Source organism: Cucumis sativus, unplaced genomic scaffold, assembly GCF_000004075.3.
Source record: "Cucumis sativus cultivar 9930 unplaced genomic scaffold, Cucumber_9930_V3 scaffold81, whole genome shotgun sequence".
In the NCBI taxonomy this organism is placed as follows: Eukaryota; Viridiplantae; Streptophyta; class Magnoliopsida; order Cucurbitales; family Cucurbitaceae; genus Cucumis; species Cucumis sativus.
This window is the reverse complement of record NW_022279572.1, coordinates 1-144,179: the sequence shown is the minus strand read 5'-3', so window position 1 is coordinate 144,179 and position 144,179 is coordinate 1. Positions and strand designations below refer to the sequence as shown.

Below are 144,179 nucleotides of genomic sequence, written 5' to 3'. Positions count from 1 at the left end.
TTTTTCTATGAACACACCTAAACAATGGGTTAAATGGCTAGCTTGGGCTGAATTAAGCTATAATACAACAGTCCGTACAGCCACATTGATGACCCCTTCGAGGCCCTCTATGGGCGACCACCCCCCTCTATATTACCATATGTGAAGGGCTCGAGCCGGGTGAATGATGAAGTAGACCATTTGATGAAAGAAAGAGATGAAATTTTGGGCGTTTTGAAGGCCAATTTACTGAAAGCACAGCAGCGAATGGTCAAATATGCTAATGCTAAAAGACGGGAGGTGCAGTTTGAGGTTCATGATTGGGTTTATGTGAAGTTACGCCCTTACCTACAGTCCTCTCTCAGCCGTTTTAAGCACTCCAAATTGGCCCCAAGATTCATTGGTTCATTTATGATCGTGGCACGAATTCGTTTCGTTGCATACCGTTTGGCCCTTCCCAAGGAATCGCTTATACACCCGGTCTTTCATGTTTCTGTTCTTCGCAAGGTCGTGGGTTCAAACAGGCCATTATTCCCAATTTCAAAAGATTTGGCTGCTGATTTGTCTATGCAAGTGTCTCCGGTAGAAGTATTGGGAGTTCGCAAAACAATAGAAAAGGAGGACAACTTAGAAGTTTTGATCCGTTCGAGTGAGGGGACACTTGAAAGTGCAACGTGGGAACAATCTGCTCTTATTCAAGAATCAGTTTCCTGAATTCCACCTTGAGGACAAGGTGGCTATTTGGGGGGCGGGTAATGATAGACCTCCCATAGTAAAGGTGTATTCCCGTAGAGACAAGAATAGGAAGAAGAAAGAATGATTGAGAGTTAGTTGATATTTTTCTATTTGTGTGGGCCCTTAGGAATGTGTTTGTTAGAGTGGGGCCAAGTATTTTGTTATTTCTCTGAGCAATTACTTAAGGGTCTTTAGTGGGAGGGTATGGGTATCTTTTTGGACATATGATGGAATTAAAGAGCTCACCTGTCTTAAAATAACGATCAGGCATCTGATGTCCTTTAACGATAGTGGCTTCTCCTGCTCATAAAACTCCTCATTGTCAATTATTATGAGCATGTGCCTGATTGATAAGGAAAGAAGTGATCAGGACATGCCGAATCTTATAACATACCATATAATTATATAACATCAGATGAGGAATTAAAGCGAAATTCAAAAGTAGAGGAACAGGAATAAAGAAGATAATCTTACTTGTACACAGGACAAAAAACAGCCAAAGGTAATAGCCAACCAGGTGCATCTCCTGATAAATAAGCCAATTTCTCTGAAAAGGATGACCATTTTTTATTCTCGTGGCACTTTTTAATAAAACTCCAGAGTACTGGAACTAACTCCATTCTGTATGCTAGAATAGTCATAATTTTTTATGTCCCACACCAAGTTGTACTTAAAAAGATCTTTTCAAAAAAAATCTATAGAGTTTTTTTTTCTTTTTTAAATGAAGTACATGCATGTTATGTTTCTCGTTATTGAGAAAACATGACCTTTAAACCATTACTAACGCCATTATATCCAAACAGCAAGGTACACAAACCTAGTAGAGGATGACACATGCAACTTTGTCCATTGGGTAGAGAGAGGTGTGAAATGTGAATGTCCGCCACAGTAAAGGAAGAGTAAGAATTTGAGAGGAGAAACTCCAATTGGGATCAACACGTGGGCAACAACATGGCTTCTTACCAACATGAGAACTCAAAAGAGACAGCAGATGTTCTAGAGAAGCCAATGAACTCTTGGAATGTGAATCTGCACTTTCCTGCAATAGTTTGAGTGTGAATTAGTTCTCTGAAAACACCTGCAGAGGATAATCCACGGCAAAACAGAATGTCTATAAAAAAAACCACTTGCAAGTAGAAAAAAAAGGAAGTACATTTATACCTTCCCTGTCAAAGTGATATCCCTAATCAACGCATATGCATTTCTTTCCAGGAAGTAACCAACAATTTTACAAACCCATGGGAGTTCAGGTTGTAATAAGAAAATAATTGTGTCTAACAATAGAGTTGCAGGTGTGTTAGAGTTCACAGGTGCAGCCAAAAGTTGATTCCTCAATTGGTTTCTATCAAGAACAACATCAAGTAAGAATAATTCAGAGGAAAAATAAAGACAACTTATCATATATATAAATAAGATTAGTCTGAATTCGTTAGCTGAAGGTAAAAAAACCTTTATGTCAATTATATATATCTGAACAAAATCTAAGAAATATATCACTTTTCAACAAAAGAAATATATCATATACAATTAAAGGATCATAGCATAGAAAGCCAACAAAATCAACAATGATAGATCAAACATCTGTTTTTCCATTCAAAACGTTAAAAAGGATAAGTTTTTAATAAGGAATGTTGAAATGGAAAAAACTAATTACCTATTATGGTGTACAGTCTGGATGCAAGCATATGCAAATTTCTTAACTCTCTAATCCACTAAGGCCTTGTTAAGTACATAATCCTTGCTAGCGAAAATGCTCAACATATCCCCTATATATGTAAGAGAGAGAAAGGTAAGAAAGTACTAACACTAAGAGATATGTGCTATCAATTAGAACACTTTAAGATGATATTATCAATTAGAAAACCAAGCATAAAGCAACATAAGGGAAACTAACAAACAAGGGCACCACAGTGGTTCAGAAACCAATCAATATTTTCATTTGTCACTTTTATAATAATTTCCCAAGGGAAAATCCTCATAACAAGCCTCGTTTTCCCCCTACTATGGAACGAGGAGGATTCCTCCTCATTTCAAAGCCCTCGTCAAACTCAATGCTAAGTTTGACTGCTCCCTTCGGAGTGACAACAAGCCTTGTTTTCCCCCTAATGTGGATCGGGGAGGATTCCTCCTCTTTTCAAAGCCCTCATCAAACTCGATGCTAAGTTTAGAACGCTAAGAGTAGGTGGTTTGGTTTTGGTTAGGCCAAAAGTAAAGTTTTCTGCTAAAAGCTCTGATAGTTAGGGAACTCAACACATTCTACTTGACCGAACCAAGTTGGCTCTTTGTTTTTTTATGGGATTTTTCTAATGTATATTACATGTGTTGTTTGTTTTTTTATAGCTCGTGATTGTCTCACCTTTTTACGTTTTGCATTTGCAAGTCTCTCTTTTGTTTCTTTGGTATGCAATGTGGTAACAAGGTCTTGCTAGAACCGGTGGGCTAACCTTTCTATGGTTCTAAACTTAGTTTCTAAGTTTGACTGCTCCCTTCGGAGTGACAACAAGCCTCGTTTTCCCCCTACTATGGAACGGGGAGGATTACTCCTCTTTTCAAAGCCCTCGTCAAACTCAATGCTAAGTTTGACTGCTCCCTTCGAAGTGACAACAAGCCTTGTTTTCCCCCTAATGTGGATCGGGGAGGATTCCTCCTCTTTTCAAAGACCTCATCAAACTCGATGCTATGTTTAGAACGCTAAGAGTAGGTAGTCTGGTTTTGGTTAGGCCAAAAGTGAAGTTTTCCCCATTTTTTATGGGCTTTTTCTAATGTATATTGGATATGTTGTTTGATTTTTTTTATAGCTCTTGATTGTCTTACTGTTTTATGTTTTGCATTGTCAAGTCTCTCTTTTCTTTCTTTGGTATGCAATGTGGTAACTAGGCCTTGCTAGAATCGGTGGGCTAACCTTTCTATGGTTCTACATTTAGTTACTAATTAAGTTTGATTGCTCCCTTTGAAGTGACAATAAGTTTTGTTAATGTCGACCCTTTTCTAAAGGGATTTAGTTCATTGTGGCTAGACAAGAGGCTTCTAACTCATGTTTGACAAGACAAATTTGTTAAAACCATCCCAGTTTCTAAAGAGAGCCTCCTATCCTTTTTTACTCTATCTAGGCTAGGTTTGGACTAAGTGCATCATAGGTAAGTCACGACAAAGCAACAAAGGAAGACAAAGCTAGAAAAGTATCCATGCACTTATTTATTATACATTCAATCAAGCATTCACAACACACATACCATTTTCTCAATCATGCATTCACATCTCAATAAGAAATAGCTAAAAGGAGCTTAAAACAAAAAAGACAGCAGCTTATGCTCAAATTTCAGCACATATACTCATCAAAATTCAGAATTTCACATCATGAACCCGAGCTCAGTGCTCAAGGGTTGCCAATCATGCTTTTTATGCAAGATCTAATTAAGCTAAGAAGGTATAATGCTCATTATTGTATGGAAAGAATTCTGAAAAATTTTGAAATTTGGGCAAAATTTGAACCCCAAGTTTACACTAAACATGCAAGCTAAGCAAGCTATTACCCACACCCACTCAAAAAATTGCTTTTTCTGTCCTAAAAGCTTTTGAAAATCAAAGTAAATGGAGAAAAATAAGGGGGGAACTTTGGACTCCCCTGGAAGGATCGACATCCATGACTTTGGTTTGAAGCTTGCATGGATAAACCTTTTCATTCCTTTTTCATTGATTTTTCAACCTTGTTCCTGAAAATCAAAGGAAATTCTCTCAATTTTATATATTACTAAAATTAGGATACATATAAGTCTTAACTAGTCTCATAGCACCCTCCATTCATCTTTCCCTACACTGGCTATGGTATCAAAATTTTCAATTAAGTAATACGTCTACTAACGAACTTGAAAACAAAACACATCACACTAAAAAACACAAACATCACGTTAACCCAACAGAAGCAACTCTTTTTACCCTTGCACTCACTATCACATTACTATCATGTTTGTCAACTATCAAACTAACTCTTTTAAGTTATTTAGTGTGAATACAAAGTTATGAACACCATAATCTTAATTAAAACCTTTTAATAAACAAATGCAAGTTACTACTCAAAATGACAAGGAATTCAAAAAACATGACAGCTATCCTAATTGGTTGAAAATGAGAAAAGAAAGTTAGCCAGACAACCTGTTTGGACTACAAAGCCAGCAGATATGATTCCTCAAATTTGACCATTCACTCTCCATACTCTACAAGTCTTCAAGCACATGATGCTGCCTACTTTCAGATGAGCAACATCATTCCGATCTTAACAGTCAGAAGAGCAAATCAAATCAATCCTAGCATATTCACAAATCACAACTAAAAAGTACAAACATTACAAAATAAAACATGCAGCGATATCAACAAGCATTCTGATAAATAATTAGCCAATTAATTGACATTACAAAATAAATAAAGAAAAACAAGCATTCTGATATTTTTCTATTTGTGCGGGCAGCCGATGTTCACAAAACAGCGTTTCGAACCCACGAGGGGCCCTATGAATTCCTTGTGATGCTGTTTGGGTTGAAACGCTTCGGCAACATTCCAATCAATCATGAGTGATGTTCTTCGCCCATATTTACGCAAGTTTGTTTTGGTTTTCTTTGATGACCTCTTAATTTACAGCAAGTCCTTGGACGAGCATTTGCACCAATTGGCAATGGTTTTGGAAACTCTAGTAGCTCATCAACTGGTAGCCAACTTTAAAAAATGCCAATTTGCGTTGACAAAATTGAATACTTGGGCCATGTTATTTCTTCAGAGGGGGTGGCAGCGGATCCAACAAAAATAGAAGCGATGGTTAAATGGCCAGCACCCAAGAACGTGAAGGAGCTAGGTGGGTTTTTTGGGGCTAACGGGGTATTATCGGAAATTTGTTGCAAACTACGGTTCTATTGTGCTGCCCCCTTGACACAACTGTTAAAAAAAGGTAACTTTAAGTGGAATGAGACGACCGAGAACGCATTTCAGCAGTTAAAAGTCAGCAATGATGTTTGTCCCGATGCTAGGTATTCCTGATTTTTCACAAAGTTTTGTGCTGGAAACTGATGCTTCGGGTGTGGGTATTGGGGCTGTCCTAATGCAAAATCAACGACCAGTGGCCTTTTTCAGTCAAGCTTTACCTATTACCCATAGGTTTAAGGCTCTTTATGAACGGGAGCTTATGGCAATAGTGCTGGCTGTTAAAAAATGGCGACCATATCTATTGGGTAAGCCTTTTGTGGTGCGTACAGATCAGAAAAGTTTGAAGTTTCTTCTTGAACAACGGGCTATCGGGGGAGAATATCAGAGATGGATCGCTAAACTATTGGGGTATGATTTTGTGATTGAGTACAAGAAAGGATTGGAAAACAAAGCGGCCGATGCCTTATAGAGATTACCACCGGTATTTGAATTGGGCCTCGTAAGTATTGTGGGCGGGCTAAACCCTTCGATTTTCATCGATCAAGTGGCTGGAAATGAATCTCTTAACAATATTCGACTATCCTTGATAAATGGACAACAAGCTCCAGAGGATATTCGCTACAAGGAGGAGGATTCACCTGATATTACTTTATTATTAGCTGACTTCCATAACAGCCAGATAGGGGGACATCATGGTGCATTGAAAACATATCAAAGGCTAGCAAGGGAGGTATATTGGCGAGGTATGACAGCCCATATCCGCACCTATGTTGCTGAATGTTCCGTGGGTCAACAAGCCCCACTCAAATGTCTGATTTCCATAGAAATGGAAGATTAGATGCTTGCATCCAAGAAAACTTCATTTGTTTAGTGCAGAAAAAAGAGAATGTGACTCTAGTTAAGGATTTCCGTCCAATCAGCCTTACTACGTTAGCATACAAGGTTGTTGCAAAGGTTTTATCTGAACGTCTAAAACAAGTTATGGATGCAATTATAAGCCCCACTCAAAGCGCCTTTATTGAAGGTAGGCAAATTCTTGACCCAATATTAATTGCTACATGGGAGAATTGTGATGATTTTACACAAAAGCTTCCTCATTTCCCACCTTGAGAACAAGGTGTCTTTGGAGAGGGAGAGTAATGATAGACCACCAATTGCAATACAATATAGCAGAAGAAAGACAAGTGGAATTGCACGTGCACAGGTGATGGAATTGGAGGAAGTGGAAACCACCTTAGTGGGGACAACAGTTAGTTACAGGGGGGAGGTTAAAAGGGAGAGATGGAAGGAAAGATGGGGGTTGGTTAATCAGTTTCTGGAAGTGGAGGGGCTGTATTTTCTGGAGAGCAGAATTACAGAAGTTGTTCAGTTACTTTAATCTTAGAAAGTGTTTTCCATTATCGTAAACTACTTTTGATGTTTGAATGTTTTATTTTGTACTTGGTTATTGTCTGTAATAGTACTTATTTGTTCTGTGTTTTCAAGACTGGTTTGAGTATTGTATTCTGTAATAGTTTGGTTGCTTAATGAACAAATAAGAACCATTACTTGGTGTTCTATCAGCTTCTCAATCAAGCGTTCACATCTCAATAAGGTATCATACATGCAATCAAACAATCACAACATACATACCATTTACTCAAAACGACCTAAAACATGCTCAAAATGTGTCTAAGTTTCGCTTGAACTTTCAAAACGACCTAAAACAGCTTACGTGTAGGTTCGTAACTCATAACCTACGAAAAAAGTTCAAACATTGTGAAAAAAGCACTACAAGACCCAAAATGGCAACCAAGTGTGTAAGTGCAACAAACTTAGTTTCAAACCAACCTAAAACGTGCTCAAAACGTGTCTAGGTATTACTTGAGTTTTCAAAACGACCTAGCAAATCCTAAGTGTAAGTTCGTAACTCATAATCTACCAAAAAGGTTGAAAAAAGCATTTCAAGACCAAAAATGACAACCATGTGTGTAAGTGCAACAAACTCAATCTAACCTAAAATGAATTCAAAACGTGTGTAAGTATCACTTGAATTTTCAAAACGACCAAGCAATGCTTAAGTGTAAGTTTGTAACTCACAACCTACCAAAATTTCAAAATGTGTGAAAAAAGTACTTCAAGACCCAACATGTCAATCAAATGTGTTTTAAACATTAGTTTCAAACCAACCTAAAACGAGTTCAAAACGTGTCTAAGTTTCACTTGAACTTTCAAAACGACCTAAAACAGCTTACTTGTAGATTCATAACTCATAACTTACGAAAAAAGTTCAAATAGTGTGAAAAAAGCACTACAAGACCCTAAATGGCAACCAAGTGTGTAAGTGCAACAAACTTAGTTTCAAACCAACCTAAAACGTGCTCAAAACGTGTCTAGGTATTACTTGAGTTTTCAAAACGACCTAGCAAATCCTAAGTGTAAGTTCGTAACTCATAATCTACCAAAATGGTTGAAAAAAGCATTTCAAGACCAAAAATGACAACCAAGTGCAACAAACTCAATCTAACCTAAAATGTATTCAAAACGTGTGTAAGTATCACTTGAATTTTCAAAACGACCAAGCAATGCTTAAGTGTAAGTTTGTAACTCACAACCTACCAAAATTTCAAAAAGTATGAAAAAAGTACTTCAAGACCCAACATGTCAACCAAATGTGTGTAAAACTTAGTTTCAAACCAACCTAAAACGAGTTCAAAACGTGTCTAAGTTTCACTTGAACTTTCAAAACGACCTAACAAATATTCAATACAAGTTCATAAGTCATAACCTAGCAAAAAGTTCAAATTTTTTGAAAAAGACACTCCAAAACCCAAAATGTCAAGTGTGTAAGTGCAACGAACTTAGTTCTATACAAACCTAACAAGTATTGGAAACACGTATAAGTTTTCAAACACCCTAACAACGCTTAAGTGTAAGTTTATAACTCATAACTTACCAAAAATTTCAAAAAGTGTGAAAAAAAATCTTTCAAGACTCAAAATGGCAACCATGGCTGTATGTAAAACTAACTTAGTTTGTAACAACCTAAAGGTGTTCAAAAAATGTTTAAGTATCACTCGAACTTAAAAACGACCTAATAATGCTTTAGTGTTACTTCATAACTCATAACCTACCAAAAAGTTCAAAAAATGTAGAAAAAGCACTCCAAAATCCAAAATGGCAACCAAGTGTGTAAGTGCAACAAACTTAGTCTCAACTTTAAAATTAGTGCGAGTTGGAAATGTATTAACTCAAGCATGATGTAAAAACTTGAAACGACTTAAATATTTATTCACCATCACATAAAAACAGTAATTAAATATAGATAACATGTGTAAATAAAGGGAGAATCACCTTTCTAGCAGTAGCTTTAGAGTAAGACCAAACACCATCCTCCTACTTGTAAATCTGCTCGATTGTCTACTTTGTTCTACACTCGTCATTTCACCGTCTCAGGCCATCCATTGAATTGGCCACCCAGCCTGGCATACAAGAGTATGTCTCAGCCTGTTAACAAATACCACTAAAACTAAGCAAGACGAAGAAAAAAGTTTTCAAAAATTACCTAACTTTTAGGTCTTCATGTGACCTTTAAGTACTTCTGTTTTCTCCTTCAACTCTTTGACAGATTGCTGAAATTATGTGTTTCTGCAATGTTTACCAGAACATGAAAGATTCATTACGAACATAAATACCATGAATACAAACCATGAAGAAATAGTAAAACAGTCAATACATGAAGAAAAAAGTTCACTTGAAAACGACCTAAAACAGTATCACTTGAACAAAATGTGTCTAAGTATCACTTGAACTTTCAAAACGACTAAAACAGCTTACGTGTAGGTTCGTAACTCATAACCTACGAAAAAAGTTCCAATAGTGTGAAAAAAGCACTACAAGACCCAAAATGGCTACCAAGTGTGTAAGTGTAACAAACTTAGTTCAAACCAACCTAAAACGTGCTCAAAACGTGTCTAGGTATTACTTGAGTTTTCAAAACGACCTAGCAAATCCTAAATGTAGGTTCGTAACTCATAATCTACCAAAAAGGTTGAAAAAAGCATTTCAAGACCAAAAATGACAACCAAGTGCAACAAACTCAATCTAACCTAAAATGTATTCAAAACATGTTGAGCCAACAAAGATACACACCAGCAAACTTTTTAACATAGGACCTCCTAAACTACTCACTTTTGAACATAGGACTTCCTCAACTATCTACTCACTTCTGAACATACAACCTTGATAGAACACTTATGTACTGTTTCTATTATATTGATATTTGAGACTTAAAGTTGCAATAGAAAGAAAATTACAGAGAAATTACAAACAACAAGCAAAGAAACCCTCCTAATCCAAAACAGAAATAAACACAATTCAAAATACTACAATTAAAACCAGAACAATTCTGGCAGGCCCTTCCTTTTACTAAAAACTGCCTGCCCTTTCCCATCTCCCTCTCATCCATTTAACTTCCTGTTTTAGATAACTGTCATCCTTTTGAATAAGTAACTGTGTTGATTACTAACGTGCCTTACTTTCCTTTCTTCTATTATAAGTAAAATAACAATGGTGGTCTAACAGACCTCCTAAACTATCCACTCTAGAGCATGTTAAATCACCAATTCATCCAAAAACTAATGACGTAAATGTAATATTATATCTTCAACGTAAATGTAAATGTAAACTAATGACACTACAAGTGATTTTGAAACTAAGACATTGAAGCAGTCTGTTAGGAAGGGTGATGGAACCAGCAAGAGTGGGGGGAGTTCTTTAAAACAATCAGAGGTCAAGAGAAAGAAGGGATCAGCTAAATCTATTTCTGGAAAAAACGTGAAAAGATTGTCAGGTGATGATGATAAAAAGGAAACCAACCTGTGCTGAAACCAGCCTCCAAAAATTGGAAGTAAATCAAAGGATCAAGGCACTCTTGAAATTGGAAGTAAACTTGGTAGCACAGGTCCAAAAATCGCTGGCAAGTCGAAGAATGATGATGCCGAATCCAACAAGACTAGCAAATCTAAGGACGATGAGACATCCACACCTGCCGCTGTTGCAAAGTCCAACAAGCAAGATGTATCGAAGACGGGGAAGTCCAAACAAGAAACCCCAAAAACTCCTGTTTCAAAAGGCAAGTCTACCAAAACAGGCGATAAGTCTAATAATACCAATCTCTCCACCAAGGTTAAGTTCACATCTTCAAAAGCAAAAGAAAAAGAAAGTGGAGATGTGAAGCATTCATCAACTTCTGGGAAAACAATGGAGAACCCAAAGGGAAAGTCACTAAATTCATCCAATGATCAGGGCAGTGAATCCAAGTCAGGAAAGAAAAGAAGAAGAGAGTCAAAAGGTTGATAACCACGTCTATTCCAAAAAGGTTGGAGTTGTCTATTCTTGGCTCAGTTTGCACCACATATTTGCAAATTCTACTATGAGTAGTTCTTGGCAAACTTGATCTCTGGATCTGATGATGTCTCTCATTGGCACATTTTCGAGATTGTCGTATATTCTTAGTTAGGTAGGTTAGCAGCAATTATAGGAGTGTGGCAGTTCTCTTTGTAGTTGTTTGGCGCTATTCATGTCATCTGTGGGAGGTAAATGACCAATAAAAAATAATACGCAATAAAAAAGAATCAGAAAGAAAACAATATGCATTTTTGTTTTCAAATTCTTGGTGAAATCACAATTCATAAATGAAATTTGGTTCATTCTCCACGATAATATGGTGACCTAAATAACATAAGTTTCAGAGTCATGGGAGATTAAAAGCCTTGCTAATTGCTCAAACTCTGAATGCAAAGGCTTTTCCCATGTGAAGGAACCCAGAGAACCAGCCAAAGCAGCATGCTTCTTCCCAATGCAAGAACATTCAGTGTATCTTCTGATTATGTACTGAATGCAGTAGGAAAAATGATATGAAGTTGTAATTCAAGCTAAGGTTTTGTTGCATAAACCAAAAACTTGAATGGATAAAACACAAAATGCATCCTATTCCCACCTTATGCCTACTACATCGCTAACAATACACTTACTGCAGCACCAAGATACAGCTTGTAGCCAAATTTCAGAAGGAAAAAATATATTCAGATTTCTGCATATCGAGAATTCGGTGAAACACACCTGAGTTTATTTACTCAACTAATCCACAACAATTTTGATATGAACACTCTTGGCAGAGGTCCATTGACCCCATCACCATCGGCAAGCATTAGAAATGAGCTGTTTCCACCAACATATTACTACATTGAACCAAGCAAGGAAGGACCAAAAACAGTGTAAATGGGACGTATGGTTACTCCATTTTCCCTGTTGTTGGGTCCAAAACTACCCATCACTCATTCCAATTCCTCAACTGCAAACATTGTAATAGAGAAAATCAGATTTGCTACAATGAAGGCTCATTGCCATAAAAAATGCTGTCTAAGAACAGAAACGCAGAAAATAGAAGGCTGATCAAATGTGACCACAATTCTGCATATACGCACTACAAAACAGTCTGAGAAAACAGATTTTGCAGTGGGATTCCGACTCGGATAAACTGACTCCATGCTCACCAAAACATTCCTAATAAAGGATTCAGCTTGCTATCAACATGCATCACAACCCATAACGTTAAATTCTTCAAAACCAATGCAATTAAATCAAAGCAGAAAAAAGCAGAACAAGAAGTCAAACCAACGATAACAAAAGAATAAACCTTAACCGTTGATCCTTGCAGTCCATTGGGAGGTTCAGCACCGGGGACATGATCGACAACAATCGATTCCCAACTGCAGGTTTCGGTATCGACAAAGAATTTCCAAGAAAATGAAAATTTTGGAAATGGGTAGTCAAGAAAAATAAGGTTGAGAGGATTTTGTGTGGAGAGTGGGAAAAATTCCGGCCGGTGGGGAGAAAAGGGAAGACATGGGGTTCGGTTTACAGGGATTTTTCTTAATGATTGTTGGAAGAACAAAGAGGTTGTGAGGAGATTTAAGGGCAACCAAAAGAATGGCAGAATGTTTGATCTGGCTTGCTTCTTTATGGAAATGTCGTAGAAACAGTAGAACGATGACATAGTTCCCTTTGTTTTTCTATTCACCAAATAACCAATGACTTAAAAGAAAGACATTGCACCACATATGAGCATTAGAAAACAATATACATAAGAAAGAATAAAAAATATGCAGAAATTAAAAATGAAATTGGAAGTAGAAAAAAAAATGGAACGAAGAACAATACCCCAAAATTTCCAAATGCATTATGATCATAAAAAATTTGTATCAACATGAATTGATCGAATAAGCTCCAAAATGGATATTGCAGTGGGATTCCGACTCAGATAGGCAGTGTACAGTCTTGCCAAAACGTTCCTAAGAAAGGATCATCAAAACCCATAACTTTAAATTCTTCAAAAATAATGGAATTAAGTCAAGGCAGTACAATACAAAACAAAAACTCTAACCAACGATAAGAAAGAAATAAACCTTCACCCGTGATCCTTGCAGTCCATTCGGGGTTCAGCACTGGACTTGATCGAGAACAATCAGTTCCAAGATGCAGGTTTCGGCATAGACGATGATTTTCCAAAAAGCGAAATGAATTTTTTGGAAATGGGTTGTAAAAAAAAAAGGTTGGAAAGATTTTGTTTCGAGAGTGGGCAAAATTCTGGCCGGCGTGGAGAAAAGGAAAGACATGGGGCTCCGATTCTAGGGATCTTTCTCAATGATTGTTGGAAGAACAAAGAGTTTGTGAGGAGATTTAAGGGCAACGACAAGAATGGCACAATGTTAAATCCCAAAAGACTAAATGGCCAATTGAATGTTTAAGCAAATTGATATGCCTGTTAGGTGTTTTCTTGCTTCTTTACAGAAATGGGGTAGAAAGAGTAGAACGATAACATAGTTCACTTTGTTCTTCTCTGTACAAAGTAGCCAATGACTTAAAAGAAAGGCACTGCACAACAAGTGACCATTAAAAAATAATATACATACGAAAGAATAAAAAATAAGCAGAAATTGGAAGTAGAAAAGAAATGGAAGAAAAATACCCAAAACTTCAAAATGCAATATGATCATAACAAATTTGTATCATCATGGACAGATCGAACAAACTCCAAAACAGATTTTGCAGTGGGCTTCCGACTCAAATAAACAGCCTCCATGCTCCCCAAAACGTTCCTAAGAAGTGACACCATTTCACAACAAGTAGCCAATGACTTAAAAGAAAGATATTGCACAACAAGTGACCATTAGAAAATAATAAACAGAAGAAAGAATAAAAAGATAAGTGGAAATTGGAAGAAGAAAAGAAATGGAAGAAAAATACCCCAAAACTTCAAAATGCAGTATGATCATAACAAATTTGTATCATCATGGACAAATCGAACAAACTCCAAAACAGATTTTGCAGCGGCTTCCGACTCAAATAAACAGCCTCCATGCTCCCCAAAACGTTCCTAAGAAAGGATTCAGCTCCCTACCAACCAACATGCATCACATCCCATAACTTTCATTTCTTCATAAACAATGTAACTAACTCAAGGTAAAAAAAAAAAACAGAACAAGAACACTAACCAACTTCTAAGGAATCAGCTCCCTGCCAACATGCATCACATCCCATAACTTTAATTTCTTCAAATACAAAGGATTTAACTCAAAGTAAAAAAAAAAAACAGAACACGAACTCTAACCAACAAAAATAGAAAAACCAACCTTAACCCTTGATCCTTGCAGTCCATCGAGAGGTTCAGCACTGGACATGATCGAGAACATTCGGTTCCCAGCCACAGGTTTGGCCATCGACAAAGATTTTCAGAGGGAAATGAAATTTTTGGAAATGGGTAGTGAACAAAAATAAGGCTGAAATGATTTTGTTTGGAGAGTGGGCAAAATTCTGGCGAGTGAGGAGAAAAGGGAATACATGGGGTTCGGTTTACAGGAATTTTTCTTAACGATTGTTGGAAGAACAAAGAGATGTGAGGAGATTTAAGGGTAACGACACAAATGCAGAATGTTAAATCCAAAATGGCGAAATGGCCAATTGAATGTTTAAGGAAGTTTGATCTGCCTGCTAGCTGTTTTCTTGCTTCTTTATGGAAATGTTGCAGAAAGAGTAGAACGATGACATAGTGCATAATGTGTTTCTCTTTACAAAGTAACCAATGACTTACAAGAAAGACACCACACAACAAATGACCATTGGAAAACAATATACATATGAAAAACTAAAAAATTTGCAGAAATTGAAATTGAAATTGGAAGTAGAAAAGAAATGGAAGAAAAATACCCTAAAAGTTGCAAGTGCAATAGGATCATAACCAATTAGTATCACCATCAATAGATCGAACAAGCTCCAAAATGGATTTTACAGTGTGATTCTGACTCACATAAGCAGCCTCCAGGACTGGGAAATCGTTTCTAAGAAAGGATCATCACAACCCATAACTTTAAATTATTCAAAAACAATGCAATGAAATCAAAACAGAAAAAAACAGAACAATAACTAAAAAATAAACCTTAACCCTTGATCCTTGATCCTTGCAGTGGATTGGAAGGTTCGGCACTCGACAAGATCGAGAAAATGGATTCCTATCAGCAGGTTTCGGCATCGACAAAGGATTTCGGAGGGAAATGATAATTTTGGAAATGGGTGGTGAAGAAAAATAAGGTTGAAACATTTTGTTTGGGGAGTGGGAAAAATTATGTGGCCGATGGGGAGAAAAGGAAGACATGGGGTTCGGTTTACAGGGATTTAACAAAGAGATTGTGAGGAGATTTAAGAGCAACGACAAGAATGGCAGAATGTTAAAACCCAAAAGACTAAATGGCCAATTGAATGTTTAAGCAGATTGATCTGCCTGTTAGTTGTTTTCTTGCTTCTTTACGGAAATGGGTAGAAAGAGTAGAAAGATAACATAGTTCACTTTGTTCTTCTCTTTATAAAGTAGCCAATGACTTAAAAGAAAGACATTGCACAACAAGTGACCATTAGAAAATAATATACAGAAGAAAGAATAAAAAGATAAGCAGAAATTGGAAGAAGAAAAGAAATGGAAGAAAAATACCCCAAAACTTCAAAATGCAGTATGATCATAACAAATTTGTATCATCATGGACAATCGAACAAACTCCAAAACAGATTTTGCAGCAGGCTTCCAACTCAAATAAACAGCCTCCATGCTCCCCAAAACGTTCCTAAGAAAGGATTCAGCTCCTACCAACCAACATGATCACATCCCATAACTTTCATTTCTTCAAAAACAATGTAACTAGCTCAAGGTAAAAAAAAAAAAAAAACAGAAAAGAACACTAACCAACTTTAAGGAATCAGCTCCCTGCCAACATGCATCACATCCCATAACTTTAATTTCTTCAAATACAAAGGATTTAACTCAAAGTAAAAAAAAAAAACAGAACACGAACTCTAACCAACAAAAATAGAAAAACCAACCTTAACCCTTGATCCTTGCAGTCCATCGAGAGGTTCAGCACTGGACATGATCGAGAACATTCGGTTCCCAGCCACAGGTTTGGCCATCGACAAAGATTTTCAGAGGGAAATGAAATTTTTGGAAATGGGTAGTGAACAAAAATAAGGCTGAAATGATTTTGTTTGGAGAGTGGGCAAAATTCTGGCGAGTGAGGAGAAAAGGGAATACATGGGGTTCGGTTTACAGGAATTTTTCTTAACGATTGTTGGAAGAACAAAGAGATGTGAGGAGATTTAAGGGTAACGACACAAATGCAGAATGTTAAATCCAAAATGGCGAAATGGCCAATTGAATGTTTAAGGAAGTTTGATCTGCCTGCTAGCTGTTTTCTTGCTTTTTATGGAAATGTTGCAGAAAGAGTAGAACGATGACATAGTGCATAATGTGTTTCTCTTTACAAAGTAACCAATGACTTACAAGAAAGACACCACACAACAAATGACCATTGGAAAACAATATACATATGAAAAACTAAAAAATTTGCAGAAATTGAAATTGAAATTGGAAGTAGAAAAGAAATGGAAGAAAAATACCCTAAAAGTTGCAAGTGCAATAGGATCATAACCAATTAGTATCACCATCAATAGATCGAACAAGCTCCAAAATGGATTTTACAGTGTGATTCTGACTCACATAAGCAGCCTCCAGGACTGGGAAATCGTTTCTAAGAAAGGATCATCACAACCCATAACTTTAAATTATTCAAAAACAATGCAATGAAATCAAAACAGAAAAAAACAGAACAATAACTAAAAAATAAACCTTAACCCTTGATCCTTGATCCTTGCAGTGGATTGGAAGGTTCGGCACTCGACAAGATCGAGAATAATGGATTCCTATCAGCAGGTTTCGGCATCGACAAAGGATTTCGGAGGAAATGATAATTTTGGAAATGGGTGGTGAAGAAAAATAAGGTTGAAACGATTTTGTTTGGGGAGTGGGAAAAATTATGGCGATGGGGAGAAAAGGGAAGACATGGGGTTCGGTTTACAGGGATTTAACAAAGAGATTGTGAGGAGATTTAAGAGCAACGACAAGAATGGCCGAATGTTAAAACCCAAAAGACTAAATGGCCAATTGAATGTTTAAGCAGATTGATCTGCCTGTTAGTTGTTTTCTTGCTTCTTTACGGAAATGGGTAGAAAGAGTAGAAAGATAACATAGTTCACTTTGTTCTTCTCTTTATAAAGTAGCCAATGACTTAAAAGAAAGACATTGCACAACAAGTGACCATTAGAAAATAATATACAGAAGAAAGAATAAAAAGATAAGCAGAAATTGGAAGAAGAAAAGAAATGGAAGAAAAATACCCCAAAACTTCAAAATGCAGTATGATCATAACAAATTTGTATCATCATGGACAATCGAACAAACTCCAAAACAGATTTTGCAGCAGGCTTCCAACTCAAATAAACAGCCTCCATGCTCCCCAAAACGTTCCTAAGAAAGGATTCAGCTCCCTACCAACCAACATGATCACATCCCATAACTTTCATTTCTTCAAAACAATGTAACTAACTCAAGGTAAAAAAAAAAAACAGAAAAGAACACTAACCAACTTTAAGGAATCAGCTCCCTGCCAACATGCATCACATCCCATAACTTTAATTTCTTCAAATACAAAGGATTTAACTCAAAGTAAAAAAAAAAACAGAACACGAACTCTAACCAACAAAAATAGAAAAACCAACCTTAACCCTTGATCCTTGCAGTCCATCGAGAGGTTCAGCACTGGACATGATCGAGAACATTCGGTTCCCAGCCACAGGTTTGGCCATCGACAAAGATTTTCAGAGGGAAATGAAATTTTTGGAAATGGGTAGTGAACAAAAATAAGGCTGAAATGATTTTGTTTGGAGAGTGGGGAAAATTCTGGCGAGTGAGGAGAAAAGGGAATACATGGGGTTCGGTTTACAGGAATTTTTCTTAACGATTGTTGGAAGAACAAAGAGATGTGAGGAGATTTAAGGGTAACGACACAAATGCAGAATGTTAAATCCAAAATGGCGAAATGGCCAATTGAATGTTTAAGGAAGTTTGATCTGCCTGCTAGCTGTTTTCTTGCTTTTATGGAAATGTTGCAGAAAGAGTAGAACGATGACATAGTGCATAATGTGTTTCTCTTTACAAAGTAACCAATGACTTACAAGAAAGACACCACACAACAAATGACCATTGGAAAACAATATACATATGAAAAACTAAAAAATTTGCAGAAATTGAAATTGAAATTGGAAGTAGAAAAGAAATGGAAGAAAAATACCCTAAAAGTTGCAAGTGCAATAGGATCATAACCAATTAGTATCACCATCAATAGATCGAACAAGCTCCAAAATGGATTTTACAGTGTGGTTCTGACTCACATAAGCAGCCTCCAGGACTGGGAAATTGTTTCTAAGAAAGGATCATCACAACCCATAACTTTAAATTATTCAAAAACAATGCAATGAAATCAAAACAGAAAAAACAGAACAATAACTAAAAAATAAACCTTAACCCTTGATCCTTGATCCTTGCAGGTATTGGAAGGTTCGGCACTCGACAAGATCGAGAACAATGGATTCCTATCAGCAGGTTTCGGCATCGACAAAGGATTTCGGAGGGAAATGATAATTTTGGAAATGGGTGGTGAAGAAAAATAAGGTTGAAACGATTTTGTTTGGGGAGTGGGAAAAATTATGGCCGATGGGGAGAAAAGGGAAGACATGGGGTTTGGTTTACAGGGATTTAACAAAGAGATTGTGAGGAGATTTAAGAGCAACGACAAGAATGGCAGAATGTTAAAACCCAAAAGACTAAATGGCCAATTGAATGTTTAAGCAGATTGATCTGCCTGTTAGTTGTTTTCTTGCTTCTTTACGGAAATGGGGTAGAAAGAGTAGAAAGATAACATAGTTCACTTTGTTCTTCTTTTATAAAGTAGCCAATGACTTAAAAGAAAGACATTGCACAACAAGTGACCATTAGAAAATAATATACAGAAGAAAGAATAAAAAGATAAGCAGAAATTGGAAGAAGAAAAGAAATGGAAGAAAAATACCCCAAAACTTCAAAATGCAGTATGATCATAACAAATTTGTATCATCATGGACAAATCGAACAAACTCCAAAACAGATTTGCAGCAGGCTTCCAACTCAAATAAACAGCCTCCATGCTCCCCAAAACGTTCCTAAGAAAGGATTCAGCTCCCTACCAACCAACATGCATCACATCCCATAACTTTCATTTCTTCAAAAACAATGTAACTAGCTCAAGGTAAAAAAAAAAAAAAAACAGAAAAAGAACACTAACCAACTTTTAAGGAATCAGCTCCCTGCCAACATGCATCACATCCCATAACTTTAATTTCTTCAAATACAAAGGATTTAACTCAAAGTAAAAAAAAAAAACAGAACACGAACTCTAACCAACAAAAATAGAAAAACCAACTTAACCCTTGATCCTTGCAGTCCATCGGGAGGTTCAGCACTGGACATGATCGAGAACATTCGGTTCCCAGCCACAAGTTTGGCCATCGACAAAGATTTTCAGAGGGAAATGAAATTTTTGGAAATGGGCAGTGAACAAAAATAAGGCTGAAATGATTTTGTTTGGAGAGTGGGCAAAATTCTGGCGAGTGAGGAGAAAAGGGAATACATGGGGTTCGGTTTATAGGGATTTTTCTTAATGGTTGTTGGAAGAACAAAGAGATGTGATGAGGTAAATGTAATATTATATCTTCTAACCATTGTCAACTTAAATATGCTTTTGACTATAACAAGTGGGTTTGCTGAAATTGAATGTCAATCCCACGAAAACTCTGAAACCGGGGATCTCGGCGCGCATTTTACTTGACCTAAGCGGCTGGCTTGGCTCCCTCTTTTTTTTCTCTCTCCCTCTCTACCGGCTGCCATGCTGGGTGAAGAACTCTAAGCACCTACTAGGCGGGATCGGGTTTTGCTTAGGCAAGAAAAGCGGAGAGGATCCCACGAAAACTCTGAAACCGGGGGATCTCGGCGCGCGTTTTACTTGACCTAAGCGGCTGGCTTGGCTCCCTTTTTTTTTTCTCGCTCCCTCTCACAGGCTGCCATGCTGGGTGAAGAACTCTAAGTACCTACTAGGCGGGGTCGGGTTTTGCTTAGGCAAGAAAAGCGGAGAGGATCCCCACGAAAACTCTGAAACCGGGGATCTCGGTGCGCATTTTACTTGATCTAAGCGGCTGGCTGGCTTGGCTCCCTCTTTTTTTTCTCTCTCCCTCTCTACGGCTGCCATGCTTGGTGAAGAAATCTAAGGACCTACTAGGCGGGATCGGGTTTTGCTTAGGCAATAAAAGCGGAGAGGATCCCCACGAAAACTCTGAAACCGGGGGATCTCGGCACGCATTTTACTTGACCTAAGCGGCTGGCTTGGCTCCCTCTTTTTTTTCTCGCTCCCTCTCTACCGGTGCCATGCTGGGGAACTCTAGTGACCACTAGGCGGGGTCGGGTTTTGCAACCCTTAGCAGCTTGGTCGTATTGTTTGTTTCTATCGGCTGTTATGTTGGGTGAAGAACTCTAAGAACTTGCCGACTTTGCTTTCTACCTGACCTAACAATCATATTTTGCTTTCAAACAATCTTATACAAATGTGTATGGCCAAAAGAGGGATTTAAAATTAATATAAAAAAGGCATTAGAATATGGCAAAAAAGGGGATTAAAATTGAGATAAAAAAGAGAACCGCACATATTATTATGTACATAATTCACAATATTCAGAAAATGAACCAAGTGTTCTACTCATTTCTAAGCTATCAATATATGCATTTTCAACATATGTAACATATTCAAAGAACAAATACAATCACAAATCCGAGCTCCGTTCTCATGCGTTAGGCATACATGCTTTTTTATGCTAAAAAGCGAAGTAGACATGGTACTTATTCTAAGCATAGAGCATTGCAAAAGTTTCTAAATTTTGACATTTTTAGCAAAATTTGCAAAATGAAAATTTCCCAAAGGACATGGAATGTGCAAGGCTACAACCCCCCCCCACTTAAAAATATGCATTGTCCTCAAAGCATTTTAAGCAAGATTCTACGGATGGAAAAAAAAAGAAAAAGGAGAACAGAAGACCTCCCCTTGTAACCTAGTTTCTTCATGGAAGCTTGCTGTTTTTTTGTAAATTACATACATCAATAAGAAAGAAGCAAGATGCCCAGTTTTTTTGAACTGCTGTTTTCTCTTCTTTTTTTTTCTTTAACTTGCTGTAAATTGGAGATGTTTTCCATAACTACTTTGGCTTATGTAATTTACCTTCTCCCTAAATGCAACCATAAATCAAACAAAGTAGATGAATAAATTTACACCACAGAAATCCATCCTATGAAGACTAGAGCGGAGAAAGATGGGATAAGGATAAAGCATAGGAAGAGCAAATACCCGATGGGAAGTAAACTGATAAAAAATACTTTGTGTTGAGATAATATATCCGGAACCAATTTTCTGGCAGCCATTAAGATTTACCCACTGCAACTCTGCACACAAATATTTTCTTATAAACAATAATTAACACAATCTAATTGGTATCTTATGGATATAAAAGACAGCATGGATCCATATTGGAAGGATTTCAAATTAGTCTACGAACAAAGAATTTGGAAGGATTTCAAATTAGTCTACGAACAAAGAATTTGGAAGGATTTGTGATCAACTAAGGAGCTCTCGACTTTCTCCGCTGGAATTTACCTTCCTTGGGTACTTATCGACCAGAGACTGGAAGTAGTTGTGCTCTTCGTCCACAGTAGTCATCCAAAGAGCAAGGGAAAGACCACGACGCGCAGTGGAATAGGAAAAAGAGCGTCGAGCACAGCTTTCGTGTCACCAGCAATCGCTTTTCCTTTATTGGTAGACCGAAAAGGCTTTGTCAAGCAGGCAGGCATGATTGTCACTCGATCGACAGTTGAGAAATCCAGCGCTGTTAGGGCTAGGAGAAGAAGATGGCCGTGAATCGCGATTTTGAGGAAGACGAAGAAGATAAGAGAAGGGGAGAGGACGAGAAAGTAGAGAGAAAGAGCCGTTAGAGAAGAAGTAGGGGAAGAAATTCTTTTATTTAAAATTCAATTGCATTATTTATTTATTTATTTAATTTCTTTTTTTTATTTATTTAATTTAAATAATATACATAAATTTGCAAATTGGAATATATAGTTATATTACTTATTATAGAATATCAAATGAAAATAGTGATTAGAAGAAATGTCTAAAATAAACAAAAATAATAAATATTCAAAAAAAAAAATCTTTAAAATCTGGGGATAGGGATCAACAAGTTATTGAAAATTTTTTCCTCGCCAAGTAGAATTGCTTTATCAACGATTCGATGAATGTATCTATGTTCAATTCGTGTGTGTACATGTATGAATCAAGTTCATTTCGTTAGGATGAGGCTCGTCAATTTAATTAGGGATCGGTCTTATGATGAAACAATTCATTGCATTGATAAATCCAATATAAAAAACCATTTTACCTATACTCATTAGATAAATCCAGTTCCTCAATGAGCGACTATGTGGATAAGATATATTTGTACATATCTTATTATTTATAATTTATAAGAATTATATACACTAGACTCATCGTGGCTAGTGGCTTACTCAGAAATTGAATCAAATAGGCCTTTTTAACTCAGTGGTAGAGTAACGTCATGGTAAGGCGTAAGTCATCGGTTCAAATCCAATAAGGGGCTTTGGCTTTTTTCATAAAACTCCAGCCGTAGTATTCATATTTGATTGAGGGAAACGTGAGTGAGAGAGAATGGGAGATGAGGGAAAAACTATAAAGGATTTAGTGAAGAAAAACCCATTTAAAATATATTTGAATTATTTGTGATAAAGCTCATTTAAAACCCAAAACAATTTCTTTATAACTAAAACAAATATTTTGTTTTTAAAATTTAGACTAAAAAAATCAAATTTTACTGCAAAAACTGAGATAAAATTGTCAAGCAAAAAAAATATATTTTGTTTTTCAAATAATTATAATCCATAATTTTCAAGAAATGTGAAATTTCATTTAATAAGATAAAAAAATTGTGAACATTAGTTTCCAACTTTGGCAATGGATGAAAGTATTAGAAATTGAAAATAATTGTTAGACATGCATGTTAGCCGTCACCACAAACCAATCCAATTTTTCATTCAAAAATGTTGAATTTATAATTAATGGTTCTCGAAACATTCATACAATTTTTTTTTTAATTTAACTTACTTAATTTGAGTTTTCTTACGATGTTCATGTCGATATTATACGAAAAATTGTCTTAAATGATAAAATTGCTGAAGATATTCACAAATATAACAAAGTTTTACCGTCTGTTAGTTAGTGATAGAACATGTACTAGTGGTCTATCAATTATCCTCTATGGTTTTAGTTTAGTGGTTATTTATCAAGCTCTTAATAAATTAAATAGTGATTTAACAAATATAATGTAAAAGAATATTCCAAGAATAACCTTGGAGTATCACTTGAATTTTCAAAACGACCTAACAATGCTAAACTATAAGCTCATAACTCATAACCTATCAAAAAAAGTACAGATAAAAAAAAAAACTATTTAAATCTTGAAAAATGAAATATGAGAAAAAAAATGAAAAGAGAAGAAATAAATTTTAAAGTATATGTAAATTTTAGATATTAAGTAAAAAAGAGAATATGTAAGTTGAATTTTAATCGGTAAGAATATGGATGTCTAGAAACAAATTTTTAATTTTTTAAAAGTTGATTTATAATCATTTGATTTCTTTAAATTCAACAACATAAACATAAAATGATTTGATTTTGAATTTATCACACCTTACAAATATTTTTCAAATTTCAAATCAAGAGATACTAAGTTTGTTGACCTTACCCACTTGATTGCCATTTTGAGACTTGTTTAAGACTAAGTTTGTTTCACTTGCATACTTGGTTGTCATTTTAGGTCTCAAAGTGCATTTTGAACTTTTTTTTTAATGGGCTTTATAAAAAATAATTCAAATGGAATTGGCAGATGGCTGAGGGCCTTCGTGAAACGTGGGAGAGAAGCGATAAGAATATGGATGTCTTAATGGTCATAGAAATTTATTATGCTTGGTTTTTGCTTGAAATTTTTTCTATTATTTACTTTATTGAACACACACGAGCACCCGTACATCTGGATTTGTAAGAATATGTATCATTATAAGGTTTCCATCCATCTTTCTTATGCCATCGATGAAGTTTTCGCTTAGATCTTTATCTTAGTTCGGCCTCTTTAAAATGTTACTCCATACAAGGAAGATCGAAAGTTGTGATTACCAAGTGTAGATTTGTATTGTATAGTTGCCTTAGTTATTTTTTTAATTATTCTTTTTAGACGTTATTTTCTTTTATAATTAGTTCTCTTTAGTTAGAATTTCTATTAAATTATACTTACCTATTATCAAATCCTTTTTCCGTAATAAGAGAAAATGGAGTTTTTCTCAAATAACAAAAAGTGATTATTTAAGATAGTATGCTAAAGGGAACACATCCAACTACCATGTTCAGAATATTACCTTTGCCGATTGAAAGTCTTGGATTCTTGGTCAACTTTGAACGCAAAGATCTTATATTGTAATATTGTTTTGCTTCACTTGCATCATACACTAAAACACAAGATTAAAAAAAAATATTATATTTAGACTTTTGTATGGTAGATTAGGTGTTCTCTTTGAATTGGTGGTTGGTATTGGCTTTCTAATTATGATATGATTTTGGGAACCTTTGAATTATGTTCTTCAAACCTTCTCTCTTCGATTGAAGCTTATTATATTTTATCGTTGTTAGTTTTTTTTTTCTCTCCATTTTTTCCCTTCTAATATTTTTATTTGATATATAATGTGCATAAAAGAGAAAGTAGTTAATGTGTTTTACATTGTTGTGTTGTGCAAAGTTGGTGCACTTGGTTCAAATATTTAAGATTTGGTGAAGCACTTGGAATAGTCTAAGTTCAAACTTTTAATCTGTAGGATAATTTACTTTATAAGAATCACACATTTACCTTTTTTTTTTTTTTTTTGAAATAGGAAAGGAGCCTCTTCATTAAGCTGAAAATGAGTAGACAAGACAAAAGATAATACAAAGAAGCCCTAGGATCAGCTAGTGCACTCGGACATCTCATCTAGGTTGACACCCACTTAGCGTTCTCACCATATCGAGACTTAAACCAAAAGACTAAACCAACGACAAGGTTTAGAATAGATCATACAAACTGCCCAATAACTATACAACATAGATTTAAGACCACTAGAAATCCAAAAGAAATAAAATAAGAGTACAGTGGACTAAGAATTAAAAATGAAAGTCGGCAGTTATGACTTATATCTTGTATGGAGAAATCTTTGATGTCTTTTGAAAGAGAGCATCAAGTAGAAGCATTGATTCTAGCCATTTCGACTCGAGTTGTCCAAGAGAAAGCTTTATTTTGAAATGTTAGTTGATTATGTTCAAACCAAATTTCTGGTAAAATGGCCTTTACTGCATTTAACCAAATCAATCTTGGTTTCTTCTTGAGAATGGGACATGAAATAAGCTGGACCGTGTTCTCCTAAATCTATAGTCGAAAATCCAATTCAAATGAAGATAGCCAAGTAAGCCAAAACCAACACTTCTTTGCATGTAGGCAGGAGAAGAAAATATGATGTAAATCTTCTAAAGCATGCAAACACAAGGGACAAACATGAGGAGATAAACTGAGAAAGGGAGGTTTCATTTGCAAAACTTCTGCACAGTTCATAGTCCATTTCGCATTCTCCAAAGCGTGATATTCACTCTTCTAGGGCTTTCTGTCTTCCAAATTGTCGAGTACTTTGTTTTCAAGACTGTGTTAGAACATGTTTGGCTGATTAATAAATTAGTAGAACACACTATTTGGTGTTCTATCATTTTGGTATCGGAGAAATCGAATCTGTGAAGTTCTATATCATGGCTCAAAAGCGAATTGAGGAAAAGTTGGAAATGGTAGATCAAGAAATATCCGGCATTCGAGCAGAATTACATGATCTGCCAACAATCAAGGAAAACGTGTCATCTTTGGCGAAGAGTATTGAGAGGTTAGGAGTACAGGCTGAGAAGCAACAACAGCAACCAGAAACACTGTTGAAATATATTGAAGGAATGATCAAAGGGAAGACAACGATGGAAGAAGTACTAGAAGGATCATCAAGTGAGTTGACAGCATGGTTGATGTCAGTGATTGGACGATGATGGGAGGAAAATATGAGGAAAAACATACCAAGTTGGAGGGTGAAGATTCTGCGGGCGACCGAAGCAAATTTAAAAAAATTGAAATGCCAGTTTTTGTGGGAAATGATCCTGATTCTTGGTTGTTTAGGGCTGAGAGATACTTTCAGATACACAAACTGAGTGAGTCAGAGAAAATGACTGTGTCCATTATTAGTTTTGATGTAGCAGCTTTGAATTGGTATAGATCTCATTATTAGTTTTGATGGAGCGAGATATATCCTATTAAAGTTGTCGTGTTACTTAATCGCATTATAACGCAAAGACATTCCTTTGCTCTTTCTTGCATACAAGTTAGTTCCCATTTCTATTTTGTCATCCATATTCCCTCTTATAGAATCTCTAAGCGTAGATATCTAGTGGTAGTTTGTTCTTGTATTTCTTTTATACCATTCGTTATTCTTTAATTCTTTTATACTGCCTAGATAATAAGTAATACCTAAAATTAATATCTTGAATCAATTCCTTATGTTCGACTCGGGATCACCCATGTAAACCTACCATTTCACTTGCACTTGGACAAGTAGTAAGAAAACTTGTACTCAAGAGGACTTAGTTGCCACACGATATGAAGGTCTAGTGAGCAATTCACATGCAGTTAACATGCTTAGTGATATATCGCCTAGATTGAGTATAATTTTCATTCACCATTTACTAACACTAAGTCCTGATTGTTGAAGAGAAACAACACCTCAATAACCGGAGCGATCGACTTCTATCTTTAGTTATTCGATCTTGAACCTTAATTGCACGAGAGATGGCCTGGGATGAAACAAATTTACATTTATTTTATTCAGTCTCGAGCATACATTGTCCTAAGATGCTACATTATGAAAGACTTCTGCCTTTAGTTATTCGATCTCAGGCCTTAATTGCACTGAAATGGCTCGGGATGAAAGAATTCTGTCTTTATTCTATTTAATCTTGGGCATACATTACATTGAGATGCTCCGAAATGAAATTTTTTTGCCTTTAGTTATTCGATCTCGACCTTAATTGCATCGAGATGACCCGTTATTAATAAATCACAAAGAAGATATAAATCGCAAGGACGTCTATGGAATTTGTGAAAAAATAATCTCGCATCATGGACTTTTCTTATTTTGTTATACGAACCATAAATATTTTGGATTTTTCTACATTTATGTAAATTACTCTTAAATTAATCTAATTAATATTTAATTGGAAATCACCGCCACTTGGATATAGGAATACGGGAGCATCCCACATTCTCTAAATAACACCCACATATGGAAGTTATTATCTTAATTTAAATTAATGATCACAAATAGCAAAAAAGTTAAAACTATTTACAAAATATAGCAAAAAATTGAAACTATTTACAAAAAGACTCAAATGTGCTATAGAGAATTTAATTATTATGCTAATTAGTTTCAATTTAATTAGTATATTTGAAAATTCCACTTAAATTTGATTAACACTAAAATAATTAGTTAATATATAATAATTATTTAAATCACATTTAATTAATATTTCATTTAAATCACATTTAAATGAATATCTCTCACATAACCAATAGTTTGAATTTAATTAAATAGAATTAAACTAAATTATTAATTAATTCTTCAATTATTTAATTTCTAAATTAAATATTTTATATTTGATTTAATATAGATTTGAATCATACTCATATATGAATTTCTCTCATAACCTATTGTTTGAATTTGTATCATATACGTATTAAATTTTAATCTATAGTTTTATTACAAATTTAATTCATATTAAATTAATATTTGAACTCATTCAAATATTTATTATTTCATAAATTAATTTTAAATCATATACAAAATTAAATTTATATAATAAAGTTCAATTAAAAGATAAATTTTATATTATAATATATCACCATACATTATACTAATTTTCAAAGTAAATATGAACATTTCAAATTACAGTCAATATGTAATAACCTTAATACCCTTTACATACTAGGAAGGGACCTAATAAATTTACATTTCAAAGTGTTGGGAGCTAGCTACCATAGTTGAAATCAATTTATTTACTTTAGTTGTCGTATTATCCTTAAGAGCACCTCATGCCTCCACATCAATAATCATTTTATCTCATTGCAACAATCACCCATATAAATATTGAATCAACATATGGTTCTGTACCTAATGATGAAAAACTTGGCACTGAGCCAAGTATCTCCCCCAATAATCGTAAAGTGATTCATCCTTTCCTTGTGTGATGCATAGATTTTCTTCCTCACACTAGTAGCATAAAAGGTTGAAAAGAACTTTTCCAAATATTGTCTCTACATCTACTCCCATGAAATAATGCTCCCTGGTGACAAGTAATAGAGCTAATCTTTCACTTCTTCGTGTTACGAGAAGGGAAAAGCTCTCATGTTCATCTCTCAAGGGTTATAATGTGAGGACTCATTCCATTGCAAACAATATGGGGCTCGGCTATCGAGAATAATATGGGGCTCGACTATCGAGAATAATATGGGAGGGCAACCTACAAAATATGTAGCCACATGTGGAGAAGGTCCATGAGCTATCCATCTTAAGGAAGGCGTGATGGAATTTTTAGGAACTTCGAGAGCGAGGGCAACCTAAGTAAAAGATGAGTAAAAGATGAGTTAAAAGCAAAGATATCTAAGTAAAAGCAACCTTAGTTAAAAAGGAACAAAATAACTATAGCTATAGTATTGGACATAAAGATGAGTAAAAGATGTTTACTTACGTAATGTATGCTAGGATGCACATATAGCCTATTTCTACCATGCCGCAATAATGGAGCAAGTCCTAACGAGCTAAATAAATGAATTTGTTTTTACCGAATATTAGCTCGTTCATTAGGATGCGAACCATATCTACATCCTTCATATTGTTCACGACATGTCCATATAAGAGCTTAATGGTTCCATTAACATTTATGTAATTTGAAGAATACAGAACATCCTTTGGGGTTGAATGCTCCAAGCACAAACAAAATAATATCAAAACCTAAAATACAATCACAAATAAATATCAAAGCTTCAATAGCATATAAACAAGTCAACGAGGTCATTCAACAATATTACCTAATGCTTGATTTAAAGTCTCTATCTTGCCCTTCACTGGAATAGGTAAACTACAAGTTTAGGGTTTAGGGTTTAGGGTTTAGGGTTTAGGGTAAAGTCTCTATCTTGCCCTTCATGAGCAAGTCCACCAAGATTTTAACATTGGGACCACCATTGCTATCATCAAGTACGGTTGCTATTGCAACAATATTATTAATTGTTCCTATAGCCAATTTGCACGGTGTTTACTTTACAAGTATTAAAAGCATCATTAAGAACAATTTATCCTATAAACATTAAAATTTTAAAAGTGACAACAAAGTTAATTACCTTCACTTCTTCGTTCATAGGTGTGTTGCCCAAATCCTCATCGGCATAGAGATCTATGTTAACACTTCTGATGGACGATCTCAGATGATTATGACCCTTTTTGTAACTTTTGCTTTTTGAGTCATCTTCTACAACTTGAGAACTTGCAATTTTCTCTTTCCCTTTCACTGTCTTGAAATATAGTGATTGAGAGACAAAACCACCCATGCCACGTACACGTCCACCATGCTCCTTAGAGCGCAATGACTCAGTCAATATGTCCTCATCTCTATGTGTTTCAGCTAATGCATCCTATAGAACAATACAAGTATTCATCATTAACTAAGTTAACAAAAGATTAAATATTGTATATAAGTAAATCGCAAGCAAACTTACGATTCGAGAGACACAATCTCGAGTAGCATCATCAAAATAATCATTGTTTTTTCCTTTTCTTGCTTCTTTCCAAAGAGTTGAACGATAGGAAAGATCACACGTTATATTATGCAACCAAAGATATATATTTAATTAGCATAAACATATTAAGATAAATTATTTCATTCAATTAGAAATACTTACTAATTCTTCGACAGGATTTTCATATCCCTTACTAGCAATGTGATGATTGTATATGCATTTTGATCTTCTTTCCCTTTGAATACGACTATAATCCTATACAAAAAATTAGTTTGTAGTTACATACCAAACCAACATTAAAGTTAACATGTAATTAAATTTATTTACCTCACATTCTTCAGTCAGTCTAGCGTCCACAAAGGATTTCCAATCTTCTTGATTAATATGAGAATAGATCTTAGGAGGAAACTACAAACATGATGGTTGATCCTTAAACGGAAGTATATACAGAAGAGTTAACGTAGTTTTGAAAGTTCGATACTTTCTTGATGCAGACATTAGGATAGAATGTCTAACATTGGGATGTAACTCAAACGACATCTACACAAGAAAAAAGAAAAAAATATTTAGACTTAGGGAAATCAAACTACATTGTAAGAAAAATGTAATTATAGAATTCATACCGATATACAATCGTAGATTTTATCTTTCAACTCATTCGAAACTTGTTTCCAAGATTTGTATGTGATAGGAATCTGCTGTCGAACACACACACCAATGTAACTTTGAATTTTCTTAGATATAGCTCTTACAAGTTGCCCATGTTCATTAAATTGAACGGGCAACCGTTGCCCAGAATTTCTTACATGCTAACTCTGGCATAGTCGTTGGGCCACATGGCGCGAATGATTTGTTTCTTGCTTTGGGAATCATTTTTCTTTCATCCTCACTTAAGTATGTGACTCCTCCATCTATGAATCTGCAAAAAAAACATATATGTATTAGTAAGCACGTTAGTGAGCAAAGTAAGGACATAAAATAAGCTTAGTAATTACAATCTCTGAACATAAATCTATTATAAAGGAAAGTAAATGGCATACCTTAATAAAACATTTATACAATTATTACTTATCAACCCATCTACCCTCACAATCATGTCTAATATATGATTAAGTTGTATCATCAATCTCGTGAGGTGTATCAACATTGGGCATCTTTTGAACAACTCCATAACCACACTCTAGTAGCATATCTCCTATTTCATCTTCAAAGAAATCTTCTTCAATAGTTCTACGTGGAGATGTTAAAACCACTGACCATTTAGGATTTGCAGAATCTTTCACATAGAATATGTGTTTTGCTTGGGAGGCTAAAACAAATGGGTCTGATTTATGTCCAATACGTTTGAGATCCACAATGGTAAACTCAAGCTCGTCCACTTTGACTCCACTTCTATTATCAACCCAATCACACTTAAATAAAACAAAGGATAATTGATGGTAATCAATCTCCCATATCTCTTGTATTATGCCATAAAATGTCATATCTGATATGACTGGGTTTTTGTCTTTAGAACTAGACACTTGCATTGTAGTGGTTGTTATACTAACTCCACTATTTTGAACTCTCCTAATATCATCGACGTTTTTTTGTGTGGTAGTAATAACCATTGATCATGTAATCAGAATAAGTAGCCACATGTGGAGAAGGTCCATGAGCTATCCATCTTAAGGAAGGCGTGATGGAATTTTTAGGAACTTCGAGAGCGAGGGCAACCTACAAAATATATTGGATCTGATTAGTTTAGATCTAAAATAAACATGGAAGTGTATGGTTCTAGTAATTACCCGTGTGGACAACCACCGACTGAATGTTCGATTATGCTCTTCTTGAATCCATTTTTTACTTCTATATTTACCAGAGTTAAGCTTACACAAACTCTCCATATTTTTTCTGTCAGAAATAACAAAATTATTAGGTAATTACATAACCAACTTATGTAAAATGAGAATAGATGGGATTTAGAACGTACTCAATGTATGGTAGAACTTCGTTTACATTTTGAATAACGTAAAGATGAGCTTGATCTAACTGCTCCTTAATCGGTCTGATAAAAGAAGAAGCTGATAATGATCTATCCACGTTTGAATATGCTTTTATTACAGATGAGTTTAGTCCAATAGTGCTAGCACCCACCATAAATTTTGAACAGAACTCTATAGCCTCTTCAACAATATAATTTTCTACCATACATCCTTCTGGTCGATTTCTGTTTCACACATAATTTTTCAAAACTTTCATGTATCGTTCAAAAGGATACATCCACCTTAGATGAACAGGTCCACATAACTCAATTTCTCTTATGAGATGCACAACAAGGTGTACCATTATGGTAAAAAATGATGGTGGAACATACTTCTCTAATAGGCATAGAGTGACAACAACATCTTCTTGCATTCCTTTTAATTGTGATGAACCAACTGTCATCTTACATATAGCATTAAAGAAGAAGCATAGTCGAACAATTACAAGTCTTACATGTTTCATAAAATACCATGAATTGCCACAAGTAGCAACTGTTGCATAAGAACGTGATGGTTTGTACAAGAATTTCTTCCCCACTCGATGTCGTTAAAAAAATAATTGATCTCTAATTGTATTCACATCTAAAGTCTTTGCATTTACGCATTTTAAACAAGGACAAGTCATGACGTTCGACATCTTTGAATGTTTCAACCCATTTTTAATAAACATCTCAACCCCAAAAGCATAATCAGAGGGAGGCGGTGGCTGTTGTGGATCTGAACGGTGGAAGAACCTCCGGTCGGCGGCTTCGTGAATCGGAGATGAAAAGAAAAAGAGGGGTGGGGCGGCTGGAAGATGTGAGGAAGAGGAAGAGAAAGAAAGAAAAAGAAAAACGGGGAAGGGACGTGCGAGAGAGAGAGAGAGAGGAGAGAGAAAGAAAATCTTTGATTTTCTTTTCTTTTTTTTTTATTTCCTTTTTCTTTATTTAACTTAATGATTTAAAAAAAAATTATAACAATATTATTAAATGTATATTATTATTATCTTAACCTTCCAAATCGCTTTCTCCCTTAACTTCTTTTCTAAAAAAAAAGATATATATACACACATATATATAATAAGGTACCCTAGAGTTCGAGATGTTACAAGTGTAGTCTCCAACATTAAACCTTTGTCAAATAAATTTCCAAACTTGAAATAAACAAAGATTACTACTACATAAACTAAAGTATAAGAATTAATAAGAACATTTTAAGATTAGAGAAATAGAAATAAAACACAAATAATTATTATATGTTTAAAAACAAAAGATGAACTTACAGTCCCTATAACACACTTAATATAAATCTAGTCTTCACCCTATTAACCTCAATCTCCATTAACACACTTCTCACTACATCTCCATAAGTTCCAAATCAACACTCTCTATTTACCATTACATTTTCTTACCAAACTAATCCAGATACCAATATGTTAATAACACGAAGTCAGTGAAAAATGTCTCAAAAGTTAATCCTAAATTAAATTGAGGAAAATAGAGAAGTGAATATTACGTTCCAATTTCCAAACAATGCTAAACTAAATCTCTCCCTTTCTCTTATTTGTAGTTACCTTTTATATTTATCATTCACTATTTCATTTCTTCACTCTCTTTGGTACTTTCCTTCTTTACCTTTAAACCCCAATCTCCATTAACCCACTGCCCACTTCCTCTTCATATCTTCCAAATCAACTCTCTATAAGCCTAAAAGACGGGATGAAGCCAACAAATATCGCCCTCCTCTTTCTACTACTACTAACTCATACAATGATACACTGTTGGAAAGGATTTTTGGAGGTTGGAGGAAATTTGGAAGAGAGAATTGAGATAAGAGGCTACTTGTGTTATTAGACACTTCTATTTTTTTGACTTAATACAAGTGGTAGGACATCCCTCTTATTTATCCTAGTTGTCACTCCTAAATGAATGGCTAGGATTTTGCCAACACATTCTTTATTTGACGGTTACAAATGACTGTCTAGAATATTCTTTACAATTACACTCATTTCTTATATTTTCTAAATGTATCTTCAATCTTCTCTAAATATCTCCTACAATTGATTTATCTAGAATATTGTAGTAATTAATACTTTATAGAAATTTGGCTTTTATTTGGGCTATGCCTAAATATTGTTAAACCCAAAATCAAGTTTATATTTCAACATCCTCTCTTAAACTTGATTTTGTTACTCCAAGCAGGTCTCTCAATTTTGTGAATTCTTCTTTTTTAAGAGGCTTAGTGAAAATGTTGGCTACCGGATCACGAGTCTTCACGCACTCTAACTATACTTCCTTTCTTCTGATGCACTCTCTAATATAATAATAATGTGTATCAATGTGCTTTATTCTGGTTGTGGAAAACTAGTTTTTGGCCAAAGCAATTGTTGATTTGTTATCTATGAAAACTTCTGGTTGGCTCTTCTTTTGGCAATATCATAACTCCTTTAATAGATTTCTCAACCAAGTTACATGAGGTAGCAACCACATATTATGCTTCACACGTAGAGAGAGTAACAATGGGTTGCTTCTTTGACATCCATGTGAAGGCAGTGTGCACACACATATGCACACACGCACACATGCACACGCATACACAAACACACACACATGTGCACACTCACACTCACACCCATCCTCACGACCACATGCGCACTCACACACGCACACCCACCCACACGGGTACACACGCACTCGCACACGCACACGCACACACCCACACACGAACACACGCATGAGCGCATGCACACATCCACATACACATGCACGCAAACACGCACGTCCACCCATACGGGCACATGCGCACTCACACACACGCACACCCACCTACACGGGCACACGCGCACTCGCACATGCGCGTACAAGCACACTTACACGCACAAATACGCATGCACACACGCACACGTACATGCACATGCACACACACGAACACATATGCACGCGCGCACACGTGCACACACATGCACTAGCACACGCACACCCACCCACATGGGCACACACGCATCGACACACATGCACGCACGCGCACCCACACAGGCGTATGTGCACTCATACACACACAAGCACACGTACACCCACCCACATTGGCACACGTGCACTCGCACACACACATGCATACACCCACACACACGCACGCCCATGCGCATGCACGCACACGAACACACGCATGAACATACGCACACATCCAGACACGCACGCGCATACACACACACACATGTACGAACATACGCACACCCACCCACACAAACATATGCGCACTTGCACACATGCACACACACACACCCACACACATGCACACTCACCCACACGGACACATACGCACTCACACACACGAGCACACACACACCCACAGAGACACACGCGCACTTTCACACACACACACAAGCACACGCACGCGCACACGCATATGTACACACACACATACATGCGCACATGCGCATGCACACACACGAACACACGCATGAACGCACGTCCACCCATACGGGCACATGCGCACTCACACACACCCACACCCACCTACACAGGCACATGCGCATGCACGCACAGGAACACACGCATGAACGCATGTGCACACACGCACACCCACCCACACGGACACATGCACATTTGCACACATCCACACACACATGCACGCACGCGCACACCCACCCACACGGACACATGCACATTTGCACACATCCACACACACATGCACGCACGCGCACGCGCACATCCACCCACACGGGCACATGTGCAGTCACAGACACGCACACACACACACCCACATGGGCACACACACATACTCTGACACGCACACACAAGCATATGCACACACCCACACACACAAGCACATGTGCATGCACACACAGAACACACGCATGAACGCACGCACACATTCACACATGCATACACACATCTACACACACATGCACACATGCACACACGCACACACACATACGCACACGCACATCAATCCGCACGGGCAAACGCGCACTCGCACATATGCACACACACACGCACACACGTACATATGCACAAAGATGCGAAAATGAATTAAATTTAAAAAACAATTACATTAATTGTGTTTAGAATGACTTTTAAACTATATTCATTTAACTAATAACATTAATTAAATTATAATTTCTATTAATATTGATTTAAGAGTGTCATTAATGTAATTATATCAATATAATGCGATCTTATCCAATTTTACCAACAAAAAACAAGTCAAATATGGACTAGTAAATCCACACTCTTTGTCATAAGAGATATAATAACGTTTTTATGGGTCATTTTAAAAAATGACAAAACAACTTTTTCTTTTGAATTTTAGCAAATAGCATTTTTTATCTGAAAAAGATACATCAACCCATAATAGCACTACAACAAATCTGGGTTGTAGTGTCAGGTGAAAAAAATGAAAAATTGTCTTTATTGTCGTTTTTGAAAAGGTGGATCAAACCGACATTAATGATAAAGGTTTAATGTCGTTTTTAAATCGACATTAATGATCAGCCAGTTTTATTTTTTTTTTAATTTTTTGTATTTTGTAAAAACTAACATTAATGACCCCCCATTTTTAATTTCTTTTTACAAAATTGTTAGGTTTTAAAAACTAAATTTTTCTCTTTCTACTTTTTCTTTCTTACTCTACTCTTTCCCTATCAATTTTCTTTTCTTTCTCTCCAAGTTGGTTTCTAATTTTGTTCTCTTCTCAATCTGTGACCCTAGATCGCGAACGGCAACCAATCTTCATCGTGCTTCCGCCGCAAAAATCCTTGGGTTTCTTCATTTGATTGTTAACTTGTGACTGCTAGGTAGCATTATTGATTATTAATTGTCTTTATTTTTTCAAATGTGCAACCTTATTCATACTATCTTTTGTTAGAAAAATGAAAGAAGAGAAGGCATAGAAATGAGCTTGGTAACTAACATTCTTGTAGGTGGATTTGCCAAAATGGAAAATGTAGAGTAAGTAATTTTGGTATAGCTATTTGGAGTGTTATGTGAAGCACAATATCTTCATAATGTGATGCGTTTTGGTTTTCGATTGAGATCAATCTTGGTAATTAATTGTTTTGAATTGTGTTTTATTTTATCCCATAATATAATTATTCTTATTCGTCTATAACTTTGCTTATACCCATAAACAATAATTACTCATAATACTTTCAACTTTACAAATTTAATTTACCAACCAATCAATCCAAAAATTACCACTTTAACAAAATGATTTCAAATTTCAGAATTAAGCACATATCATTCCAACGCACTTAACTTCCACAAATCAAATAATTTCACACATAACACCCAATTTTTTTTAATATAACCCACATTAAAGTTAACTTACTAGTTTTGGGGTGTTGTAATCTTTCCTCCTTTGAGAAACTTTCGTCCTTGAAAGATCTAATCCTCGAATAGCTCGGGATAATGCGCTCTCATGTTGTCCTCTTTCTCTCAAGTAGCTTTCTCAACCTCGTGGTTTCGCCACAAAACCTTGACCAATGTAATTCCTCTGTTACAAAGCAGTTTAACTTCCTTAGCCAAAATCTCAATTGGCCGCTCCTCATAGCTTAAGTTGTCGTTAATTTGCAATGGTTTGTAGTCGACTATATGTGAGGGATCTGCCACATACTTCCTTAGCATGGAGACATGAAACACATCATGAACTGCAGATAATTGCGGAGGCAAGGCCAAATGATAAGCTACAGGGCCAATCCTTTCAAGAATCTCAAACGACCCTACAAAACGTGGACTCAACTTCCCTTTCTTCTCGAATCTTAGAACACCCTTTATAGGTGCTACCTTCAGAAAAATCATGTCTCCTACGTCAAACTCAAGATCCCTACGTCGTTCATCAGCATAGTTCCTCTGTCTGCTCTGTGTTGTCAATATGCGAGCTCTAATAGTCAATGCAAAGACGCATCGACCCGTCTTTCTTCTTCACAAACAACATTGGTGCTCTCCAAGGTAACACACTAGGTCGAATAAAACCCTTGTCCAGCAATTCCTGCAACTAGACCTTCAGCTCCTTCAGTTCTGCTGGCGTCATTCTGTATGAGGCTCTCGATATGAGACCAGTACCTGGTTCGAGCTCTATGGCGAAGTCAACCTCTCTGCGGCGCAGAAGTCCTAGAAGCTCCTCTGGAAAAATATCGAGATATTTCCCTACCACTAGCTCAGATGATAAAGATACTTTAGGCCCTCTAGTGTCCATAACACTAGCCAAGATACTCCAAGTACCCTGGTCGAGCAGCTTACTAACCTTCATGGCTGAGATAACTTTAGGTAGAACCACAGTCCCTGCCCCCTTATACTTAAAACTAGTTACCTCAAGAGGGTTAAAAACTACCTCCTTGCGGGAACAATCTATGTTTGCATGGTTAGCGGATAGCCAATCCATGCCTAATATTACATCAAAATCTTGCATGTCCAATACTAATAAAGTTACATCTAAAACATGCTCTGCTACTTTTATCTAACATGCTTTTATCTTTTCTCTCGACAACATAATTTCTCCAGATGGAGTAGAAACAGACAACAGGTAACTCAGGGGTTCTACTTCTAAATTCATATGCTATACAAACACAGAGGATATAAAAGAATGAGAGGACCCCGAGTCAAATAATACTAAAGCCAGGTGTTCCAAGATTGGGAGTGTACCTGTCACCATTGTGCCAACTCTCTCGGCCTCCTGCCTATTAGTGACAAAAACTCTCCCTTGATGGGGGTGGGGAAGTCTGGTTCGCAACAACTCCGAATGACTTCTGAGGGCACTTATCAGCTAGATGCCTAAGTTGTCTGCATTTGTAACATACTCCACTTCCTGCTAGGTAACGACCCGAGTGAGGTCTTCCATAATTAAGAGTCATGAATAGTACCTTCAAGGTTTGGCATGTCTGAGTAGCTTGTTGTCAGTGCCGTTGGAACAAACCATTGATCTCAAATTCCTTTGTGGTGCTACTATAGGCTGCTGCTCAGTCTTCCGTTTATGTCCCGACGTTGGCCCCTTCTCTACAGCCTTGGCCAACATCGTCCTCTCATACAAACTCAGGTCTACTGCCATGCGCAGCGCATCAGCTTGGGTGGTTGGTCTAAGGACGCGAACGAAACCCTAGATCTCTGACTTGAGACCTTTGACGAACTTTTTAGCTCTCTCAACCTCGGTTCTCACTAAATCGGGTGCAAACTGGGATAACACATCGAACTTCTGATCATACTCTTCCATGGTCATGTTACCTTGCTCTAGTTTTAGGAACTCTGGCACTTGGCCTCTCTCATTGTGGCAGAGAAGAATTTGGCATAAAAGTTCTCCTTGAGCGGCTCCCAGGTGATCTTACTTATATCTCCACTCAACATCCTCTCTGTGGACTCCCACCAACCTCTGCTTCTATCAATCAGTAAGTACACAGCGTACTGAATCTTCTGGTCATTAGGGCACTTCATATAACGAAAGATGGTCTCCACCAAACTCAACCACATTTGTGCTTTGGTGGGATCTGCTAAAGATCCATCAAAAGTTTAAGGGTTATACTTCCTCAAGTCCCTCAAGTGCTTGGCTTCGGCTAAAAGCATGCCTGGTAAGTGTTGGGCTACAATTGGGGCCTGAACTCCTGTAGCTGGAATCTGATCACCTACAGTCGATGCCTGAACAAGAGCTGTCTAGGTCTGTGAGGCAGGCTGTCGTTGTGCCATCACTTCACAATCTTAAATTATATCATAAAAATGTACCTGGCGAGTGACGAAAGACCGTATTAACCATAGGGATAAAATCAAAGACTTACATCGTAAGTCAGTCTACAAAATCTAAAACTTTGACTCTGATACCAACTGTAACGCCCAACTTTTCTAGAAGGTTTAGGTCATTACTATTTAAGTAAATATAGATTTTTTTTTTAATATACAAGAAAATAAATTAAAATTTGAGGAAAAACTTTAAATAATAAAAATAAATAAATAGTTAAAATAACTAATCTAAATACTACTTTCGGCCCAAAAATAGAGGAAATATACTTAAAGTAATTGAACTGGAGTTCTGAAATAAATCTATGAAAATATAACTACTGAAATATAAATGTGAAAGAAAACTGAACGGTTCCCTATGGCGATCCACGGTCACTTCTTATCATTCGCCAGTTTGCCCTTGCCTCTACCCTTACCTGAAAACTAAACATTTAAAAGAGTGAGTATAAATTTATACTTAGTAAGAGACCCATATTGGTCTCAGTATGTGTCTGTTAACCTAGAGTCATGTAACATGGTACTGCATACTATTGCGCTCCCGAATGCATACTATCCAATGGTCCCGTAGGGACACATTTGGGCTCTCGGTGAACCCGAAGGAATAACCCTATAGGAGAGTCGGGTTGTAAGTGATCCCATCGAATCACATCTCAAACCAGCCACATAGGCATACATAGGTGGTGAACCCGAGGGACCCTCATATGGTATGACTCTAACAGGCAAAACTAACAGAACACTATAGCCTATACATGCTTATCATAGCATCAACATCTTAGCTCAGTTACACATAACTCAAAAGTCACATATTTGATCATAGCATGCCTCAACAAAGAATATTATATCTAAATCATAATATGGTTTACTAAGTAACTATTTATACGGCCATCTCAAATAGACATATTATACATCTCTTACTTACACTACTAAACAATACATAACATACATGCAACTTCCAAGTAGGGTTTAGTACGAAAAATCTCTTACCTGGAGATTCACAAAAGAAATAGTACTCCTCTGATTGAGAGTCAAATCCTCACAATAAACTCAGTCCTAAACATGAACAAAATTAAACTTAATAATTTTGTCAATCTATCACTTTACTGTTTAATTAGGCAACCAATTCAATCAAACTTACCCCAAAGATTTAAAGTTGATCTCAATACAACCTTAAATTGAAATTTGCACAATTCAATTCCTCAACCACACCTTAACCTTCAAAAAACATAATACAACTCATTCCAGTGCTAACTTATTTAAGACCCAAAACAATAATTATTTGGGCGTACCAAACCCAACAAGAACTAAGCAAAAACTCACCAAGGGCTTAAATATGTTGCAGACGGCTAAAACTGAAGGTGGCTCGGCTAGCAAGGCTTCGGCTCGGGTCTTGAGACTCACGGCTCGCATACGGCTCACACAGGATCGACTCAGTTGTGTATGGCTCGCGTACGCTTACATGGAACGGCTTGGATCAAAAGAGATGACTCACGCGGCTCGGTGAAGGGACACGGCTTGAACTGACGCGGCTTGGACGTGTGGCTCGCGAAAAGAAAATTGTCATGGCTTGCATCCTTGACTGTCAAGCGCGATGATGTCCGGCGGTGCTGTGCAAGTGGAGGCTACGACCGATGATGGTTTCGACAAAAGAGAGGGTTACGATCGACGACGCGAAGGAGGAGCGCACGGCGGAAGATAGGGGTCGTTCGACTGTCCGATGCAACACGAGTCGACACGGCTGGAGAGAAACGAACGGTTGTGCTTCGTGACCGTGATGCTTCGACTATGCGACCGTGACGAGGACTCTCTCACTGGAGTGTTGTGCGCGACGATGGCTGAAGTGGGGCGGCGACTGCTCTAGGGTTGAATGGTGAAGAAGAAAGAGGGGTGGAGAAGATGGACATGAAAAATGAAAGAGGCTTATTTAATATATACAATAATAATAATAATACAGTATTATTATCATTACTATTGTCATTATCTTTATTATCATTATTTAATTTCCCCAACGAACTCATTTTTTTCTATTTCAAATAATTTTTCTCTTTCTTCATTACCGACTCAATATATCATCAATAACTTCTCTCTTTTCCATAATAATTATATTATGAATAATTATATTATCCCATAATATAATTATTCTTATTCCTCTATAACTTTGCTTATACTGATAAACAATAATTACTCATAATACTTCAAACTTTACAAATTTAATTTACCAACCAATCAATCCAAAAATCACCACTTTAACAATAGGATTTCAAATTTCAGAATTAACCACATATCACTCCAACGTACTTAACTTCCACAAATCAAATAATTTCACACATAACACCTAAAAAATTTCAATATAACACACATTAAAGTTAACTTACTAGTTTTGGGGTGTTATATTGAAATCAATCATTTCCTTCATCCACCTTCATCTACGTTTGTGCCCAGCTCTCACGACCACCATCAAAATATTTTTCTCTCCAGTGAATCGTGTTTGTGAGATAGCCAGATTCAGCATTCACCACCCACAAATCTCCAACTCTGAACCCATTCGGTTAGATACCCACCTAAAATCGGACTGATTCTGATTCAGCAGTCACAACCCACACGTTTCAGCAGTCACCGGTGAACCTATTTGATGAGATATCTGGTGAACCCATTAGTTTGTAGCTTTAAAAAAGATAAACTCTTATACTTTTGTGTACGTTACTCTGAACGCTTTTGTTTACTGTGATGTTCTATGCTAATTTGTATTGTTTTCTAACATATCTTCCAATTGCTAGGAAGAAGTTGCTTAAGTGATTCTTAAAGAAGGGTAAGGAGAGGTAATGATTCATACTCCTTGAAAATTAAATCCGTATTTTTATTTATTTGTATTATCTTTAAGATTTTGAAAAGTTTTTTTTACGCTTGTGTATCCAAAGAATGAATGGATGCTTTCGATTTGTAATTATTGAATTGGTTTGTGCTTCAATATTACAAAATCTTGGAGCATGCATGCATGTATATTTTAATTGATTGTGCGATGATAATATACTCATGCACACGAGTGCACATGCACTTTTTGTATTTAATTGAAGTTTCTCTTCTTTTTTTTTAAGTTGCTCATCGGTCTTTTGTAGATATATTTGGTACTTGGTATATGTTGTCAGTATTTAAGCGTGTCGGAGGGCTTTTTAACACACCTCAAATTGTTAGTAAAAGAAAATCAAACTAATTACTTCCATTCATTTGGAATTATAATGTCATAATGATGGTTAGAAGTTTGTGTTTGGTCTTCGTCGATGGTTTTAATTTGAGATTTGCTTGTTAGTTGATTGAGTGATACGATTACGAGTTTTGTAGTTGTTTGAGTGTATATAGAACTTTTTGGTTGTTTGGGTTTATATAGAACTTGTTAGTACGTTTTTGGAATGTGGATAAGAATTTAATTTCTTTTTCATATGTGCTTATTTGATAGTCTTGCTTTATTCTAATTGTTTGGTTGTTGGGTGTATATAGAAATTTACATTAATTATATTTAGTCTTCAACTTTTTAGGTATTATTGTTGATTATAGTTGAGTTCACAAGTGTAAGATTACTTAAATATTCCTTATTGTTTTTTTGACATTTTTTTGTAGATTAAATTGCATCCTTATATAATATGGATAAGCCATGGATGAAAAATAATAGAATGTTAACTGATTATGTTGTTGGGGTTGAGATGTTTATTAAAAATGGGTTGAAACATTCGAAGACATCGAACATCATGACTTGTTCTCGTTTAAAGTGCGTAAATGCAAAGACTTTACATGTGAATACAATTAGAGATCACTTATTATTTTTTAACGGCATCGATAAGAGTTATCAAGTATGAATTTTTCATGGTGAATCACTACCAATGAAGAGAAACAATGAAAGTGTCTTTAGTAGTGCAAGAGAAGAAATTAACGTGGATGATGTTGATGACATAATTGGGATGTTTGATGTTGGTGACATAATTGGGATGTTTGAGGGTGCACACAATTATTTTAATGACCAAGTTAGAAAATTTTGAGAAACTACTAGATGATGCCAAGAAACCATTATATCCTAATTGTAAAATTTTTACCAAAATATCTACATTGATAAAATTATATAATTTGAAAGTTAAATTTGGATGGAGTGAAAAGAGTATCACGGAGTTGTTAAAATTAATTGGTGACATCTTACCTACTCCTAATGAAATCCCTACTTCTACTTATGAAGCAAAAAGATTTTGTGTACTCTTGGAATGAAGTACGAGAAGATACATAAATGTAGAAATGATTGTTCCTTGTTTAGGAAAGAACTCTCTTATGCAAATGTACGCCTTTTTCGTGATGTTATTATTTTTAGATTTTGAGTTTTCACTTATAGTCATCGGATATAGTGTGTTTATTTGATATGTGAATATATATATATATGTGTGTGTGTGTTGGATGATGTGTATTTGTTGTAGTACTTTATGGAAGTGTGAAAAAGTGTGTTGGTATATTATGTGTTGGATCTTATTCATTGCGGGTGAAATAGGAATCCTATTGGTTTGTCATAGAGGACAACATGCATTTATTTGATATGTGAATATATATAGGTGTTGGATTATATGTATTTGTTTAATTCTATATGGAAGAAGTGTGGAAAAGTGTATTTGATGTGTATAAGGTTTGCCATGGAGTAGTAGCTCTAGCATTCTATAGCTAGCAAGCGTGCCAACAATTTTTTTTACATTTTTCACAATATACGATGATGAACATTTCCTCTCATAATTCGAGACATAATATCGGTTTTGATGTCATAAAAAATGGACAATAATGCAACAATATAATAAAAATAAATTTAAAAATGGGCCAGAAACAAGGTTTTGATGTCGTTTTAAAAATGACATTAAAGGTGTCTTTAATGTCAGTTTAGAAATGACATCAAAGGCCTCTTTAATGTCGGTTTAAAATCAAAATCAAAGGCCAAGGACATTCAAGACCTTCAATAAAACCATCAAAGATATTGATTTTAAATTGACATTAAAGGCCTTTGATGTCGGTTTTAAACCGACATTAAAGAGGCCTTTAATGTCGTTTCTAAACCAACATTAAAGTCAAATCGACATTAAAGGCCTTTTATAATGCTTGCAAAGACGTCAGTTGACAACTGACATTAAAGGCAAAATTTCTTCTAGGGATTTGAGAATTTTTGGATGTGTCATATATGTTCCAATTGCTCTATTACAACGTACTAAGATGGATCCTCAAAGAAGGCTAGAAATATATGTTGGATTCGATTCTCCATAAATTATTAAATATCTTGAAATCTTGAACCTCTTACGGGTCTACATGATTTATTGATTATCATTTTAATTAGACAAATTTTTCAACGTTATAAGGAGAAATTAAAAAAATTGGAAAAAGAAATTACATGAAATGTATCATTATTGTCTCATTTGGATCCTCGTACAGATCAATGTGAACTTGAAGTTCATAAAATAATTCATTTGCAAAATATATATAGCAAATCAGTTACTAGATGCATTTGTAGATGCAAAGAAAGTAACTAAAACATATCAGAGTTGCAAATGTCTCATAAAAAATTGATATCCCAACATAACAACTTGTCATTAAAGATAAAAATCCTTGAAATAGAAATTGAGTCAATAACTCGATTAAGGATATGGATGTTCCAGAAGAAATCCTATGACACAAAATATCGAAGAAGATAAAACAACTAAGACAGGAAAGAGATGGAATATAATTAATGCAGTTGTTGATAATAGTTTGCACTTGATACTATATTAAAAAATGAAGATCCATAACCAAAATTCGTTGAAGAATGTCGACAGAGAAAAGATTGGTCTTTGTGGAAAGAATCAATTGAGGCAAAATTAAATTCACTTTCAAAATGTCAAGTTTTTGAATCAGTAGTCCAAACAGCAAAAGGTGTCAAACCTGTGGAATATAAATGGATATTTGTGAGAAAAAGAAATGAAGATAATGAGATTACAAGAGATGAAGGAAGATTAGTTGCACAAGGTTTTTCACAAAGACCTGGTATTGACCATGAGGAGACATATTCTCTGATGGTGGATGAAATCACATTAAGATTTTTTATTGGCTTGGTTGTGTATAAAAATTTGGACATGCATCTTATGGATGTAGTCATAACATATTTATATGGATCTCTTGATAATGATATTTAAATAAAAGTTCTAGAAGGATTTAAGATACTTGAAATATATAAATCAAGTTTTCGAGAACTATATTCAATAAAGTTACAGAGATCATTATATGGATTAAAACAATCAATACTAATGTGGTATATAATCATCTGAGTGAATATTTGTTGAAGGAAGGATATCAAAATATTCAAATATGTCCATGCATTTTTATAAATAAATCATAGCCAAGATTTGCTATTATAACTCTATATGTTGATGATTTAAATATAGTCTGAACTCTTGAAGAGCTTTCAAAGACAATAAAATATCTTAAGAAAGAATTCAAGATGAAAGACCTCGGAAATACAAATTTTTGCCTCAGTTTGCAATTTGAGCATTTGGCAGATGAGATATTTGTTTATCAATCAACTTATATTGGAAATTTTTTTAAAGACTTTATATGGATAAAGCACATCCATTGAACATTCCAATGCAAGTTCGTTTACTAGATGTAAAGCAATATATATTTCAACCCCGAGTTGATAATGAAGAACTTCTTGACCTATAAGTACCATATCTTAGTGCAATTGTTACACTTATGTATCTTGTTAATAATACAAGACCAGATATTGTATTTTTAGTAAATTGATAACTACATCTTCCTTTGTGGACTTAGAAGCACTGTGGTTTCTTTAAGAAGTTTGAATATAGTCTTTGTTATTGTGTAGAATTGTAAGCTGCTAGTTTTCTTTAAGGCTCATTCAATTTCCCATTTTAATCATTTCACTTAAAACTTGTTGACCCACTTGCATCTTGGAGTTATTTTATTTCAAATTCTTGATAAGCAAATCAAAATTTGGGACGTATCTACTGGACAATGTAATATAACTGTGCAACATCATACAGACAAGGTAAGAATCTCAATTGTATTGCTTTGATCGTGCGTGTTCGAGTTCATTCATTCAAACTTGCACCAACAATGATCTGTTCATGAGCATGAATGTAAGCAAGCTTTGAGACATCTCACATTCACCTTTTGCTGAATTTTATACATAAAAAGTGAAAAGCCTAAATTTGAGCATTTTCATATTAATTGGTTTGATCTTTTTTTTTTTTTAGGATGAAATCTATTATCATTAATCCTTCTAGGAAAGAGTATGGTTTGATGGTGAATTACTACACAAGGAGAGGTGATATGAACGGTGCACGTGAAATCTTTGAAAATATGCGAGCTAGGGAAATAGAACCATGGTCTCATGTCTACACAAAGTAATAACTACTCCTATTTTCTCCCTTTCTTTCGTCATATGTTAATTTGATCTCAACGTTAGCTTAATATTTTTGCTTCATTTATTGACATAAAGGTCACCATTCTAGTTTTGAATATGGTTAAAGTTTGATTGATTTGTATAGAAGGCCAATTAAGTATTTTATGCTTGAAATATATATTTTGATGGTAGATATGTCGTTGCAAAAGTATATTTACTATATTAATTCAATCTAAATATTTTTCAAGTGTGTCGTTTTGCGATAATAGTAAGCTTTAATGATGTGCAACATTATTCATACCATCTTTTGTTAGAAAAATGAAAGAAGAGAAGGAGGCATAGAAATGAGCTTGGTAACTTACACCATTCTTGTTGGTGGATTTGCCAAAATGAAAAATGCAGAGTAAGTAATTATTATTAAATGTGTGCATGCGTAGGTTCATAAAATTTTCGTTATATATATACATATATTTCTTTTGCATATATAACGTTATAAAATATGGCCACGGGCGTGTTGCACTCATAGAAGTACATAATCATTGTGATGCTATTGTGGATGGAGCAAATGTTGGCCTCTGTCAACATAATTTTGTAGATTATGGATTTAATCTTCCTCATGTTGTAAAGTATATATTTTGGTCTTACATAGCCAGCCAAGCTAAGCGATTATGAAGATTTGTTTAGCATTTTATGAGAATGGTGATGCATTAAAGATTCGATTTTATTGAAATCTTGTTCCTTTTAATAAAGATGTAGCACTTCACTTCACATGCTATCTGTCAATGCTCATCATATATTAATTATTGAAATCTTGTTCCTTTTAATAAAGATGTAGCACTTCATTTCACATGCTATCTGTCAATGCTCATCATATATTAATTTCTAACTCGCACATCCTATTACTTGTAAATTGATGCATATGATGCTTTTTATGCTAGGATCAAATTTATTTTGTAGATATTTATGTTTTTTTTTTTTTTTGGTATAGCTATTTGGAGTGTTATGTGAAGCAAATTATCTTTAGAATGTGATGCGTTTTGGTTTTTTCGATTGAGATTAGTCTTGGTAATTAATTGTTTTCAATTGTGTTTTATTTTATCTTTTAGTTAATTTTAGTAGTAATGTTTTTGTTTTCTTTTGTTTAGTTTGAGTATTAGTCTGTTTTGATATATTTGTAGGTTGCATCTATTTTTCCATATATTTATCTTTGATCAATACCTAGCTAGTGGAGTATGGACTTCCTTATATTCCATGTTCTTTTACTATTTGGGATTTTCACCTTCGATATATGAAATTCATTAACTATTTTCATTTGAAAGGAAAAACGATCCAATAGGAGTTTGTAAGATTATTTATCATCTCCATTATTCAACTTTCTCTATAAAAACAATGTTTTATTGATGGGTAAATTTATACAATTAAGAGTAAGAAGCCTGTAGACTAACATTGCTAAATTGAACATTTAAAATTTGCTTTGAAGTCAGAGTCGAGGATAGTATAATTATTCTTTAGTTGTATTCCTCTTTTTGTTGTTGATCTTTGAAGAACCAAATCAGGTTAACGAGTTGTTTGATAAAAGCTAATTTTCTTCTTTATTTCTGCAGTACTTTTGGGTTGTCATTTCAATCGTCTTCTTTGTTGTTGCTACATTATTTACTTTACGAAAACTTTGTAGTAATTTTTAATTTTCCACATTTAGATTGCAGTCTGTTTAGTTTGATTTTAAATAATATGTACTAATTTTGCAGATTCTAGATTTAATCTTCCTCAGGTTGTAAAGTATATTTTGGTCTTAGATAGCCAGCCAAGCTAAGCTAAGCGATTGTGTAGATGGAAGCGATCGTTGAAAGTTGAAGATTGTGAAGGCGTTTAAGATTTCTTATTTAAGTCTTGTATTAGGATCTAGTTTCATGTATTATTGTAGAATGTATATACAAACGCAATATTAAGATTTCATTTTCTGTATACAAATGTAAAAGAAAAATATTGTAGTTTCTAAAATAATATTAATTTTATTGATTTGTTGGAGTGAGCAAAAAAATATTTATTTACACGTATCTAATGTCAGTTTATAAAAAATAGACAACAATGCAACAATTAAATAAAAATAAATTTTGTAAAAATAGATCCAAAAACAAGATTTTAATGTCAGTTTAAAAACGACATAAAAGGCAAACCGACACTAAAGGTCAACAATAACACCATAAAAATTGTCAGTTTAAAACTGACATCAATGGTCATTAATGTCGCTTTTAAACCGACATTAATGATGTCTTTGATGTCGTTTTTAAATCGATATCAAAGTAAAAACGACATTAAAGGCCTTTAATAAGGCTAGCATAGATGTCGGTTCCGAACTGACACCAAAGGTCATTAATGTCGGTTTAAAACCGACATTAAATGGTAAATTTCTTCTAGTGTCAGATTCCTCTGAAAGCTGATAATTCTCCCTTTCGTCGACTCAAACTCAGACCTCCTTTACTCAAATTTATCCGGTAGCCCTACTCTAGAAACTAGAGTCAATTTGTGAACTATTGAGAGTAATTTCAACCAAAACGCACAAGTATGATAGGAGAAATGTCATTCTAAAGTTTCCTATTTATATTGAGTCTTACATGAGCCTTTATTGACACGACCTACTTGCCGAAATTTAACTTAAGTATGTAGAGAACACTTGTAAAGTACCCATGGACTCCACCTCTTCATTATCTTGTCTAACCAAAACACGTAAGTGTGGAACATCAAGATAAACACCTAACTAACTTCAAACATGGCCGCAAGCACTCCTTCCTCGCGTGCAAGTCTACTCGCCCAACATCATGTTGTCTAGCTTTCTCGCCTAGCATCTTAACGCTTAATAACCTCTAAATGACAAGCTTTCCTCGCCCTAAAAATCTTTCTCGCATAGCCTTGCTAACCTCTTTTGCTCTCGATCGCCTAGGGACACTCTTCACCACCCAATAACCTCTACGGACAAGCCTTGTCGCCTAGCCAAACACACACTCAAGCTTAGCTACCTACCTTGTCCAAACGCCTAAATAACCACTTTAGAGGTTATATTTCCTTCTTTTGGCTGCCTACACATCACCCTATAACCTCTAAACGCTTTGTCCTTAAACCTTTGACACTTAGTCAATTATTTTTACGGTTAAATTTGGGTCTTAAATCATGTATTAAAATAAACCAAATTTTAAACTACTCATAATTTTAATTTTTTAAGTGAATACTATTTTTTAATAAAATTTTAGTTTTTGTTTAATGATAAATAAAACTTTAGAGATCACCGGATTCTTTTTATAGTTGTATCCACAAAATAGGAGAGATTTCATTTTTTTTTTTAAAAAAAAAATCAACTTTAAACGTGTATGCACAAAAATATGGAAGATTTTTTCTTCCTTCTTTTAGGGTGAATTTTAGATTTTAAGGATAAAATCTATTTTTTAAAAAAGAAATTTTACTTTGAAAAGTATGTGAGATTTTAAATTTTTTTTAAAGGTGAAATTAGGGAATTTTCAAAAATTTTCAAAAAGAGTAAACAATTTACCCTCAATAAAATATTTACATTTTCATACAAATTTTTGTATTTCATAGAAAAGAAACTGTAATTGATTTTATTTTTGTCTTTCAATAGTTTGTTTTTATGAAGTTTAAATAATTTGTTTTTTTTATTGTTTTTTATTGTAATTGACATGATATTACAATGATTTTATCAACAGAAAAAAAAACTATTCAATTGGTCACTACAGAAGACAAAGAAATAAAAAAGTGAATTCGAACTTCATTATAAGATTGGAGATTTCACAAATGATTCAATTTGAAATCAAAAAAGACATATTGACATATTACTTGAAAGTGTGTCATAGATTTAAGGCTTCACAATTTACCAAATCTTCATCATATTTACCATTTTTACGAACTGGGTGAAAGAAAAGTTAGAAAGGGTGTGCATTATATCATAACAACTACATGAAAGAGTGGAGGAGTGTAAACGGATTGAGTTGGGTTGGACGACATTCCTAACCCAACCCATATTTTTAGGTTGGTTGGATTGACAATATGAATAACCCAAATAGTATTTTTAACCAACCCAATCAAACCCTTAAATTATGGAATAAGTTGGGTTGGGTTGTCGAGTTGAGAAGAAGATGGCGAACGTCGGAGATTGTGAACACTAGAGATGAGAGATCCAAACGAGAGGGAGAGAGTGAGTCAGAGAGATAAGGAGTGATGTGAAGACTGAAGTTGAATGAAGTGAGGATGAGGAGTAAGTCTCTGAGCTACTTCTTTTCCATTTACTAAACTAATAATATAAATAAATAAATAAATAAATATATATATATATATATATATATATATATATATATATATATGTATGTATGTATGTATGTAAGTCCTATTGAAAAAGAGCCTTGTTGAAAAAAGGGAGTTCATTTGAGTATAAGTGTTATCGAGTTAGAGTAAGTTGACCACCATTAATCGCTTCCGACCAACCTCTGATGACTAGTTTTTGACAATTGTAGTTGACCAAACTTCGAATGCTTGTTTTATGGCAATAGTCACAAGAAAATTATTGACCACCATTAATAGTCGTCGGCGAACCTGTGGTTACTGCTTTTCTGGCTACTATTTTTTAGCAACCTTCGACGGTCAACTTTCATCTACTGTTTTTTCGACAACCATTGTTGATCGAACCCGACAATCTTTTTCTAACAACCATCGTCGATCAACTTCTGATGAACTTTTTTATGGCAACTATTTTTTTTTCACTAGCAGTAACTTCCTTGTACCATTTTTCCCGTAATCGCTGCTGGTCAACCTCTGAAATCGTCGACCATTTTTCAGCGACTATTGCTAGACAACTTTTGTTTATTGTTGATCGACTAGCATTGTTGGCCAGCTTTCGTTGACCATTTTCGATGACCCATTACTGGTTAACTTTCCTCAACCATTGTCGGTAAACTTTTGTCGGCTGTTTTTTATGACTGTTGCTGGCAAGTATCAATGACCGTTGTTGGCCAACTATTAAGGACCATTTTTTTTTTCAATTAGCATAAACATAGAAAAGGACAACATTGTCATCTACCTAATTATAGAAGCTACTTCTAAAGGAAGGTCAAAAATGGAAGAAAAAAATTTCTCCTCATTCAAGCTTTTATATATACTATAGATAATATAGAAATCTAAAAGGGAGTATTGCAAATATAGTTATATATTGTAAATGTACATCTATCCATAACCTACATAGGTTATCAATCGTCATATAACTCTCATTCAATTCCATGTTGTAACATTCATCCTACTAAGATTCATATTGTAATTTGTACCATGACATGACATGTCTTATAATTAGAGATATGTGATGTCTTTCTTAGATATACATAATTGAGTTCAATTGCTTTCCATGTTTTCTCCCTTCTCTATTATTCTCTTTTGTGTTGTTTCATTGTTATGACGTATTTTCTTTATTCTTATTTTATAGTATTAAAATCCATAACAACACAATGAGTGTTTTTTTCTTTGAATTATCATTTATGTAAAATAAATTAATCAGGATAATTTAAGTTTGTCTTTAAAGTATAAAACAACGTAGATAAATTTAAGATAATTTGTTGGTTTTTTCCCCCAAAAGTAGAACAAAATGCAAAATTATTTACATATAGAACAATTTTGAAAAAGGAAAGAGCCCACAAGTTCATAACGTAAAATAACAAAAATACCTCGGAATTAATTGACCACAAACATACACAAAAAAAGCTTCTAATTTAAACGATAGTATAATATAGTCCAAAATATCGTTTAGATATTGTACACAATCGTGTAGATGTTGTAAGTGATCCGTTTGAATCTATTACTTATCTATTTAGGATAGATAGTGATAGTGATCTATATGAGATAGATGACTAATTGTTTAGATTTTGGAACACAGTCATTTAGTAAAAAAGAAGAAGAAAAATAAAGAAGATGAAAGATGACGTACAAGGAAGAAATTATGGAACAAGAGATGAAGAAATCGCAAAGAAGAAAAGTGAGAATATGAGGAAGATATGTCGGAATTCAATACTCATCCAAAAAAATTCGAAACCAACCACGAAATCATGGAACTTGTGAAAAAATAACAATGGCTTCATGAACTTTTATTTTATTTTTATATGGACGATAAATACTTTTGATTGTTGTTTTATATATATATAATTAACCAAATTTGTTCCGTGACGAAGTAGCCTAGTAATATTCTCCCTTAATCCGCTTTGGACTGTGCTTTTCTTTCCTTTTGTGTTTTGAAATACTAAACTTTTCATATTTTTTTAAATGGAAAGATAAGCTGATTATTATTAAAACAAAATTGTTAAACTTTTTGAGAATACGAAATGAGAAATTCTTTTACATTCCAACTCTTTAGATTCCTTTAAAGAATGTGTTTACTTCTTTATTTTATATTTCATTAACGTTAATTATTTACAATTAATTGAAAAAATTATGAGACAAAATTACACATGTTTTACTTTTCTCAACAATAGAAACATAAACTTATAAACATGAAAAAACAGTAATGACTGTTCTTTACTACGAAATATATTGTCAAACAATAACCAATATGAGAGATAATAACAAAACAACAAGAAGTAAACGAAAAAACAACGAGAATTGTGTCCGGAAAGTTAATCCACGGAAATCAATAAGTCAAGCAATTATAAAGTTACTTATATAAACACTCTTCCGCTCACAAAGACAATCGTAGAACTAATTCACTGGACACTTGGGAAACATTCTCTTTAATACTTAGGCTCCCCTTAAGTATGCTACTATTAGTGAATAACTACTCAAACTCCCCTAAATAATAGAAATTCTTGATTAATCATTCCTCTTTATTTGTGAACTCCCTTCACGAATAAACTTAGACTCCCCCTAAGTTGATGAGATATCCCTTCTCGATAGAGCCAACTTTAGGATCTCCTAAAGCAATGTCATTAGATTGGTTTCAAATTAATCTTTAGCCAAGCATTCACACGAACAACAGCCACACGCACATAGGAATGAATCCTTTGAATATCGACTCTTCTTAGCCCAAATGGTAAAGAGAAATCAAGATATATGCAGCAACCCTAGCACAAAGACTGCCTTAAGCTTAAAAAGGACAACATAAACAAAGAGAAAAGCTTAGAAAAAATGGACATAATGGGTGTCCATGAGGGGTCATTATATCAACCTGTCTAATGTATGTCCCTAAAATTTTGAATACCAATAACTTGAGATGTTAAAGAAAATTGAATATGGTCTTTTAGAGCAAAGAGTACATAAAGAACACAAATAGAGAAGAAATAATAAAGATGAAAGAAATGATGCAACTTCAAGTGTTGGGAAGAAAATGATAAATAAAATGGTAATTTTAATAGTAGAACGTGAGTTACAAAGTTTTGTTTTTGAATCCTACCCCTTCTTACATTCAATTATATATATTATATGCATAATAGGGTTGGGTGAACCAGATCAGTATTTTTTTCCTCTAATTTAATCCAACCCAACCGTGATGATTATTCTAGTTTATTTTACTTAAGTGTTTAGAGTAACTGCTTTTATTGAAATAATGTTTACAAATAAGGGCCATAATTTTAGTCCAAAACGACCCCGTAGTATCTCTATTCTACCTCTTACCCCGAACATCCCCTCCCTCTTGCCTCCAAAACATCCTCTTCGTATCTTTTTTATAATTTACCGATTCTGTGGCTTTCAGTTTTCACAATTTTTTGGTAACTTCTTTTCCCCAAAGAATATTGCTCTCTTCTTCGCCGGTTCCGTCGCGAACTAATTTTCACCTCCCCAACTTCTGCCTGACTTTCTTCCGTAGGGCTGCTGGTATCCGATTCTTGTTTACAATCTGTTCCCATTCTTCCTTTGCTATCTTCGCTGCTAACATTGTTGAAATTGTTCGGTATTGCCATTTCCCGAGTTTGAATAGCTTCTTGTAGGGATTGGCTCTCAACCGAAGGCCATTCAGGTACCTTCTTCGTCCCTCTCAATTACCCTTTTTGTATTTGCATTTTAGGGAGTACTTCGTATGGATATGTCACTATGATCAATCCTATTCCTGTTTCAAGAACGAGTGTTTGTTCTAGTCTTAAGGGAAAGTGAAGTATTCTCTTTCATTGTAGGTCGGATTTTTAGTCATTTTTTATTTTGTTATTCCACTCATTGAATTTAGTTGTTAAGTAGCAGGACTGGAACTACAATAGAGTAATGGCGTCTTCAGATGATGAGGCTGAGACCTTACCAGTACCACCTGTCTCAAATTTTCACTTTGTGGATCACAAGGAAGAACCTATTTCATTCTCTATTTTGCCGATTAAATGGGATGAAGGGGAGAGACTGGAGGGCAGTCAAGAACCTGTTTTCCTCCATGGTACAGTTGATAATGGACTTCAAAAGGTTTATAAACAGGTTACCGCATGGAGATTTAATATTTCTGGTTCAAAGCCAGAGATATCGGTGCTTTCCAAAGAGAATGTGTGGATTACACTTCAGAAGCCTAGAAAGAGCTTTGAGGATACCATTAGAACCATCTTGATCACAGTGCACTGCCTTCATGCTTTGAAGAGGAATCCAGATACATCTAGCAAATCTTTGTGGGATCTATTAGCTAAAACCTGTAGGTAACATGAATTCATTTCATCTTTTACTTTGATGCTTTTGTATTTGTTGTTTTTAAGCCATTCATTTTTGCAGCTTGTATGAAGTGAGGCCTTCCCAGAATGATTTGGTGGATCACGTCATTAATCGGAGAAGCAGTTAAAAGGGATGATATATTGGCCGAGTCCCAGGTTCTCTTTCATTCTTGTGCAGACAATGAAAAGATTATGTTCATTTGTTTTGTTGAATAAAGTTTTTTATAAGGATGTGAAGAAGAAACAAAAGGGCAGGGGGGAGGGAGGAAGGAGTTCGTGATACATTCCTAAGTCTCAAAGCCACGCCCACAGGCAATGGAGTTTCAATTAGTGCAAGATAAATAAAATTTTTGACTCAACTATTCCACAGTTCTAGGTTATGTTGACTTCCATCCTCAAAATATTTTTTATACCCTCTTTTCAGAAAGTTCCTACAGGACTTCTGGAACCATATTTATCCCCGTAGGCTTTTCATTTTCTATAAAGATAATTCCCATACAATCTGAGATCCAAGTCCTCAATTTTAGAGGGAGCTGTCCTGATCAGTTGGTGGAATGCAAGGCCCTGATTTTCTGTGGGTAATGATTGTGAAAGTACACACGGTAATCTCCTTGCGGTCAGCTTGCAAGCACAGAGTGCAGTAGCCAAGTAGGATATATATTTCATTCATCTCACAAGTTTGATTCATGGCATAAAAGATACAAAGACTCAAAAACTCTAATGAAGATTCTGTTAGTTTGGACTTTAGATGACCTTAAAATCTTGAAAATAGTGGTAGAGGGTACAATGTTTAACTAGTTGAGTACTTAAAAAATGTCAACAAAGAAGAGATCTGGTTTTGCACAACTTAGTCGCTGGGCTATTGAATTGAATTAATTCTACAGAATACGAGTCTTTGCCACTTGTTAATTCAAGAGATAGTAACAAGGAAATTTTGCATGTGGAACATGCATTTATTATAATTTGAATAATTTTGGAAAAAGTATAGTTACTGTTCAAATGATAGTTATTTCAGTGGTATACTTTGTCATTTTGTTTGAATTAGAAACACTTTCATAGATGATAATATTGTAGAAGAGGGGGGAGGAAAGCAAGCCCGATGCTGAAGGAGGTTACAAAAAAGTTATCCAACTGGCTGTAACTGTGTAAGAGAAACAATGTTCTACCAGGGCCACAAAAGTAAGGGGTGTAAGAGATGATTGAAGGATTGCTCTTTGTTGTCAACATTGGATTTCCAATCTTTTAGGCTTATGGTCAAAGGATAGGGAAGATTATCTACGGATGTGCTTCATTTTGCAATTTGTATGGAGTTATGTTTGGAAAGAAATATTTAAGCTTATAATGGGCAGGAGATAGATGAATAAAACCTTTAAGTAGGAATTCTTTTAAATTTTGGGTATATTCAATTAACATTGTGCTAAAGAACCAGATTTTGCTAAATAGATGACCTATTTGAAAACTCCATTTGGAGGGTTTGGCTTTTGATCCCCAACCTTCCCCCACATCACTGCTGCTTATATGTTGTAAATGCCTTCGTTAATGGGTCCTTTCTATTGTATCCTGTTAGAGAAAAGGCCAAGAAAATACATTGTGGTACATAGTTTTGTAGCATCATCTTGGAGTGTTCTTTCTAAATTTTTTGTACCTATTCTCTCTCTATAGTTTTCAGTATCTTCTTTGGTTTTAGGGTTTCCTTTTTGTATATTTCATTATTTTTGATGAAATGTTGAAGTATTCATTTTCTGTAGTGCATTCCTTTCTGTTTTGTTTAAAGTGATCCATTGATATTTGATAATTCATTTTATGGATCTTGTGTCCGATTTTAACTAAATGATAAGGTTTTTTTTTTCTTGTGGAGAGAGTAATATTTCATATCTCAACTGCCAATACCTGTTCTCCTGTTATTTTTTAATATACCTTCTGCCTTTTTTTCACAATACACATATTGTTTTTTTCCCCTACTTTAAATTATCGAGGTTGGTTACTGGCTTTGCAAAATTGTTTGTTTCTTAAAATCATAGTTCGATGGAATTTCCTTCCCTTTTAGCCTTCTTCTCAGAATGACATAGAAATGACAGCTCGACCAGGAAATCACACACAAAAGTGTTTCTAGTTCAAAATAATATGATCTAATGAATAATTACAGAAGTCATTGGAAATTTTCTCCCAAGTAGAAGCATCAAGCTAAGCCTAATAAGCTATTTTGATTTTCTTATAGCTGTGATGGGAGGTGCATGAGGTCCTTTCATGCAACTGAAGAGGATGGTGATTGTTTCTCGCTCGGTCTCTCTAAAGAAGAAGTAGATGTATGATAATATTCATGTATGTTTTCTATGCTTGCAAACTACCTTTGTTAATTTTCTTCAATATCTATGGGCTTGGCAGGCAATTGAAACCTTTATTTGCAAGAATTGCGAGTACAAACAACACCAGTGCTATGCTTGCGGGAATTTAGGTTCATCTGATCAGTCTTCTGGTGCTGAGGTATGGGATTAATAATGTTTACTGGATGTTTTTGATTTTTTTTACTTTCAATATACACTGTTTTTGCGGGGTATTTTCTTAGAGAGAAACACGAATGAGAGAGAGGAAGGTGTCTTTGCGGGAATAAAATGGGTCATAAATCCAATTTGAACAAGATATCAAAGTGAAAATTACACTTTTGATCCTTGAGGTTTGTTTTGAATTGTTGTCTAAGTTTGAAAATTGAACAATCGAGTCTCCTACATTTGAAAAATGCTTGATTTTGCTCCCTTTATTAACAGGATCTACATGTGGTAATTACTATGAATAAAAATATTATTAATTATATAAATAAGTTGAATAAAATACTAATTTTAATTTTATTGAATTCTCTCTCTCCTCTCCTCCTTCAACCCCTCTCCATCATTGTTGTGCCGCTCACCGTTGTTGCTATTAAAGGAAAAGCCAACCAGCTCCCTTTTTCTTCCTCTTCCAACAAAAAATGTAGTAAATATGAACACAAATACAAATATAGGATAATTCAATAGGATACAAATGATATGCCAATTTTTGAAAAACTAGGATATGGATACGTTGAAGATACATTATTTTAATTAAGAGAATATCAAATATATGCAGATTTAACATAAAGATGCTAAATGTAATGCACTAATAGACATGAAGTGTCAAGTTCAGTGTTTTTAAAGGCTCAAGGCGCACTAAGGCGCATTGGTCCTCTGGAGCCTAGGCACAAGGCGCAAAAAAAGGCGTGAGCTTTTTTTGATAAGACGCACTATATAAAAAAGAAAAGAAATATATATATATACACTCGTAGCAGAGCAACAATGTATAAAATATAAGTACCCAATATAAGTAGCCTAAACAACAAAACACAACAGAAAACTACCCAGTATTCAACAACAAGTCAACAATCAAAATAAAAGTTCATCCCTAAAGATCAAACTCATCATCACTAAATTGATCCTCGTCTTCATTCACTCCTTCGTTAGACTTATTGCCATCAGTATCTTCTTCTTCCAAATCGAAGTCATCTAAATTTACTTGTTTGCGTTGCGTGGTAGACGAGGATGAACATGAAACATTAGTCTTTGCTCTAGAGGTACTAGCTCTAGAATAGAATGATGGTTCTTTTGCTCCGACAGCTCTAGAAACATCACCCCACGTTAAAGAATCATCGTCAAATACCAACTCATCATCCTCCTCAGAATCGTCATCCAATCTTCCAATCAACTATTCGTTACTATCATCAATATCTTTTAAGGAGATAGGATCGACAATATCTTGTAGGTTGTATCGATGTTTTAATGTTGTGTTGTATTTGATGAACACTAGATCATTCAAACGACTTTGAGCAAGCCTATTTCGTTTCTTGCTATGAAGCTGAAAAATTAGAAAGTTTCATTATCAGTGAATCAACAAATTTTGATTCTCATTCTCAATGTACTTAAGGAGAGAAAAGGTAACTTGTTCAAACACACTCCAATTACGCTCGCATCCAGAAGCGCTACAAGTAAGACCTAAAATTCTCACATCAAACTTTTGCAAGCTTGGAGTTGATTGTCCAAAATTATCCCACCATTCCACTATAGGCACAAACAAAAAAATATATATTAATAGAAGAACTTGTTGCTAGTATCGTTGAGTAATCGTTTAGTTGAAATTTACCTGGAGATATTTTGTCCCTTTGTCTGATTGCTAAAGATTGTCCGAATAATGTCTCAGCTCTCTTATACTTGCTTAGTTCTGCAAGTATTTTGTCTTGTACTTCCAATGAAGCAACCATTTTTGTTATGCATGAGTAGAGTCCATTAACTATTTCATCATCCTTCTGGATATTAGGATTCAGATAATAGAATGACAGGTTTAAATAATACCCCGCTGCATGCAGGGGACGATGCAACTGAAGCTCCCATCTTTTATCAATTATGGTGAAAATGTCCTTGTATTTTTCTTCATTATTATTAAAGGATTTAGCAATAGCTTCCTTAGCTCTATCCATGGCCTCATAAATATATCCTAGGTGGCTTCTTCTCGCCATCAACCAATCTAAGAACTCGGACTAGTGGGCCAGATACTTTAAGAGTGAAAACAATTGTAGTCCAAAAACTAGCCAACAAAATAGTCTGAACTACTCGTTTCGCTTGTTGCTCCTTACTCCATTTGCTATTCTTCCATTCATCTGAAGTAAACATCTTCCTTAGATTATTCTTTTGACGATGTATACTCGATAATGTAATGCAGGCAGTAGCAAAACGAGTCTTAGCTAGTCTAAAGTGGCTCTATTTCATTATATTCCATCCATATCCCAATTCCATTCAGTTAATATCCCTGTGGTGTCATTGAGATAAGAGATGTCGTTTCTAGTCTATCTGTTTCTCTAGTCTATCTGTTTCTATTTCTATATATATGGAAAGTTAAAAAATCATCATAAGTCCTTTTGGTTAGTAAAACATCGCATCATGTTTAACAATCCAGGATGAACATATATGAAATTGCTAATCTCCATGCCTCTTTTCAATGCTTTTCGAATATTCGAGATCTTGTATACATCCTCCAACATCAAATCTAAGCAATGAGCGGTACACGGAGACCATATTAACTGTGGTCGCTTTGCTTCTAACAATCTCCCTATTAACAAAGAAAATAAGTACACATTTAACGTAGAACTCAACTAAATCTAACAAATTAAAGTTATAACTTGTAAGTAGTCTACATTCTTACCTGCCATCACATTTGCTGAGGCACTATCGGTAACTACTTGTCCAACATTTGCTTCTCCAATTCGGTCTACAAAATTATCAAATAACTCGAACATCTTCTTTCCATCTTTCACATAAGATGAAGCATCGATGGACTCAATAAACATGGTGCCTTTAGGACTGTTAACTAAAAAGTTAATTAATGTCCTATTTCTTCTATCGGTCCATCCATCAGCCATAACAGTGCATCCAACCTTGGCCCACTCTGCCATATGGTTACTCATCAACTCATTTGTTGCTTCTAATTCCTTTTTCAAACATGGAACTCTTAACTCATGATAAGATGGTGGTTTCAATCTAGGACCGAATTGCCCAATTGACTCAATCATAGGGGCAAAACTATCATATGTGCAGGCATTCAGAGGCACTCCTGCATCATAAAACCATCGACAATTCTTTGGATGTGTGCTCTCTCATTTCCTTCTTGTATGCCCCATTCAATGAAGTTTGTTTTCCTTTGTCCTTTCTATTTTGAACCACAGTTTCTGGGTTAGGAGTAAAAAATGCATCCATTGGACCCTTTTGCCTTGGCTTCTTCAAGCTGCCCGGTGTGGTTTGTTATGTTGTTTACACTAACACTCCCTTCATCTTCATCCTCGATACCGTAATCTTCTACATCAATGTCCACAATCAGATTTCTTTGTTCTTTAATCTCTTTTTTTTTGGACATGTACTCTTTAATTTCTTCCTTCACGTGATCCGAACATTTTGTACAGGCGTGACATTTCTGTAACCACCAGCGAGGTGTTGTTTCATTCTATATACCCCTCCTTTTGTTACTTTCGAACAAAATCCACAGACAAACGTATTTTTATCTTGGTCATTTTGCAATTGACCATATTTCCATGCCGGATTTTTTCTTGAACTTTTATCAGCCATCTATGATCTAAGTTATAAAAAAAAAAAAAAAACAGAAGCTATTTAAAACAGAAGCTGTTATAAAAAGATAAAAAAACAGAAGCTATCTATGGATGGGATGAAGCTGTTATATATTGGAGGGGAGTGTGTTGTGAGAGGGATGGGATGAAGGTTGAGTTTGATGGGTTATTGAAGGAAGTTGTGGTCGAGAAGTATAAGAAGAAGAAGATGTCCAAAACTTGCACACAATAAATAAGTCAAGAGACAAAACCAATAGTCACTCAATGGGTATACCACGCTATGAAAACACAAAACGACATATGTAGTTCGTAGCCGTCAAATCAGCAAATTGATAGCTAACTTAGACCAAAACATACTAGAACCAAATGAATCTGTGACACAACAAAGTGTCACAGTAGAGTATGAAATTTAATGCAAGATGTCAAATCAACAAAGGAGAGATACTCAGAATTCGACATCTAAAAAAATAGCCCACTATGCTTAGCATGAAATATAGACTTTTGGTCAAAACTTGATTGTAGTTATCTCAATCCTCTGCTATATTTCATCTCATTCCTCTCGAGTTTCATTGGAATTGTAGGTGGAAACTTAGTTCTCGAAAATGAAAGAGAGGATCCACCTTCCATTCTCTTAGCAACCAAATTAGAGGAAATGACAATAGAGCCAAAAGATGCAATAGATAGAAAACATTTCAAGTTCGTTCATCCATATTTGTTCTTTTCACCATTCTGAGCAATCAATATGTTAAATGAAAGTAAAAGGATAAAAACTAATAATCCTTTGAAAAGCATGTACGAAATGGAAGAAGTTGTTGAGTGAAAAAAAGGAATGTGAGATTTTGAATGTGAATCTGACGAAAGACAATGAATTGATTAAGAAGTTGTTGGAGGAATCAGGCAGGGTAATTGAAGATTTAGAGAGGAAAGTGGATGTGAAAATGAAGGAGAAAGGTGAGATTGAAAAGGAAAAAAATGGGCTGGAAATGGAGGTTGAGATTTGAGAAGTTAGAGAAGGAAGTTGCTCAATTAAAACAGAGTACATTCTGTTTCAAACAGGAAAAGGAAGAGAACGGGAAGAGAATTTCTGAGCTTCAAATGAGAATTGAATAAGCTGTGGTGAAAGAAAGTGGGATGCTGATGGAGTTTGATGTTCTTGTCAAAGAGTTACAGAAGAAGGAGAAAGCAATGCAGATGTTAACTGAACAAAGAGATTCACTTGATGTGAATTTAAATCTAATCCAAGAGGAGGCAAAAAGTTTACAACGTACGATTGAGATACTCACCCGCGATAAAGCTGAAATGGAGGAGGTGAAAACTGAAGCAGAATATTATTGTCTTCTCTTTTCCTCTGTTTTTGCACCAAAAAACAGAGTAATGGCAGCCGCAGCACCAAATAGATTTGTTGACGTTTTGTGTGAAGAAGAAGGGTGGAAAAGGAAGCAAAAAGTTTTGAAGTAGAAGCAGAACGGAAGAACCGAAAAAGTAGATGAAGAGTCGTGTTGAAGAAAATTCATGCGCGGGAGGAGAAGGGTGAAGGGTTGTTTCTTCACTTTCACGTAATAGGTTTAAAAAATTTAGATAATAATAGTTTTTTATAATTAAAGCCCAGCCCATAAGTTATAAAAATAGCCCACTCCTAATTCGACTTGCGCCTTTGAGGCGCGCGCCTAATCTGGGCTTTTTAGAATTCTCCGCACTTCCTCACAAATAAGCTCCAAGTGGGCGCCTTGAGCCTAGGCGCACCTAGGCGCGCGGCTTAGTGCGCTTTTTAAAACACTGGTCTAGTTGATGACAATACTACAAAATACTTTACCAGAAGTACTATCAAAGGTATTGAAATACAATTTCTCTTAAAAAATATTGAAATACAATTGCAATGGAATAGAATAGAAAAGGTTGGCGCACCAGAGTTAGAATGACAGAGGAGAAGAAGATTAGAGAGAGAAGTACGAGGATAAATGAAAAACTTCTTCATTGAATTGTTAAAGATATTTAAGTGGGTTATTTTGTGTGACTTAGGCGGGATGGATGAAGATTAGATGATTCTAGTTTGGTCTTTTTAAATATTTTTCCTTTTAGTTTTGGGTGGGGGCAATGGGCTTTTTAAATATGCTACCTAGTTTGGATTGGGAAAGATTAGATGCCTTCTTTTTAGAAGGTCCAACGTGTCCACTTCAGAAGTGCATTTGATATTTGTTTTTTATTAAAAGCAAATATGTCAAATCACTTATCCGATATGTATATGGGAAGTATTTAGGAGTATTGATATTTGATACGTATTTGATACGATTTTTTGCTTCACATGGAGTATTCATGCTTCATAAGCAAAAAAAACCCACACCCCACTCCCCACTCCTTTCTTCTTTGAGAAAAAAAGCCCTCGCCTTGCCTTCATCAGTGAGAGGGCATCGAACTTGTACACCATTATGTACCCTTTGAAACCACCAGCACCAGCACCAGCACCCTTTTTTGACAAGAAACAAGCTTTTTCATTAAAATAATGATATGAGACTATGCTCAAAGTACAATGGAAACAACAAGCATAAAGCTGTGGATCAGGAGGTGCACCCGGGCATCTCAACTAGGTTGACACCCCATTAGTACCATCAACACCTTGAAAAGAAACTTGCAAATAACTTAATAACTTAAAAATTACAATCATTGCCAAGATTTTTTTTTTTTGAAACGAAAATAAGCCTCTTTATGAAGGATAATGAGACTAAAGCTCAAAGTACAAGAGTATTATACCAAAACCAAAAGAACTAAGGGAAAAAACAAGCTAAAACATAAACAAAGACTATAATCGGGCAACATAAATATGATGGAAACTTAAATACGAGTCCGAATCAGAAAATAAACGAGCTAATCAAAGCCACACAATACAGTACATCAGTAGAAAGCTAAGTAAAAAGCAATACTTAAACACTCTCTCAAAATTAGCCCACTCCACTCGTATAAAAAGTACTGCACATCCAAATCTTCAAGATGATAGGAGAAAATGAAAGCCAAGAAGATGCAAACAGCTGCCTCAAAGCTAACTTGCCAACACAATCCAAAGTCCAGAGGATCTGGAAGTAGTCTTCTTCCAATCCACATAAACTTGCCAGCACTGCCTTCAACTCATTACTCCAGTTATCAAAGAGAAGTCAGCTTTAGCAATGTCAGTTTTCTGAAAAAACCTTCAACCCACCTTGTAAGAAAGTCCCTGAAAATCTTTAAAGCTTCCAACTAAAATCTGGCCGACATCTTTTGAGCTCTATATGCTTTCTATGACTTCTTTAACGAAGCTGTCCATTCTAGAATCTTGAATTAGTAGTATGTCTGGACTAATTTCTTTTGAAAACTTCTAAGAATCAGCCACCATGTTTTTGTCCAAATCATCATGCAATTCAATAGCTAATCTTCAATTTTCAACCCTGAGGATATCCACCGAATGACCTGTTTTCCTTTGGATTAGGCTAAAGAGATTTCACAGGTATCCACTATGGAATGCAATTTTTAGGTATGTATTTTTCTTTTACAGTGGAGTAAAGGAAAGCTTTTCTTAATGGAAAGTAATTGAACCTCTTCAGATTGGAATAAAATACTTAAAGCCTTGTTCATATCAACTGGCATTTTATTGTAATTTCTATCTCCTCATTGTCCTCTTTCCTGTTCTTCACTGCTTACACTTGCCAATGACTCTTCATCAAAGTCTTTCGTACCTTTATGAGAAGTCTGAAAATTGCTATGTAATCCTCGCACAGAAGGAGGATTGAAAGACTCTTGGGAATTACATCCGAAATGGGAACCAGGTTTATTCAAAAAAGGTAAAGAAGCTGACCTGTTTTGATTTAGGCCAGGGACTTGGATCTTGACACAACAGCCTCAAGCAAGTCAGGGTTTGTGATTTTTGTCCAAGAATTGCTAAAAGAAGTCCTTTTCTTGGTCAAGTGTTTTCGGAAAGGCTTAACCAAATAAGAACTTCCTTGAACATTTTAGGAATCTTGCACTTCTTGTTTCTCTTCATTCGTTGATGCAAGCAAATGTTAGCCGGAAATTTCTGAGGTATTTCGAACTCACTCGTATTGTGAGATGGAGACTGAAGAAGATCATTATTCGAGTTATCCTTGGACAATTGGAATGCTATATTCACTGTACTGTTTGATTGGTTGGAAAAAGGCAAGGAAGAGTTGGATTCCAAGGCAGAGGAAGATATGAGAACACGGCTGGAAGGTGGAAGGGTTCTTGAGTGATTAGTTAATGCTGCTGAGCTGTCTTTTGGGAGGAATAACGGAGGAACTACAACAGGCTCTCTTTTAAATTTCTTTTTCGTGCCCTTACGGATGGAAGCAGAACAATTACTTTGCAGAGAATCATTTCCATTCACATTCTCTTTCCTTGTTAAAGCTTTTTTCGTGTTCACTACTATTTGAGCTTTCCACCATTTGAGGTTAGACCAAAGCCCAATGAATTAAATGCATAGATATCTTCTGCTGAATTCTCTCTCTTCCTTGGATACAGCCTATTAATTTCTAACGGACATATTTCATTTCCAATCAGATTGTCGGCCTCCGGCGCCGGTGAGGAAACATGAATTTGATTCAAAGCTTCTAATGGATTTCTTGAAAAGGAGGGAGCTGTTTTAGTGGATTTAAACACATCAAGTTCTTGAGGGAAGAACAAAACATTAACATCTTCATCTTCCAAAGCTTGCCTAACCCTTAGTTAATCAATAGGGTTTTTGAAAATCCTTAACAATAAGACTTCCCTTGAAAATACATGGGGGATCCATAGGCTCAATATCATCAAAATTCAAGAAAAAATTACTTCTATTAAAGTCTGTAATTTCAGTGGTAGTAGGTATAATACCACATAAATTCGGTTTAACTTGAATTCTTGCTTCGTTGCAATTGGTTAGATTAAGCGTTTCTGTGGCAATGCTTTCTAAACCCTCAAAATTCTCTCTGGTGGCTTCGAAGGTTTTTCTACACTAGTAGTCCAGAGGAAGGTTTCTAATTCTTAACCATCTGCTGCAGCCTTTCATTACCAACGGCTGGCTGTTTTTTAATCTATCCCATTTTTCGAACTTTAGGTGAAATGGCCCCATCTCCTGCCATCTCTCAGGTTCATTGATGAAATCTTCAACCAGGCCTTGATCCAAACTAATAAGAGCATTTTCATCCAATAGTGGGTTGATGATAATTCTTGTTTGGAAAAAGATTTCCAGCAGTTTTCGAATTTCTCTCCAATAATCAACGCAAAGAGTATTGTAACTATCCACAACTATTCTGATGTAGCCTAAGTAATCTCAAGGAGAAATCCTCCAAGAACCAAGATTGAGAATCTTTTATTAGAATGAATAATGTGCTTCATACAAGAGGAGAAGACTTCTATTACAAATGGGGCTAAAAAGGGAATTAATCTAGAATATTACCTAATTACCCAATTAACTCTTAGTCTTCTTACATCATTTTCAAACTTTGTTTGAATAACTTCCGAGTTATTTGTCACCCCCTGACTCTGTTTTGCTCTCTTCAAAATAGAGGAAACTTGAGAGCTTTCTCCTTCATCTTTGGTCACAGCCTGATAATCAACTTTAATGGCACTCTCTTTTTTTTCTTTTCATCATGGGTTAAGTTACCATCCGATTTAACTTTATCTGTGAAGCTTGTACTCTTAGCCCGGGCTGGATTAAAAGATGTGGCAATTTTATGTGAATACCAACTTATATACTCTGGTTTTGAAAAGGAAATTCTCCAGCATTTTGTGAAATGCCACCCACCCCTGTTTGTCTTCTCCCTAACACACTCGAATGAAGGAGTGTCCACCTGAAAATGGCCATAGGTCACACAACATAACACCCAACCCTTTTTTGCCTTGAACTTTGACAACTTCAACCTTCCTTGGTTTAACTCCCCCATTTCTGGAAGAAACAATCTGCTGGGCCTCTTAATAACACTTATAATGCTTTCAGGCACCAGCTCACATCTTTGACAAGGAAGCTATCGTCTTCTGACCAAATGCGATAATACGATTGAAGAACTTCGTAACTTACCACTTCCATTGCAGTCTCACTTCTAAGCTTCCCTGTGCAATTAAAACGAAACTCAACCACCAGACCTTTAGTGATTGGTCTGTGGGTAGACTTCACCAGGAGGCTAACGTTGTTAGACTGAAAAGTAGTCGTTGTGAGGCTACTGGAAAAAGAGAGAACCGAAAAGGGAGCAGGAGGGAGGGGGGAGGAGGGATAACAAAGAGAACTTACCTTTTAGCAACTTCCAGATTTTCTGTTTCATTTGAACATTTGTTGTTTCTTCTCACTACATCAATAGAAAAGTTCTTGATCTTTGTTCCATCGCCAAGAATATTCAAAAATAGCAAAACAAGACTATGAAGTGTAGTAGAGGAAGAGAGCCATCTTATCCACGGTTGCCATCAACAATTACATGGAGATGAGAGCACTCCAGTTTAAACTAATATCTTGACTTGAATAATCAGCAGAAGCCTTGGCCCCCATTATTCTACACTCTACATCAATTCCCCTGAATATGTTTTTGCTACCAACTCAAAAGTGATAGAGTCTAAAGAATCACTTCAGATGCAAACCACCATCTTTGAGTTCGAAGAAATGGCACGAGCTCGATCCTCATGAAATTGATGTCAACTGAGTTGATTTAATTGGAAATGATGTTAGGGTTGAAAGAGAGCTTGATTGCATCAATTGAATCAGGAGGGAGAAGGGGAAAGTGGTGATGTAAGAAGAATGTGGTTAGCTGGGTCATAGTCTTAGGTTAATTCCATTTTTTACCACCACTTGTATTAAAACTCTATAAGTGGAAGTCTTCCCCTCATGTATGGACAAATACTGAATTATCTTTTGTTCGAAGAATTCTCGTAGATTTTCTAGAAAGATCTCCTTGCTTTTGTTCAATTCATTCATTGTGTGGTGGGGAAGGGGAGAGATACTTCCTTTTGGGAAGACCATTGGATGGGGGAGAGATACTTACTTTTGGGAAGACCATTGGATGGGGAGAGACCTCTCTGTTTCTTATTCCCTCTTTCGTATCATTTTCTTGATCACAAACACTGTTTTGTTGCTGATATTCTCGTGTGGTCTAGGAGCTCGTATTCCCTCTCTTTTGGGTTCTGTTGTGCTTTTTCCTATAGGGAAACAATAGAGGTACTTGAGGGCCACTCGTTTAGACGTGGGTGAAGTGGTTCTCCCCTAGGTCTATCTGTTTTCTTGTGCTGTGGAGGATTGAGATTCCTAGGAAAGTTAAGTTCTTTAGTTGGCAAGTTTTACACGACCGTAAAAAGAAAAAAAAACAGGATGGATAGGCTTAAGAGGAAGATGCTCTCGCTTGTAGGTCCTTTCTTGTTGCATTCTTTGTAGAAAAGGGAGGGAGATCTGGACCACATTCTGGGCATTGTGAGTTTTCCAGCTTGGTTTGGAACTCTTTGTTTTAGACATTTGGCGTTAGGGGGGACTTGACATAGAGATGTGTGTGCGTTGCTTGAGGAGTTCCTTCTCAACCCTGACCAGTGAGAAGGGCACTTCCTTTGGGTCATGGGGGTGTGTTCTATTTTATGGGTGGTGTGGGGTGAGCAGAACAATGGGGTTTTTAGGGGTGAGGAGAGGGTCCCCAGTGAGATTTGGTCCCTTGTACGTTATCATGTTTCTTTGTGGGCCTTGAATTCGAAGGAATTTTGTAATTATTCTATAGGTGTTATTTTGCATAGTTGGGTCCCTTTTTCTAGAGGGTTCCCTTCCTTTTAGTGGGCTGGCTTTTGGTTAGCCTCCTATTCTCTCTTTTTTTTTCCTCATTGAAATTGGTTTTATCATCATATAAACAAAAAATACTCACCCTCAAAGTCAAGTTTATTTATTTATTTTGAAACGGAGACAAATCTTTTTTATTAATATGCACTCAAAGTACAAGAGAGTTATACAAAGAGAGTAATACAAAGTCAAGTTTATTTGTACTCTGCTTATATTTGGAAAGTTGTTAAAGATTCAATGAAACTCCTCTAAAAATAACTCATTGTAGGTATAAAATCGATTGACCATACTTCACTACTAAAATGGCTATCCTTCACGTATTGTATGAATATTTACTATATGAATCCTGCGCAATATAGACATTGGCTCCCTTTTTTTTTTGTTTTATTAATTTGTTTTTGTTTATTATAATCATAATGAACTTAGGTGAACCCTAATATCTTTCCATCTTTACATTTACACTAGAGTTTTTTCACAATCTTTTGGTTCATAATTTTGTCGACCCTTTGATTGGGTTTGAGTTGTTTGACTTTTTTTGCTAGTTTCTTGTTTGTAGGTTTGGAATCTTTGTAGTTTTAATGTAATTTATTTATTAGCATTGTGTTAGATACCTACATTTGTATACATGGGTTTATATTGTATAAGGGTAATTAGATTAGTATAGGGTTAGGGGTATAAGGGTAATTAGATACTTAGGAAGTTACTAGTAGTTATTGTGTAAGTGTGGTTACTAGTAGCTATTATGTGTGGTTACTAGGGTGGTTACATTTGTTATAAATGGAGGGAGGGTAAGTGAGAGAGAGAGGTTATTATGTGGAGTGATTTAGGGCTTGGGTGAGAGTACTCAAGAGGGAGGTTCCAAGTGCCTTATACTTGGGTTTATCTTGTATTTTCTTATAGTTCATTATAATAAATTAATATCTTGTTCTTGTTAGCAACTTTCTAACACATTGTTAATTTTGCCAATAGCTCATATCTCCCTTTGTAATTAGATCTTTTAATGAGTATTAATAATTGCTAGGCTCTTCTTTATTAGTTTTGTGGGTGGGGGTTTCCAACCCTTTCCTCTTAGATGGTCCTTCTTGGCTTTTTTTGTTGAATATACATATGCTTTTCTTATTAGAAAAAGAGATTTACTTATGATTTTAGACATCAGTCTCTGATTATTACCTAATATGAGTTACTATTGCTCTTTAGGTCTTCCAATGCGTAAATGCAACTTGTGGTTATTTTTATCATCCTAAATGTATTTCAAGATTGCTTCATCCGGAGAATAAAGTTGCCGCTGGAGACCTTGAGAAGAAGATTGCATCTGGAGAATCTTTCTCATGCCCTGTGCATAAGTGCTCTGTTTGTGCGCTCGGCGAAAATAAGAAAATATGGGAACTACAGTTTGCTGTTTGTCGACGGTGTCCAAAATCATACCACAGGAAATGCTTACCAAGGTATCCTTTGAATTTCTATATAGTGAATCAGAGTGTAATTTTTTAAGTTCTGGTGCTTAATTGGTTAAAGAATGCATTGTTTTTGTTAGGAAAATCACTTTTGAAGGTTCTGAGGATGGTGAAACCCCGACCAGGGCATGGGAAAAGCTATTACCTAATCGCATTTTGATATATTGCTTGTAAGATTGCTGTGTCAGCTGTTACTACTATTTCCTTTAATCAGTATTGGCCTATTAATGTTTTTTTTTTCATTTAATTTGACCAGGGACCACGAGATTGATGAAGAAATTGAGACTCCTGCTAGAGACCATATAAAATTTCCTGGTCTTGAAGAGAGTAGGCTTCCCATTCAGAAAAGGAAACTTCCTATCAGTGATACAAGACGAGGGAAGACGATAGTTTTTCGTGGGAGTAGGGAGAATGTTGTATCAAAGAAGGGATCTATGCCAGATGACCTTCAGGGAAAATCTGCTGCAAAAGTATCCAAATCATTTGAGAGGTCCTCATCTGATGGGAAGCTTCTTGGTAAAGTGACTGCGAAATCATTGTGGAGTTCTGAGTCTAAAAATGTGAAATTGGGTAACATTTCAAGAAACTCTTTGAATCAAAAAGGAGAATCTGTCCTCATGGACATTGATAAGACGATCAAAGTGAAAAAATCCTCCTTAGTTGGCAAGTCTGCCATACCAACCAAGAGATTTGATCCAAGTAAGATTTACAAGGAGGATAGAAGTGGGATGCTCCTATTAGATGCCAATTCGGAGAGGAGGTAACTGCCATTTGTACTTCACATTTGGTTTTGATGCCCTCACCCTTAAAAAATGAATTAAGGAATGACAACAGTTATAAACTTCCCTAAAGTGCACGCTTGCATGTTTGGTAAAGTGGATTTGTTTCTAAAATATTCTTTCTTTTAACCTAGGTTAATGGACATGATGAAAAATGTTGCATCGTCAATTACTTTGGAAGACGTAATTAAGAAGCACAAAGTCCCATCTACTCATGCATATTCTTTAAAACATGTAGTGGACAAGACAATTAAGATGGGGAAGTTGGAAGGGTCAGTTGTGGTAAGAAAATTATTAACTTTTGTATCCTTAAAGTGATCTCGTGGTTTCTTATCCCTTAATGGTCTACTGTTTTGGTTGTTAGGCTGTTCGAGCTGCTCTGCGCAAGCTTGAGGAAGGATGTTGCATTGAGGATGCAGAAGCTGTTTGTGAGCCTGAAGTTCTTAATCACATATTTAAGTGGAAGGTGCTTACAATTTCTTATTGCACTGTTCTAAAGAAATTTCTTAGGCTTTTATTTGCTCAGCTGCTTTGACGAAATTTTTGACAAAGCATGGTCTTATACTGACTAATATTTTGTGTTTTCGAAGTTTTGAACTATTTTGTGCTTTCATCTTAGACATTCGGCCCCTGCTCTCTATTTTCCTGTTTACATCTTTTTCCTTATGCTGAATCATTTGGTGGCAGATGCCTTTTCTCGTTTTAGTAGCTCTAGGATATTGTTGGGATTCTGTCATTTGTTGTTTGATAGAGAAGCAACTGACATAGTGGCTCTTGTATCCTCGAACGAGACATTTGATATTAATACGAAGGAGAAGGATTGTTTCTCTTTTGGAGCTTGAATCCTTCTAAAAGTATTTCTTGTAGTTCCCTCTTTTGGAGCTTTTGTGAAAATTTTAAGAATGTAGTTCCCTCTTTTAGAGATTTTGTAAAATTTTTCTAGAAGACTTAGCACTTCTGTTTGTGGTAAGTCAATCATGGAAGACTTCTACAGATATTTCTTTTAAAAAGAAGACAGCCTCTTTATTAATATTAATATAATAATAATGAGACAAAAGCTCATAATACAAAAGAATTATACAATGAGCATGTAAGCATGGATCGGGGGTGCACCTGGACATCTCAACTAGGTTGACACCCCCTTAACACCCTCATCATATCCAACCAAGCTAAAACCCATAACAAAGGAGTAATGGCTAAAGGCAAAACAAACACAAAAGAAGTACAGGGAAATACAAATACAAATACAAGACTAAACATCCTTCTAAATAAAAGGCGACCAAAAACTTGCACCAAGACAAACTCGAGATCATAGGAGGAAGAACACTATGAGGAGGCTGAAAAGAGGAAGACTTTTACAGATTAGATTGGTTTTTAGAAAGATGATCCTTTTTGTAGGGCTGCTTTTTCACATTCTGTATTGGTGGGCAGAAAAAAGACTTCAATCATATCTTTTTGAATCATGACTTTGTTTGGTTAGTTTGGAGTTGTTTCTATGAGGTGTTTGACTTTCCTTTTGCTAGACACATGCTGTGTTTTAGAAAGCCTCCTAGGCGCATGCATAGTGCCTCGCCTTGCACACTAGTGCATCTGTTGCGCCATCTGGGGGAATTCTTGTCACATTTTCTTGGCTGGGAAAGGATTTTCTTTCTAGTGAGACCCTTTATCACATTTTTTTTTGTTTTGTCCCGTCTCTTATTTTGGCTAGGAAAGGATTTTGTCCTTGTTCAATTTAGTTTGGACTTTTGATCGCTGTCTAGGCGCTAATGTGGTTCAGCTGCTGTCGAGTCTGATTTTTCCCAAAAATCTCGCATCATTTGGATAACTTTGTTAAAAGCTTTATTTTCAGAATTATGGTTTGAGCGGAATCAACATTTCTTCCATGATAAAGCAAAGTCAAAGAGCAGAAATTATGTGTGCAGTAGATCTTAGTGTTGCAGCTTGGTGTTCATTAAAAAATGAGTCTGCTAATTTTTCCATTCAAGATATTTACCTCAATTGGAATGCCTTTCTTAATCGAGCCTAACCATTGCCGGTTCATTTTCTCTCCATTTGCAGTTCTTACTGTCTGAAGTTTGAAGCTTTGAAGTCTTGACCTTGTTTAATTTTATTTTGAGATTGTAATTGTTTTTTGGGGTTTCTTTTAATTTTCTGTTTTTTTTTCTGGACCTGGTAATTGGCTGTTTGTTTGTTTTGTTTTGCTTTGATATTTACTTGATAGAACACCAAGTAGTGTGTTCTACTAGTTTATTTATCAGCCAAACTTCTACAGAAAACAGAACTAACACAGAGTCTTGAAAACAAAGTACAACACAAGAACTAATACAAAGTTCAACATAAAACAACAAAACAGTAAAGGAGTTCACGATAATGGAAATAACTTGCTACAGACTACAGAAACTGAACACTTTCTGCATTCCCTGCTCTCCAGGAAATTACAGCCCTCCACTTCCAGAAACTGACTAACCACTCCTCTCTTCCCTTCCTTCTTTCCCTTTTAACTCTCTCCCATGTAATTAACCATGGTCCCCACCAAGGTGGTTTCCACTTCTTTCTCCATTTCCCTTCTCTTGTTCACGTGCAACTGCCTCCTTTTTCCTCCTGCTATATTGTAAAATAATTGGTGGTCTATCATCACTTTTTCGGGATATGATGATTGACGCTATGGGGGTGTCGACCTAGTTGATATGTCCCCTTTCTATTTCTTCTTTATTGCTCTCTTTGTATAATTTTCTTGTACTTAGGGTTCTTATTAATAAAGAAGTTTTGTCTCCGTTTCAAAAAAACATGAAACTGCTCTCTCTCAGCAGTGTTTTCAAAGCGCAAGGGGCACCTCAAGGTGAGAGGCGACATAAAGGCAATGCCTGAGCGAAGCGAGGTGCAATGAATGAATAAATAAATAAATAATATATGAGGTAGAACATAAGTTTATAGACAAATGTCAAAGCCTCAAAGATTAATAATAGTTCTGTAATCAAGAAAAATGAACAAAATCGATTGTATAATTCTCTTGTACTTTCAGTTTGAGTTCTATTTAATAAAGAAGTTTGTCTCCATTTCAAAAAATAAAAAATAAAAATGAACAGAACTCTATAAGTACAAGTTTAAAACACCATCAAATATCAAATTCATCAACATCCCCATCTAACTCTATGGTTTCGTCCATTGCTCCTCGGCCATTGTTCTCCTTGATGTCTAATTCCTCTTCAGTCGTCCTCATCTTCATTACTAACTACTTGTATAGTTGGTGCTTGCTTTTGAACTCTAGAAGTGGAGGGAGAGGTAGTTGACTTTCCTTTTGATCTAGTGTACATGAGGGGTTCTCTAACGCCGCTAGCACGAGCTACATCTCCCCATGTGAGGTCGTTGTCATAAAAAACTAGCTCATTGTCAACTTCAGCTTCATCATTTTCTTCATCCAATGTTTCGACCAACCATTCATTACTCTCGTCGATATGATTTAAAGAGATTGGATCAAGTTGATCCTTTAGATTTTTTTTGAAAAGGAAACAACCTCATTTATTAATAAATGAACAATGAAACTAAATCTTATAGTATAAGAGGATTATACGATGAGCATTCAAACCAAGGATAAGGATGTGCATTTGAGCATCCCAGCTAAGTTGACACCCTCTTAGTATCCTTATCATATCCTACATAATAAAAAGATAGAACAACTAATAACGTCCAAGTGCAGGACTAACCACAACCAATACAACTCAAAAAGGACATAAGAAACAACTTCTAACCAGACTAGGAATTAAAAATACAGCCAGACAAAGAAAGATTCTGAAACGGTTGGAAACACCAGAGGCTGTGAGCCAAATCTGAATCATCAACAAGGAGGAAAGTTAAAAGGCCTGCCAGTTTAGTAAGATATATTGCATAGAGAAGTCTTTAAATTGTTTTCGTAGAGAGCATCACAAAGAGGCATTCAGACGTGCGCACTCGTATCTATTGAACCAAGAGGAGGCTTTATTGTGGAAGACTCGCAGATTTCTCTCAAACCACAGTTCCAACAAAATTTCCTTGACGGTATTGCACCAAAGCAAGGAGGCATTTTTTCATCATAACCGGACCAAGAAGTAACTGTCTAACATTATTCTTGCATTCTTTATCAAGGTCTCAGCTGAGATTAAAGGTGTGAAAGAGTTTACTCCTACACTTGGCAGCATATACACATTCAAACAAGTGCTGGAGTTCCGCATGAAATTTGAGATAGAATGGGCATATATGTGGCGAAATATAATGAGTGGGTAACTTCTTTTGCATAATGGATGCACAAATTGAACTCCTGAACAACATAATCGATAGAGTTATACTTACCCTCGGGCTTTTAGATTTCTGAAGGCTTTTTTCCAACTGTAGGTCCATCGGAGTGGCAGGAGACAAGTGCTTCGATAATGACTTTACTGAAAAAACCCCATTAGTTTCCATTAACCAGATTCTTTTATTCTCAATATTGGATAATCTTGTCCTTTCCAAGGAGCCCAGGAGAAGTTGAAAATTAGAGATTTCAAGCTCCTAACAATCTTCTGAAATCAAGAAACCCAGAGGAAGTGGAGGCGTTCCAATGTTCTACAACCGAGCCTTTTGGATTAAGGGCAATTCTGTACAGCTTGGGAGTGTGGTCTTCAAAGCAATTCTATCCATTCATGGATCCAACCAAAACAAAATTTTGTCACCCTTTCCAACTTTAAAAGCTGCCACACTATCTAGAAATATTTATCCAAGGGCTTCTTAAACTTGAATTTTCTTTGCCACTTGTGTGCCACTGGAAGAGGCTACTCCCGTGAATACTACAAACCACCTTATACCATAGAGAGTTTTGTTCTGCCATGAACCTCCACCTCCACTTGGCAAGAAGAGTAATGTTTCTAAATTTCAGCTTGTCCAGCCCAAGGCCCCCATCTCCTTGGGGTTTGGAAACTAATTCCCATTTCACTAGGTGGTTCAACTTGCTACCGTTGTTCCCTTCTCAAAAGAAGTTCCTCCATGGTTCTTTCAATGAATTAGAGATTTTTTGGCATGAGGAATGTTTAGCAATTCCTCATGGATGCCCGCTAAGGAGATCTTACTTTCCCCAATATTAATTCCGCATATAGATGACTTTTCCCAATTTATCTTTTGCCCATAACACTAAAATATTTCAAGCGTCTTTTTAACGTTTTCATGAATAACTCATCAAACTTGGAAAATATTAAGGTGTTGTCTGCAAATTGAAGGAGGGGAACATGAAACATTGTTCTTCTACCATGAAACCTTCATACAAACCGTTAAAGTGTAGATTTGAGATGAAACTACTAAGCACTTCGCTAACCAGAAGAAAGAAAGAGGGAAAGGGGATCCCCTTGCTTTAACCCTCTTGAGGCTTGAATTCTTCCTCTGGGCCTCCCATTGACGAATTCTGAATACTTAGGTTTTTAACACAATCCATGATCAATCCAGCACACAAGCCAGCAGAGACAGCGGAGTTTGAAGGCGTTTTCGGAGGCAGTGTCGTTCCTAACAGAGAAAACTAGGGTTTTCACGACTATGTCTTGCTTGGATATACAGCAAGTTCTCAATGATTACAAACCAAAGACCCACTCACCATCACTACTCTCAAGCTCAATCAAAAGGCTCTTTCTGATATAAATGGTTTGTCCCTTTTAAAAACTTGGAGAAGCTTGATTTGACATTCAACAATCTCACATCGCTTCAGGGATTGGAGTCATGCACCAATTTGAAGTGGCTCTCAGTTGTACAAAACAAACTTGATAACTTAAAAGGAATTAAAGGGCTTTCTAGACTTAATGTATTAAATGCGGGAAAGAATAAGCTTCGATCAATGGACGAAATTAGACCCCTTGTTGGCTTTTGTGCTTTGATTTTGAATGACAATGAGATTGCTTCTATTTGCAAGCTTGATCAGATGAAGAACCTGAATACTCTGGTTCTTTCTAGAAATCCAATCCACAGTATTGGAGATTCTCTGTTGAAAGTGAATTCAATGAAAAAGCTATCCTTTCTAACTGCAAACATCAATCTATTGAATCCCTCAAGTTTTGTATCGAACTTAAAGAGCTTAGACTTGCTCACAATGAAATCAGGATGCTCCCCAATGCTTTGGCTCATAACAAGAAGTTGTTGAATTTGGATTTGGGAAATAATGTCATCATGAGATGGTCAGATTTAAAGGTATTGAGTTCATTAGGCTATCTGAGGAATATTTATGTTCGAGGAATCCTATTGCTGAAAGTGCTAAGTTAGATAAAAAGATTTGTCGACTGGTTCCAGGCTTGCGTGTATTGAATGCGAGATCAATTGGTAAATGCATTCAGAATGAGAATGATAATGGGAGTGATAAAGAAGACGACACTCCAATCAGGAGCCTAGATCGTCAAAAAGAGAAAAAGGATAGAAAACTGAATGGGAATGTTGAAACACACCCGTCTGTTCAAGGCACTGATGGCAAACTTGATCATACTAATGGTGCTGATGTGGACAGGAAGTTGGAACGCAAAAAACGTAAGATGGATAAGGTCACCAGGGAGGAGAAAGTAATTCCATCTCTTGACAATAAGATAAATCTCGGTACCAATGATATTGATAAGGAAAAGAAAGACTTCAAAGTAGAAAAGAACAAAAAGCAATAAGGAGCCATCTTTGCCAATACACAAGGAGACACTTACCAAGATTGAAAAACCATAAGAAGAAAGCAAAGAAGGAAGGGGAAAGGCAGATTGGTGTTATTGACGACGCTGAAGTGCCATTTGAACAGCTTTTCGGAGATAATCTTATTGAAGACATGGATGCTGTTCTCCAAAAGGTTGGTGAGAAAGAAGTAGAGGAGATGAATTTAAAGCCTAACTTGGCATCATTTTCAGCTAATAGAAAGGAATCTAAAAGCAAGATCGAGTTGGAAGGTTACAAATATCCCCAATAGTTGAAATTGGAATGGACGGAATATCAACATGGGGGATGAGTAATTGCAATGCAAAGGCATTCAGTTACTTGGGAAAATTTGGATCAATCATGGCAGCACCGTGGTCGGACAGGTGTGGAATGCAGTAATAGAAAAAGAGAATGGGTTTTAGAAACTCATTTCAGTTGTTGGTCTTGCAATGAGCTATGAAGCGTAAGCTACTGTTGTTGGGAGACTTGACTTTTGATTTGGGGGAGTTCATGAGATGGAGGATTTTTACTTTTCTGACTTAAACAAGTGAATGCCAAAAGATTTTGTAGCTTGTTGGTACCTGGGCAAGTTCTAATTTGAAACTTACATATTTCTTCTTCAACAGCCTTAAAATAGTGCATAATTAGAACTGTTAATGCCTAAATTGAAACAGAGGTGTTTGGGGGTATATTATTTCAGTTTTTATATTATTTCTATAATAGAGTTGCCTTGTGTCTCTTAAAAAAAAACAACACAATCCATGATCGAAGAGATGATCCATCATGATTGAAATTTTTCTGCTTCAAAATTCTTTTCAAGAACCCCCAATCAACTCGATCAAATGCCTCTCCAAGGTCCAGTTTGTAATCCATCCTTGCTTTTTTTGGACCTATAATACTCCACAACTTTATTTGCAATAAGTACAGGATCCAGAATTTGGCGGCCATCCAAAAAGGCACTTTGAGTGAGAGCTCTAATACTGGGCATAATTATCTTCATTCTTTCAGCAAGCACTTTTGCAATCAATTTGTACAGCAAAGTAGTGAAACTTATGGGCGGGAAATCAATTACCTTTACTGCATCTTCCTTTTTCTTGATCAAGCAAATAAATTTCTCCTTTACATGCATTTAGTTTCCCAGTCCCATAGAACTCATTGAATAATTTACAAAGATTTTCCTTGAGGAGATCCAAAATTTGATGAAGAATTCTACTGTGAAGCTATCCGGACCTGGAGCTCTGTTTCTTCCATTGATTTTAATGCTGCCCTGATGTCCACCAAACTAAATTTTGAAATAAGCCTTTTATTTTGATCTGCTGAAACTACAGACCAATAAAAAACGGAGGTGTGAGGAGATTTCTCATAGAGGGTGCTGTAGAAATCAAGTATTAAATGCCAATTTCAAAGAATAAAGTGGTTGGGTTTCCTTGATTATTAACAAGCTTCGGAATTAGACTTTTTTTTTTTTTCCCCCCGATGAGAACGATGGAAGAAACTCATATTTTTGTTCCCCAATTTCAGCCAAGTCAACTTAGTTTTCTGGATTATATCTCTTTCCTCCCTTCTACAAAGAGCTAGAAGTTCACTCTCTTATTAACAATAAGTGATCCACTGTGCACGTATCCGGTTGATCATATTTTTTCTCTTCTAGTGCGATGGCTTTTAATAAGGTTTCTTCATGACTTTTCTGTTTTCTTTCATAATCTGAAATGCCATGATTTGAGTTGACCCTTAATGTTTTGGAGTTGAGTTGATAGGGCAAAGCCCATCCAGCCCGGAGGAGTGCTTGTGGTTAATGAATTTTCAATAAATTGGCAGCAATGCTTGTCTAGCAACCAGCTGTTGCAAAATCGAAAAGGGGAAGGCTCCCACTCGAATGCCCCTGCTTCTAATAAGAAAGGGAAGTGGTTTGAGGAGATCCTTACTTGACGAGTTACACGTGTGTTCGCAAAAGCCTTGTCCCGGTCAAAAGTAACTAAAAATCTGTCAAGCAATGATCTCAAAACTACTCTTCCTTCTCTTGACCATGTTAATTTTCTGTTCAGTAAAATAACTTCAATGAGTTTCCATTCTTCAATGAATTTATTGAATTTCCTCATTCATGCCACATGTCATTCTACTTGCTGGAAATCGCTCCCCTTTGATTTGGTCATATTAAAATCCCCTCCCAAACACCAAGCTTCTATACAATAACCAATGAGGGAGAGCAGCTCTGACCAAATGAATTTTCTCTCTGTAATCAGTAGGTCCATAAATATTGGTTACCCAACACAACTTATTGCACATTGTTCTGCATTTAACTGACAGTGAGTGGCCCCTTTCAATACTTCAATAAAAGAAAATTTACTTTCATCTCACTTGGTTAACATTCTTCCTGATTTTCCATGAGCTTCAAGAAAGATCCATCCAGTTCCTTTTGATCTCCAAGTGGATTGAAAACAAAGTATTGACCCATTCCAATCTTGAAAGAAATATGGGAAAAAGGAAGATGACAATAGACAGTAGCTTATAATCCTTTTCCCTGGGATATATGAGGAAGACTTGACACTGAGAATAGGCTTTTGGTTGGAAATGTGAGGAGCTATAATAAGCTGTGAGCACCTTCCACCCAACAGAGAACTTTTGCTTGTAATATCTTTGAATCCACTTGGTCAAAAGGGCCTTAGTATCTCTCCACCTGGCTGCTGTTAGCTTGCACTGCTATTTGGATTCTTGGTTGTGGCTCTTGATCCTACTTCTGGTTTTACTGTTAGATCCCTTATAGCTGACTTAGTGGGCACGGTTGATCCATTATTGTCTGATTTTTGTTCTGTGATTTGGAAAGATAGATTTTCCTAAAACGATGAAAATTTTTCTTTAAGATCTTAGTTGGGGTGCCATCAATACTGCTGATTGTCTTCCACGTTGCATGCTTTATATGTCTATTTCTCCTTCTTGGTGTCACATGTGTTGCTGCTACGCTGAATCTTCGATCCATTTGTTTTTCCATTTTCCTCTTGCTGCCAATTTTTGGGATATTCTTCTGGTGGGTCAACCCTTTGGTGGTACAAAGATGACACTTTGGTTGACATGCGGCGTTCTTTTGGTATCTGTGGGGTGAAAGAAATAAGTGGCTTTTTCATGATTCTTCTTCCTTGTTCAGATATTTTATGGAATTTGTTCTGTCTATTTCTTTTCCTTGGTGTAAAGCTAAGCCCCCCCTCTCTATAGATAATCTATTTTAGTTAACAATTGGACATCCTTCTCTTCTATAAGTTCCTTTAGGTGTTTGGGGTTTTCCCCAGATTTCATTTATAAATGAAATGTTTTTTTTACAATTGGACTTCTCTTCTGTACTGGGTATCACCCGAACCCCCTTGCAAAATTAGTTTCTTCACATTATCCCTCTTCACAAAGTGGGAGGAGGCATTTATGAATATTTCTAAAGTGAATACTTCTTTGATGTCCTGACTTATTAAAAGTGTATTGAATTTTCAGATCGCAAAGAACATGGAAGTGTTTATATGGTCCTGAGATTATAAGAGTCTTAATAATCAGGATAGGCTTCAGAATTTGATGAGGTTTAACCTTTTTGCCTGTTCATATGCAGTTTGTATATGGAAAAGGAGGACAATATTTATCACCTTTTTCCTCATTGCTTCTTTGCTTCCAAGGGAAGAAGCTTTCTGCTTAGTACCTTCAGATTTCCGCTTGTCTTTCTAATTCTAATCATATTGATGACTGGCTTTCTCAAGTGAAGTTGAAGTCCTTTGGGGTATGCTGTCGGGGCATTCCTTTAGTTGCGTTGGCTTGAAAGTAACTTTAAACTTTTTGAAGCTAAGTCTTCTGATATAACTTCTTTTGGTGGAAATTTACAACTCATCTCCTTGTGGTGGGCTCATAGTTATAGCCAATTCTTTTGCAATTATCCAATTTCTTTGCATCACAACAATTGGTCAAATTTTCTGCAATTAGTTTTTTTGGGATGGGGTTCACTTTTCACCGTCCCTAAGCTGTTTCTACTTCGCTTTTGTCTGATGATGTCTCTTATAAAACATCAATGTGTGATAGCAGAAGGAAATTGTTAGCAGCCGGTCTTTTTTGCTGTCCAGACATATGGACGTGTTTTCTCCATATTTTTTCTGTTTAATTTTTTCTCGCTCTATTTTTTCCATTTCATAGTCCTTGTAAATACTAAAATGTCTTCTGCAATGCAGATTGTTGATAGGCTTCATTGGTACATAGAGAAAGGCAATACAGTAAGTCCATTATGTTGATTTGTTTGATTTTTATTATATTGAGCAGAATTCGTTATTTATTTTTCTTAGTGCAACATTTTCTTTCAATGCATTTCATTGTTAGGAGGCTATCTGTTACCTTAAATATTCTTTAGATTCATTATGCACTCCACAATCTCACAAAAAGTACAAGCCTCGTATGTTATCCTTTTGAACTCCTATGATTGTGAAAGTTGAGAGATGTTTACAATCATGGAACCACTCGGGGGAGGGGGGGGGTCATCTAACTCTTCTACAAGCAACCCTTTCAAACTCCCCACGTCCTACTTATCCTTATTTACAAAAAGAAAGGTATCGTCTATGATTGCAGGATTGAAAGATTTTAGAATAAAAAATAGAAGCCATGTTAGATATTCTCTTCGAATTGTGCTCAGGGCAGCAAGTTAATTGGGAGAAGTAAGCATTATATGGAGGCAATATTGATGAGGCTACATTGATCTCTACTTCTTCAAGGCTGAATTGGGAGGCTGGTAATTGCCTTTATATATCTTGGCTTACCTCTTGGTGGTTATTCTAAACAGCAGTCTTTTTGGCAGCCTGTTATAGATAAAGTCCATTTGAAACTCGATAAATGGAAAAGGGTATAACTTGTCCAGAGGGGCCGTTTAACTTTTTTTTTTTTTAAGATAAGAAACATTTCATTGATAAAATGAAACAGGGGAAACCCAAACTCCTAAAGGTGATTAAAAAAATATAGCCAATTAGAAAAGAGAAAGGAGAGACTATAGTTCTTAAAAGGGTGCCCATTTTTGTACCAATAAAAAGCAGTAGATAAAATGGTGTCCAAAAAAGAAGTACAAGAGGCAGTAGAGTCCTGAAACAGCCTCCTATTGTGCTCAGTCCATAAAGTCTAGGAGAAGGCACGAACAATAGCCAACCAAATTGTCTTTTTACATCCCACAAAAAGGTGACCCACCAAGAAGTTTTTATTGGAAAGAGAGATCGACCAACCAAAAAGCATCCCAGATGATGTGCCAAAACTGAGTAGCAAAGGAACGGTGCGCAAATTGGTGAGAGGCAGATTCCGCAGCAGTTTGACACACAACATACCAAGTAGGAGAAAAAGACATATACGACATTTGGCATTTGGAGGCAACAGCAGTATTAATGGCACCGTGACTAAGTTCCCAGAATAATTTAATTTTCTTTGGGTAGTGATCAGACCGAATAATAGAATAAAGATTTCTGGTAGAGGACCTATTGAACAAGTTAAATCATCAATTAGGGATTTAACAGTAAAAGAAGCAGAGGAATCAATGACCCGTTAAACTTTATGTAATTCAGTTTTGGCCAACCTACCAACTTATAATATGTCCTTATTCCAAATGCCTTTCTTGGTGATACAAGAATTGGAGACTTTTATGTAACTTCTTTTGGGAAGGTCAAAAAGCACAAGCTGAATCCTTTGGTTAAACAGGAGTTAGCTTCGAAAGCTCTAAAAGATGGTGGTCTAGGGATTGGAAATGAAAACAGAAATACAGCTTTATTGTTTAAATGGAGTTGGAGAATCCTTAAGGAGCAGGACTCTTTATGGTGCAAAATTGTTAGAAGTATTCATGGAGTTGATCCAAATCTTTGGTGCACTTCGGGTAAGCTTGGTTTAGGTTTGAAAAGTCCATGGATCAGCATTTCAAGTTGCAAAGTTTAAGCTTGGTAATGGAGGAATATATTCCTTTGTACAGATTCATGGTGTACTGTCTTCTCCTTTGGATGGTCTACTCCTATTCCCAATGATATTTGGGCCTACTCACTCTAACATATCCTTTTCAATGAATAAAAAGGGATTATGTGGACACATATGATTCATGCTTATGATTACATAGAAGAAGAGAATGGACTGCTTCTTCAACGATGTTTTTTGTAGTTCTTCCTCCACAGGGATGTTTGTTGTAGCTCTTGATTTCAATCCCCACCCTAAGGTCATTTCAATTATCATGCTACAGTGATGAGCAACAAGTAGATTGACCTTCAACAATACCATTTGCCAATAGGTTTGCCATAATGCTCTAACAATAAAGTTTATCAAGAAATTAAAATTTCAAGATGAGCAACCTTGCTCTGATACCAATTTTTGGATCGGTATGGCAACCCTAGAGGGGTGAATAGGGTTTAAATAAACTTTTTTGACAAATAAAAAGTAAAATCAACTAATTAGATACTTTTTAAATTTAAATAAAGAACTTTGTAAACTTTGTTAAATAACAAGATTGATAAAAATATATGAATGGAAGTATGCAATCAAACTCAACCAATAAGAGTATGTAACTAAAATTAAATTAAAAAATAATTAGAAAAGAGTTAGAGAAGAAGACACCGTAATTTTATAGTGGTTCGGTTAAACTCAACCTACATCCACTTTCCCAAGCACCTCTTGGGATTTTGATTGAAAATCTTCTTTGGACTCTTTCACGGATTTGAGCCGAACCGATTCTTGCTCCTTTTTCGGGTTCAAGAGCAAACCGATCCTTTCCACGGGTTAGGATCCAACCGTTACAATATGTTGAAGTTTTTAAATCATACAAAAGAAAACTCTCTAAAAGAGTGAGTATATAATTTGAAGCTCACAAATTTAATCCTCACAATACAATAAGAAGCTCTCAAGAATAAGATGAAAAGAATAAAAATTGGAAGCTTTAGAGAGAATAACAATGTTGGCTTTTTGCTTGAGGATTGTAAAGATGTTGTGATCTTGTGTAAATGTGAAGTATTTAAAAAGAGAGGAAAGATAAATTCAAAATCATTTGGGTCATTAGATATAAGTAAAAGAAAAATGAATGGTTGAGATTTAAACTTAATTAGCCGTTAGACACAATACAAATAATAATATAATAATATGTCTTTTCAAAATACTTTGTTTAAAAAGAAATCAATAAAGCAACTTCACCATCTTTTAAAACAACTAGCCGTTAGACACAAAAAAAATAATAATATTAAAATCATTTTCTTTTTAAATTCATTTTCTTATAAAAGCCAATAAAACATAACAAAAAGCCACATTTGTTACTCCTTCATTGCTCCAAGTGGCTTTCTCTAATTGGTTCAAATTGAATGCTTGGTCGCCACGTCACCATCTCGGGTATTTTTCTGTTAACCTTCTTTTAGCAATATTTTCTTCATTTGAACTTCGATTTGGGTGATTCAAGAGGCGTTAGAATCATTTTTCCAAGCTCTACGATATGGTCTATTCAAATTAATAAAATTGTCAATAAAAAAATCAGATTTGTTATCATCAAAACATAAATTAATTGAATAATTAAAATAAATAAATTTGAGATTAAGGGCCAAAAAGCCAACAATCTCCCCTTTTTTATGATGACAAATCATTGAAGAAAAATAACTTGAAACACACATGATCAACAAGTAATTCTATTATCAAGATGTATAACCATAAAGCTCATGTATATATTTCACCACAAAGAACATACTTGAAAACAATTGATAAGAGAACCTTCTTTGTCCTTAATTAATTTTTTTTCTCTAAAAAAATATGCATTATTCAATAGAAACAATTATGCAACAAATTGATAAAAACATATTTTTCTTATACTTCTCCCCTTTGGAATCATCAAAAACAATACCAATGAAGTTAGCTCTCCCAAAAAACATGAACACATACAAAATGTCTAATTCTCCTCCTATCAATATGCATTACGGTAACAATATCAAGTAAGATATAAAATCAAGATGCATCCCAACGAATAATTCCAAGCTCAAGCCTATTTTTACAAAAGCTTTCTTCACTCAAAGGCTTGGTAAATATATCCGCTAATTGATTATTGGAGCTTACAAACTCAAGAGTAATATGACCATTTTGTACATGCTCTCTAATAAAGTGATGCCTAATATCTATATGCTTAGTTCTAGAATGATGAATAGGATTCTTAGTCAAATTTATGGCACTAGTATTATCACAAAATATAGGCACATTATCAAATTTTAATCCAAAATCACAAAGAGCTTGTTTCATCCAAAGAATTTGTGCACAACAACTAGCAACCGCAATATATTCCGCTTCGGTAGTGGATAAGGCAACCGAATTTTGCTTTTTACTAAACCAAGATACTAAGGAACTACCAAGAAATTGACAAGTCCCACTAGTACTTTTACGGTCAAGTAAACTACCGGCAAAGTCCGCATCGGAATATCCTACCAAATTAAACTCAACATTTCTAGGATACCATAATCCAACATCAATAGTTCCAAGCAAATATTTAAGTATCCTTTTAACGGCATGGAAATGTGATTCTTTAGGACAAGATTGAAATCTAGCACAAAGACATACACTAAACATGATATCGGGTCTACTAGCGGTCAAATAAAGTAAAGATCGATCATACCTCGATAAGTCTTTATATCCACACACTTACCTTTTTCATCTTTGTCAAGCTTAGTGGTAGTGCTCATAGGAGTTTTTGCAACTTTACCTTCATTGAATTTGAATTTCTTGAGCAAATCCCTTGTGTATTTTTCTTGACTTATGAAGATGCCATCCTTGAGTTGTTTGATTTGAAGGCCAAGGAAGAAACTAAGTTCTCCCATCATACTCATCTCAAACTCATTATGCATACACTTGGAAAATTCTTCACACAAAGATGAATTAGTAGAACCAAATATAATATCATCCACATAAATTTGCACTATAAGCATGTCATTATTTTTAACTTTAATAAATAGAGTATTATCAATTTTTCCCATCTTAAAGTCATTCTCAAGTAAAAACTTGCTAAGTCTATCATACCAAGCTCTTGGAGCTTGTTTTAAGCCATAAAGAGCCTTTTCCAACTTATAAACATGATTAGGTAAATCAAAACTTTCAAAGCCCGAGGTTGTTCTACGTAAACTTTCTACAATATAACCGTTTAAAAAAGCACTTTTTACATCCATTTGATACAAAATGAAATTTTTATAAGAAGCAAAAGCAAGCAACATTCTAATAGCTTCTAATCTAGCAACCGGTGCAAAAGTCTCTTCATAATCTATACCTTCTTCTTGACAATAACCTTGAGCTACAAGTCTAGCTTTATTTCTAATGATATTTCCATTTTCATCCATCTTATTTCTAAAAACCCATTTTGTTCGATTATAGATGCATTAGAAGGCCTAGGGACTAATTTCCAAACTTTGTTTCTTTCAAATTGATTTAATTCTTCTTGCATAGCTAAATCCAAAACTCATCACATTCGGCATCTTTAAAACTTCTAGGTTCAATTTGAGACACAAAAGCAAGATTACTAAATAAATTAAGAGAAGAACGAGTTTTGACACCTTGTTCGGGATTGCCAAGAATTAGATCCTTGGGATGGGATAGAGCATATCTCCACTCTTTAGGCAAGGATGAAGAACCCTCTTCTTTCTTTTCTATGATGTTCACATCTTGCATACTTTGCCTTTGAACAAGTAAATCTCCAAAATCTTTTTCTAAATCATCACTACAAATAGACTCATTAGAAACATTATTCCAAGATTCATCAAATACAACATGAATAGATTCCTCAATAACTAAAGTTTTCTTATTGAAAACTCTATAAGCTTTACTAGTAGAGGAATATCCTAGAAAAATACCAACATCCGTCTTAGAATCAAATTTTCCAAGTTTTTCTTTGTTATTCAAAATAAAACATTTACAACCGAAAACTTTGAAATACCCAATATTTGGAATTTTACCATGCCAAAGTTCATAAGGAGTTTTATCTAAAGAGGGTCTAACTAAAACTCTATTTGAAACATAGCAAGCGGTGTGAACGGCTTCCGTCCAAAAATATTTAGGTAAACCATACTCATTCAACATTGATCTAGCAAATTCTTGCAAAGTACGATTTTTCCTTTCAACTACACCATTTTGCTACTTCCTCTGCTCGAAATGCATCTAAAAATTTTAGGGATGCATATAATCATTGGACAAAGGCCAATGACAAGGCCTGTGTGTATCTCTTGTCTAGTATGTCTGACATACTAAGCAAGAAACACAAAACCATGGTCATTAGACGTCAGATCAAGGATTCGCTTCAAGAGATATTTAAGAAGAATTAAAAAGAAAGTAAATATAATTTACTTGCCTTAGAAACATGTTTAGTGGAAAATGACCAAAATGTCTAGATACTTGATTTAGGAGCCACTAGTCATGTTTGCTCTTCTTTACATAAAACTAGTTCCTTTAAGCAGCTCGAGGAGGATGAGATACACTCAAAGTTAAAACGAGAGATGCCATTTCAGCTCGTGTAATGGGAGATGTTAAATTTTCTTTTTAAAATAGATTCTTGTTTTTAAAAAACTTGTATATAGTTCCTAAGATTAAAAGGAATCTTATATTTATTTCTTGTCTTATTGAACAATCATATAATGTAACATTTTTCTTTAAATGAAGTGTTCATTTCTAAGAATGGTGTACACATTTGTTCAGCTAAGCTTGAAGACAACTTTTGTATGTATTAAGACCTAACAAAGCGAAAGCAATTTTAAATCATGAGATGTTTAAAACTGCTAATACTCAAAATAATACCTATCTTTGGCATTCAAGATTAGGTCATATTAATCTCGATAGGATCGGAGATTGGTAAAGAATGGACTTCTAAATGAGTTAGAAGATGATTCATTGCCTCCATGTGAATCTTGTTGAAGAAAAGTTGACTAAAGAGACCTTTTACTAGAAAATGCTATGGAGCCAAAGAGCCCATAGAACTTATACATTCAGACACTATGGTCCAATGAATGTAAAAGCTAGAGAAGGTTTTGAATACTTCATCTCTTTTATAGATGATTATTCAAGGTATGATTATTTATACTTAATGAAACGTAAGTCTGAAGCTCTTGGAAAGTTCAAGAAGTATAAGGCTGAAGTTAAAAATCTATCAAGTAAAAAAATTAAAATACTTTTATCTGATCGAGGTGGAGAGTATATGGATTTGAGGATGATAGAACATGGAATCAATTACAACTTTCAGCACCTGGTACACCTCAACAAAATGGTATATTAGAAATGAGAAATAAAACCTTGTTAGACATGGTTCGTTTAATGATGAGTCATGCTCAATTGCCTTGCTCGTTTTGGGGGTATGCAGATTGAACAATGTTCCTCGAAAAGTGTTTCTAAAATACCTTTCTGTAACGATCCAACACTTTATACTAAGGTGAGATCATTACCACTAAAACAAATAAAGACTTTTTATTTAAATCAAAAAAATACTAAGTTTTAAAAAGAAACACTCATAAAATATAAGTAAAGTATATAATAAAATATTAGTTCGGAACCTATTTAAAATAAAAAAATATATCTAAAAGTAAACATGGGTTCTGAAATAAATTTAATACTCAAAACATAAATGTGGAAGAAAACATAAGATGTTCCCTATGACGATCCACGGTCACTTCTTGCCATTCGCGAGTTTGCCTTTACCTGCTCCTTTACCTGAAAAATTAAACATAGAAAAGGGTGAGTATAAATTTATACTAAGAGACCCACTACTACTCCTGCTACGTGTCTGTTAACCTCTCGTTATAGTCCTGTAAGAAAATATCGAATATCTATTGTGCTCCCAAACGTACGCTATCCAGTGATCTTGTAGGAACACATCTAGACTCTTGGTGAACCTGAAGGAGTCACCCTAAAGAAGTGTAAGTGATCCTATTGATTCACATATAAAAGCTAAGCCACACAAACATAAATAGGTGGTGATCCCGAGGGACACCCATATGATACGACTCTAACAGGTAAAGCTAACACAACATCATAGTCTATACATATAACATAACATAAATAACATATCTCAAACATGATGTATCTCAACCATAGTATATCTCATTCATAACATATCGTGGTCATCACATATCTTAGTCATACATAACGATTTTTTATGTAGCTATCATTATCTAACATTCTTCACAGTCACATCACATGCATCATGGCTACGTTAATGCATACTAAGGGAAAACATAATGTAAGGATCTAATAATAAAACTTCTTACCTGGAGATTAATTATCAACTAATTCAGTCATAAACATAAACAAAATTAAAATTATTAATTTTGTCAACCATCACCCAACTATTTAATTAAGCATCCAAACTTCCAACTATTTAATTAAGCATCCAAACTGACCCCCAAGATTAAGGTTGAATCAAACAAAACCTTGAATGGAAAATTTCGGAGTCTCAAGTCCTCAAATTAACACTTGAACCTTCAAACAAAAATAATTTAACTCATTCCATTGTAAACTTATTTAAGATCCAAAAAATATTCATTTGGGCATACCAAACCAACACAGCTCAAGAGATACCAAAAAGCAACTTGGCTTAAACTAAGGCAGAAATGGCCCACGCGGCTCTGCAGGAGGAGAATCGACTTGGCAGTCAGCTCGGGTGCACAACTCACAAAAGGAGAAAGAAATCGGCTGTGACAAGCGCGATTTACGAAGGAGTAGATAAGTGGCTCTGTGATGCACAGATCGACTTGCTCAAGCAAGGTTCGTTTAACGATTGCCGGCAATGAGATCTGGGTGGCACGAGACAGAACTTAACGACGGTAAGGCTTAATGAAAACGTTCAAAAACTAGATGATTGATGAAATGAAAAGAGAGAGATTCCTCGGCTTCACCTACATGCAAACGTAGGAGGTGGGGGTGCATAGTCGGCTTGTGCGACTTCGTCACTAAGGAACAAAGGAGGAATGACGGTGTCAACAAACGACGAGCGGTGATCCTTGCAACGGAGCACGATGGCGGCTGGGGTTTGTGAAGAATTAAGAAGATGATGAATAGTTCCCTTTTTTGCACGTTTCACAAGGGTTAATTATATATAATAATAATAATGATATTTATTATTATTATCATTATTCCTTTTCTTTTGCTAATTAACAAATTAACCAAAATCAAATCATACTTTCTCTCCTCGTTAAATACCCATCAAACCAAACTTTTTACTTTCCCCAAAAATACAATATCTTTCCAAATAATTAGATTTTCCACAATATAATTATTTTCTCTCTAAAAAATATCTTTCCTAAAAAAAATCAATAATATATTATTCTACCCTTCCATAACTTAATTAATTATATACATATATAATTAACCAATAAACTTAAATCTCACCAAAATTTTCAATAGTATAATTAATTAAATAATCTTCCACTGAACATTCAATTAATCACAATTTCCACAATACTAAAAAAATTATAACACCCAATTAAATCCATCATAAATTAAATTAAACTAAGATAATTAAAAAAATAAAATTACCTTAATTTTTGGGTGTTACAGTTTTTGAATTTAAATAATTTTTAGACGTAACCAGCCTTAAGGACAGCATGTTGTACAAGTTATCGACCCTACTGCACCTGTCACCATGCATACCTTGCTGCCATGGAGCAAATGTACATAGACTTATTGTTCAAAGTATTGGCACAGTGACAACCTACCTAGGATATCCAAACAACTCATGTACGGACACCGGCTGCAAGTGTTTAGATCCCAGTTGCGGGAGTTTAGGCCCCAATTGTAGCATATAACCTACTTGATATGCTTTCAGCAGAAGCCAAACACCTGAGGGATTTCAGGAAGTATAACCCTCGGACTTTCGATGGATCCTTGGCAAACTCCACCAAGGCGCAGATGTGGTTGAGTTCGGTGAAGACTATCTTTCGTTACATGAAGTGCTCCAATGACCAGAAAGTTTAGTGCGTCATGTTCTTACTGACTGATAGAGACAGAGGCTAGTGGAAGTCCACATAGAGGATGTTGGGTGGAGATATGAGTCAGATCACCTAAAAGTAGTTTAAGGAGAATTTTCATGCCAAATTCTTCTTCGTGTCAAGAGTTCTTAAAGTTGGAGCAAGGCAATATGGCCATAGAGGAGTATGATCAAGAATTCGATGTGTTATCCCGATTTGCACCTGAGTTAGTGAGAACTGAGACTGAGAGAGTTGACAAGTTTGTCAAAGGCATTAAGTAGGAGATCCAGGGTTTCGTTAGAGTCTTTAGACTAGCTACCTAAGATGATGCACTACACATGACAGTGGATTTGAGTTTGCATGAGAGGATAAAGATGGCCAAGGCTGTAGAGAATGGTCCAATTGTAGGGTAGAAAAGGAAGGCTTAGCAGTAGCCTACATAGCACCACAAAGGAATTTGAGATTAGGTGGTTTGTTCCAGCAGCTTAGACAGTAGGTTGTTGAGGCAGGCAAAACCTTGAAGGAAGTATACATGTGTTCTAATTGTGAAAGGTCTCATTCAGGTCATTGCCTAATAGGAAGTAGTATATGCTACAAGTGTAGGCAACCTGACATATATATAGCTGATAATTACCCTCAGAAATAGTTTGAACCTATCTCGAACTAGACTTCTACATCTCGATAGGGGTGAGTTTTTGCCACTAATCAACAGGAGGCTGAGAAAGCTTACACAGTGGTGATAGGTACACTCCTAATCTTGGAGCACTTTGCTTTATTATTATTTGACTCGGGGTCCTCTCATTCTTTATATCGCCAATTTTTGTTCAACATATGAGTTTACAAGTAGAACCCTTGAGTTATATGTTATTTGTCTCTACTCCATCTGGAAATTATGTTGTCGAAAGGAAAGATAAAAACATGTTAAATAGAAATAGCATATCATGTTTTAGATGTAACTTTATTAGTATTACACATGCAAGACTTTGATGTAATATGGGGCATGAATTGGCTATCTGCTAACCATGCAAACATAGATTATTCTCGCAAGGAGGTAGTTTTTAACCCTCATGAGGCGACTAGTTTAAAGTATAAGGGGGCGGGGACTGTGGCCTACCCAAAGTTATCTCAACCATGAAGGCCAGTAAGTTGTTCAACCAAGGTACTTAGAGTATCTTGGCTAGTGTTGTAGATACCAGAGAGCCCGATGTATCCTTATCATCTGAATGAATGGTAAGGAAATACCCCGATGTTTTTTTAGAAGAGCTTTCAAGACTTTCTCCTCACAAAGAGGTTGATTTTGCTATTGAACTGAAACCAGGCACTGGTCCCATATCGAGAGCTCCATACAGAATGGCTCCAGCTCAGTGAGCTGAAGGAGTTGAAGGTCTAGTTGCTAGAATTATAGGACAAGGGCTTTATTCGATCTAGTATGTCACCTTGGGGAGCACCGCAATTATTTGTGAAGACGAAAGATGGGTTGATGTGTCTTTGCATTTACTATAAAAAAGCTTAATAAGGTGATAGTCAAGAACAAATATTCATTGCCCTGGATTGATGGCTTGTTTGATCAGTTTTAGGGAGCCACTGTGTTCTCTAAGATCAATTTACGATCAGGATATCACCAGTTGAGGATTAGAGACAGTGATATTCCCAAGACTGCCTTTCCAGATATGGACATTACGAGTTTATTGTGATGTCCTTTGGCTCGACAAATGCTCCTGGTGTATTTATGGATTTGATGAATAAGTGGTGCTTAAGGATTTCTTAGACACTTCTGTGATATTTTTTGATCACATCTTGGTTTACTCCAAGACAGAGGCTGAGCATGAGGAGTATTTGCATAAGGTATTAGAGACTCTTCGAGCCAATAGGCTATATGCCAAGTTTTCCAAGTGTGAGTTTTGACTGAAGCAAGTTTTGTTCCTTGGCCATGTAGTGTCCAGTGAAGGAGTTATTATAGACCCAGCAAAGATTAAAGTTGTTACCATTTGGCCTCGACCTTGTACAGTCAGTGAAGTTTAAAGTTTTTTGGGTTTAATAGGTTATTACAGAAGGTTCGTGGAAGGCTTCTCTCGTATAGCTAGTCCTTTGACCTAGCTAACCAGGAAGGGGAATCCTTTGTTTGGAGCCCAGCATGTGAGAGCAGTTTCCAGGATCTTAAACAGAAACTTGTTACTACACCAGTCCTTATAGTGCCAGATGGATCTGGGAGTTATGTGATTTACAGCGATGCCTCTAAGAAAGGATTGAGTTGTGTATTGCTGCAATAAGGTAAGGTGGTTGTTTATGCCTCTCCTCAGTTGAAGAGCCATGAGCAGAACTACCCTACACATGATTTAGAATTTGGCAGCAATAGGTTTTGCACTTAAGATTTGGACGCATTATTTATATGGTGAGAAGATTCAGATCTTCATTGACCATAAGAGCTTGAATTGGTCAAGGACTTAAATATGAGATAAATATGAGATAGCGCGGATGGCTCGAGTTGGTCAAGGACTACGATCATGAGATCGTGAGTTAGTAGGAAGGTATCATACTCTGTAGCACTCGTTACTAGTCAGGTTCCTTTGCACAAGATCTTGAGAAAGCTAAGATTGCATTTTAGTAGGAGAAGTCACCTCACAGTTAGCTCAGGTGTCAGTACAACCAACTTTGAGGCAGAGAATTATTATTGCTCAGCTCACTGATCCTTATTTGGTTGATAGGATGCTTAACAGAAGTAGGGTAAGCTGAGGAGTTCTCTTTATCCTCTGATGATGGACTCATGTTCGAGAGACGGTTATGTGTGCCAGCAGACAGTGTAGTTAAGACAGAGTTGTTGGTTGAGGCCACAATTCTCCACTTTCTATGCATCCAAATAGTACAAAGATGTATAAATATTTAAAACAAGTTTACTGGTGGAAAAATATGAAGAGGGAAGTGCCAGACTTTGTCAATAAGTCTCTAGTTTGCTAACAGGTGAAGACACTAAAACAGAAGCCAACAGGTTTTTTGCAACCTTTGAGTGTGCCAGAATGGAAGTGGGAGAATGTGTCTATAGATTTCATTTTAGAACTGCCAAGGTCTCTGAAGGGTTATAAAGTAATTTGGTTTATTGTTGACAAGCTCACGAAGTCAGCCCATTTCATCTCAGAGAAGTCCACTTGTATTGCCAGTAAGTGGGCACAGTTGTATATGACCGAGATAGTGAGACTGCATGGAGTGCTCGTGTCAATTGTTTCTGATAGAGATGCCTATTTTACTTCCAAGTTTTGGAAAGGACTTCAGGCTGCCATGGGCACGAGATTGGACTTTAGTATAATTGTTCACCCCCAGACTGATGGTTAGACAGAGCGTTTGAGCCAAATTTTGGAGGATATGTTCCGAACATGTGTGCTAGAGTTTTCAGGAAGTTGGGACTCCTATTTGCATTTGATGGAGTTCGCTTATAATAACAGTTAGCAGGCTACCATTGACATGGCATCATTTGAAGCTCTGCATGGTAAGTGTTGTAGATTCTCTGTATGTTGGGGTGAGGTTGGTGAGCAGAGGATGTTATGTCCCAAGCAAGTTCAGACCACCAATGAGGCCATACAGAAGATTAGAGCCCGCATGTTGACAACGAAGAGCATACAGAAGAGTTACGCCAATGAACAACGTAGGGATCTTGAGTTCGATGTAGGGGACATGGTTTTTGTAAAGGTAGCACCTATGAAGGGTGTTATGAGGTTTGAGAAGAAGGGAAACCTGAGTCAACGTTTCGTAACTCATCATTTGGCAATGCCTCTGTCATTGTCTGCAGTTCATGATGTATACGATGTATCCATGCTGAGGAAGTGTGTAACAGATCCAACACATATAGTTGATTATGAGTCATTGCAAATGAATGAGAACTTGAGCTATGAGGAGCAACCAGTTGAAATTTTGGCAAAAGAAGTTAAGTTGCTTCATAACAGGGGAATTAATTAATGTTCTTTATCAAAACCACGAGGTTGAAAAAGCTACTTGGGAGAGAGAGGACAACATGAGAGCTCATTATCCCGAGCTATACAAGGATTAGAACTTTCAAGGACGAAAGTTTCTCAATTTTAATGCACTCTCATGTTGTCCTCTTTCTCTCAAGTAGCTCCCTCAACCTCGTGGTTTCGCCACAAAACCTTGACCAATGTAATTCCTCTGTACAAAGCAGTTTAACTTCCTTAGCCAAAATCTCAACTGGTCGCTCCTCATAGCTTAAGTTGTCGTTAATTTGCAACGGTTTGTAGTCGACTAAATGTGAGGGATCTGCCACATACTTCCTCAGCATGGAGACATGAAACACATCATGAACTGCAGATAATTGCGGAGGCAAGGCCAAATGATAAGCTACAGGGCCAATCCTTTCAAGAATCTCAAACGACCCTACAAAACGTGGACTCAACTTCCCTTTCTTCTCGAATCTTAGAACACCCTTTATAGGTGCTACCTTCAGAAAAATCATGTCTCCTACGTCAAACTCAAGATCCCTACGTCGTTCATCAGCATAGTTCCTCTGTCTGCTCTGTGTTGTCAATATGCGAGCTCTAATTTTCTGTGTGGCTTCGTTGGTGGCTGAACTAGTTCAAGGCCTAACATTCTCTGCTCACCAACCTCACCCCAACAAACCGGGGATCTACAACTTTTACCATACAAAGCTTCAACGGTGCCATGCCAATGGTAGCTATTATAGGCGAACTCCATCAAGTTCAAGTGGGAGTCCCAACTCCCTAAGAACTCCAACACACAAGCTCGCAACATATCCTCCAGAATCTAATTCAAACGCTCTATCTGACCATCAGTCTGAGGATGAAAAGTTGTACTGAAGTCCAATCTCGTGCCCATGGTAGCTTGAAGTCCTTTCCAGAACTTGAAAGTAAAACGGCATCTCTATCAAAAACAATGGATACCGATACCCTATGCAACCTCACTACTTCAGTTATATACAATTATATGGGTTGCCCGGGACTCAAACCCAGAACTTGTGCCCACTTACTGGCAGTATAAGTGGACTTCCCTGGAATGAAGTGTGCTGACTTCGTGAGTCTGTCAACAACAACCCATATCACTGTATAACTCTTCAGGGTCCTAGGTAGTCCAGAAATGAAGTCCATAGATACATTCTTCCACTTCCACTCTGGCACACCCAAGGGTTGTAACAACCCTGCTGGCTTTTGTCTTGGTGCCTTCACCTTCTGGCACACCAGACATTTACTAACAAAATCTGCCACCTCTCTCTTCATATTTCTCCACTAGTAAACTCGCTTCAAATCCTAGTACATCTTTGTACTGCCTGGATGCATAGAAAATGGGGAACTAGGCCTAGTCAACAACTCGGTCTTAACTGTATTGTCTGCTGGCACACATAATCGTTTGTCAAACACGAGTCCCTCATCAGTGGATATAGAGAACTCCTCAACTTGCCCTCCTTCTACTAAGCGGCGCTTATCCACCAAATAAGGGTTAGTGAGCTGGGCAATAATAATTCTCTGCCTCAAAGTTGGCTGTACTGACAATTGAGCTAACTGTGAGGTAACTTCCCTACTAAAATTACAAGCTCAGCTCTCTCAAGGTCTCTATGCAAATGAACCTGCCTAATAATGAGTGCTGCAGAATGTGATATCTTCCTACTAAGAGCATCAACTACCACATCCGCCTTACCTGGGTGGTATAAAATCTCATAGTCATAGTCTTTAACCTACTCGAGCCATCTTCGCTGCCTCAAATTCAACTCCTTCTGAGTGAAGAAGTACTTCAAGCTCTTATGGTCGGTGAAGATCTGAATCTTCTCACCGTATAAATAGTGCCTCCAAATCTTTAGTGCAAAAAACTACTGCAGCCAACTCTAAATCATGTGTAGGATAGTTTTGCTCATGACTTTTCAACTGACGAGAAGCATAAGTAACCATCATATCTTGTTGCATCAAAAAGCAACCCAATCCTTTCTTAGAGGCATCATTGTATATCACATAATTACCAGATCCATTAGGCACTGTAAGGACCGATGCAGTAACGAGTTTTTGCTTGAGATTCTAGAAACTGCTCTCACACGCTGGACTCCAAACAAAAGGAGTCCCCTTCCTGCTTAGTTGGGTCAAAGGACTAGCTATATGAGAGAACCCTTCCACAAACCTCCTGTAATAACCTACTAAACCTAGAAAACTTCGAACTTCACTAATTGTAGAAGGTCGAGGCCAATTGGTAACGACTTCGATCTTTGCTGGGTCCACAGAAAGTCCCTCACTGGATACTACATGACCAAGGAATGACACCTGCTTCATCCAGAACTCGCACTTGGAAAACTTGGCATACAACCTATTGGCTCGAAGGGTCTCGAACACCTTATGCAAATGCTCCTCATGCTCAACCTCTGCCTTGGAGTAAACCACGATGTCATCAATAAAAACTATCGCATAAATGTCTAAGAAATCCTTAAACACCATGTTCATCAATTCCATAAATGCAGCAAGAGCATTTGTCAAGCCAAAGGACATTACAATAAACTCATAATGTCCATAACGAGAACGAAAGGTCATCTTAGATATCATTGTGCCTAATCCTCAACTGGTGATATCCCAAACGTAAACCGATCTTAGAGAACATCGTGGCTCTCTGTAGCTGATCAAATAGCTCCTCATTTCTAGGCAATGGATATTTGTTCTTGATTGTCACCTTATTAAGCTCTCTATAGTCAATGCAAAGACGCATCGACCCATCTTTCTTCTTCACAAACAACATTGGTGCTCTCCAAGGTAACACACTAGGTCGAATAAAACCCTTGTCCAGCAATTCCTGCAACTAGACCTTCAGCTCCTTCAGTTCTGCTGGCGTCATTCTGTATGAGGCTCTCGATATGAGACCAGTACTTGGTTCGAGCTCTATGGCGAAGTCAACCTCTCTGCTGCGCGGAAGTCCTAGAAGCTCCTCTGGAAAAATATGGAGATATTTCCCTACCACTAGCTCAGATGATAAAGATACTTTAGGCCCTCTAGTGTCCATAACACTAGCCAAGATACTCCAAGTACCCTGGTCGAGCAGCTTACTAACCTTCATGGCTGAGATAACTTTAGGTAGAACCACAGTCCCTGCCCCCTTATACTTAAAACTAGTTACCTCAAGAGGGTTAAAAACTACCTCCTTGCGGGAACAATCTATGTTTGCATGGTTAGCGGATAGCCAATCCATGCCTAATATTACATCAAAATCTTGCATGTCCAATACTAATAAAGTTACATCTAAAACATGCTCTGCTACTTTTATCTAACATGCTTTTATCTTTTCTCTCGACAACATAATTTCTCCAGATGGAGTAGAAACAGACAACAGGTAACCCAGGGGTTCTACTTCTAAATTCATATGCTATACAAACACAGAGGATATAAAAGAATGAGAGGACCCCGAGTCAAATAATACTAAAGCCAGGTGTTCCAAGATTGGGAGTGTACCTGTCACCATTGTGCCAACTCTCTCGGTCTCCTGCCTATTAGTGACAAAAACTCTCCCTTGGGGGGTGGGGAAGTCTGGTTCGCAACAACTCCGAATGACTTCTGAGGGCACTTATCAACTAGATGCCTAAGTTGTCTGCATTTGTAACATACTCCACTTCCTGCTAGGTAACGACCGAGTGAGGTCTTCCATAATTAAGAGTCATGAATAGTACCTTCAAGGTTTGGCCTGTCTGAGTAGCTTGTTGTCAGTGCCGTTGGAACAAACCATTGATCTCAATTTCCTTTATGGTGCTACTATAGGCTGCTGCTCAGTCTTCCGTTTATGTCCCGAAGTTGGCCCCTTCTCTACAGCCTTGGCCAACATCGTCCTCTCATACAAACTCAGGTCTACTGCATGCGCAGCGCGCATCAGCTTGGGCGGTTGGTCTAAGGACGCGAACGAAACCCTAGATCTCTGACTTGAGACCTTTGCGAACTTTTTAGCTCTCTCAACCTCGGTTCTCCTAAATCGGGTGCAAACTGGGATAACACATCGAACTTCTGATCATACTCTTCCATGGTCATGTTACCTTGCTCTAGTTTTAGGAACTCTGGCACTTGGCCTCTCTCACTGTGGCAGAGAAGAATTTGGCATAAAAGTTCTCCTTGAGCGCTCCCAGGTGATCTTACTTATATCTCCTCAACATCTTTCTGTGGACTCCCACCAACCTCTGCTTCTATCAATCAGTAAGTACACAGCATACTGAATCTTCTGGTCATTAGGGCACTTCATATAACGAAAGATGGTCTCCACCAAACTCAACCACATTTGTGCTTTGGTGGATCTGCTAAAGATCCATCAAAAGTTTAAGGTTATACTTCCTCAAGTCCCTCAAGTCTTGGCTTCGGCTAAAAGCATGCCTTGGTAAGTGTTGGGCTACAATTGGGGGCCTGAACTCCTGTAGCTGGAATCTGATCACCTACAGCCGATGCCTGAACAAGAGCTGTCTAGGTCTGTGAGGCAGGCTGTCGTTTGCCATCACTTCACAATCTTAAATTATATCATAAAAATGTACCTGGCGAGTGACGAAAGACCGTATTAACCATAGGGATAAAATCAAAGACTTACATCGTAAGTCAGTCTACAAAATCTAAAACTTTGACTCTAATACCAACTGTAACGCCCAACTTTTCTAGAAGGTTTAGGTCATTACTATTTAAGTAAATATAGATTTTTTTTTAATATACAAGAAAATAAATTAAAATTTGAGGAAAAACTTTAAATAATAAAAATAAATAAATAGTTAAAATAACTAATCTAAATACTACTTTCGGCCCAAAAATAGAGGAAATATACTTAAAGTAATTGAACTGGAGTTCTGAAATAAATCTATGAAAATATAACTACTGAAATATAAATGTGAAAGAAAACTGAACGTTCCCTATGGCGATCCACGGTCACTTCTTATCATTCGCCAGTTTGCCCTTGCCTCTACCCTTACCTGAAAACTAAACATTTAAAAGAGTGAGTATAAATTTATACTTAGTAAGAGACCCATATTGGTCTCAGTATGTGTCTGTTAACCTAGAGTCATGTAACATGGTACTGCATACTATTGCGCTCCCGAATGCATACTATCCAATGGTCCCGTAGGGACACATTTGGGCTCTTGGTGAACCCGAAGGAATAACCCTATAGGAGAGTCGGGTTGTAAGTGATCCCATCGAATCACATCTCAAACCAGCCACATAGGCATACATAGGTGGTGAACCGAGGGACCCTCATATGGTATGACTCTAACAGGCAAAACTAACAGAACACTATAGCCTATACATGCTTATCATAGCATCAACATCTTAGCTCAGTTACACATAACTCAAAAGTCACATATTTGATCATAGCATGCCTCAACAAAGAATATTATATCTAAATCATAATATGGTTTACTAAGTAACTATTTATACAGCCATCTCAAATAGACATATTATACATCTCTTACTTACACTACTAAACAATACATAACATACATGCAACTTCCAAGTAGGGTTTAGTACGAAAAATCTCTTACCTGGAGATTCACAAAAGAAATAGTACTCCTCTGATTGAGAGTCAAATCCTCACAATAAACTCAGTCCTAAACATGAACAAAATTAAACTTAATAATTTTGTCAATCTATCACTTTACTGTTTAATTAGGCAACCAATTCAATCAAACTTACCCCAAAGATTTAAAGTTGATCTCAATACAACCTTAAATTGAAATTTGCACAATTCAATTCCTCAACCACACCTTAACCTTCAAAAAACATAATACAACTCATTCCAGTGCTAACTTATTTAAGACCCAAAACAATAATTATTTGGGCGTACCAAACCCAACAAGAACTAAGCAAAAACTCACCAAGGGCTTAAATATGTTGCAGACGGCTAAAACTGAAGGTGGCTCGGCTAGCAAGGCTTCGGCTCGGGTCTTGAGACTCACGGCTCGCATACGGCTCACACAGGATCGACTCAGTTGTGTATGGCTCGCGTACGCTTACATGGAACGGCTTGGATCAAAAGAGATGACTCACGCGGCTCGGTGAAGGGACACGGCTTGAACTGACGCGGCTTGGACGTGTGGCTCGCGAAAAGAAAATTGTCATGGCTTGCATCCTTGACTGTCAAGCGCGATGATGTCCGGCGGTGCTGTGCAAGTGGAGGCTACGACCGATGATGGTTTCGACAAAAGAGAGGGTTACGATCGACGACGCGAAGGAGGAGCGCACGGCGGAAGATAGGGGTCGTTCGACTGTCCGATGCAACACGAGTCGACACGGCTGGAGAGAAACGAACGGTTGTGCTTCGTGACCGTGATGCTTCGACTATGCGACCGTGACGAGGACTCTCTCACTGGAGTGTTGTGCGCGACGATGGCTGAAGTGGGGCGGCGACTGCTCTAGGGTTGAATGGTGAAGAAGAAAGAGGGGTGGAGAAGATGGACATGAAAAATGAAAGAGGCTTATTTAATATATACAATAATAATAATAATACAGTATTATTATCATTACTATTGTCATTATCTTTATTATCATTATTTAATTTCCCCAACGAACTCATTTTTTTCTATTTCAAATAATTTTTCTCTTTCTTCATTACCGACTCAATATATCATCAATAACTTCTCTCTTTTCCATAATAATTATATTATGAATAATTATATTATCCCATAATATAATTATTCTTATTCCTCTATAACTTTGCTTATACTGATAAACAATAATTACTCATAATACTTCAAACTTTACAAATTTAATTTACCAACCAATCAATCCAAAAATCACCACTTTAACAATAGGATTTCAAATTTCAGAATTAACCACATATCACTCCAACGTACTTAACTTCCACAAATCAAATAATTTCACACATAACACCTAAAAAATTTCAATATAACACACATTAAAGTTAACTTACTAGTTTTGGGGTGTTATATTGAAATCAATCATTTCCTTCATCCACCTTCATCTACGTTTGTGCCCAGCTCTCACGACCACCATCAAAATATTTTTCTCTCCAGTGAATCGTGTTTGTGAGATAGCCAGATTCAGCATTCACCACCCACAAATCTCCAACTCTGAACCCATTCGGTTAGATACCCACCTAAAATCGGACTGATTCTGATTCAGCAGTCACAACCCACACGTTTCAGCAGTCACCGGTGAACCTATTTGATGAGATATCTGGTGAACCCATTAGTTTGTAGCTTTAAAAAAGATAAACTCTTATACTTTTGTGTACGTTACTCTGAACGCTTTTGTTTACTGTGATGTTCTATGCTAATTTGTATTGTTTTCTAACATATCTTCCAATTGCTAGGAAGAAGTTGCTTAAGTGATTCTTAAAGAAGGGTAAGGAGAGGTAATGATTCATACTCCTTGAAAATTAAATCCGTATTTTTATTTATTTGTATTATCTTTAAGATTTTGAAAAGTTTTTTTTACGCTTGTGTATCCAAAGAATGAATGGATGCTTTCGATTTGTAATTATTGAATTGGTTTGTGCTTCAATATTACAAAATCTTGGAGCATGCATGCATGTATATTTTAATTGATTGTGCGATGATAATATACTCATGCACACGAGTGCACATGCACTTTTTGTATTTAATTGAAGTTTCTCTTCTTTTTTTTTAAGTTGCTCATCGGTCTTTTGTAGATATATTTGGTACTTGGTATATGTTGTCAGTATTTAAGCGTGTCGGAGGGCTTTTTAACACACCTCAAATTGTTAGTAAAAGAAAATCAAACTAATTACTTCCATTCATTTGGAATTATAATGTCATAATGATGGTTAGAAGTTTGTGTTTGGTCTTCGTCGATGGTTTTAATTTGAGATTTGCTTGTTAGTTGATTGAGTGATACGATTACGAGTTTTGTAGTTGTTTGAGTGTATATAGAACTTTTTGGTTGTTTGGGTTTATATAGAACTTGTTAGTACGTTTTTGGAATGTGGATAAGAATTTAATTTCTTTTTCATATGTGCTTATTTGATAGTCTTGCTTTATTCTAATTGTTTGGTTGTTGGGTGTATATAGAAATTTACATTAATTATATTTAGTCTTCAACTTTTTAGGTATTATTGTTGATTATAGTTGAGTTCACAAGTGTAAGATTACTTAAATATTCCTTATTGTTTTTTTGACATTTTTTTGTAGATTAAATTGCATCCTTATATAATATGGATAAGCCATGGATGAAAAATAATAGAATGTTAACTGATTATGTTGTTGGGGTTGAGATGTTTATTAAAAATGGGTTGAAACATTCGAAGACATCGAACATCATGACTTGTTCTCGTTTAAAGTGCGTAAATGCAAAACTTTACATGTGAATACAATTAGAGATCACTTATTATTTTTTAACGGCATCGATAAGAGTTATCAAGTATGAATTTTTCATGGTGAATCACTACCAATGAAGAGAAACAATGAAAGTGTCTTTAGTAGTGCAAGAGAAGAAATTAACGTGGATGATGTTGATGACATAATTGGGATGTTTGAGGGTGCACACAATTATTTTAATGACCAAGTTAGAAAATTTTGAGAAACTACTAGATGATGCCAAGAAACCATTATATCCTAATTGTAAAATTTTTACCAAAATATCTACATTGATAAAATTATATAATTTGAAAGTTAAATTTGGATGGAGTGAAAAGAGTATCACGGAGTTGTTAAAATTAATTGGTGACATCTTACCTACTCCTAATGAAATCCCTACTTCTACTTATGAAGCAAAAAGATTTTGTGTACTCTTGGAATGAAGTACGAGAAGATACATAAATGTAGAAATGATTGTTCCTTGTTTAGGAAAGAATCTCTTATGCAAATGTACGCCTCTTTCGTGATGTTATTATTTTTAGATTTTGAGTTTTCACTTATAGTCATCGGATATAGTGTGTTTATTTGATATGTGAATATATATATATGTGTGTGTGTGTGTGTGTGTGTGTGTGTGTGTGTGTGTGTTGGATGATGTGTATTTGTTGTAGTACTTTATGGAAGTGTGAAAAAGTGTGTTGGTATATTATGTGTTGGATCTTATTCATTGCGGGTGAAATAGGAATCCTATTGGTTTGTCATAGAGGACAACATGCATTTATTTGATATGTGAATATATATAGGTGTTGGATTATATGTATTTGTTTAATTCTATATGGAAGAAGTGTGGAAAAGTGTATTTGATGTGTATAAGGTTTGCCATGGAGTAGTAGCTCTAGCATTCTATAGCTAGCAAGCGTGCCAACAATTTTTTTTACATTTTTCACAATATACGATGATGAACATTTCCTCTCATAATTCGAGACATAATATCGGTTTTGATGTCATAAAAAATGGACAATAATGCAACAATATAATAAAAATAAATTTAAAAATGGGCCAGAAACAAGGTTTTGATGTCGTTTTAAAAATGACATTAAAGGTGTCTTTAATGTCAGTTTAGAAATGACATCAAAGGCCTCTTTAATGTCGGTTTAAAATCAAAATCAAAGGCCAAGGACATTCAAGACCTTCAATAAAACCATCAAAGATATTGATTTTAAATTGACATTAAAGGCCTTTGATGTCGGTTTTAAACCGACATTAAAGAGGCCTTTAATGTCGTTTCTAAACCAACATTAAAGTCAAATCGACATTAAAGGCCTTTTATAATGCTTGCAAAGACGTCAGTTGACAACTGACATTAAAGGCAAAATTTCTTCTAGGGATTTGAGAATTTTTGGATGTGTCATATATGTTCCAATTGCTCTATTACAACGTACTAAGATGGATCCTCAAAGAAGGCTAGAAATATATGTTGGATTCGATTCTCCATAAATTATTAAATATCTTGAAATCTTGAACCTCTTACGGGTCTACATGATTTATTGATTATCATTTTAATTAGACAAATTTTTCAACGTTATAAGGAGAAATTAAAAAAATTGGAAAAAGAAATTACATGAAATGTATCATTATTGTCTCATTTGGATCCTCGTACAGATCAATGTGAACTTGAAGTTCATAAAATAATTCATTTGCAAAATATATATAGCAAATCAGTTACTAGATGCATTTGTAGATGCAAAGAAAGTAACTAAAACACATATCAGAGTTGCAAATGTCTCATAAAAAATTGATATCCCAACATAACAACTTGTCATTAAAGATAAAAATCCTTGAAATAGAAATTGAGTCAATAACTCGATTAAGGATATGGATGTTCCAGAAGAAATCCTATGACACAAAATATCGAAGAAGATAAAACAACTAAGACAGGAAAGAGATGGAATATAATTAATGCAGTTGTTGATAATAGTTTGCACTTGATACTATATTAAAAAATGAAGATCCATAACCAAAATTCGTTGAAGAATGTCGACAGAGAAAAGATTGGTCTTTGTGGAAAGAATCAATTGAGGCAAAATTAAATTCACTTTCAAAATGTCAAGTTTTTGAATCAGTAGTCCAAACAGCAAAAGGTGTCAAACCTGTGGAATATAAATGGATATTTGTGAGAAAAAGAAATGAAGATAATGAGATTACAAGAGATGAAGGAAGATTAGTTGCACAAGGTTTTTCACAAAGACCTGGTATTGACCATGAGGAGACATATTCTCTGATGGTGGATGAAATCACATTAAGATTTTTTATTGGCTTGGTTGTGTATAAAAATTTGGACATGCATCTTATGGATGTAGTCATAACATATTTATATGGATCTCTTGATAATGATATTTAAATAAAAGTTCTAGAAGGATTTAAGATACTTGAAATATATAAATCAAGTTTTCGAGAACTATATTCAATAAAGTTACAGAGATCATTATATGGATTAAAACAATCAATACTAATGTGGTATATAATCATCTGAGTGAATATTTGTTGAAGGAAGGATATCAAAATATTCAAATATGTCCATGCATTTTTATAAATAAATCATAGCCAAGATTTGCTATTATAACTCTATATGTTGATGATTTAAATATAGTCTGAACTCTTGAAGAGCTTTCAAAGACAATAAAATATCTTAAGAAAGAATTCAAGATGAAAGACCTCGGAAATACAAATTTTTGCCTCAGTTTGCAATTTGAGCATTTGGCAGATGAGATATTTGTTTATCAATCAACTTATATTGGAAATTTTTTAAAAGACTTTATATGGATAAAGCACATCCATTGAACATTCCAATGCAAGTTCGTTTACTAGATGTAAAGCAATATATATTTCAACCCCGAGTTGATAATGAAGAACTTCTTGACCTATAAGTACCATATCTTAGTGCAATTGTTACACTTATGTATCTTGTTAATAATACAAGACCAGATATTGTATTTTTAGTAAATTGATAACTACATCTTCCTTTGTGGACTTAGAAGCACTGTGGTTTCTTTAAGAAGTTTGAATATAGTCTTTGTTATTGTGTAGAATTGTAAGCTGCTAGTTTTCTTATTAAGGCTCATTCAATTTCCCATTTTAATCATTTCACTTAAAACTGTTGACCCACTTGCATCTTGGAGTTATTTTATTTCAAATTCTTGATAAGCAAATCAAAATTTGGGACGTATCTACTGGACAATGTAATATAACTGTGCAACATCATACAGACAAGGTAAGAATCTCAATTGTATTGCTTTGATCGTGCGTGTTCGAGTTCATTCATTCAAACTTGCACCAACAATGATCTGTTCATGAGCATGAATGTAAGCAAGCTTTGAGACATCTCACATTCACCTTTTGCTGAATTTTATACATAAAAAGTGAAAAGCCTAAATTTGAGCATTTTCATATTAATTGGTTTGATCTTTTTTTTTTTTAGGATGAAATCTATTATCATTAATCCTTCTAGGAAAGAGTATGGTTTGATGGTGAATTACTACACAAGGAGAGGTGATATGAACGGTGCACGTGAAATCTTTGAAAATATGCGAGCTAGGGAAATAGAACCATGGTCTCATGTCTACACAAAGTAATAACTACTCCTATTTTCTCCCTTTCTTTCGTCATATGTTAATTTGATCTCAACGTTAGCTTAATATTTTTGCTTCATTTATTGACATAAAGGTCACCATTCTAGTTTTGAATATGGTTAAAGTTTGATTGATTTGTATAGAAGGCCAATTAAGTATTTTATGCTTGAAATATATATTTTGATGGTAGATATGTCGTTGCAAAAGTATATTTACTATATTAATTCAATCTAAATATTTTTCAAGTGTGTCGTTTTGCGATAATAGTAAGCTTTAATGATGTGCAACATTATTCATACCATCTTTTGTTAGAAAATGAAAGAAGAGAAGGAGGCATAGAAATGAGCTTGGTAACTTACACCATTCTTGTTGGTGGATTTGCCAAAATGAAAAATGCAGAGTAAGTAATTATTATTAAATGTGTGCATGCGTAGGTTCATAAAATTTTCGTTATATATATACATATATTTCTTTTGCATATATAACGTTATAAAATATGGCCACGGGCGTGTTGCACTCATAGAAGTACATAATCATTGTGATGCTATTGTGGATGGAGCAAATGTTGGCCTCTGTCAACATAATTTTGTAGATTATGGATTTAATCTTCCTCATGTTGTAAAGTATATTTTGGTCTTACATAGCCAGCCAAGCTAAGCGATTATGAAGATTTGTTTAGCATTTTATGAGAATGGTGATGCATTAAAGATTCGATTTTATTGAAATCTTGTTCCTTTTAATAAAGATGTAGCACTTCACTTCACATGCTATCTGTCAATGCTCATCATATATTAATTATTGAAATCTTGTTCCTTTTAATAAAGATGTAGCACTTCATTTCACATGCTATCTGTCAATGCTCATCATATATTAATTTCTAACTCGCACATCCTATTACTTGTAAATTGATGCATATGATGCTTTTTATGCTAGGATCAAATTTATTTTGTAGATATTTATGTTTTTTTTTTTTTTGGTATAGCTATTTGGAGTGTTATGTGAAGCAAAATATCTTTAGAATGTGATGCGTTTTGGTTTTCGATTGAGATTAGTCTTGGTAATTAATTGTTTTCAATTGTGTTTTATTTTATCTTTTAGTTAATTTTAGTAGTAATGTTTTTGTTTTTTTTGTTTAGTTTGAGTATTAGTCTGTTTTGATATATTTGTAGGTTGCATCTATTTTTCCATATATTTATCTTTGATCAATACCTAGCTAGTGGAGTATGGACTTCCTTATATTCCATGTTCTTTTACTATTTGGGATTTTCACCTTCGATATATGAAATTCATTAACTATTTTCATTTGAAAGGAAAAACGATCCAATAGGAGTTTGTAAGATTATTTATCATCTCCATTATTCAACTTTCTCTATAAAAACAATGTTTTTATTGATGGGTAAATTTATACAATTAAGAGTAAGAAGCCTGTAGACTAACATTGCTAAATTGAACATTTAAAATTTGCTTTGAAGTCAGAGTCGAGGATAGTATAATTATTCTTTAGTTGTATTCCTCTTTTTGTTGTTGATCTTTGAAGAACCAAATCAGGTTAACGAGTTGTTTGATAAAAGCTAATTTTCTTCTTTATTTTCTGCAGTACTTTTGGGTTGTCATTTCAATCGTCTTCTTTGTTGTTGCTACATTATTTACTTTACGAAAACTTTGTAGTAATTTTTAATTTTCCACATTTAGATTGCAGTCTGTTTAGTTTGATTTTAAATAATATGTACTAATTTTGCAGATTCTAGATTTAATCTTCCTCAGGTTGTAAAGTATATTTTGGTCTTAGATAGCCAGCCAAGCTAAGCTAAGCGATTGTGTAGATGGAAGCGATCGTTGAAAGTTGAAGATTGTGAAGGCGTTTAAGATTTCTTATTTAAGTCTTGTATTAGGATCTAGTTTCATGTATTATTGTAGAATGTATATACAAACGCAATATTAAGATTTCATTTTCTGTATACAAATGTAAAAGAAAAATATTCTAGTTTCTAAAATAATATTAATTTTATTGATTTGTTGGAGTGAGCAAAAAAATATTTATTTACACGTATCTAATGTCAGTTTATAAAAAATAGACAACAATGCAACAATTAAATAAAAATAAATTTTGTAAAAATAGATCCAAAAACAAGATTTTAATGTCAGTTTAAAAACGACATAAAAGGCAAACCGACACTAAAGGTCAACAATAACACCATAAAAATTGTCAGTTTAAAACTGACATCAATGGTCATTAATGTCGCTTTTAAACCGACATTAATGATGTCTTTGATGTCGTTTTTAAATCGATATCAAAGTAAAAACGACATTAAAGGCCTTTAATAAGGCTAGCATAGATGTCGGTTCCGAACGACACCAAAGGTCATTAATGTCGGTTTAAAACCGACATTAAATGGTAAATTTCTTCTAGTGTCAGATTCCTCTGAAAGCTGATAATTCTCCCTTTCGTCGACTCAAACTCAGACCTCCTTTACTCAAATTTATCCGGTAGCCCTACTCTAGAAACTAGAGTCAATTTGTGAACTATTGAGAGTAATTTCAACCAAAACGCACAAGTATGATAGGAGAAATGTCATTCTAAAGTTTCCTATTTATATTGAGTCTTACATGAGCCTTTATTGACACGACCTACTTGCCGAAATTTAACTTAAGTATGTAGAGAACACTTGTAAAGTACCCATGGACTCCACCTCTTCATTATCTTGTCTAACCAAAACACGTAAGTGTGGAACATCAAGATAAACACCTAACTAACTTCAAACATGGCCGCAAGCACTCCTTCCTCGCGTGCAAGTCTACTCGCCCAACATCATGTTGTCTAGCTTTCTCGCCTAGCATCTTAACGCTTAATAACCTCTAAATGACAAGCTTTCCTCGCCCTAAAAATCTTTCTCGCATAGCCTTGCTAACCTCTTTTGCTCTTGATCGCCTAGGGACACTCTTCACCACCCAATAACCTCTACGGACAAGCCTTGTCCCCCTAGCCAAACACACACTCAAGCTTAGCTACCTACCTTGTCCAAACGCCTAAATAACCACTTTAGAGGTTATATTTCCTTCTTTTGGCTGCCTACACATCACCCTATAACCTCTAAACGCTTTGTCCTTAAACCTTTGACACTTAGTCAATTATTTTTACGGTTAAATTTGGGTCTTAAATCATGTATTAAAAATAAACCAAATTTTAAACTACTCATAATTTTAATTTTTTAAGTGAATACTATTTTTTAATAAAATTTTAGTTTTTGATTAATGATAAATAAAACTTTAGAGATCACCGGATTCTTTTTATAGTTGTATCCACAAAATAGGAGAGATTTCATTTTTTTTTAAAAAAAAATCAACTTTAAACGTGTATATGCACAAAAATATGGAAGATTTTTTCTTCCTTCTTTTAGGGTGAATTTTAGATTTTAAGGATAAAATCTATTTTTTAAAAAAGAAATTTTACTTTGAAAAGTAGGTGAGATTTTATTTTTTTTAAAGGTGAAATTAGGTAAAATATCCCTATAATCATTCACTAAAAGGGGCAGATGATGTTTCTCCCACAGCCCCTTTATAAATATATACACACACATATAGAAAATGGAGAATTTTCAAAAAGAGTAAACAATTTACCCTCAATAAAATATTTACATTTTCATACAAAATTTTTGTATTTCATAGAAAAGAAACTGTAATTGATTTTATTTTTGTCTTTTAATAGTTTGTTTTTATGAAGTTTAAATAATTTGTTTTTTTTTTATTGTTTTTATTGTTTTTTATTGTAATTGACACGATATTACAATGATTTTATCAATAGAAAAAAAAAAACTATTCAATTGGTCACTACATAGAAGACAAAGAAATAGAAAGTGAATTCGAACTTCATTATAAGATTGGAGATTTCACGAATGATTCAATTTGAAATCAAAAAAGACATATTGACATATTACTTGAAAGTGTCACAAATTTAAGGCTTCACAATTTACCAAATCTTCATCATATTTACCATTTTTACGAATTGGATGAAAGAAAAGTTAGAAAGGGTGTACATTATATCATAACAACTACATGAAAGAGTGGAGGACTGTAAACGGATTGAGTTGGGTTGGAGGACATTCCTAACCCAACCCATATTTTTAGGTTGGTTGGATTGACAATATGAATAACCCAAATAGTATTTTTAACCAACCCAATCAAACCCTTAAATTATGGATTAAGTTGGGTTGGGTTGTCGAGTTGAGAAGAAGATGGCGAACGTTGGAGATTGTGAACACTAGAGATGAGAGATCCAAACGAGAGGGAGAGAGTGAGTCAGAGAGATAAGGAGAGTGATGTGAAGTGAGCTACTTCTTTTCCATTTACTAAACTAATAATATAAATAAATAAATAAATAAAAATATATATATATATATGTACGTATGTATATAAGACCTAGATCCAAAAGGTAAGTCCTATTGAAAAAGAGCATTGTTGAAAAAAGGGAGTTCATTTGAGTATAAGTGTTATCGAGTTAGAGTAAGTTGACCACCATTAATCGCTTCCGACCAACCTCCGATGACTACTTTTTGACAATTGTAGTTGATCAAACTTTGAATGCTTGTTTTATGGCAATAGTCACAAGAAAATTATTGACCACCATTAATAGTCGTCGGCGAACCTGTGGTTACTGCTTTTCTGGCTACTATTTTTTAGCAACCTTCGACGGTCAACTTTCATCTACTGTTTTTTTGACAACCATTGTTGATCGAACCCGACAATCTTTTTCTAACAACCATCGTCGATCAACTTCTGATGAACTTTTTTATGGCAACTATTTTTTTTTATCAGGCAGTAACTTCCTTGTACCATTTTTCCCGTAATCGCTGCTGGTCAACCTCTGAAATCGTCGACCATTTTTCAGCGACTATTGCTTTGAGGATACCATTATTTTATTTTTATATGGACGATAAATACTTTTAATTGTTGTTTTATATATATAAATTAACCAAATTTGTTCCGTGACGAAGTAGCCTAGTAATATTCTCCCTTAATCCGCTTTGGACTGTGCTTTTCTTTCCTTTTGTGTTTTGAAATACTAAACTTTTCATATTTTTTTTAAATGGAAAGATAAGCTGATTATTATTAAAACAAAATTGTTAAACTTTTTGAGAATACGAAATGAGAAATTCTTTTACATTCCAACTCTTTAGATTCCTTTAAAGAATGTGTTTACTTCTTTATTTTATATTTCATTAACGTTAATTATTTACAATTAATTGAAAAAATTATGAGACAAAATTACACATGTTTTACTTTTCTCAACAATAGAAACATAAACTTATAAACATGAAAAAACAGTAATGACTGTTCTTTACTACGAAATATATTGTCAAACAATAACCAATATGAGAGATAATAACAAAACAACAAGAAGTAAACGAAAAAACACACGAGAATTGTGTCCAGGAAAGTTAATCCACGGAAATCAATAAGTCAAGCAATTATAAAGTTGTATTTATATAAACACTCTTCCGCTCACAAAGACAATCGTAGAACTAATTCACTGGACACTTGGGAAACATTCTTTTTAATACTTAGGCTCCCCTTAAGTATGCTACTATTAGTGAATAACTACTCAAACTCCCCTAAATAATAGAAATTCTTGATTAATCATTCCTCTTTACTTGTGAACTCCCTTCACGAATAAACTTAGACTCCCCCTAAGTTGATGAGATATCCCTTCTCGATAGAGCCAACTTTAGGATCTCCTAAAGCAATGTTATTAGATTGGTTTCAAATTAATCTTTAGCCAAGCATTCACACGAACAACACCACACGCACATAGGAATGAATCCTTTGAATATCGACTCTTCTTAGCCCAAATGGTAAAGAGAAATCAAGATATATGCAGCAACCCTAGCACAAAGACTGCCTTAAGCTTAAAAAGGACAACATAAACAAAGAGAAAAGCTTAGAAAAAATGGACATAATGGGTGTCCATGAGGGGTCATTATATCAACCTGTCTAATGTATGTCCCTAAAATTTTGAATACCAATAACTTGAGATGTTAAAGAAAATTGAATATGGTCTTTTAGAGCAAAGAGTACATAAAGAACACAAATAGAGAAGAAATAATAAAGATGAAAGAAATGATGCAACTTCAAGTGTTGGGAAGAAAATGATGAATAAAATGGTAATTTTAATAGTAGAACGTGAGTTACAAAGTTTTGTTTTTGAATCCTACCCCTTCTTACATTTAATTAAATATATTATATGCATAATAGGGTTGGGTGAACCAGATCAGTATTTTTTTTCTCTAATTTAATCCAACCCAACCGTGATGATTATTCTAGTTTATTTTACTCAAGTGTTTAGAGTAACTGCTTTTATTGAAATAATGTTTACAAATAAGGGCCATAATTTTAGTCCAAAACGACCCCGTAGTATCTCTATTCTACCTCTTACCCCGAACATCCCCTCCCTCTTGCCTCCAAAACATCCTCTTCGTATCTTTTTTATAATTTACCGATTCTGTGGCTTTCAGTTTTCACAATTTTTTTGTAACTTCTTTTCCCCAAAGAATATTGCTCTCTTCTTCGCCGGTTCCGTCGCGAACTAATTTTCACCTCCCCAACTTCTGCCTGACTTTCTTCCGTAGGGCTGCTGGTATCCGATTCTTGTTTACAATCTGTTCCCATTCTTCCTTTGCTATCTTCGCTGCTAACATTGTTGAAATTGTTCGGTATTGCCATTTCCCGAGTTTGAATAGCTTCTTGTAGGGATTGGCTCTCAACCGAAGGCCATTCAGGTACCTTCTTCGTCCCTCTCAATTACCCTTTTTGTATTTGCATTTTAGGGAGTACTTCGTATGGATATGTCACTATGATCAATCCTATTCCTGTTTCAAGAACGGGTGTTTGTTCTAGTCTTAAGGGAAAGTGAAGTATTCTCTTTCATTGTAGGTCGGATTTTTAGTCATTTTTTATTTTGTTATTCCACTCATTGAATTTAGTTGTTAAGTAGCAGGACTGGAACTACAATAGAGTAATGGCGTCTTCAGATGATGAGGCTGAGACCTTACCAGTACCACCTGTCTCAAATTATCACTTTGTGGATCACAAGGAAGAACCTATTTCATTCTCTATTTTGCCGATTAAATGGGATGAAGGGGAGAGACTGGAGGGCAGTCAAGAACCTGTTTTCCTCCATGGTACAGTTGATAATGGACTTCAAAAGGTTTATAAACAGGTTACCGCATGGAGATTTAATATTTCTGGTTCAAAGCCAGAGATATCGGTGCTTTCCAAAGAGAATGTGTGGATTACACTTCAGAAGCCTAGAAAGAGCTTTGAGGATACCATTAGAACCATCTTGATCACAGTGCACTGCCTTCATGCTTTGAAGAGGAATCCAGATACATCTAGCAAATCTTTGTGGGATCTATTAGCTAAAACCTTTAGGTAACATGAATTCATTTCATCTTTTACTTTGATGCTTTTGTATTTGTTGTTTTTAAGCCATTCATTTTTGCAGCTTGTATGAAGTGAGGCCTTCCCAGAATGATTTGGTGGATCACATGTCATTAATCGGAGAAGCAGTTAAAAGGGATGATATATTGGCCAAGTCCCAGGTTCTCTTTCATTCTTGTGCAGACAATGAAAAGATTATGTTCATTTGTTTTGTTGAATAAAGTTTTTTATATGGATGTGAAGAAGAAACAAAAGGGCAGGGGGGAGGGAGGAAGGAGTTCGTGATACATTCCTAAGTCTCAAAGCCACGCCCACAGGCAATGGAGTTTCAATTAGTGCAAGATAAATAAAATTTTTGACTCAACCATTCCACAGTTCTAGGTTATGTTGACTTCCATCCTCAAAATATTTTTTATACCCTCTTTTCAGAAAGTTCCTACAGGACTTCTGGAACCATATTTATCCCCGTAGGCTTTTCATTTTCTATAAAGATAATTCCCATACAATCTGAGATCCAAGTCCTCAATTTTAGAGGGAGCTGTCCTGATCAGTTGGTGGAATGCAAGGCCCTGATTTTCTGTGGGTAATGATTGTGAAAGTACACACGGTTAATCTCCTTGCGGTCAGCTTGCAAGCACAGAGTGCAGTAGCCAAGTAGGATATATATTTCATATCATCTCACAAGTGTTGATTTCATGGCATAAAAGAGTACAAAGACTCCAAAAACTCTAATGAAGATTCTGTTACGTTTGGGACTTTAGATGACCTTAAAATCTTGAAAATAGTGGTAGAGGGTACAATGTTTAACTAGTTGAGGTACTTAAAAAAATGTCAACAAAGAAGAGATCTGGTTTTGCACAACTTAGTCGCTGGGCTATTGAATTGAATTAATTCTACAGAATACGAGTCTTTGCCACTTGTTAATTCAAGAGATAGTAACAAGGAAATTTTGCATGTGGAACATGCATTTATTATAATTTGAATAATTTTGGAAAAAGTATAGTTACTGTTCAAATGATAGTTATTTCAGTGGTATACTTTGTCATTTTGTTTGAATTAGAAACACTTTCATAGATGATAATATTGTAGAAGAGGGGGGAGGAAAGCAAGCCCGATGCTGAAGGAGGTTACAAAAAAGTTATCCAACTGGCTGTAACTGTGTAAGGAGAAACAATGTTCTACCAGGGCCACAAAAGTAAGGGGTGTAAGAGATGATTGAAGGATTGCTCTTTGTTGTCAACATTGGATTTCCAATCTTTTAGGCTTATAGTCAAAGGATAGGGAAGATTATCTACGGATGTGCTTCATTTTGCAATTTGTATGGAGTTATGTTTGGAAAGAAATATTTAAGCTTATAATGGGCAGGAGATAAGAATAAAACCTTTAAGTAGGAATTCTTTTAAATTTTGGGTATCTTCAATTAACATTGTGCTAAAGAACCAGATTTTGCTAAATAGATGACCTATTTGAAAACTCCATTTGGAGGGTTTGGCTTTTGGATCCCCAACCTTCCCCCACATCACTGCTGCTTATATGTTGTAAATGCCTTCGTTAATGGGTCCTTTCTATTGTATCCTGTTAGAGAAAAGGCCAAGAAAATACATGGTGGTACATAGTTTTGTAGCATCATCTTGGAGTGTTCTTTCTAAATTTTTTGTACCTATTCTCTCTCTATAGTTTTCAGTATCTTCTTTGGTTTTAGGGTTTCCTTTTTGTATATTTCATTATTTTTGATGAAATGTTGAAGTATTCATTTCTGTAGTGCATTCCTTTCTGTTTTGTTTAAAGTGATCCATTGATATTTGATAATTCATTTTATGGATCTTGTGTCCGATTTTAACTAAATGATAAGGTTTTTTTTTCTTGTGGAGAGAGTAATATTTCATATCTCAACTGCCAATACCTGTTCTCCTGTTATTTTTTAATATACCTTCTGCCTTTTTTTCACAATACACATATTGTTTTTTTCCCCTACTTTAAATTATCGAGGTTGGTTACTGGCTTTGCAAAATTGTTTGTTTCTTAAAATCATAGTTCGATGGAATTTCCTTCCCTTTTAGCCTTCTTCTCAGAATGACATAGAAATGACAGCTCGACCAGGAAATCACACACAAAAGTGTTTCTAGTTCAAAATAATATGATCTAATGAATAATTACAGAAGTCATTGGAAATTTTCTCCCAAGTAGAAGCATCAAGCTAAGCCTAATAAGCTATTTTGATTTTCTTATAGCTGTGATGGGAGGTGCATGAGGTCCTTTCATGCAACTGAAGAGGATGGTGATTGTTTCTCGCTCGGTCTCTCTAAAGAAGAAGTAGATGTATGATAATATTCATGTATGTTTTCTATGCTTGCAAACTCCCTTTGTTAATTTTCTTCAATATCTATGGGCTTGCTGGCAGGCAATTGAAACCTTTATTTGCAAGAATTGCGAGTACAAACAGCACCAGTGCTATGCTTGCGGGAATTTAGGTTCATCTGATCAGTCTTCTGGTGCTGAGGTATGGGATTAATAATGTTTACTGGATGTTTTTGATTTTTTTTACTTTCAATATACACTGTTTTTGCGGGTATGTTTTTCTTAGAGAGAAACACGAATGAGAGAGAGGAAGGTGTCTTTGCGGGAATAAAATGGGTCATAAATCCAATTTGAACAAGATATCAAAGTGAAAATTACACTTTTGATCCTTGAGGTTTGTTTTGAATTGTTGTCTAAGTTTGAAAATTGAACAATCGAGTCTCCTACATTTGAAAAATGCTTGATTTTGCTCCCTTTATTAACAGGATCTACATGTGGTAATTACTATGAATAAAAATATTATTAATTAATATAAATAAGTTGAATAAAATACTAATTTTAATTTTATTGAATTCTCTCTCTCCTCTCCTCCTTCAACCCCTCTCCATCATTGTTGTGCCGCTCACCGTTGTTGCTATTAAAGGAAAAGCCCACCAGCTCCCTTTTTCTTCCTCTTCCAACAAAAAATGTAGGAAATATGAACACAAATACAAATATAGGATAATTCAATAGGATACAAATGATATGCCAATTTTTGAAAAACTAGGATATGGATACGTTGAAGATACATTATTTTAATTAAGAGAATATCAAATATATGCAGATTTAACATAAAGATGCTAAATGTAATGCACTAATAGACATGAAGTGTCAAGTTCAGTGTTTTTAAAGGCTCAAGGCGCACTAAGGCGCATTGGTCCTCTGGAGCCTAGGCACAAGGCGCAAAAAAAGGCGTGAGCTTTTTTTGATAAGACGCACTATATATAAAAAGAAAAGAAAATATATATATACACACTCGTAGCAGAGCAACAATGTATAAAATATAGTACCCAATATAAGTAGCCTAAACAACAAAACACAACAGAAAACTACCCAGTATTCAACAACAAGTCAACAATCAAAATAAAAGTTCATCCCTAAAGATCAAACTCATCATCACTAAATTGATCCTCGTCTTCATTCACTCCTTCGTTAGACTTATTGCCATCAGTATCTTCTTCTTCCAAATCGAAGTCATCTAAATTTACTTGTTTGCGTTGCGTGGTAGACGAGGATGAACATGAAACATTAGTCTTTGCTCTAGAGGTACTAGCTCTAGAATAGAATGATGGTTCTTTTGCTCCGACAGCTCTAGAAACATCACCCCACGTTAAAGAATCATCGTCAAATACCAACTCATCATCCTCCTCAGAATCGTCATCCAATCTTCCAATCAACCATTCGTTACTATCATCAATATCTTTTAAGGAGATGGGATCGACAATATCTTGTAGGTTGTATCGACGTTTTAATGCTGTGTTGTATTTGATGAACACTAGATCATTCAAACGACTTTGAGCAAGCCTATTTCGTTTCTTGCTATGAAGCTGAAAAATTAGAAAGTTTCATTATCAGTGAATCAACAAATTTTGATTCTCATTCTCAATGTACTTAAGGAGAGAAAAGGTAACTTGTTCAAACACACTCCAATTACGCTCGCATCCAGAAGCGCTACAAGTAAGACCTAAAATTCTCACATCAAACTTTTGCAAGCTTGGAGTTGATTGTCCAAAATTATCCCACCATTCCACTATAGGCACAAACAAAAAAATATATATTAATAGAAGAACTTGTTGCTAGTATCGTTGAGTAATCGTTTAGTTGAAATTTACCTGGAGATATTTTGTCCCTTTGTCTGATTGCTAAAGGTTGTCCGAATAATGCTTCAGCTCTCTTATACTTGCTTAGTTCTGCAAGTATTTTGTCTTGTACTTCCAATGAAGCAACCATTTTTGTTATGCATGAGTAGAGTCCATTAACTATTTCATCATCCTTCTGGATATTAGGATTCAGATAATAGAATGACAGGTTTAAATAATACCCCGCTGCATGCAGGGGACGATGCAACTGAAGCTCCCATCTTTTATCAATTATGGTGAAAATGTCCTTGTATTTTTCTTCATTATTATTAAAGGATTTAGCAATAGCTTCCTTAGCTCTATCCATGGCCTCATAAATATATCCTAGGTGGCTTCTTCTCGCCATCAACCAATCTAAGAACTCGGACTAGTGGGCCAGATACTTTAAGAGTGAAAACAATTGTAGTCCAAAAACTAGCCAACAAAATAGTCTGAACTACTCGTTTCGCTTGTTGCTCCTTACTCCATTTGCTATTCTTCCATTCATCTGAAGTAAACATCTTCCTCAGATTATTCTTTTGACGATGTATACTCGATAATGTAATGCAGGCAGTAGCAAAACGAGTCTTAGCTAGTCTAACTAAGTCCTTTTGGTTAGTAAAACATCGCATCATGTTTAACAATCCAGGATGAACATATATGAAATTGCTAATCTCCATGCCTCTTTTCAATGCTTTTCGAATATTCGAGATCTTGTATACATCCTCCAACATCAAATCTAAGCAATGAGCGGTACACGGAGACCATATTAACTGTGGTCGCTTTGCTTCTAACAATCTCCCTATTAACAAAGAAAATAAGTACACATTTAACGTAGAACTCAACTAAATCTAACAAATTAAAGTTATAACTTGTAAGTAGTCTACATTCTTACCTGCCATCACATTTGCTGAGGCACTATCGGTAACTACTTGTCCAACATTCGCTTCTCCAATTCGGTCTACAAAATTATCAAATAACTCGAACATCTTCTTTCCATCTTTCACATAAGATGAAGCATCGATGGACTCAATAAACATGGTGCCTTTAGGACTGTTAACTAAAAAGTTAATTAATGTCCTATTTCTTCTATCGGTCCATCCATCAGCCATAACAGTGCATCAACATCAGCCATAACAGTGCATCCAACCTTGGCCCACTCTGCCATATGGTTACTCATCAACTCATTTGTTGCTTCTAATTCCTTTTTCAAACATGGAACTCTTAACTCATGATAAGATGGTGGTTTCAATCTAGGACCGAATTGCCCAATTGACTCAATCATAGGGGCAAAACTATCATATGTGCAGGCATTCAGAGGCACTCCTGCATCATAAAACCATCGAGCAATTCTTTGGATGGTGTGCTCTCTCATTTCCTTCTTGTATGCCCCATTCAATGAAGTTTGTTTTCCTTTGTCCTTTCTATTTTGAACCACAGTTTCTGGGTTAGGAGTAAAAAATGCATCCATTGGACCCTTTTGCCTTGGCTTCTTCAAGCTCGGGCCCCTTGGTGTTGTTATGTTGTTTACACTAACACTCCCTTCATCTTCATCCTCGATACCGTAATCTTCTACATCAATGTCCACAATCAGATTTCTTTGTTCTTTAATCTCTTTTTTTTTGGACATGTACTCTTTAATTTCTTCCTTCACGTGATCCGAACATTTTGTACAGGCGGTGACATTTCTGTAACCACCAGCGAGGTGTTGTTTCATTCTATATACCCCTCCTTTTGTTACTTTCGAACAAAATCCACAGACAAACGTATTTTTATCTTGGTCATTTTGCAATTGACCATATTTCCATGCCGGATTTTTTCTTGAACTTTTATCAGCCATCTATGATCTAAGTTATAAAAAAAAAAAAAAACAGAAGCTATTTAAAACAGAAGCTGTTATAAAAAGATAAAAAAACAGAAGCTATCTATGGATGGGATGAAGCTGTTATAAATGGAGGATTGGAGGGGAGTGTGTTGTGAGAGGGATGGGATGAAGGTTGAGTTTGATGGGTTATTGAAGGAAGTTGTGGTCGAGAAGTATAAGAAGAAGAAGATGTCCAAAACTTGCACACAATAAATAAGTCAAGAGACAAAACCAATAGTCACTCAATGGGTATACCACGCTATGAAAACACAAAACGACATATGTAGTTCGTAGCCGTCAAATCAGCAAATTGATAGCTAACTTAGACCAAAACATACTAGAACCAAATGAATCTGTGACACAACAAAGTGTCACAGTAGAGTATGAAATTTAATGCAAGATGTCAAATCAACAAAGGAGAGATACTCAGAATTCGACATCTAAAAAAATAGCCCACTATGCTTAGCATGAAATATAGACTTTTGGTCAAAACTTGATTGTAGTTATCTCAATCCTCTGCTATATTTCATCTCATTCCTCTCGAGTTTCATTGGAATTGTAGGTGGAAACTTAGTTCTCGAAAATGAAAGAGAGGATCCACCTTCCATTCTCTTAGCAACCAAATTAGAGGAAATGACAATAGAGCCAAAAGATGCAATAGATAGAAAACATTTCAAGTTCGTTCATCCATATTTGTTCTTTTCACCATTCTGAGCAATCAATATGTTAAATGAAAGTAAAAGGATAAAAACTAATAATCCTTTGAAAAGCATGTACGAAATGGAAGAAGTTGTTGAGTGAAAAAAAGGAATGTGAGATTTTGAATGTGAATCTGACGAAAGACAATGAATTGATTAAGAAGTTGTTGGAGGAATCAGGCAGGGTAATTGAAGATTTAGAGAGGAAAGTGGATGTGAAAATGAAGGAGAAAGGTGAGATTGAAAAGGAAAAAAATGGGCTGGAAATGGAGGTTGAGATTTGAGAAGTTAGAGAAGGAAGTTGCTCAATTAAAACAGAGTACATTCTGTTTCAAACAGGAAAAGGAAGAGAACGGGAAGAGAATTTCTGAGCTTCAAATGAGAATTGAATAAGCTGTGGTGAAAGAAAGTGGGATGCTGATGGAGTTTGATGTTCTTGTCAAAGAGTTACAGAAGAAGGAGAAAGCAATGCAGATGTTAACTGAACAAAGAGATTCACTTGATGTGAATTTAAATCTAATCCAAGAGGAGGCAAAAAGTTTACAACGTACGATTGAGATACTCACCCGCGATAAAGCTGAAATGGAGGAGGTGAAAACTGAAGCAGAATATTATTGTCTTCTCTTTTCCTCTGTTTTTGCACCAAAAAACAGAGTAATGGCAGCCGCAGCACCAAATAGATTTGTTGACGTTTTGTGTGAAGAAGAAGGGTGGAAAAGGAAGCAAAAAGTTTTGAAGTAGAAGCAGAACGGAAGAACCGAAAAAGTAGATGAAGAGTCGTGTTGAAGAAAATTCATGCGGGAGGAGAAGGGTGAAGGGTTGTTTCTTCACTTTCACGTAATAGGTTTAAAAAATTTAGATAATAATAGTTTTTTATAATTAAAGCCCAGCCCATAAGTTATAAAAATAGCCCACTCCTAATTCGACTTGCGCCTTTGAGGCGCGCGCCTAATCTGGGCTTTTTAGAATTCTCCGCACTTCCTCACAAATAAGCTCCAAGTGGGCGCCTTGAGCCTAGGCGCACCTAGGCGCGCGGCTTAGTGCGCTTTTTAAAACACTGGTCTAGTTGATGACAATACTACAAAATACTTTACCAGAAGTACTATCAAAGGTATTGAAATACAATTTCTCTTAAAAAATATTGAAATACAATTGCAATGGAATAGAATAGAAAAGGTTGGCGCACCAGAGTTAGAATGACAGAGGAGAAGAAGATTAGAGAGAGAAGTACGAGGATAAATGAAAAACTTCTTCATTGAATTGTTAAAGATATTTAAGTGGGTTATTTTGTGTGACTTAGGCGGGATGGATGAAGATTAGATGATTCTAGTTTGGTCTTTTTAAATATTTTTCCTTTTAGTTTTGGGTGGGGCAATGGGCTTTTTAAATATGCTACCTAGTTTGGATTGGGAAAGATTAGATGCCTTCTTTTTAGAAGGTCCAACGTGTCCACTTCAGAAGTGCATTTGATATTTGTTTTTTATTAAAAGCAAATATGTCAAATCACTTATCCGATATGTATATGGGAAGTATTTAGGAGTATTGATATTTGATACGTATTTGATACGATTTTTTGCTTCACATGGAGTATTCATGCTTCATAAGCAAAAAAAACCCACACCCCACTCCCCACTCCTTTCTTCTTTGAGAAAAAAAGCCCTCGCCTTGCCTTCATCAGTGAGAGGGCATCGAACTTGTACACCATTATGTACCCTTTGAAACCACCAGCACCAGCACCAGCACCCTTTTTTGACAAGAAACAAGCTTTTTCATTAAAATAATGATATGAGACTATGCTCAAAGTACAATGGAAACAACAAGCATAAAGCTGTGGATCAGGAGGTGCACCCGGGCATCTCAACTAGGTTGACACCCCATTAGTACCATCAACACCTTGAAAAGAAACTTGCAAATAACTTAATAACTTAAAAATTACAATCATTGCCAAGATTTTTTTTTTTTGAAACGAAAATAAGCCTCTTTATGAAGGATAATGAGACTAAAGCTCAAAGTACAAGAGTATTATACCAAAACCAAAAGAACTAAGGGAAAAAACAAGCTAAAACATAAACAAAGACTATAATCGGGCAACATAAATATGATGGAAACTTAAATACGAGTCCGAATCAGAAAATAAACGAGCTAATCAAAGCCACACAATACAGTACATCAGTAGAAAGCTAAGTAAAAAGCAATACTTAAACACTCTCTCAAAATTAGCCCACTCCACTCGTATAAAAAGTACTGCACATCCAAATCTTCAAGATGATAGGAGAAAATGAAAGCCAAGAAGATGCAAACAGCTGCCTCAAAGCTAACTTGCCAACACAATCCAAAGTCCAGAGGATCTGGAAGTAGTCTTCTTCCAATCCACATAAACTTGCCAGCACTGCCTTCAACTCATTACTCCAGTTATCAAAGAGAAGTCAGCTTTAGCAATGTCAGTTTTCTGAAAAAACCTTCAACCCACCTTGTAAGAAAGTCCCTGAAAATCTTTAAAGCTTCCAACTAAAATCTGGCCGACATCTTTTGAGCTCTATATGCTTTCTATGACTTCTTTAACGAAGCTGTCCATTCTAGAATCTTGAATTAGTAGTATGTCTGGACTAATTTCTTTTGAAAACTTCTAAGAATCAGCCACCATGTTTTTGTCCAAATCATCATGCAATTCAATAGCTAATCTTCAATTTTCAACCCTGAGGATATCCACCGAATGACCTGTTTTCCTTTGGATTAGGCTAAAGAGATTTCACAGGTATCCACTATGGAATGCAATTTTTAGGTATGTATTTTTCTTTTACAGTGGAGTAAAGGAAAGCTTTTCTTAATGGAAAGTAATTGAACCTCTTCAGATTGGAATAAAATACTTAAAGCCTTGTTCATATCAACTGGCATTTTATTGTAATTTCTATCTCCTCATTGTCCTCTTTCCTGTTCTTCACTGCTTACACTTGCCAATGACTCTTCATCAAAGTCTTTCGTACCTTTATGAGAAGTCTGAAAATTGCTATGTAATCCTCGCACAGAAGGAGGATTGAAAGACTCTTGGGAATTACATCCGAAATGGGAACCAGGTTTATTCAAAAAAGGTAAAGAAGCTGACCTGTTTTGATTTAGGCCAGGGACTTGGATCTTGACACAACAGCCTCAAGCAAGTCAGGGTTTGTGATTTTTGTCCAAGAATTGCTAAAAGAAGTCCTTTTCTTGGTCAAGTGTTTTCGGAAAGGCTTAACCAAATAAGAACTTCCTTGAACATTTTAGGAATCTTGCACTTCTTGTTTCTCTTCATTCGTTGATGCAAGCAAATGTTAGCCGGAAATTTCTGAGGTATTTCGAACTCACTCGTATTGTGAGATGGAGACTGAAGAAGATCATTATTCGAGTTATCCTTGGACAATTGGAATGCTATATTCACTGTACTGTTTGATTGGTTGGAAAAAGGCAAGGAAGAGTTGGATTCCAAGGCAGAGGAAGATATGAGAACACGGCTGGAAGGTGGAAGGGTTCTTGAGTGATTAGTTAATGCTGCTGAGCTGTCTTTTGGGAGGAATAACGGAGGAACTACAACAGGCTCTCTTTTAAATTTCTTTTTCGTGCCCTTACGGATGGAAGCAGAACAATTACTTTGCAGAGAATCATTTCCATTCACATTCTCTTTCCTTGTTAAAGCTTTTTTCGTGTTCATACTAGGCTGGAAAGTAGCCCCATTTGAGCTTTCCACCATTTGAGGTTAGACCAAAGCCCAATGAATTAAATGCATAGATATCTTCTGCTGAATTCTCTCTCTTCCTTGGATACAGCCTATTAATTTCTAACGGACATATTTCATTTCCAATCAGATTGTCGGCCTCCGGCGCCGGTGAGGAAACATGAATTTGATTCAAAGCTTCTAATGGATTTCTTGAAAAGGAGGGAGCTGTTTTAGTGGATTTAAACACATCAAGTTCTTGAGGGAAGAACAAAACATTAACATCTTCATCTTCCAAAGCTTGCCTAACCCTTAGTTAATCAATAGGGTTTTTGAAAATCCTTAACAATAAGACTTCCCTTGAAAATACATGGGGGATCCATAGGCTCAATATCATCAAAATTCAAGAAAAAATTACTTCTATTAAAGTCTGTAATTTCAGTGGTAGTAGGTATAATACCACATAAATTCGGTTTAACTTGAATTCTTGCTTCGTTGCAATTGGTTAGATTAAGCGTTTCTGTGGCAATGCTTTCTAAACCCTCAAAATTCTCTCTGGTGGCTTCGAAGGTTTTTCTACACTAGTAGTCCAGAGGAAGGTTTCCAATTCTTAACCATCTGCTGCAGCCTTTCATTACCAACGGCTGGCTGTTTTTTAATCTATCCCATTTTTCGAACTTTAGGTGAAATGGCCCCATCTCCTGCCATCTCTCAGGTTCATTGATGAAATCTTCAACCAGGCCTTGATCCAAACTAATAAGAGCATTTTCATCCAATAGTGGGTTGATGATAATTCTTGTTTGGAAAAAGATTTCCAGCAGTTTTCGAATTTCTCTCCAATAATCAACGCAAAGAGTATTGTAACTATCCACAACTATTCTGATGTAGCCTAAGTAATCTCAAGGAGAAATCCTCCAAGAACCAAGATTGAGAATCTTTTATTAGAATGAATAATGTGCTTCATACAAGAGGAGAAGACTTCTATTACAAATGGGGCTAAAAAGGGAATTAATCTAGAATATTACCTAATTACCCAATTAACTCTTAGTCTTCTTACATCATTTTCAAACTTTGTTTGAATAACTTCCGAGTTATTTGTCACCCCCTGACTCTGTTTTGCTCTCTTCAAAATAGAGGAAACTTGAGAGCTTTCTCCTTCATCTTTGGTCACAGCCTGATAATCAACTTTAATGGCACTCTTTTTTTTTCTTTTCATCATGGGTTAAGTTACCATCCGATTTAACTTTATCTGTGAAGCTTGTACTCTTAGCCGGGCTGGATTAAAAGATGTGGCAATTTTATGTGAATACCAACTTATATACTCTGGTTTTGAAAAGGAAATTCTCCAGCATTTTGTGAAATGCCACCCACCCTGTTTGTCTTCTCCCTAACACACTCGAATGAAGGAGTGTCCACCTGAAAATGGCCATAGGTCACACAACATAACACCCAACCCTTTTTTGCCTTGAACTTTGACAACTTCAACCTTCCTTGGTTTAACTCCCCCATTTCTGGAAGAAACAATCTGCTGGGCCTCTTAATAACACTATAATGCTTTCAGGCACCAGCTCACATCTTTGACAAGGAAGCTATCGTCTTCTGACCAAATGCGATAATACGATTGAAGAACTTCGTAACTTACCACTTCCATTGCAGTCTCACTTCTAAGCTTCCCTGTGCAATTAAAACGAAACTCAACCACCAGACCTTTAGTGATTGGTCTGTGGGTAGACTTCACCAGGAGGCTAACGTTGTTAGACTGAAAAGTAGTCGTTGTGAGGCTACTGGAAAAAGAGAGAACCGAAAAGGGAGCAGGAGGGAGGGGGGAGGAGGGATAACAAAGAGAACTTACCTTTTAGCAACTTCCAGATTTTCTGTTTCATTTGAACATTTGTTGTTTCTTCTCACTACATCAATAGAAAAGTTCTTGATCTTTGTTCCATCGCCAAGAATATTCAAAAATAGCAAAACAAGACTATGAAGTGTAGTAGAGGAAGAGAGCCATCTTATCCACGGTTGCCATCAACAATTACATGGAGATGAGAGCACTCCAGTTTAAACTAATATCTTGACTTGAATAATCAGCAGAAGCCTTGGCCCCCATTATTCTACACTCTACATCAATTCCCCTGAATATGTTTTTGCTACCAACTCAAAAGTGATAGAGTCTAAAGAATCACTTCAGATGCAACCACCCATCTTTGAGTTCGAAGAAATGGCACGAGCTCGATCCTCATGAAATTGATGTCAACTGAGTTGATTTAATTGGAAATGATGTTAGGGTTGAAAGAGAGCTTGATTGCATCAATTGAATCAGGAGGGAGAAGGGGAAAGTGGTGATGTAAGAAGAATGTGGTTAGCTGGGTCATAGTCTTAGGTTAATTCCATTTTTTACCACCACTTGTATTAAAACTCTATAAGTGGAAGTCTTCCCCTCATGTATGGACAAATACTGAATTATCTTTTGTTCGAAGAATTCTCGTAGATTTTCTAGAAAGATCTCCTTGCTTTTGTTCAATTCATTCATTGTGTGGTGGGGAAGGGGAGAGATACTTCCTTTTGGGAAGACCATTGGATGGGGGAGAGATACTTACTTTTGGGAAGACCATTGGATGGGGGAGAGACCTCTCTGTTTCTTATTCCCTCTTTCGTATCATTTTCTTGATCACAAACACTGTTTTGTTGCTGATATTCTCGTGTGGTCTAGGAGCTCGTATTCCCTCTCTTTTGGGTTCTGTTGTGCTTTTTCCTATAGGGAAACAATAGAGGTACTTGAGGGCCACTCGTTTAGACGTGGGTGAAGTGGTTCTCCCCTAGGTCTATCTGTTTTCTTGTGCTGTGGAGGATTGAGATTCCTAGGAAAGTTAAGTTCTTTAGTTGGCAAGTTTTACACGACCGTAAAAAGAAAAAAAAACAGGATGGATAGGCTTAAGAGGAAGATGCTCTCGCTTGTAGGTCCTTTCTTGTTGCATTCTTTGTAGAAAAGGGAGGGAGATCTGGACCACATTCTGGGCATTGTGAGTTTTCCAGCTTGGTTTGGAACTCTTTGTTTTAGACATTTGGCGTTAGGGGGGACTTGACATAGAGATGTGTGTGCGTTGCTTGAGGAGTTCCTTCTCAACCCTGACCAGTGAGAAGGGCACTTCCTTTGGGTCATGGGGGTGTGTTCTATTTTATGGGTGGTGTGGGGTGAGCAGAACAATGGGGTTTTTAGGGGTGGGAGAGGGTCCCCAGTGAGATTTGGTCCCTTGTACGTTATCATGTTTCTTTGTGGGCCTTGAATTCGAAGGAATTTTGTAATTATTCTATAGGTGTTATTTTGCATAGTTGGGTCCCTTTTTCTAGAGGGTTCCCTTCCTTTTAGTGGGCTGGCTTTTGGTTAGCCTCCTATTCTCTCTTTTTTTTTCCTCATTGAAATTGGTTTTATCATCATATAAACAAAAAATACTCACCCTCAAAGTCAAGTTTATTTATTTATTTTGAAACGGAGACAAATCTTTTTTATTAATATGCACTCAAAGTACAAGAGAGTTATACAAAGAGAGTAATACAAAGTCAAGTTTATTTGTACTCTGCTTATATTTGGAAAGTTGTTAAAGATTCAATGAAACTCCTCTAAAAATAACTCATTGTAGGTATAAAATCGATTGACCATACACTTCACTACTAAAATGGCTATCCTTCACGTATTGTATGAATATTTACTATATGAATCCTGCGCAATATAGACATTGGCTCCTTTTTTTTTTGTTTTATTAATTTGTTTTTGTTTATTATAATCATAATGAACTTAGGTGAACCCTAATATCTTTCCATCTTTACATTTACACTAGAGTTTTTTCACAATCTTTTGGTTCATAATTTTGTCGACCCTTTGATTGGGTTTGAGTTGTTTGACTTTTTTTGCTAGTTTCTTGTTTGTAGGTTTGGAATCTTTGTAGTTTTAATGTAATTTATTTATTAGCATTGTGTTAGATACCTACATTTGTATACATGGGTTTATATTGTATAAGGGTAATTAGATTAGTATAGGGTTAGGGGTATAAGGGTAATTAGATACTTAGGAAGTTACTAGTAGTTATTGTGTAAGTGTGGTTACTAGTAGCTATTATGTGTGGTTACTAGGGTGGTTACATTTGTTATAAATGGAGGGAGGGTAAGTGAGAGAGAGAGGTTATTATGTGGAGTGATTTAGGGCTTGGGTGAGAGTACTCAAGAGGGAGGTTCCAAGTGCCTTATACTTGGGTTTATCTTGTATTTTCTTATAGTTCATTATAATAAATTAATATCTTGTTCTTGTTAGCAACTTTCTAACACATTGTTAATTTTGCCAATAGCTCATATCTCCCTTTGTAATTAGATCTTTTAATGAGTATTAATAATTGCTAGGCTCTTCTTTATTAGTTTTGTGGGTGGGGGTTTTCTCAACCCTTTCCTCTTAGATGGTCCTTCTTGGCTTTTTTTGTTGAATATACATATGCTTTTCTTATTAGAAAAAGAGATTTACTTATGATTTTAGACATCAGTCTCTGATTATTACCTAATATGAGTTACTATTGCTCTTTAGGTCTTCCAATGCGTAAATGCAACTTGTGGTTATTTTTATCATCCTAAATGTATTTCAAGATTGCTTCATCCGGAGAATAAAGTTGCCGCTGGAGACCTTGAGAAGAAGATTGCATCTGGAGAATCTTTCTCATGCCCTGTGCATAAGTGCTCTGTTTGTGCGCTCGGCGAAAATAAGAAAATATGGGAACTACAGTTTGCTGTTTGTCGACGGTGTCCAAAATCATACCACAGGAAATGCTTACCAAGGTATCCTTTGAATTTCTATATAGTGAATCAGAGTGTAATTTTTTAAGTTCTGGTGCTTAATTGGTTAAAGAATGCATTGTTTTTGTTAGGAAAATCACTTTTGAAGGTTCTGAGGATGGTGAAACCCCGACCAGGGCATGGGAAAAGCTATTACCTAATCGCATTTTGATATATTGCTTGTAAGATTGCTGTGTCAGCTGTTACTACTATTTCCTTTAATCAGTATTGGCCTATTAATGTTTTTTTTTTCATTTAATTTGACCAGGGACCACGAGATTGATGAAGAAATTGAGACTCCTGCTAGAGACCATATAAAATTTCCTGGTCTTGAAGAGAGTAGGCTTCCCATTCAGAAAAGGAAACTTCCTATCAGTGATACAAGACGAGGGAAGACGATAGTTTTTCGTGGGAGTAGGGAGAATGTTGTATCAAAGAAGGGATCTATGCCAGATGACCTTCAGGGAAAATCTGCTGCAAAAGTATCCAAATCATTTGAGAGGTCCTCATCTGATGGGAAGCTTCTTGGTAAAGTGACTGCGAAATCATTGTGGAGTTCTGAGTCTAAAAATGTGAAATTGGGTAACATTTCAAGAAACTCTTTGAATCAAAAAGGAGAATCTGTCCTCATGGACATTGATAAGACGATCAAAGTGAAAAAATCCTCCTTAGTTGGCAAGTCTGCCATACCAACCAAGAGATTTGATCCAAGTAAGATTTACAAGGAGGATAGAAGTGGGATGCTCCTATTAGATGCCAATTCGGAGAGGAGGTAACTGCCATTTGTACTTCACATTTGGTTTTGATGCCCTCACCCTTAAAAAATGAATTAAGGAATGACAACAGTTATAAACTTCCCTAAAGTGCACGCTTGCATGTTTGGTAAAGTGGATTTGTTTCTAAAATATTCTTTCTTTTAACCTAGGTTAATGGACATGATGAAAAATGTTGCATCGTCAATTACTTTGGAAGACGTAATTAAGAAGCACAAAGTCCCATCTACTCATGCATATTCTTTAAAACATGTAGTGGACAAGACAATTAAGATGGGGAAGTTGGAAGGGTCAGTTGTGGTAAGAAAATTATTAACTTTTGTATCCTTAAAGTGATCTCGTGGTTTCTTATCCCTTAATGGTCTACTGTTTTGGTTGTTAGGCTGTTCGAGCTGCTCTGCGCAAGCTTGAGGAAGGATGTTGCATTGAGGATGCAGAAGCTGTTTGTGAGCCTGAAGTTCTTAATCACATATTTAAGTGGAAGGTGCTTACAATTTCTTATTGCACTGTTCTAAAGAAATTTCTTAGGCTTTTATTTGCTCAGCTGCTTTGACGAAATTTTTGACAAAGCATGGTCTTATACTGACTAATATTTTGTGTTTTCGAAGTTTTGAACTATTTTGTGCTTTCATCTTAGACATTCGGCCCTGCTCTCTATTTTCCTGTTTACATCTTTTTCCTTATGCTGAATCATTTGGTGGCAGATGCCTTTTCTCGTTTTAGTAGCTCTAGGATATTGTTGGGATTCTGTCATTTGTTGTTTGATAGAGAAGCAACTGACATAGTGGCTCTTGTATCCTCGAACGAGACATTTGATATTAATACGAAGGAGAAGGATTGTTTCTCTTTTGGAGCTTGAATCCTTCTAAAAGTATTTCTTGTAGTTCCCTCTTTTGGAGCTTTTGTGAAAATTTTAAGAATGTAGTTCCCTCTTTTAGAGATTTTGTAAAATTTTTCTAGAAGACTTAGCACTTCTGTTTGTGGTAAGTCAATCATGGAAGACTTCTACAGATATTTCTTTTAAAAAGAAGACAGCCTCTTTATTAATATTAATATAATAATAATGAGACAAAAGCTCATAATACAAAAGAATTATACAATGAGCATGTAAGCATGGATCGGGGGTGCACCTGGACATCTCAACTAGGTTGACACCCCCTTAACACCCTCATCATATCCAACCAAGCTAAAACCCATAACAAAGGAGTAATGGCTAAAGGCAAAACAAACACAAAAGAAGTACAGGGAAATACAAATACAAATACAAGACTAAACATCCTTCTAAATAAAAGGCGACCAAAAACTTGCACCAAGACAAACTCGAGATCATAGGAGGAAGAACACTATGAGGAGGCTGAAAAGAGGAAGACTTTTACAGATTAGATTGGTTTTTAGAAAGATGATCCTTTTTGTAGGGCTGCTTTTTCACATTCTGTATTGGTGGGCAGAAAAAAGACTTCAATCATATCTTTTTGAATCATGACTTTGTTTGGTTAGTTTGGAGTTGTTTCTATGAGGTGTTTGACTTTCCTTTTGCTAGACACATGCTGTGTTTTAGAAAGCCTCCTAGGCGCATGCATAGTGCCTCGCCTTGCACACTAGTGCATCTGTTGCGCCATCTGGGGGAATTCTTGTCACATTTTCTTGGCTGGGAAAGGATTTTCTTTCTAGTGAGACCCTTTATCACATTTTTTTTTGTTTTGTCCCGTCTCTTATTTTGGCTAGGAAAGGATTTTGTCCTTGTTCAATTTAGTTTGGACTTTTGATCGCTGTCTAGGCGCTAATGTGGTTCAGCTGCTGTCGAGTCTGATTTTTCCCAAAAATCTCGCATCATTTGGATAACTTTGTTAAAAGCTTTATTTTCAGAATTATGGTTTGAGCGGAATCAACATTTCTTCCATGATAAAGCAAAGTCAAAGAGCAGAAATTATGTGTGCAGTAGATCTTAGTGTTGCAGCTTGGTGTTCATTAAAAAATGAGTCTGCTAATTTTTCCATTCAAGATATTTACCTCAATTGGAATGCCTTTCTTAATCGAGCCTAACCATTGCCGGTTCATTTTCTCTCCATTTGCAGTTCTTACTGTCTGAAGTTTGAAGCTTTGAAGTCTTGACCTTGTTTAATTTTATTTTGAGATTGTAATTGTTTTTTGGGGTTTCTTTTAATTTTCTGTTTTTTTTCTGGACCTGGTAATTGGCTGTTTGTTTGTTTTGTTTTGCTTTGATATTTACTTGATAGAACACCAAGTAGTGTGTTCTACTAGTTTATTTATCAGCCAAACTTCTACAGAAAACAGAACTAACACAGAGTCTTGAAAACAAAGTACAACACAAGAACTAATACAAAGTTCAACATAAAACAACAAAACAGTAAAGGAGTTCACGATAATGGAAATAACTTGCTACAGACTACAGAAACTGAACACTTTCTGCATTCCCTGCTCTCCAGGAAATTACAGCCCTCCACTTCCAGAAACTGACTAACCACTCCTCTCTTCCCTTCCTTCTTTCCCTTTTAACTCTCTCCCATGTAATTAACCATGGTCCCCACCAAGGTGGTTTCCACTTCTTTCTCCATTTCCCTTCTCTTGTTCACGTGCAACTGCCTCCTTTTTCCTCCTGCTATATTGTAAAATAATTGGTGGTCTATCATCACTTTTTCGGGATATGATGATTGACGCTATGGGGGTGTCGACCTAGTTGATATGTCCCCTTTCTATTTCTTCTTTATTGCTCTCTTTGTATAATTTTCTTGTACTTAGGGTTCTTATTAATAAAGAAGTTTTGTCTCCGTTTCAAAAAAACATGAAACTGCTCTCTCTCAGCAGTGTTTTCAAAGCGCAAGGGGCACCTCAAGGTGAGAGGCGACATAAAGGCAATGCCTGAGCGAAGCGAGGTGCAATGAATGAATAAATAAATAAATAATATATGAGGTAGAACATAAGTTTATAGACAAATGTCAAAGCCTCAAAGATTAATAATAGTTCTGTAATCAAGAAAAATGAACAAAATCGATTGTATAATTCTCTTGTACTTTCAGTTTGAGTTCTATTTAATAAAGAAGTTTGTCTCCATTTCAAAAAATAAAAAATAAAAATGAACAGAACTCTATAAGTACAAGTTTAAAACACCATCAAATATCAAATTCATCAACATCCCCATCTAACTCTATGGTTTCGTCCATTGCTCCTCGGCCATTGTTCTCCTTGATGTCTAATTCCTCTTCATCGTCGTCCTCATCTTCATTACTAACTACTTGTATAGTTGGTGCTTGCTTTTGAACTCTAGAAGTGGAGGGAGAGGTAGTTGACTTTCCTTTTGATCTAGTGTACATGAGGGGTTCTCTAACGCCGCTAGCACGAGCTACATCTCCCCATGTGAGGTCGTTGTCATAAAAAACTAGCTCATTGTCAACTTCAGCTTCATCATTTTCTTCATCCAATGTTTCGACCAACCATTCATTACTCTCGTCGATATGATTTAAAGAGATTGGATCAAGTTGATCCTTTAGATTTTTTTTGAAAAGGAAACAACCTCATTTATTAATAAATGAACAATGAAACTAAATCTTATAGTATAAGAGGATTATACGATGAGCATTCAAACCAAGGATAAGGATGTGCATTTGAGCATCCCAGCTAAGTTGACACCCTCTTAGTATCCTTATCATATCCTACATAATAAAAAGATAGAACAACTAATAACGTCCAAGTGCAGGACTAACCACAACCAATACAACTCAAAAAGGACATAAGAAACAACTTCTAACCAGACTAGGAATTAAAAATACAGCCAGACAAAGAAAGATTCTGAAACGGTTGGAAACACCAGAGGCTGTGAGCCAAATCTGAATCATCAACAAGGAGGAAAGTTAAAAGGCCTGCCAGTTTAGTAAGATATATTGCATAGAGAAGTCTTTAAATTGTTTTCGTAGAGAGCATCACAAAGAGGCATTCAGACGTGCGCACTCGTATCTATTGAACCAAGAGGAGGCTTTATTGTGGAAGACTCGCAGATTTCTCTCAAACCACAGTTCCAAAAAATTTCCTTGACGGTATTGCACCAAAGCAAGGAGGCATTTTTTCATCATAACCGGACCAAGAAGTAACTGTCTAACATTATTCTTGCATTCTTTATCAAGGTCTCAGCTGAGATTAAAGGTGTGAAAGAGTTTACTCCTACACTTGGCAGCATATACACATTCAAACAAGTGCTGGAGTTCCGCATGAAATTTGAGATAGAATGGGCATATATGTGGCGAAATATAATGAGTGGGTAACTTCTTTTGCATAATGGATGCACAAATTGAACTCCTGAACAACATAATCGATAGAGTTATACTTACCCTCGGGCTTTTAGATTTCTGAAGGCTTTTTTCCAACTGTAGGTCCATCGGAGTGGCAGGAGACAAGTGCTTCGATAATGACTTTACTGAAAAAACCCCATTAGTTTCCATTAACCAGATTCTTTTATTCTCAATATTGGATAATCTTGTCCTTTCCAAGGAGCCCAGGAGAAGTTGAAAATTAGAGATTTCAAGCTCCTAACAATCTTCTGAAATCAAGAAACCCAGAGGAAGTGGAGGCGTTCCAATGTTCTACAACCGAGCCTTTTGGATTAAGGGCAATTCTGTACAGCTTGGGAGTGTGGTCTTCAAAGCAATTCTATCCATTCATGGATCCAACCAAAACAAAATTTTGTCACCCTTTCCAACTTTAAAAGCTGCCACACTATCTAGAAATATTTATCCAAGGGCTTCTTAAACTTGAATTTTCTTTGCCACTTGTGTGCCACTGGAAGAGGCTACTCCCGTGAATACTACAAACCACCTTATACCATAGAGAGTTTTGTTCTGCCATGAACCTCCACCTCCACTTGGCAAGAAGAGTAATGTTTCTAAATTTCAGCTTGTCCAGCCCAAGGCCCCATCTCCTTGGGGTTTGGAAACTAATTCCCATTTCACTAGGTGGTTCAACTTGCTACCGTTGTTCCCTTCTCAAAAGAAGTTCCTCCATGGTTCTTTCAATGGAATTAGAGATTTTTTTGGCATGAGGAATGTTTAGCAATTCCTCATGGATGCCGCTAAGGAGATCTTACTTTCCCCAATATTAATTCCGCATATAGATGACTTTTCCCAATTTATCTTTTGCCCATAACACTAAAATATTTCAAGCGTCTTTTTAACGTTTTCATGAATAACTTCATCAAACTTGGAAAATATTAAGGTGTTGTCTGCAAATTGAAGGAGGGGAACATGAACATTGTTCTTTCCTACCATGAAACCTTCATACAAACCGTTAAAGTGTAGATTTGAGATGAAACTACTAAGCACTTCGCTAACCAGAAGAAAAGAAAGAGGGAAAGGGGATCCCCTTGCTTTAACCCTCTTGAGGCTTGAATTCTTCCTCTGGGCCTCCCATTGACGAATTCTGAATACTTAGGGTTTTTAACACAATCCATGATCAATCCAGCACACAAGCAGCAGAGACAGCGGAGTTTGAAGGCGTTTTCGGAGGCAGTGTCTGTTCCTAACAGAGAAAACTAGGGTTTTCACGACTATGTCTTGCTTGGATATACAGCAAGTTCTCAATGATTACAAAACCAAAGACCCACTCACCATCACTACTCTCAAGCTCAATCAAAAGGCTCTTTCTGATATAAATGGTTTGTCCCTTTTCAAAAACTTGGAGAAGCTTGATTTGACATTCAACAATCTCACATCGCTTCAGGGTTGGAGTCATGCACCAATTTGAAGTGGCTCTCAGTTGTACAAAACAAACTTGATAACTTAAAAGGAATTGAAGGGCTTTCTAGACTTAATGTATTAAATGCGGGAAAGAATAAGCTTCGGTCAATGGACGAAATTAGACCCCTTGTTGGCTTTTGTGCTTTGATTTTGAATGACAATGAGATTGCTTCTATTTGCAAGCTTGATCAGATGAAGAACCTGAATACTCTGGTTCTTTCTAGAAATCCAATCCACAGTATTGGAGATTCTCTGTTGAAAGTGAATTCAATGAAAAAGCTATCCCTTTCTAACTGCAAACATCAATCTATTGAATCCCTCAAGTTTTGTATCGAACTTAAAGAGCTTAGACTTGCTCACAATGAAATCAGGATGCTCCCAATGCTTTGGCTCATAACAAGAAGTTGTTGAATTTGGATTTGGGAAATAATGTCATCATGAGATGGTCAGATTTAAAGGTATTGAGTTCATTAGGCTATCTGAGGAATATTTATGTTCGAGGGAATCCTATTGCTGAAAGTGCTAAGTTAGATAAAAAGATTTGTCGACTGGTTCCAGGCTTGCGTGTATTGAATGCGAGATCAATTGATAAATGCATTCAGAATGAGAATGATAATGGGAGTGATAAAGAAGACGACACTCCAATCAGGAGCCTAGATCGTCAAAAAGAGAAAAAGGATAGAAAACTGAATGGGAATGTTGAAACACACCCGTCTGTTCAAGGCACTGATGGCAAACTTGATCATACTAATGGTGCTGATGTGGACAGGAAGTTGGAACGCAAAAAACGTAAGATGGATAAGGTCACCAGGGAGGAGAAAGTAATTCCATCTCTTGACAATAAGATAAATCTCGGTACCAATGATATTGATAAGGAAAAGAAGACTTCAAAGCAGAAAAGAACAAAAAGCAATAAGGAGCCATCTTTGCCAATACACAAGGAGACACTTACCAAGATTGAAAACCATAAGAAGAAAGCAAAGAAGGAAGGGGAAAGGCAGATTGGTGTTATTGACGACGCTGAAGTGCCATTTGAACAGCTTTTCGGAGATGATCTTATTGAAGACATGGATGCTGTTCTCCAAAAGGTTGGTGAGAAAGAAGTAGAGGAGATGAATTTAAAGCCTAACTTGGCATCATTTTCAGCTAATAGAAAGGAATCTAAAAGCCAAGATCGAGTTGGAAGGTTACAAATATCCCCAATAGTTGAAATTGGAATGGACGGAATATCAACATGGGGGATGAGTAATTGCAATGCAAAGGCATTCAGTTACTTGGGAAAATTTGGATCAATCATGGCAGCACCGTGGTCGGACAGGTGTGGAATGCAGTAATAGAAAAAGAGAATGGGTTTTAGAAACTCATTTCAGTTGTTGGTCTTGCAATGAGCTATGAAGCGTAAGCTACTGTTGTTGGGAGACTTGACTTTTGATTTGGGGGAGTTCATGAGATGGAGGATTTTTACTTTTCTGACTTAAACAAGTGACATGCCAAAAGATTTTGTAGCTTGTTGGTACCTGGGCAAGTTCTAATTTGAAACTTACATATTTCTTCTTCAACAGCCTTAAAATAGTGCATAATTAGAACTGTTAATGCCTAAATTGAAACAGAGGTGTTTGGGGGTATATTATTTCAGTTTTTATATTATTTCTATAATAGAGTTTGCCTTGTGTCTCTTAAAAAAAAAACAACACAATCCATGATCGAAGAGATGATCCATCAATGATTGAAATTTTTCTGCTTCAAAATTCTTTCAAGAAACCCAATCAACTCGATCAAATGCCTCTCCAAGGTCCAGTTTGTAATCCATCCTTGCTTTTTTTGGACCTATAATACTCCACAACTTTATTTGCAATAAGTACAGGATCCAGAATTTGGCGGCCATCCAAAAAGGCACTTTGAGTGAGAGCTCTAATACTGGGCATAATTATCTTCATTCTTTCAGCAAGCACTTTTGCAATCAATTTGTACAGCAAAGTAGTGAAACTTATGGGCCGGAAATCAATTACCTTTACTGCATCTTCCTTTTTCTTGATCAAGCAAATAAATTTCTCCTTTACATGCATTTAGTTTCCCAGTCCCATAGAACTCATTGAATAATTTACAAAGATTTTCCTTGAGGAGATCCCAAAATTTGATGAAGAATTCTACTGTGAAGCTATCCGGACCTGGAGCCTCTGTTTCTTCCCATTGATTTTAATGCTGCCCTGATCTCCACCAAACTAAATTTTGAAATAAGCCTTTTATTTTGATCTGCTGAAACTACAGACCAATAAAAAACGGAGGTGTGAGGAGATTTCTCATAGAGGGTGCTGTAGAAATCAAGTATTAAATGCTCAATTTCAAAGAATAAAGTGGTTGGGTTTCCTTGATTATTAACAAGCTTCGGAATTAGACTTCTTTTTTTTTTTCCCCCGATGAGAACGATGGAAGAAACTCATATTTTTGTTCCCCAATTTCAGCCAAGTCAACTTAGTTTTCTGGATTATATCTCTTTCCTCCCTTCTACAAAGAGCTAGAAGATCCACTCTCTTATTAACAATAAGTGATCCACTGTGCACGTATCCGGTTGATCATATTTTTTCTCTTCTAGTGCGATGGCTTTTAATAAGGTTTCTTCATGACTTTTCTGTTTTCTTTCATAATCTGAATGCCATGATTTGAGTTGACCCTTAATGTTTTGGAGTTGAGTTGATAAGGCAAAGCCCATCCAGCCCGGAGGAGTGCTTGTGGTTAATGAATTTTCAATAAATTGGCAGCAATGCTTGTCTAGCAACCAGCTGTTGCAAAATCGAAAAGGGGAAGGCTCCCACTCGAATGCCCCTGCTTCTAATAAGAAAGGGAAGTGGTTTGAGGAGATCCTTACTTGACGAGTTACACGTGTGTTCGCAAAAGCCTTGTCCCGGTCAAAAGTAACTAAAAATCTGTCAAGCAATGATCTCAAAACTACTCTTCCTTCTCTTGACCATGTTAATTTTCTGTTCAGTAAAATAACTTCAATGAGTTTCCATTCTTCAATGAATTTATTGAATTTCCTCATTCATGCCACAAGTCATTCTACTTGCTGGAAATCGCTCCCCTTTGATTTGGTCATATTAAAATCCCCTCCCAAACACCAAGCTTCTATACAATAACCAATGAGGGAGAGCAGCTCTGACCAAATGAATTTTCTCTCTGTAATCAGTAGGTCCATAAATATTGGTTACCCAACACAACTTATTGCACATTGTTCTGCATTTAACTGACAGTGAGTGGCCCCTTTCAATACTTCAATAAAAGAAAATTTACTTTCATCTCACTTGGTTAACATTCTTCCTGATTTTCCATGAGCTTCAAGAAAGATCCATCCAGTTCCTTTTGATCTCCAAGTGGATTGAAAACAAAGTATTGACCCATTCCAATCTTGAAAGAAATATGGGAAAAAGGAAGATGACAATAGGCAGTAGCTTATAATCCTTTTCCGTGGGATATATGAGGAAGACTTGACACTGAGAATAGGCTTTTGGTTGGAAATGTGAGGAGCTATAATAAGCTGTGAGCACCTTCCACCCAACAGAGAACTTTTGCTTGTAATATCTTTGAATCCACTTGGTCAAAAGGGCCTTAGTATCTCTCCACCTGGCTGCTGTTAGCTTGCACTGCTATTTGGATTCTTGGTTGTGGCCTCTTGATCCTACTTCTGGTTTTACTGTTAGATCCCTTATAGCTGACTTAGTGGGCACGGTTGATCCATTATTGTCTGATTTTTGTTCTGTGATTTGGAAAGATAGATTTTCCTAAAACGATGAAAATTTTTCTTTAAGATCTTAGTTGGGGTGCCATCAATACTGCTGATTGTCTTCCACGTTGCATGCTTTATATGTCTATTTCTCCTTCTTGGTGTCACATGTGTTGCTGCTACGCTGAATCTTCGATCCATTTGTTTTTCCATTTTCCTCTTGCTGCCAATTTTTGGGATATTCTTTTTAGGCTTTTTGATGGTCTTATACGTGTCTTAATAACATTTTGGACACATTGGCTTCTCTTCTGGTGGGTCAACCCTTTGGTGGTACAAAGATGACACTTTGGTTGACATGCGGCGTTCTTTTGGTATCTGTGGGGTGAAAGGAATAAGTGGCTTTTTCATGATTCTTCTTCCTTGTTCAGATATTTTATGGAATTTGTTCTGTCTATTTCTTTTCCTTGGTGTAAAGCTAAGCCCCCCTCTCTCTATAGATAATCTATTTTAGTTAACAATTGGACATCCTTCTCTTCTATAAGTTCCTTTAGGTGTTTGGGGTTTTCCCCAGATTTCATTTATAAATGAAATGTTTTTTTTACAATTGGACTTCTCTTCTGTACTGGGTATCACCCGAACCCCCTTGCAAAATTAGTTTCTTCACATTATCCCTCTTCACAAAGTGGGAGGAGGCATTTATGAATATTTCTAAAGTGAATACTTCTTTGATGTCCTGACTTATTAAAAGTGTATTGAATTTTCAGATCGCAAAGAACATGGAAGTGTTTATATGGTCCTGAGATTATAAGAGTCTTAATAATCAGGATAGGCTTCAGAATTTGATGAGGTTTAACCTTTTTGCCTGTTCATATGCAGTTTGTATATGGAAAAGGAGGACAATATTTATCACCTTTTTCCTCATTGCTTCTTTGCTTCCAAGGGAAGAAGCTTTCTGCTTAGTACCTTCAGATTTCCGCTTGTCTTTCTAATTCTAATCATATTGATGACTGGCTTTCTCAAGTGAAGTTGAAGTCCTTTGGGGTATGCTGTCGGGCATTCCTTTAGTTGCGTTGGCTTGAAAGTAACTTTAAACTTTTTGAAGCTAAGTCTTCTGATATAACTTCTTTTGGTGGAAATTTACAACTCATCTCCTTGTGGTGGGCTCATAGTTATAGCCAATTCTTTTGCAATTATCCAATTTCTTTGCATCACAACAATTGGTCAAATTTTCTGCAATTAGTTTTTTTGGGATGGGGTTCACTTTTCACCGTCCCTAAGCTGTTTCTACTTCGCTTTTGTCTGATGATGTCTCTTATAAAACATCAATGTGTGATAGCAGAAGGAAATTGTTAGCAGCCGGTCTTTTTTGCTGTCCAGACATATGGACGTGTTTTCTCCATTATTTTTCCTGTTTAATTTTTTCTCGCTCTCATTATTTTTTCCATTTCATAGTCCTTGTAAATACTAAAATGTCTTCTGCAATGCAGATTGTTGATAGGCTTCATTGGTACATAGAGAAAGGCAATACAGTAAGTCCATTATGTTGATTTGTTTGATTTTTATTATATTGAGCAGAATTCGTTATTTATTTTTCTTAGTGCAACATTTTCTTTCAATGCATTTCATTGTTAGGAGGCTATCTGTTACCTTAAATATTCTTTAGATTCATTATGCACTCCACAATCTCACAAAAAGTACAAGCCTCGTATGTTATCCTTTTGAACTCCTATGATTGTGAAAGTTGAGAGATGTTTACAATCATGGAACCACTCGGGGAGGGGGGGGGTTCATCTAACTCTTCTACAAGCAACCCTTTCAAACTCCCACGTCCTACTTATCCTTATTTACAAAAAGAAAGGTATCGTCTATGATTGCAGGATTGAAAGATTTTAGAATAAAAAATAGAAGCCATGTTAGATATTCTCTTCGAATTGTGCTCAGGGCAGCAAGTTAATTGGGAGAAGTAAGCATTATATGGAGGCAATATTGATGAGGCTACATTGATCTCTACTTCTTCAAGGCTGAATTGGGAGGCTGGTAATTGCCTTTATATATCTTGGCTTACCTCTTGGTGGTTATTCTAAACAGCAGTCTTTTTGGCAGCCTGTTATAGATAAAGTCCATTTGAAACTCGATAAATGGAAAAGGGTATAACTTGTCCAGAGGGGCCGTTTAACTTTTTTTTTTTTAAGATAAGAAACATTTCATTGATAAAATGAAACAGGGGAAACCCAAACTCCTAAAGGTGATTAAAAAAATATAGCCAATTAGAAAAGAGAAAGGAGAGACTATAGTTCTTAAAAGGGTGCCCATTTTTGTACCAATAAAAAGCAGTAGATAAAATGGTGTCCAAAAAAGAAGTACAAGAGGCAGTAGAGTCCTGAAACAGCCTCCTATTGTGCTCAGTCCATAAAGTCTAGGAGAAGGCACGAACAATAGCCAACCAAATTGTCTTTTTACATCCCACAAAAAGGTGACCCACCAAGAAGTTTTTATTGGAAAGAGAGATCGACCAACCAAAAAGCATCCCAGATGATGTGCCAAAACTGAGTAGCAAAGGCGGTGCGCAAATTGGTGAGAGGCAGATTCCGCAGCAGTTTGACACACAACATACCAAGAGGGAGAAAAAGACATATACGACATTTGGCGTTGGAGGCAATCAGCAGTATTAATGGCACCGTGACTAAGTTCCCAGAATAATTTAATTTTCTTTGGGTAGTGATCAGACCGAATAATAGAATAAAGATTTCTGGTAGAGGACTCTAT

The 144,179-nt window shown here is 35.8% G+C and overlaps 2 protein-coding genes, 2 long non-coding RNA genes and 1 pseudogene across 10 annotated transcripts; 4 read left to right on the top strand and 1 right to left on the bottom strand.

The window, feature by feature from the left end:
* Positions 1-40,916: 40,916 nt before the first annotated feature.
* On the bottom strand, positions 40,917-41,263 carry LOC116406268. The gene is made up of 2 exons (XR_004219296.1): positions 41,138-41,263; positions 40,917-41,032 (listed from the first exon to the last, which is right to left on the bottom strand). It is a non-coding gene; the product is annotated as an uncharacterized LOC116406268 (long non-coding RNA).
* A 665-nt stretch (positions 41,264-41,928) lies between these two features.
* LOC116406267 lies at positions 41,929-49,149 on the top strand. Of its 2 annotated transcripts, XR_004219295.1 has the most exons (3): positions 41,929-42,636; positions 47,077-47,226; positions 48,974-49,149. It is a non-coding gene; the product is annotated as an uncharacterized LOC116406267 (long non-coding RNA). The 2 variants fall into 2 exon arrangements; XR_004219294.1 differs by lacking the exon at positions 48,974-49,149 and having other exon boundaries at positions 47,077-47,472.
* Positions 49,150-54,879: 5,730 nt separating this feature from the next.
* Positions 54,880-143,604, top strand: LOC116406270 (protein ENHANCED DOWNY MILDEW 2-like). The gene is made up of 13 exons (XM_031889981.1): positions 54,880-55,221; positions 55,437-55,514; positions 115,417-115,932; positions 116,006-116,159; positions 118,165-118,260; positions 118,343-118,441; positions 130,934-131,181; positions 131,271-131,360; positions 131,447-131,950; positions 132,104-132,251; positions 132,334-132,435; positions 142,901-142,942; positions 143,355-143,604. The coding sequence occupies exons 3-13, from the start codon at positions 115,520-115,522 to the stop codon at positions 143,415-143,417; spliced, it is 1,959 nt and encodes a 652-aa protein (XP_031745841.1). The 5' UTR covers positions 54,880-55,221; positions 55,437-55,514; positions 115,417-115,519; the 3' UTR covers positions 143,418-143,604.
* Positions 58,034-108,647, top strand: LOC116406269 (protein ENHANCED DOWNY MILDEW 2-like). 6 transcript variants are annotated; one of them, XM_031889977.1, is made up of 10 exons: positions 58,034-58,191; positions 58,271-58,369; positions 70,966-71,213; positions 71,303-71,392; positions 71,479-71,982; positions 72,136-72,283; positions 72,366-72,467; positions 82,855-82,896; positions 103,876-103,917; positions 108,357-108,647. In XM_031889977.1, the coding sequence occupies exons 1-9, from the start codon at positions 58,120-58,122 to the stop codon at positions 103,888-103,890; spliced, it is 1,320 nt and encodes a 439-aa protein (XP_031745837.1). In that variant the 5' UTR covers positions 58,034-58,119; the 3' UTR covers positions 103,891-103,917; positions 108,357-108,647. The 6 variants fall into 6 exon arrangements, with proteins under 6 accessions (XP_031745837.1, XP_031745835.1, XP_031745836.1 ...); XM_031889975.1 differs by lacking the exon at positions 103,876-103,917; XM_031889976.1 differs by lacking the exon at positions 108,357-108,647 and having other exon boundaries at positions 103,876-104,166.
* Positions 137,256-139,029, top strand: LOC116406274 (annotated as a pseudogene).
* Positions 143,605-144,179: the final 575 nt, after the last annotated feature.

Bases quoted from the DNA above. Each gene is read 5' to 3' on its own strand.
- LOC116406269 (XM_031889974.1), top strand. From the start codon at position 58,120: ATGAGGTCCTTTCATGCAACTGAAGAGGATGGTGATTGTTTCTCGCTC. The intron at 72,468-82,854 runs GTGCTTACAATT...TCTGCAATGCAG, and splicing joins ATCACATATTTAAGTGGAAG to ATTGTTGATAGGCTTCATTG. The intron at 82,897-83,309 runs GTAAGTCCATTA...AATTGTGCTCAG, and splicing joins ACATAGAGAAAGGCAATACA to GGCAGCAAGTTAATTGGGAG.
- LOC116406270 (XM_031889981.1), top strand. From the start codon at position 115,520: ATGGCGTCTTCAGATGATGAGGCTGAGACCTTACCAGTACCACCTGTC. The intron at 115,933-116,005 runs GTAACATGAATT...TCATTTTTGCAG, and splicing joins CTATTAGCTAAAACCTTTAG to CTTGTATGAAGTGAGGCCTT. The intron at 118,442-130,933 runs GTATGGGATTAA...ATTGCTCTTTAG, and splicing joins ATCAGTCTTCTGGTGCTGAG to GTCTTCCAATGCGTAAATGC.